General features: G+C 35.3%; 3 protein-coding genes across 6 annotated transcripts in view; 2 read left to right on the forward strand and 1 right to left on the reverse strand.

Annotated features, from left to right (window-relative positions):
- The first annotated feature begins 277 nt into the window (after positions 1–277).
- Positions 278–92332, forward strand: LOC123555153 (uncharacterized). Its single transcript, XM_053525307.1, has 60 exons — positions 278–452; positions 8600–8692; positions 10179–10268; positions 11663–11797; positions 13759–13779; positions 18034–18180; positions 20924–21041; positions 22589–22800; positions 23916–23981; positions 25680–25820; positions 26681–26792; positions 30847–31058; positions 31827–31859; positions 32618–32723; positions 34586–34746; positions 35118–35225; positions 36993–37133; positions 37727–37856; positions 38262–38371; positions 39419–39580; positions 41505–41525; positions 46671–46820; positions 47031–47267; positions 48987–49181; positions 49450–49628; positions 50895–51051; positions 51662–51814; positions 53885–54006; positions 54585–54660; positions 56594–56764; positions 57141–57299; positions 57833–57927; positions 58350–58458; positions 58932–59147; positions 60027–60197; positions 62987–63208; positions 63741–63890; positions 64104–64277; positions 64607–64783; positions 67286–67444; positions 69744–69831; positions 70270–70340; positions 71230–71307; positions 71833–71993; positions 72644–72782; positions 73990–74169; positions 75653–75684; positions 76159–76219; positions 77120–77281; positions 78475–78513; positions 78933–79067; positions 80082–80240; positions 82748–82815; positions 83507–83666; positions 84290–84395; positions 86245–86299; positions 86701–86817; positions 87091–87297; positions 89681–89737; positions 90198–92332. Exons 2-60 carry the CDS (start codon positions 8626–8628, stop codon positions 90228–90230), a joined length of 7473 nt encoding a protein of 2490 aa, XP_053381282.1. The 5' UTR covers positions 278–452; positions 8600–8625; the 3' UTR covers positions 90231–92332.
- On the reverse strand, positions 91863–110188 carry LOC123555164 (cytochrome P450 2D14-like). The gene is made up of 6 exons (XM_045345826.2): positions 109626–110188; positions 109033–109245; positions 107451–107589; positions 106574–106839; positions 105636–105763; positions 91863–96621 (listed from the first exon to the last, which is right to left on the reverse strand). The coding sequence occupies exons 1-6, from the start codon at positions 110184–110186 to the stop codon at positions 96399–96401; spliced, it is 1530 nt and encodes a 509-aa protein (XP_045201761.2). The 5' UTR covers positions 110187–110188; the 3' UTR covers positions 91863–96398.
- A 30837-nt stretch (positions 110189–141025) lies between these two features.
- Positions 141026–144179, forward strand: part of LOC123555172 (uncharacterized) — a 7126-nt gene continuing 3972 nt past the window's right edge. For all 4 annotated transcript variants that reach the window (XR_008367468.1, XM_053525309.1, XM_053525311.1 and 1 more), the window contains exon 1: positions 141026–141378. The gene's annotated coding sequence lies outside the window, so the exon portion shown is untranslated. The remainder of the gene's footprint in view (positions 141379–144179) is intronic.

The raw sequence follows: 144179 nt of genomic DNA on the forward strand, positions 1-144179 counted from the left end.
ATTCTATGTGTAAGACCAAACACTTCGTGAGAGTGAATGTCCGCGCAATACCTGTGTACAGCGGTAAACGCCCTACATGTATATAAATACATTTTTCGGTCTTTCTCATATTCTTTTTATGTTTTATGTTAATATTATTTACAAAATGGTTTAAAGAATGTTAATACTAAACACGGATTTGACCCGAGAGAGCACAGTTAGAAAAACATCAATAACAATCCACTAGACCGTTCATTTCCGCTCTAGTTATACATGCCCTATTGACGTTTACCTACAATTTGTAATTTGATCAACTATTTATATGTTCGAACTCAACTGTGACAAACGGTACAAAATTAAAAGTGTGTTTCTTTTCGATTTATTTGCAAAATGGTGGTTATATCTTGAACACTTTCAGGACAACTCTCGTGATCGGACTTTCATTAATTGGGCTGATATCGATCTTCGCTCAGGTAAAAATATTGTTTTTGTTTTCATGTGGTAAATGAGATAGAAAATGTACAGGTGTGTTTTAAAATCACACAATATTATGTTCAATATATTTAACTGTTTAAAACATTTCAATATACAAACTTACGTACCCATTCTCTGTACTTGTAGATCAGTTAAATAGATGCGTTATTAACTGTTAACGAATGAAATTGTGCAGCAAAAAAGAAAAGACCGTGGAACAAGCTGAGGGTGGCCGTTTAAAACAAGCTAAACGTGACCATTTAACAAGCTAAAAGTAGCCGTTTATAGCAAGCTAAAAATGACCGTTATCTTTTTAGAAAACAATCATACTTTCCACAACATTATTTCCTCGATTTTTGCTCGACCTTTTCCCCCTGATGCCATGCAATTTAGCTGACACATGATATGCTTCCAACACATTACAACCATGATCACAAACAGCTTAATTAATCATCTAAGCCGTGCCATGAGAAAACCAGCATAGTGGTTTTGCGACCAGCATGGATCCAGACCAGCCTGCGCATCCGCGCAGTCTGGTCAGGATCCATGCTGTTCGCTAATGGTTTCTCTAATAATAATAGTCTTTGAAAGCGAACAGCATGGATCTTGACCAGACTGCGCGGATGCGCAGGCTGGTCTGGATCCATACTGGTCGCAAAGCCACTATGTTGGTTTTCCCATGGCACGGCTCATCTTGATTTATATCATTGATTTATATTAAGCCGGACAGTGAATAAACATTTAACAAAACTTCCTAACGCCCCACCTTCTCCATATCTGACAATATCTTTCATATTACAACTGTTACATTTTTAACATTTTTCACTGATCTAGAATAATACATCAGAACTTCAGCAAACTTGAGTGCTGGTATCATGCGGACATAATTGTGTTTATTCTACTGCCTCAACACAATTTTAAAAAAATCACAAAAAAGAAACATAAATATCTAGAATTTATACAAACGAACGGATTTCGTTGTAAGGTAAGAAAGTCATAAAAATGAATAAATAAACATTTTACTCTGTCAAGTCATGGATAAAAATTAAATTTTGATAAACATTTGAACTAAGTCAGTGGGAAGTCAATATCCTTATTAATAATATTTGCCCGTTTTATAAAAACACAACTTGTATTCGTTTTTGTTACTTTTTTAATTGGTAGTGGTTGTTAAATAAATGAAATGATGTCGTTGCAATATTCGAGGTTGTTGTAATTTTAATATGTAATCTACTACATATTTTTCTAAATGGGTAGGATTTTTAAAAAAGAATACTGTTAGAATTATAAAAATTATTGTCACACGTTTCGATCAGTATTTATTTTGAAAAAAAAACTAATCGTTAGCCTTGAAACATATTTTGCATAAGTTTGCAACTTTAACACTTGAATAAATATACATAGCAGTATAACACACTTTATGGCTCATTTTAAAGCTATTTATCCCCTAATGCAGGCTTCGTGTGAGTGTTTGTTATGTAAACCGTAGTTGGTAGATCAAATACAGACTGGAAAAAGTAGTCTTTTAAACTCCATTCATGTGTGCATAATTATCCACCCCAATCCCCAACAGCGAAAAGCAGACAGATAAGTATACAGTTTTGGCGTTGTCCGTGTGTCCGTTCATATATCCATCTGTACGTCCTTCCGTCCGTTCGAAGCCATATCTTAGTAACGGTTACTAAGAGATATTGCCATTTGCTATAACTGTGGCTTTTATCCTTCCAAAGCCATACTAATTTAGTATGAGCAGAGTTATTTCCATTGATTTGATTAAAAACTGCAATTGAATGTCATTCCAGCGCCATATCTTGGAAACGATTTGCCACTTTAAGTTGAGTATTGCGTGCTGTTTGTATTTCCTCAGCAATCTATTTGAATGTAATAATAGTTTGACAAGTGTTATTGCCATTTATTCTAAAGATTGGTCACTTTGAGTCGATATATGGTACAAATGTTTGTGTATATTAGTATCTGCTCCGCTGTAGATGTTGTTAAAATAAACCTTATGTTATCACAGTTATTGCCCCTGATTTTGGTTAAAATAATATGTGAAATTTAGTGGATGTTATTTGCTATATTTGTATTAACTGCAGGATGCTTTTCAGAAGATAAATTAGATTCTTCTGAATCATATTTTCACCAGAGTTATATCCATTTAATTAATTACAAACTGCAAATTGTGTCCCTCCTACGCCAGATCTAGTTGGATTGTTTGAATGTTTTATATAATGTCTTCTTAACTGCCCTATTCATATGACAGCAATATCTACTGAAATGGTTATTAGCCCTTAACCTGCTTAATTTCTATAATGAACAAGTCCATCTTTCAATTTGGACAGTACTATTAACTGTTAAAAGGGATGCCTACCAAAAAGATACTGACTGAATGGCGAACAGTGCAGATCATGATCAGACTGCACGGATGGGCAGGCTGATCATTATCTACACAGGTCGCAAAGGCAGAATCAATCGTGTCCAGCATGGTAAGGGTTAAATGAAAATAGCTTTTTTACCTACACGTTTGTATAATATACGTACATTTGTGTATCTAATCTTATTATTTCTATGATTGTAGGTATACATTCTTTGGGTCAAAGAAACTGTAAGCTAAGGTATACCATGGAAAATGTATTGGCGTATTTTTATCAATGCCAATACTGAATACTGCGAGTGTTTTGTATTGTAAATTTGATACCACAGATGTCCGTCTATAACATGTTAAATATGATACCGCGGGGTCCCGTCTTTTAACATGTTAAATATGATACCACGGGGGCCCGTCTTTTGACATGTTTAATATGATACCGCGGGGGCCCGTCTTTTAACGTGTTTAATATGATATCGCAGAGGCCTGTCTTTTAACATGTTTAATATGATACCGCAGGGGCCCGTCTTTTAACATGGTTAATATGATACCGCTTGGGCACGTCTTTTAACATGTTTATTATGATACCGCGGGGTTCCATCTATTAACATGTTTCATATGATACCGCGGGGTCCGTCTTTTAACATGTTATATAGATATGATACCGAGGGGCCCGTCTTTTAGAAATAAACTTATCATACTTACAACTTACTATTACCTTACATAGAGCTGTCCATTTATGGTTTACATGCTGCAAAAGAAAACATGTATATGTACATGTATTTGTATTTGCGACGTAAAATATATGTGGTTTTTATAGTCACGATTTTCTTTTTTACAATGACATTGCATACCCTAGCATGAATAGTTTGTTTGTCAATGATAAACATCTTAACTTTACAAAAGTAAAAAGGTTTTAAGATATTTTGAAAACATTTTTTTGAAGGCATTAAAGTGTTTTACTGTCTCCAGATAGACAAATGATATGTATAGTCCGATACTTTAATAAATTTGATTTTTTTCTATATGTATCGTCATCCAACAAAGCGGACACATTTATCCGAATGAACGGTTTTGGCTAAGCAAAAATCATTTAACATTTTCAACGTAAATGTGATTGTAGTTTGACTTTTATTCGCCACGTGTGGCTATTGAACTCGTAATACGTATGTGATATATAATGTATATGTTGTCTTTCCACCAAAACGGTTGCTAATTCGGGCGAATTAAGTCCGTTCGGAGCAGAAAAGCAGTGTTTTTTTTTTTACAAATTTGCATGCGAACTGCGTGTTGGAGAGCGGGAAGCATGTCTTTAAGATATTAATTCTTAAAACACATTACTTTCTGCTGGTGTATTGTTTTGATTTTTTGGACCTCTTTGTTTGTAAAGGTTAAATCAAAATATCAAAAATCTTTAGTTTATTGTTTCAGCTTTTCGGTAAAGTTTCAAATACCGCCAGGGTTCAAGCTTGAAGTTGTATACTTTATAGCTGTCTTATTTATTTTACATTTACGGATTATTAAAGTGTGAACTACACTTATTACTGTATAAATGATTACAAATAGCAGTTTACTTTATAGAAGTTAAAATCATGCGACTCAACCACCGGATAAAGTCGTTTTCAGTATTCAGTGGTATTCATGACATTTTCCTTTGTGTTATAGTCACGATCTGCAATTATGTATGATTATACATTTAACAGTCGGGTACATTTACGTTAAAATGTTTAATGTTTACGCCCTGCAAGAACTGACTAAGTCACATATTTTGGTTATAAAAATAGCACAAACAGTCACGATCTGTATTCATCTTTTTAACCCCGCATTATATTACGTGTTGTTACATTTTTAATGGTCATTTCACAAAGAAAAAATATTTATTCGCACGCGCTCTAAAAATAAACATGAAGAGCAGAATTTAAGGTCATAACAGAAGTGAATTTTGCAGATGGTCTTTGTTCAAATTCATACCGAATTCTTGTATTACTAACATTAACTAATAACGACATCAGTGTGCTTTACTCGTAGCTGACTTATTTTTGTGATTTTTTTTTGGTTACGTCAATCCACGAAATTAAATCCCAATGAACAAGTATAATTCGAATGAATATTATATCCACGAACTTATATGCGCCCAAAATACAATTTTTCTTGCGTAATTTTATGCCTTTGAATGAATGAATAATTTTATGCCTTTAAATTTTACAAAAGTAGATGGAATGCACGCATAGCATTTGAGCCGCGCCATGAGAAAACCAACGTAACTTGCGTTTGCGACAAGCTTGGATCCAGTCCAGCCTACGCATCCACGCAGTCTAGTCAGGATCCATACTGTTCGCTTACAAACCCTATAGCAATTAGAGAAACTGTTAGCAAACAGAATGGATCCAGACTGCGCGACTGGTCGCAAATGCACTATGTTGGTTTCTCATGGCGCGGTTCATTTGGCCATTTTACATTCTTTTACAGACTTACATAATCTGAACACATTTAGGTATCTATAGCGATATACTAACTTATGTATATACTGACTTCCTCTAAGATAATTTTTTTAATTTTCTATTGTTTTGAAGTTTATCAGATTTATAAGATACTATTGATAGGCTAATCTAAGAGGGAAAGAAAATTTATCTTTAAATGTGTGCCATTACATTTTAGAATCCTTCCTATATTTCAAGAATCTCAGTCGGCTCTAAAAGTACAAGAGGGAACTTTAATTTGTCCTTCTGTTTTAAAATGTTTGATTTCACTCGGAGATCATTCGAGATGTATACAACAGATAAACTTCTCGGCGAAAGTTTTTACGTTAAAAGATCAACGATTTTCGTTTACCACATCTTACCTAACCGAGAACACCCCAAAACCTACCTAATGGATCGTTTAAAAAATCAAGGCTGTCATCAGAGTTTAGTAATGTAACATTCACATGCCAAATCATTTTACACCCGGCGTAAAATGTATGCCCCTACAATATTTTCACAGGCGCATTTGGTTTAAATGCAGTCAAGAATCGTTAACTGTGATGTCACTTCATTTTTGTTCTTAATAAAAAAAAAGATTTTGAAGGATGCATTTTTTATTGTAAAGTTTTATTGTAAATGCCTTTTTTGACACCAGATATTGACAGAAAACTGCAAAGTGATATTATCAAAGTTGATAATTGCTGCATGTCTAACAATATGGCCCTCCATCCAGCTACCATTTTAACTTGTATCAACTACAAATATACTGTATCACTGCGCATGACCACCGGAAGGCGATGGTACGATGGTGATAATGCGATGGTACGATGGTGATAACGCGATGGTACGATGGTGATAATGCGATGGTACGATGATGAAAACGCGATGGTACGATGGTGAAAACGCGATGGTACGATGATGAAAACGCGATGGTACGATGATACGATGGTGAAAACGCGATGGTACGATGATGAAAACGCGATATTACATCGACATTTCACCATCGTACCATCGCATCATCGCGATTTCATCATCGGGCCATCGCGTTTTCACCATCGTACCATCGTTGTTTCATCATCGTGTCATCGCACCATCGCGTTTTCGTCATCGTACCATCGTGCATCGCGGTTTAGGATTCAATAAAAAGTCACGATTGTCCAAACGGAACACCGTATTTGAGAAACCTACGGTGTTCCGTTTGGACAATCGTGACTTTTTATTTCATCGTACCATCGCATTATCACCATCGTACCATCGCGTTTTCACATTCGTACCATCGCTTTATCACCATCGTACCATCGCCTTCCGGTGGTCATGCGCAGTGATACAGTATATGTGTCAGTAATACAGGCTTGTTAAATCTCATTTTCACATTGCACTATGTACCTTCAACATCCTAACAAGAATAACTATTACATCCGGCATTTTATTTACCTTCATGCATACATAAATACAAAGGACGTGGCCTTGAAGATTTAACACAGTTTTAATGACTTCAGCACTGAACATTTTGAAAAACGTTTTGCAAAACAGCAGAATCTAAATGGTAAATTTCTTCTCACAAAATACATTAAGATACATTTATCTATTGTGGACAACGATTCAAGTGTTCGAAACTACGCATTTCTGACCGGAAGGCGATGGTACGATGGTGAAAACGCGATGGTACGATGGTGATAACGCGATTGCACGATGGTGAAAACGCGATAGTACGATGGTGAAAACGCGATGGTACGATGGTGATAACGCGAAGGCACGATGGTGAAAACGCGATGGTACGATGGTGAAAACGCGATATTACATCGACATTTCACCATCGTACTATCACGCCATCGCGATTTCATCATCGTGCCATCGCGTTTTCACCATCGTACCATCGTTGTTTCATCATCGTGCCATCGAGACATCGCGTTTTCGTCATCGTACCATCGTGCATCGCGGTTTAGTTTCAAATAAAAAGTCACGATTGTCCAAACGGAACACCGTACTCAAAGTATCGATCGGACGTGGCGTTTATTTACCATTTCAAATAAAAAATCTCTTTATTTAAAAAATAAAACAGATCAATGGATTTCTATTCTATTTGATATTTATAATACCCAGCGCTGAAGAGCATTCATTTCGGTTATTGTAAACACAACATTCCAGCCGAGTTGATCATTTTAAGGTTTTAAATTGCGTATTGAATATGTTTATGTTATTTGATATGCTTGACAGACAGCTCTCAAATATTTGGTAACACTTTTTAAACCGCGTTGTATAACAGTACGGAATCATTTGAGGATCATTAGCAGCTGTCGCCTTTTAAACAAACTCAAACTTTTGGTTGTCGGTATGGTTAGGACAGTAGCATATTAATAGTTGTCACATACGTTAAGCAATATAACGTCACTCTTTTATATCATATGGATTCGTGTCTTCAAAAAGAAGTAAACACTTCAATGTTGATACTATATTACAGGGTAAGTTCATCTCGGGGTGCACTGTTTATGAACGAACAAATTGGAACAGGATTTATATAAAGAATAAGTTTGAACAATGTTACTCGTTGATAATGCAAATTGATTATTTACCTGCTGTCAACAAAAATACTGTCAAAATTAGAATTATAGACCAGTCTGTACAACTGTGAAATAAATTCTTAGTAAATATAACACTTATACAATATATCTTAATACATATATGTTTTTTTGTTGTTGTTTTTTTTAAATAGAAACTAATTTCAAATTAATACCAAAGTTATTGCTTTATCTATTTATTTTTTTCACCATAATAGATACAGTAACCGTAAACTTCCTATTGAAAATTGACGTTTTATAAATTAGGATCGTAATCTGAGACTTAGCTACCTATTGTCCAAATTATACTATGTCAGGTGATGATTTCATAATAATTATGTCCTCTGTTTAATGCTGACCTTTGCAAATAGTTACCTGCATATTTAAGCAGACATTTACGTACAGAAGGGCACCAAAAGCTCGGAAAAATGCAATGTAACATATAAATGTGTCGATGCGACGTAAAGACCAACAAAAATAATTGAGCCGGGCCATGAGAAAACCGACACAGTGCATTTGCGACCAGCATAGATCCAGGCCAGCCTGCGCAATCGCGCAATCTGGTCAGGGTCCAAGAATGTTCGCTAATGGTTTCTCTAATTGCAATAGGCTTTGAAAGCGAACAGAATGGGTCCTGACCAGACTGCGCGGATGTGCAGGTTTTTTATCCATGCTTGTCGCAAATACACCATGTTTGGTTTCTCATGGTGCGGCTCGTATATTTATACGCGTACTAGTATGTTTTCTTTGTATTTCAGGCAACTGAAACGATATAAGGTCAGCAATGAGGCTTACTCTTTTGGCGGGTACAGCGCTGTTGCTGGGAACATGTGTTTACTCCCAACCCCAACGTAAGTTAACATATTCCGTAACATGTGTATTTTCGAAGAAGCTAGAATTTGTTTTAAATTAGTCTGAGTATCTTTTATGTTCATTGCTAAACATTTTTAAAATCTCTGAATATGCTTTCAGAAAGTTCATAAGTTGTTACTATTTTTAAGATAAAATGAAAAATACTGGGTTACTTCAGTAGATGAAAGGCAACATTCTAGGCGCACTTTTGTTTAGTATAGCCATTGCCCTACATTTTTTCAGAACACTGGAATTGAAATGCGTTGATATTAAATTCAAGTTATTAAAGAGTTCTATATTTCTATTGAATGACATAGAAAGTACTTATTGTTTAAAAGCGTTCTGAAATCTTATATAAGCCAATGTTGATACGACGCTGGTGAGCGGTTTTGGCTCATCATGTAGTGACTGTCAACCCTTGAGAACGCAGTGGTATGTATTATGAAGGAAATTTGAAACACTGAAATATGTCAGTTAGAGGAAGTGAAGACCTTAATTGCCATACTTTTTTCGAATATGATACGAAGATAGCAATGAGGGAAAGAACTCTGCACATATATTACAATAATTGTGTCTTGCTTTTCTCAGTTGTGTCCATTTCATTCCAAGGAATGTAGTATGAGAGGCATATCTCTGCCTTGCATGATTATAAACTTATCTATTCTCTAAATTGTTCACCTTTTTAATCAGGATATTGTTTTGTCATAATTCGCCCGGCTATTCATCTTCTGTATGTGCGTCCGTCACTGCGTCCTTCCTTCCGCACGTCCGCCCGTCCGACCTAAATTGAAAATGCTTATAATTTAGGAAGTATTTAAGTTAAAATCACCAAGCCTGACATAATTATGGAATAGCACATGACCTTTTCTCACATTATGTATTACCCTCCTGGACCCAAGAAAAGTAGGGTGTTTGTTCCTTGATCTGCTTGGGGAAAAAAGAAAATGCTTATAATACAAAAAAGGTATTTCGGCAAAAAATAAACAAACCTCAAATATTATTATTTTGTACATTACCTGTCACACATTTTGTATTATTTCCCTTAAACTAATCAAAGCAGAATTTCCCAACTTTAGATGATAAAAAGTTGAAAGTAAAGAAGTATTTATCTGGAATCACCAAACTCTCAGATATTTTTTTTTTTTTTGCATCTCGTTTATAAGAGCATAAGAAATTTGTCCCAGGGTGCGTTAAGATACAAATACTTCTAATATTTTTTTTTTTTGATACTAGTTTATATTTTCTACTAGCTCAAGTTTTGAATATTCAGAAATAGGTTTTATATATATGAGCCAAGCCATGAGAAAACCCACATAGTGGGCATCCGCTGGTCGCAAGGCCGCTACGTTGATTTTCTAATGGCGCGGCTCATATGTGTTTCTGTCTCGGATATATATTAATTTTATTACTTTTCATTTCTGTCGGCGAGATGCACTAACTAGTGACAATTGACATTTAAAAAATGTATAACTAATATCTTTATAGCACCATGCAGGACTACTTTAGATGTATGTCGGGTGGATAGCGACTGTGGAGACGGGGGGAAATGTAATACGGTATCAAGCAAATGCTGCGGTAAGATTGTATAGAACATTTAGTTTGACCTTATTCGAAGAATAAGTAGAGCTATCCTACGCACCACGGCGTCGCGTCAGCGTCGGCGTCGGCGCCACTTCTTAGTTAAGTTATTTTTTTATGTACCAGTCCACATTTTGACAAAACCTTTTGAGATAAAGCTTAGAAACCTTCAAAATTTATGTACTATCAACGTGTCCAGTTCTAGGCAAGAGTACATAACTCCAAGGATATTTCTGAGTTATGGTTCCTTTTAATTAACAAGTCTTGGTTAAGTTTTTTATTGTACCAATTCATACTTTGTGTAAACTGTTTAACATATGGCTTTGAAACTTTAGTATCTTGTTCATTATAACAGTCTCTATGTGAGAGAAAGATAACAGAACTCTGTCAACTATGTTTGCTGAATTATGGCCCTTTTGGCCTTGGAAAGTGGTGCAGTTTTCGTACAAGTCCACGTAAATCTCAAAAGTATTTGACACGTGGCTTTGAAAGTTAGAACACTTGTTTATTGTTTATCACTGCATCTGTAGGCAGGAGTTCACTCTGTCAACTATTTTGGCTGCAACATGGCCCTTTGTCAACTTGGAAATCAGATAAATTTTTATACCAGTCAATATTTTGCCTAACCTGTGTGGCACATGGCTTTGAAACTTTGACCACTTGTTTACCATCGTAGTCAACATACGTAAGCAAAACTACATAACTAGGACAAGGGCTTAAACTCAGTTATGGTATTTTTGACAGAAATTACTTAAGTTTCGCCTTCCATTTCATATTTTGTCTAAACTCTTTGATATATGGCTTTGCAACTTTGAACACTTGCTTACCATTATGACCACACATTGCCAAATAGCACTACTGTGAAATCCTTTAATTTCGTGGGCATGAAAATTCGTGGTTTTTGTCAAAACGGTAGTTTCGTGGGGATATGAATTCGTGGATTTCAACTTTTGATTATATAATGGATGGGAATTTTACTTATTTGTTGGGATTGAATTTCGTGTATTGACTGAACCACGAAATCCACGAAAATTAGTCCCCCTTATCTATTTTTCTTTTTTTTGTTTGAAATTCTGTTGTAATATTTTGACCCCATACTTCGAATAGTCGAGCGCGCTGTCAACAAACAACTCTTGTTTCATTTCGTTTATGACAGAATCAGACATTTGTTCCTGGGATCAATTACATTAAGTAGCTAAGTTACAAATATATTCTTTGATTTTACGAGCTCAATTTTTGAATGTTCAGAAATATGTTTCCATTCTCAATGCAGTCTTATATTTTATGTGTGTCTGACTCGGATCTTTATTTTTCATTTTTCACCTTTGTTGACGAGATCCAAAAACTAATGATCACCGACATTAAGAAATGTATGAATAATGTCTTTACAGAACAGTTACCTCCCATGCAATGCAAGATTACACCAGACCAAGTATGTCAGAAAGATAGCGACTGCAGAGAGGTTTGGGGAAACATGGGAAAATGTGATACGAAATCAGAACGTTGTTGTGATCTCTCCGCTGACGGTAAGATCACAGGAGTCTGAAATTCTATCAGTAAGACCGTAGAAGTCTATCTGTATAAAAACATACCCCCTATATATCATGGTATATATATAAGTGTTTATTTTATATATATATAGGGGGTATTTTTTGTAAAGATAGACTTCTGTGGTGGTCTTATTGATAGAATTTCAGACTCCTGTGGTGAGTTATTATAGAACTTCTTTTATTTTGTAACCAGTTTCAAGCCATGCCAACGTGTCAGTTCGTCATTTTCAGTAGTAGAAGAAGAACCTACTTGTTCATCGAAGCATATTTTGTACCAACAACGCGCGTGTTGGTGCCTAGGTTTTGTTTGTTTGTTTGTTTGTTTTGGGTTTAACGCCGTTTTTCAACAGTATTTCAGTCATGTAACGGCGGGCAGTTAACCTAATTGGTGTTCCTGGATTCTGTACCAGTACACACCTGTCCTCCGCAAGTAACTGCCAACTTCCCCACATGAATCAGAGGTGGAGGACTAATGATATCAGACACAATGTCGTTCATCAAATAGTCACGGAGAACATACGCCCCACCCGAGGATCGAACTCGCGACTCCGAGATCCGTAGACCAACGCTCTTACCTATTGAGCTAAGCGGGCGGGTTTGGTGCCTAGGTAGAATATGCAACATTTTAAAAGCTAAGCTGATAACCTAATCAGCAGAACATTACAATAACACTAAAGAAGGCTTGTGGTAAAAACTTAATTAGAAGTCAATGAGATTTCACGCTTAAGAACCTTGTCTCCTGCCATTTTACTTAGTAAAAAATTGTTTTGAATGCATAGAGCTAGTCTGTGCAGATGAACTTTTGTCATTGCATAACATTACTAGCTGTCAGGGAAAAGATGCACGTCTATTTATGCTACCTGTTGATGCAAAATGTGTCTTTGAAAAGTGTTGATTTTAATTCAAATAACCTATAAACACATTGTACTAAAAAGTGTTCGAACATGTTTTATCGATACTGGTCCAGTATTTCATCTAATTCATACCAAGTCATAGTATTTATCCCGCTCCAGTATTTCATCAAATGCATGTCCTTTACTGGTTCATGTCCAATATTTCTTTTTATGCATGCATGCTATTGATTTCGTTCCAGTATTTCATCAAATGCATGTCTGTTTTAATGCCAAACAAAAGGGCGGCATATAGTAGTTCTAATGTCCGTCCGTCCGTTAGTTCGTTGTTCGTTTGTACGGAATTCGTGTCCTGTCTATAACTTTGTCATACATATATGGATTTTAATATTACATGGCAAAAATAAATCCTCTAATGAGACGATATGTCACGCGGAATAAACGGGCGTATCACCGAGATCCTTAACTTAAAGGTAAATATCATATTTTGAGGTCAGGATCAATGATCAGTAAGTTTTTTTTCTGTGGATGAAGTTTTAATATTACTAGACACAAATGTATCCCAGACTCGGACAACTTGTCATTCACAACACTCACACTTCTAGCCTAAAGACCAGGTCACACTCTTAGGTCGGAGGTTCTGTAGCTTTATTTTCCCCATGTCCGGTTTATAACATATAAGTTATGAAAAACTGACCATGTTACTGCTATTCAAATTTAGCAGTACATGGGAGTGGGCGTGTGTGTGGGCCGAGGTGTTGGATGGGGATGGGAATGAGCATGTAGTTTCTTGTTGGTTCAGGTATAATATGTTGTCTGTTTATCTAATGAGTGGATGTTACTGAAAACTTCAGATATATTTTTTCCTTTTTAATCTTTTATCAATATATTAACATGTATATGTGGGTATGTGTTCTGTATGTTTATGTAAGGCACTTTTAAACGCACATATTTTGTATCAAAAGAGTGCTATATAAGTATGGTATAATAATTTTCCGGCTTATGCCGTACGTGAACAATATTAGCTGTAATGTTTCGTCTAAATAATAAAAACAAATTGTATTTAGATCTTGTTTTATGTTTCAGGTAGTGAGGCAGATCTCCCAGGTAATTTTATGTATATTTTTAAGCTGATATTACATCAGCTCAATGCCACAAGTGCATAACTGAACTATACCGGTACGAAGTGTCTTAGAACCTCAGCGAGTAGCTGTTGAGGAAAACCATGCACAAGATGTGCACATCTCCTCTTAGGAGAAATGTTTCATATGTAGTTTCGCTGAATATCAGCCAAGAGTTGCTGAGGGATAAACCATACAAGATCAGTAGTATAGTTTACTTACATTGAAAAATCAAAGGGAAATACCTCATTAAGTATTGTGCGTCCGGAACGTGCGCAGCCAGTAGTTGCTGAGAGTTAACTATTGTCGAAAAATCAAGGGGCAGTAACTCAGTCAGAATTGCAGCGGGCGGTTGCTGAGAAATACCTCAGAAAAGAAAAATAAGCAAGATATTAATGTTAAATACTCAAAGGGAAATAACTATGTGAAGAATATGAAGATAATATGCGTATCTCCTCTTGAGATTGAAACTTCTTATGAATGTTAAGAAATACACCGGACATGGCTGCCAATATACTTACTAATGTTGAAAGAAATAACGAAGGTAGATAACTCAATGGAAAATTCAAAACTAGAACAAGAAGATAAAATACTAATCTCTTGGGAGTGAAACATCTTATGAAGTTTCGCTAAATTCAAGCTGGTTGTTGCTGATTAATACGATACTCTATTATACCAATACTGAATAACCAAAGGGTAATGACTCAGTGAAAAGTTATCGAACAGGGTCTTGAAGATAATATGCACACCTCTTTCCTATGAAGTTTAGCTCAATTCCAGCCAGTGGACGGACGAAGCCCCTTTCGGGAAGCATAATACGGATATCGACAGACCCCGGATCTGATATCGCGCAGTATTGAAGCACAAATAGTTATATTAACATTTATTTCAGCAGTTTTTAGCTCGACCACGGGTGGTAAACGCGCAATCCAATTCCCACTGGGAATACGCTAAAAATGGGTTGCGCGACTTCCGGTGCTGGTGTTGCGCATCAATATATACAAAATCGAGGTAGGTGGGTTTTTGTTTTTGTAAATAATTACACATTTACGAGTGCTTTCGAAAAAAGCAAAATGCTATTCGACACAAAAATGAATAAGGATCATATGTATGAAATACCAACTTATTAATTTAAGAATCGGCTCTGTTATCACGAAAACTCTGATGGCTCGAGCTGTCAAAAAAGCATGGAATCATGAAAAATGCAAATTTTCTAACTCTTGTGCCTTCTTTCTGGAAATGTGACGCTTCGAATGATCAAACATATGTAAAACAGTCATGAATATTACATACAGTTGAATGAAATGTTGCTTTTGGGGGAAAGATTGGCAAAAAAATAATCGGGAATGGGGTTGCTCCCCGGGAATGGAGTTGCGCGTATACATTATACACATTATGATTTATATGAGCAACTCCATTCCCGGTGCGCAACCCCATTCCCGATGATTATTTTGTCAATTATGTCCCCGTAAGCAGGATTTGAAACAAATAATTTTGATATTCGTTACTTTATAACAGTTGAGTTATCATAAAAAGCATCAGATGTCCTCAGATTAGGCATATGAGGTCAGAAACTGCCATTTTTGTTGATTTCATACTTTTTTCACGTTTCGTGTCGCCAGAGTTTTTGTGATAATAGAGCCGAATCATAAATTACAAACCAGATATTTTACACATATGATGTATTATCATATCTGTGTCGAATAGCATTTTGCTTTTTTCGAGAAAATTTATTCTTGTCTCGTACTAAGCAAAATTATAACTTCACATACCTCAATTTCGTCTTTTTTACGCGCAACACCTGCACCGGACGTTGCGCAACCCATTTTAAGCGTATTCCCGGCGGGAATTGGATTGCGCGTTTACCACCCGTGTCGACTGTTCGAAGAATATGGGAGCTATGTAACGCCGCATAGCAGCATCGCCGCATAAACGTGTTTTTTTTTTCGTTTATGCGGTGATTTTCAACGCATAAACGTTTATGCGGCGACGCTTAACGCATAAAGCAGAAATTGCTTATATGGGGCGCAACTGTGCCTTTTTGCCACATAAAGAGGATTAACTTAACCATTTATTTTAAAGCTAAAAAATAGAGTTCTAATATTTCAACAAAAACGATGGTGATGACGTTGATGATGATGATAATTATGATGATGTTGGCGTTGGTAATGATGATGGTGGTGGGGATGATGATGATGGTGGTGGTTGTGATTGTGGAGATGATGGTGGTGGTTGTGATTGTGGAGATGATGGTGGTGGTTGTGATGATGTTGTTGATTATGATGATGATTAAGATTAGGGCGTAGCATATTACTGTCATTTTGAAAAAATACGGGAATGATGATGATGTTGATAATTATAATGATGATGGTTGTGGGGATGATGATGGTGGTGGTGGTGGTTGTGATTTTGGTGATGATGATCGTGGTTGTGATGATGTTGTTGATTATGATGATGATTAAGATTAGGGCGTAGTATATTACTGTCATTTTGAAAAAAATACGGGAAAAGTAGGCAGGCAAATTGGTCAAATTTAAGGTAATATTTTAAAGTTGAGCCAAAATTGAAAGTTGAAAATAAATTATTACTCCCCTTGGAGTGTTCACATCTACATTTTCTTGGTTACAAATGACTAGTGCATAAAACACACTCAATGAAAGAAAGACATCCATGATGACCCTATATCAGTCATCTGAGTCCTCTTGTTCAAGTGCCCAAAACTAATGTTGTGTTGAAATTTTTGGAAACAATGTAATCTTCAAAAGTTTTCCTTTCGTTGCCCTGGTAACCAGAGATATACGCTGATGACCTAGAGGTGAATAAATTTCACAATCGCACAATTACCAGTGGTTCTTGACAAGGAAATAATTCTTAGCTCATCTGAGCACAAAGAGCACATGTGGAGCTGTGAGGATTGTTGGATTTGTTTGTCCGTCATTAACAATTGACTTTTCTAGAAACGTTTGAAATGACGTTGAAAGTGTGCATTGTCAAGGGTACATGCCCGTCAGTCTGACAAAAAGGCGAGAATATATGTTACGTCATACGACGATTCAATTTTCTGATTGTCCCAAATGACGGTGATGTGCGTTGTCGTAACATATATTCCCGCCTTTAGTTGGGCCAAACGTCATTTCAAACGTTTTTGCAGAAAGATCAATTAGTTTGGTTCACATTTAAACCGATCTTACTAAATCTTTATCAGAATTTACGTCTCTAAAAGTCTAGTTCAAAGCTTGGTTAAGTGGACACAAAAAACTAAGTCCGATCTTGATGAAACTTTATCAACCACTATTGTACTAGTAGGTACCCCCGATTTTTTTCTCATAAATTTCTTCCTGAGGTAATTTTCTATAATCATGCCAAGTTTAAGAAAATTCTATAGAACAGTTTGTAATTTTCCTTCTTTGTCTATATGAAAAAACACGAAACTCCCGAAATCGTCTTTAATTGGTTTTTTATGCGGCAAAAGTGTGCCTTTTTGCCACATAAGAAAGTCCTGTTTATGCGTTGAAAATCTCCGCATAAACGAAAAAAACACGTTTATGCGGCGATGCTGTTATGCGGCGTTACAGAGCTATCCTACTCGCCCCGGCGTCGGCGTAAGCGTTAGCGTTAGCGTGAGCGTCACACAAATGTTAAAGTTTGCGTACCACCCCAAATATTTTCAAAGTCCATTGAGATATTGCTTTCATATTTTGCATACTTGTTTAGCACTATGACCCCAGTCTGTAAAAAGGAGGAGGCAACTCTATCAAGCATTTTGACTGAATTGTGGCCCCTTTTTCGACTTAGAATAAATGTTAAAGTTTGCGTACCATCCCAAATATTTTCAAAGTCCATTGAGGTATTGCTTTCATATTTTGCATACTTGTTTACCATCATGACCCCAGTTTGTAAAAAGGAGGAAGCAACTCTATCAAGCATTTTGACTGAATTATGGCCCCTTTTCGATTTTGAATATGCTTATAGTAATGTTAAAGTTTTACTCCTTGCTTATATTATACTATCAAGCACTGAGAATAGTCGAGTGCGCTGTCCACTGACAGCTCTTGTTTTTCAGCTTAATAAGAATATTGAAATACAGATGATCTCTTTTTAAGCAATATCATGATAAATCTTGGTTAGCTAAAACTGTGTAATTTATAGTTTTACTTGTAGTGGCCATTTAGCAAAAATTGTGTATTCATCATACACTTGACTTTTAAGATGTATGAATTTTGTTTTTCTTTTAAACCAGCTCTTAATGCGTCATGTCCGGGACTTAAGCCTGACACTCCATGGAATTGTACGGGTCTGACAGCCTGTCCGACGTCCAACCAGGGCACATGCGGTCCCGATAAGCATTGTTGCTTAGCCGGTAAATGCGGAGAAAAATGTCTACCAGGTACCTTTTAAGTAATTGTTCATTGTAAACAGTGTTCATGCGTTTAATTAAATTAATACCTCTGTTAAAGGCGATCAGTATAATCCATGAAATGTCACAAATATGTCTGAAGCCTTTGTTTTATATTGATCAATCGTTCTGATTCCTTGTTAGTGAGCAATCAGTAATTATCTAAGCTGTAGACATGAAATTATTATAAAAAATTCTTGGGTTTCTAACTTTGTTGCCAAACTGAGATAGAGATTAGTAAAAATATACTTGTAAAATTGAAAAAGGGTACTTTTGCTTATATGTTCTTTGTACATTGAAGAGGATGCATTATAATTCTCAGAGACTGGGGAAAAGGGGGAAAGTGTTTTTGTTTTCTGTAAATTGTTGAAACTTAAAAAGTTTTATTTCCTCCATGCATTGTGTATCTCTTGGTTGCGCAGCCATTAAAATTTGTTTATGGACTATTCACTATAAAGCGATACAGAAAAGAATTTCGTTAAATGGAAATAATAGCACAGTTTAATTAAAGTTAACAGGCTATTTGAAGGCTAAAGGCCACCAGTAACCTTCCTCTTTCTTTCCCAATGTGTGCTTAAAGTCTCTTTTTTCTGTGGAGCAGATTCCCCCTTCAAAATTGAAAAGCGCTTGTAATGTATACCGGATGTAAACTGCCTCAGTTATAAAGCTTTTTATTTTACCATCGATAAGTACGTTTCCTCTGGTATACTGGTTAAGAAGGCAGGACAATATTTGAGCCGTCCCATGAGAAAACCAAGATAGTTGCTTTGCGACCAGCAGTCCGATTAGGATCCATGCTGTTCGCTTTTAAAGCCTATTGCAATTAGAGAAACCGTTAGCGAACAGCATGGATCCTAACCAGGCTGCTCTGGATCCATGCTGGTCGCAAAGCCACTTAGTTGGTTTTCTCATGGTGCGGCTCATTTATTGCCGCGGTGGCTTAGGTTTGATTTCCAACTCAGGTGTAATTTTTCTTGATTTCACATTTTTTTAAAAGGTAGTCTGGAAATAAAACCTCATTTTTGTATGTTCATAATAATAATTAGAAACCTTTATTCTAAAGAAAACTCATTTTACCCAAAATCTGAATCCAATACATTTAAGCCAAACGCTTGTTGAAACTAGTCGTCTGATTGGTTCAAATAAAAATACATCGGGGGAAATAACTCGGTTTGTTGAATATGTTTGTGAGATGTTAGGGAACAAGAAACACGTACTTTTTCTTTTAGATTTGGTTATCATAAGCGAACGGTGTGAATGACCTGCTGATAACCAAAACGCACCCATCTACTGACAAATGTAATTATAGGTTATTAGCTTTGTATCGGGAAATATGCACGAGTTCTTCAGTGGAAGTATTGCGCGACTTTAGGAGCGCAATATTCTTCCACTGAAGAACGAGTGCATATTTCCCGATGCAAAGATAATAACCTTTTTATTACATACACATCTACACGTATAAATATAATGCAAATGTCATAAATTTGTTCAATAGCCTGAAAAGGACTGACAATACTGAACTAAATAGAAAAAAATAGTGCAACAGCACACACTGAATTACGTCACGCACCCGATATGAAATTAAGGCGTCAGTGTATGGAAAAATATTGACGTTTCCGGTACCAGTGTAACTTAACGGGGAATAGAAACGAGTATGTAATAATGTCTGTTTCATACATCACAGACGGATGTTCAAAAGTAAAAATGTCCAAGTTACCCATATTTCTTAAGCAATCTGTCACACCGTCAGTAGAAATATGTAACATAGAAGAATGGCTCGTCACGGAAAATAAAATGGCGTTAAGTTTATTTTGCTATTTACCGACTTTGTTTCATGATACTAACTAATTAGAGGCAATAATAAAATTACGTTTAAAAATATATACCTGGTGTCCAGTTTTGTGAAATGCAACAAACGCTCATTATAGGTGATGGCATATAGCACAGAAAGTTTTGAAATATTCGTGACAAATCCGTCACTGAATATCGTCAGAAATCATTTTATCATGTGACAGACACTAATCCGTAGATTGTAAGAAATCATTGCATCCTGTGACAGACACTAAATCATTACTCGCAATTGTTCTGATGGTTTAAATAATTTTTTTTTTCACTGAGACATTATGAAATGTTAAGATTGAAAGTGTTTTTCAAGGGTAAAAGATTTCCCATTAACAGAATGTGTACGGAAATTTAAACGTTCAAAAGTATAAAAGTGAAGTAATTAAATGTTATGTATCTTGTAAATAAGTGAGGCGAACTATCGGGGTTTCTTTTAGCATTTTCTAGTGTTATGTATGTTGAGGTAATATATTTACAAGAAAAAATGTACATTTCTCCGCGCTGGGATTATTTTTATTTATAACAACATTTAAATTTTACTTGGAATAACTGATACTATTATGGTTATCTCAGGTTTTACATTTAGACCAAGTGCGGCTGAAATTAAAATTTTAGTAAAAAACATATAGGTATTATCAAATATCTGGCTGTTCTGTTTTATAATATGGTACATAAGTTTGTGAATTTTGGTTATATATATTTTTTTCGCCCATTTTAAGTAAATGACAAATAGTAGTGTTCTAAAAATAGTCAAAGTACAACAGCATAGCACCCGATACTTTTGAATATTGTTTTTATTTTATCATATCTGAAAGAACATACAAGCAAAACTTTATAAAACAAATGTTTGCGCTAAAAGGTCTTTAACAACTATTTTTGTTGTGTTTTACAGATCTGAGTATCTGCGTAGATACGAGCAGAATTCTCCAAACTGTAATAGCAAACTTTGATACATGTCTGGTGAAAATACAGGATGTTCTCACCGCGACAACGTTCGATAAATATTGTGGGTAAGTATAGCCAATATAAAATATGGATGAAGAGAGGCCTAGAGGAGATTTCTTGACAACAAATCTTCGATTTTCTAGGGACTGCATCTTGATGCGACACCATCACCCACGATTATGTTGCACCTAAGATGTTCCTTTAATCATTTCTAAGGAAATTGTCTCTGGAACTCTCATGCACACAGACACCCAATTAGGGACTGGACTATATATGATGCAGTGTTTTTCGTGATGCATTTGGAACAAGTTTTCTCTCGCTTTGAATAAAGGAAACCTTAAACCCGGAAAAAAATCCCACAAACTCAGTTTGACTGAATCGAACAAAATACCTTTCCTGGGGTGATTTTAGCCTTGCTGAGCTCTTTCTCGATTTACAAGTAGATAAACTTACAAGTAGGGCTATTGTTATTACCCCTATTTCGGCATTTGTTTCTTAGACACATTTGTATTTGTCTTTATGAGATGACATTACAGGACAAGCTCTATAACCTTATCTTGTCATTCTAAATAGTTTGCCCACTTTTAACGTAGAAAGTTTTGATGAAAGCCTTGCATGTAATGAGGTTTCTCAGAAACTCAGAAGCTTCTTCCCAAATGCTTTCAAAAGTTCAAATGTTCAAGATATCCTCACAAGAGGTTTCAAAAATCTGTCTTTGATAAACTTAATTTAACGATAATTGGAGAAAACATGTAAAAGAGAAAAACGTGGATTTTAACCTCCTGTCCAGATTGAGCAGGTTGGAGATGGTTTGATGGGATCTGGCTTTGTCAAACTTAATTATACGATAATTGGAGAAAGCATGAAAAAAAAAACGTGGATTTTAACCTTCTGTCTAGATTGAGCAGGGCTGGAGATAATGTGTTGGGGTTGGGGGAAGGGAGGAGGCGCGATTGGGAGGGAGTGGTAATTTGGCCTTATTTTCGGGATGACTCTGTCCATTTATCATTATGTTTATAATGGAGTTAAATAAGACTTTCGTAGATGCAAGTATGCAATACTGTGCTAGATTTCTTAATATGAATGACATGTTTTACAAATAAACAAGGTCATCTCATGACCATTTAACAACAACCAGTATGTTGAGTTTTCTCTCCCAGTAGCGGTCAGAAAAGGAAGCTACGCTATATGGCGTAGCGTATTTTATGGCAGGTGTTTGGTTGTACTATCCGTCAGGAATATGACGGCATTTCTGGAATTTAGTTCAGCCTAAAACTGGTCCAGTTCACTTTCTTGTCGGAAGATTTTTCACTGAATTATTGCTCTTTTAATACTAAATTAGTACCTTATGCCTAGTCAGTAAATTTTACTTTTGCTGTTTTAATATGAATAATCATATTTCAAAGAACATCCATTGGTTTTACCGATGTTTTCTAAATGTAAATATCATAATTTTGTTAAATTCTTATTATCAAATCTTCATTGATAAATCAAATGATTTAGTTCTTTAACTTGATATTTAAAACGCATTTTTTTTTGTATTATTAAGAATGATTTGCCGAAATATTAATTGATCACATCGAAAGGACTATAACTTTGCGTCTATCTTTAGCTCGCTCTTGGGCGGATTACAGTGCGTTTCCGAAAAACTGACGCAAGGTTTCACAGACCCTATATACAGTAGCCTGTGTTTCCGAAGAATGATGAGGTATATGGCTAAATCTCCACAAGTTATTTTTGATGAAATAGAAAAGTATATGAAAGCATTTGGACAACCGTTCAACATAAACCAAACCTTTGTATCCAATTCTGGAAAATGTCCAGGTAAAATTATTTCACTTTGTATTTCTTGCACACCGGACTGGCGTTTCCGGTGATTTTACCAATTCTGGCAAAACCCATCTGACACCTCCCATGCCAGATGACTCTCGTGCTGTTAATGACAACTAGTGGTTCATGCACTGATAATATATAGTTTATGTAAAAATACGAAACAAAGCAGGTACCTTGATAGTTTCTGTCCGTTCCTTATAGTATATTTCTCGATTCAAAATGCGTTAGTTTACCGTAAGAACATAACGTTACGCTACAATTGATAAAATAAAAGTGGAACTTTGTTATGATGCATAACGCAAAACATCATGACGTCACGTCTGCTTACGGACGTTAATTTCCCGCGCTCTACTACAAGAAAGAGTGCTACAAAGAAAGTATTATTTGTAAAATACGGTATGCAAGAAAAAAAATCTGCCAGAATAAAATGCTAACATGTATACGATATGCAAGAAAAAATATCAGTCATGTGTGTACGTATTGGATAGAAATATCCGTCCCTCGGCCACCTGCGCATGGGCGGTAATTCGGCAAGCCTCATTACCGTCCAATGCGCAGGTGCCCTCGGGGCGGATATTTCTATCTGATTCGTAAACACATGACAGATATTATTATTAATCACGCACATCTCGTAGTCAGTGTTTGGTGTAAGATTTTAGTACACACTTTTAGCGCTCGTTGTGCATTTTTGTTTTAATGTCTTGTGACCGAGCAAAGCCGGTTGTGTTTGCAACTTCCTTTTCATGAAAGGAAACAGACTTAGAAATTATTTATCTATCATAGTATTCTTCATATGGCTACTATGGCCTATTGGATAAGGCACCTGCTCCGCAGTTGGGAGGTCATAGGTTAGAGCCCTGTCAGAGGCGGGCCTTGTTACTGAATCGGAAAGTAATGCTGTTCAAGTATGTAGGTGTCTGATAAGCCAACTTGGCTGGCCCTTTCAGTATGGGTGATACTATAATAAAGAAACACTTTACTTTTTAACTGATTCAGTTAATCGCAGACAGCAGTTGCTTTTTACATCGAAGTGTTTCGTCTGCACCGTCTGTATATGCGATACAAATATTAAATGCTACCATTATGAGTTTTCTCTTGTCATACAGTTCCTGGCGGTGATGATGATGATGATGACAGTAAAGACAAAGATGACGATGAAGACGAAGATAAAGGTAATACTCATAATTGTGATGTTTAAAAGGTTTGTTAAAGAAGAATGCCAGAAGTCCACTAACTTAAACCTTAGGCCTGCTGGCGGCAAGCGATCAGTGCAAACCAAGATCAGCCTTAACGTCCGTGCAGGGTGATCATGGTCTGCACTTTTTGCTATTCAGTCAGTAAATTTTCAGTGAACACCCCTTTAATAATAAGTGGTTAAACTGTTTAAATCGAATGACAGATCAGTCCATTTTAGAAGTTAAGCAGGGTAAAGGTAAAGCAGAAACACACAGCCAATGAAACATGCCCTTTTGGCACTGCCTTATAGAAACAACAGCATTGCATATTATAAATTACAAAATCATTTTGAATGCTCGTTTAGAAACACTAGCTACATATTATTCTACGGCTGTATACTTCTCACTTTCATTCAACGATTTACATTTGGACCGGGCAACGGCACAGCATATTTCCGTATTAGAAAAGATAAATTGTCCATATTTTATTGTTCAAAATTTGATAGGACTTTTCATGCTAAATTAAACTTATTCATGAGGCTTAACGTCATTAAACACTAGGCGCACTGTACTTTTTGTATATACGCAATCCCGTATGTAGTGTTAGTTTCAAATATTAGCGCCAGGGGAGATAATCGCTCTTGGGGGTTTGGTAAGTAGGAACAAAAGGTACGAGAGAAAATGCCAATGTTCATGCTATCCCTATCCGTGCACTCTCACCGATGTAGGTTCGAGTCTCACTCGGGGCGAACATTATTTCATGTGACACCCATCCAGCTGGCATATACGGAATGTCGGTGGTTCTACTAAGGTGCCCGTCCGTAAGGAAAAATTGCCTGGAAGGGCACATAGGGTCTTCCGCCACCGTCAGAACTAGGCAATCGCCTTAAGACCAATAATTGTGCCGTCAGAACTAGGCAATCGCCTTATGACCAATAATAACAAACATTATCTAAGATTCGATATCCATACATGCAACGCTCTTGATCACTGAAATAGATATACATAACTGAGCCGCGCCATGAGAAAACCAACATAGTGGCTTTGCGACCAACATGGATCCAGACCAGCCTGCGCATCCGCGCAGTCTGGTCAGGATCCATGCTGTTCGCTTTCAAAGCCTATTGCTATTAGAGAAACTGTTAGCGAACAGCATGGATCCTGACCAGACTGCGCGGATGCGCAGGCTGGTCTGGATCCATGCTGGTCGCAAAGCCACTATGTTGGTTTTCTCATGGCACGGCTCAATTATATATCATTTCATGGCATTTTAATTTTAAAAAATCGTCATTTTATAAGCTTTGTTTCATAAAGCAGAGGCTGCTGTGTCACTATCCAAACATCTACGTTGTCAAATCAAGATTGTTTGAATATATTGACAGGATAAAGATTATATTAGCATACATATATCTGTAACTACAGCACTATATTGTTGCCCAGCCTTTCATTTGTCAGCTCATGCTAGTACTAATGCTAATACATGGTCTTTTTCCAGTGAGAGATCGCCACTGACATGTATTTGCTTTGAAACAGTTACAAATGGACAATGAGGTCAATTGTCAATAAACTTGTGTTCTTATAATTAGACAGTAATGGCCCAGTGTCGTATGCCAAGAGCAAATAATATACGCATTAGACTTGTCACTGAACCATATACATTTTATAAACATTTTAATAATTACTTTCTTTTTTTAGACTGGAACTCTTCTTGTCCAAAAATGGACGATGAAGGCGGTCTATGCCCAGCTACAGAATGTACCACAGATTCCGAATGTGGGACAGATAAACCTAAGTGTTGCAGCCTTGGTAGAGAGGAGTGCCGCACCTGTATGCCAGGTATTGCTAAATAAATTCGTAGTAGGGGCCGCTCTGGCCGAGTGATTAAGGTCGCTGACTTCAAGTCACTTACCGCTCATCGATGTGGGTTCGAGCCTAAGCCGGGGCGTTGAATTCTTCATGTGAGGAAGCCATCCAGCTGGCTTACGGAAGGTCGGTGGTTCTACCCAGGTGCCCGCTCGTGATGAAATAATGCACGGAGGGGAACCGGGGGTCTTCCTCTACCATCGAAGCTGGAAAGTCGCCATATGACCTTTGATGGTGTCGATGCGACACAGCAACAAAAAATATATTCGTTTCTTTGCAAGATTTATTTGATCCGTGCCATGAGAAAACCAACATAATGCACTATGTTGGTTTTCTCATGATGCAGCTCATTTATAGTTCTCAAATAAAAAATCAGCATATTATTCTTAGAGAGTTTGCAGAATATTTTTTGTTGTGTGTTGCTATAACGCTTGAATCTTTAAGTCAAAGACTAAAAACAGCATACTTCACTTCATACATTGAGCGGTTGAAAGCGTTTTAATATTATGATTTCTTTCATCATCTCAGTCGTATTTGTATATGGCATGTTTTCACGATCTATATTTGCCATTTGAATGACAATTAAAATAACTTCATCAAATTTTGCTTTAAGACTCTCTACCTGACACTGCAAAATGTTTGGCAAAACAGCACGCCAAACATCTGCATTTAAGATATACATTACAACAGTATGAAAGGGGAATTGCGGGTTATATTCTGTAGCAATAATCTTAAGATAAAATCTTACTTTTTGTAAGCAAATTACTGTTCGTGAATTCAGGTAAGAGTAAACATTCCGAAAAATGAAATGCGCATGCTTCTATAATACATAGATTTCAAGCAGTGTGGCAGTATAGAACTGGTCATTGCTAGCCCAAAAGTAGCAGCCTGTCTTCCCAAGCTTCTCCAGTTAGGACAGATTAGAAACTACAATCAATATTGCAGGTATGTTGTTAGTGTCATTATCATATTTAGTGTGATCATCATAGTTAGTTTGATCATCAAAGTTTTTTTTGTCATCATATCTATAACATCTTGTATAAAATTGTTAAGGATGTTTAAAGATAAGCTGTTTGTCACGAACACTTCTTTATGTCTTAAAACTCAGATTTCACATGTACATGTCGTATTACTTGAAATAATGTAGGGTGTAACAGGTGAAAATTATTTTAGTATATATGTTACGCGCATATAGCCAATCTGCGCATTTGGTAAATCGCGCAGCGCAAATAACCAATTTGTTATCTGCGCAACGATTTGTAAATCGGGCAACCTTATATATTTCTTATATGCGCAGGGCAACTGTCTTGCGCGTTTGGTAAATGAGTCTGCGCTTTTAACATATGGATGATATCTCCCGATAAAATTGAATATCATGAGAGTGTTAGACTTGTAGGTCTACATAAAATTGTAAAACTGACGGTGATCAGGCACGCGTAAAGGTGTGAATTTGTAAAGAAAAAGAAAAACATTTTTTAAAGTAAATGAGCGTATTTATGCGGTAATTTCAATGAGATTCTCACGTCCCTGGTAGTTAATGGCCTATAAATTTCTGTTGACGACGGTATTAAGAGTCATTTGTCATAGGTGTTAAAAAACGTTAAAATGATACAAAATATCCCAAGTATATTTAATAACACAAGTATTTTTTTTATTTATTTTATACTTTTTTTAACTTTTAAACGCCGTAGCCTGTGCGGGATGTCGATCCTGCGCTAATAGAAAATCTGGAAATTACTCCGATAATATGCATATCTGCCATAAACCCTGCTAACTTTTACATTGTTTAACAATTACAGACTGATATTGCAAATCTTGGTTTTAAAAATGTGTCATAAATTTATTTCAACATCATTAAATTCATGGGAGTCGGTCACCTGGTTTCAATACCTGCAATATGATACAATATGCAATAAAACTCAAACATGCGTGAAGGTGTGATTTCCTTCGGATAGCCACATCGTCCTCTCTATTCTTTTTATAACTAAAGTATTTTACTTCATTCGATCACACGCAGTCATTTTATACCGAATATAGAACATAAAGGAGACTTACATAACAGACTGAATTGCCACACACTTACCACATTTCACCATATCGCTTTTCTTTTCATCATATTGAAAAAGCGCAATTCTTTTTTACCGACGTGAGCATATCTCTTGATATGGCCAAGATTAAAAATAAAACAAAAATAAGCAGAATTAAAAGACGAACTAACAGATCTTTTATACTTATATAATTGTTTAATGTTTTATAGTGAGATAAATAGAATGAATAACTAATAAAATTCCTCAAAATGTGAACGAAATTTTACATTTTGTAGGTGTGCAAGATGTGTGTCCTGCGCTAATAGAAGTCTGAAAATTACTCCAATAACTTGAATATCTTTTATAAACCATTTTAACTTTTACTTCGTTTTTCGATTACAATCTAAAAATGTAGCTTTTGAAAATCTGAATATAATGTTTCATCCGTAGCCTGCGCGGGATGTTGTTCCTGTGCTAATAGCAATTTCTGAACTGACGTTGATATTTCAAACATATTTCAATTCTAAAAGATACTATTTATGTTACTTCATAAAAATGTTTTCGGAGTAGAAAAAAAATAGAAAGAAGCGTGATTTCCGTCATAACGAGAGCGAAATATTACATTTGTTATCTGTGCAAGATGTGTTTGCCCTGCGCTAATAAAAACTCTGGAAATAATCCTGATAACTATGATTTCTTTCATAAACCATGCTAACTTTATCATTGTTTTATGATTACAGGCTGAAATTGTAGCTTTTGCCAAATGAATATTTTGTTACATCTGTATCCTGCGCGGGATGTCGGTCCTGCGCTAATAGCAAATCCTGAAATGACGTCGATATTTCAAACATATTTCAATTCTAAAAGATACCATTTATGTAACTTCTTAAAAAATGTTTTCAGAGTAGAAAATAATTAGAAAGAAAACGGATTTTCGTCATAACGAGAACGAAATATTACATTTGTTATCTGCGCAAGAGTTAAAGTTAACATAGTTTATGAGAAACATTCAAGTTATCAGAGTAATTTCCAGATTTATTATTAGCGCAGACACACATCTTGCGCGGATAAAAAATGTAATATTTCGTTCTCGTTATGACAGAAATCACTCTTTTTCTATTCATTTTTCTACAGTATTCATTTGAAAGTTACATAAATAGTATGTTTTATGAATGAAATATGTCTGAAATACAGTGTAATTTCAAACTTTGCTATTAGCGCAGGACCGACCTGCCACGCAAGTTACAGGTGTAACATTATAGATCCATTTTGATTTGTAAAAAAAACCTATAGTTTTAGTCTGTAATCGTAAATCAAAGTAAAAGTTAATATGATTTATAAAAGATATTCAAGTTATCAGAGTAATTTCCAGATTTATTATTAGCGCAGACACACATCTTGCGCGGATAAAAAATGTAATATTTCGTTCTCGTTATGACAGAAATCACTCTTATTCTATTCATTTTTCTACAGTATTCATTTGAAAGTTACATAAATAGTATGTTTTATGAATGAAATATGTCTGAAATACAGTGTAATTTCAAACTTTGCTATTAGCGCAGGACCGACCTGCCACGCAAGTTACAGGTGTAACATTATAGATCCATTTTGATTTGTAAAAAACCCTATAGTTTTAGTCTGTAATCGTTAATCAAAGTAAAAGTTAATATGATTTATAAAAGATATTCAAGTTATCAGAGTAATTTCCATATTTTTTATTATTAGCGCAGACACACATCTTGCGCGGATAAAAAATGTAATATTTCGTTCTCGTTATGACAGAAATCACTCTTTTTCTATTCATTTTTCTACAGTATTCATTTGAAAGTTACGTAAATAGTATGTTTTATGAATGAAATATATCTGAAATACAGTGTAATTTCAAACTTTACTATTAGCGCAGGACCGACCTCCCACGTAAGTTGCAGGTGTAACATTATAGATCCATTTAGATTTGTAAAAAAACTCTATAGTTTTAGTCTGAAATCAAAGGCCTACTCTTTATTCAATCGATTTTGTAGTATAAAATAATAATAATAATAATAATAATAAATATATAGATAAAATCTGTAAGAATTTTCTTTCAATTCTGTGACTTTTTTATTTCATCTTTTATCTTAGACATGTTGAGAGGTATGCTCCCGTTGGTAGAAAGAACATTCTTGGGAAATTTCAAGACATTTCAATATAATAAAAACGATATTTTGCTAAGTGTGTGCTCGGGTGAAGTAGAAAATTATAAAAATAGCCTAAAACATACCAGGGGACGACGTGTGCAAGCTGGAGGAAATCACACCTTCACGCATGTTTGGGTTTTATTGCATCTTGTATAAGATTGGAGGTATTGAAACCTGGTGACCGACTGCCGTGAATTTACTGATGTAGAAACAAATTTATGACACGTAATTTAAGTACCGAGATATTCAGCATTTGACATCTATATTTATTAATAAATTGACCAACTGCATGATTTATCAAACACAAAATGCAAATTTCTGATATATAAAGTTACATTTGTTATTTGCGCTGCGCATTTGGTAAATCGGGCAGGTTAAATTTATCCTGCGCAACGATTGGTAAATCGTTGCGCATATAACCAACGTACAAAAATTTGTTATATGCGCTGCGCGTTTGGTAAATAGCGCAGATTGGTTATATGCGCTCAACATATATATTTCCGATTAAAACTGAATATGAATCGTGCCAAGAGAAAACAATCATAGTGGCTTTGTGACCGGCATGGATTCATTTCAGTCTGCGCATCCGCGCAGTCTGGTCAGGATTCATGATGCTCGCTTTCAAAGCTTATTGCAATTAGACAAATCGTTAGCAAACAGCATGGATCCAGACCAGCCTGCGCGGATGCGCAGGCTGCTCTGGATCCATGCTGTTCGTAAAGCCACTATGTTGGTTTTCTCATGACCCGGCTCATATAATAAAATATGTCAAATGTTTGCGTACATTGTCTTCAGTGTTATATGGGATGCATTCGACTGCTTAGCGGAAAATATCATGCCAGATGCTGCAAATAAGGACTTGTGTTTAAAAAGAATGGCAGTATATGTGCAGCAGTCACCATTTGAAATTATAAAAACAATTATAAGCGCATTGCAAGGAATGTCACAGGGCGTAAGTGGTGTAGAAATGCTGTCAAGATACGCCAGAGGTACCGCCGAATGTAAAGGTAAAGTAGGAACGTTAAAGTAAGCAAAATATTAAAACGTTACGAAAATGTGTTGGAAAAAAGATATTTCCTACGCTTAAAAATAAGGTTCTGTACTTATACAAGTGCATATTGAAGGTGTATAAATAACGTTTTGAATTTTCACACAATGGAAGCTAAAAAATATAATCATGTACTTCGAACCGGTACAAGTAGGCACATGAATTTGCAGTCTTAGTCATATTATTTTGTATGTACCATGTCAACAGAAAAATTGCGATTTCATACTTTAATAAAAGGATTGCATTCTATATCAGAATGTTTCAACAGATTTTGAATGACTCTAGAAATTCATAAAGATCTTGCTTCCAATTGGTGGTTTTATTTTCATGTTTAGTTGATTTTCTGTTTGGATATTATGCTTTTTCTTATTTAAACTGGGAAAGTCTATTTCTGGATTGGGGGATACTTCCCTATCAAGTATCTTTGACTGTGTAGTATGAGATAGCAAGATATTCTGTTTTAGCTGATTTATTTCATCTTCCATATTTCTCAATCTTGCTTGTGTTTCTTGACTATACACGTTCAGCCGCACTTGAAACCAAATGGAGAAATTTTGAACTTTTGTGTTGAATTAAACGCGTGTATCGACTCGATTAAATATTGTGGCCCTTTTTATGTATCATGTATTTCAGTCGCAAACTCGCTTATGTATGTAGGACCAACGCTATAATTAATAATACTTATGTAATATTTACGTCAATGCAATTTCTATGTTTTTGTTTGTAGAAAGTCCACTTTATGAGGCTCCTGAACGTCCAGGTATGTGCAGAAAATAATTGATTAGTCAATTCTGAAAGGAATTTTTAAATGAGAGTGCATGTAGAACGTTACACAAAAAGCTATTACTTTAATAACTACATATCTGTACTTGAAAATGGAGTTTTATTAAGCAAGAGCATGTCTACGAAACCATCTGTCGTGATTGCCATTACTTTTTGTAAAGACAAAAACGCATCTTTATATAGTCAGTTAATAGAAAACATTTGCCGTAATTTGTATGTTTTATTCTAAAGCGTGAATTATCAGAAAAAATCCTGACAGTTTGTAGCATTTTTGCAACTGTATTTGACATTAGGTAGGTACACAGCACCTATGATTAAAGCTTGGAGTTGCGTCTTATATCATAGAAAGAAAAGAATGATATAACAAAATTTAGATGCAATAACCACCTCCACAGCAACAAACTTTGCAAACAACAGAAATGAACAGCTGCCAAGCATCTTGAGTCTCAGTAAAGTAGCAGTGCCGGTATATAAAACCAGTGAATAACTATAATTCCTCATCGGAATACAGATGGTTTAGAATACGAGTTAAACCTCTCACAATTTATAGCATGTATTTTTGATGTCTGGTGTCAATATAAATTAGTAACGTGACCAGACTCCAAACACCACAATCTGATTGGCTGATACTGAGCTGATGAAACTTTAAATTGACCAATACAAAGACTGCATTCTGAGACAGTTGTTAAAACTTTAAAGCTTGAAACAGAATTAATAGCTGTATTCGTATTGCAGTCCCTGATGATGTAAAAGTGTGTTTTAACAAGGAAAGAATAATGGGTGCCGCTGGACAATGTGGAAGAATAACGGGAAGTTCAAGGGCGACGAATGAGGCATGTGGGTATGTATAAATTACTATTTAGGTCCACCTGATGGGAGAAGCTGGAGCATTAGACGATTGATCAGGAGGTCATTAGTTCGGTTAGTGATTAAGTTAAGTGACCGGCATTACGTAATTGAAATACTTTTGAAAATTGCATTTACCCTGAACGAAGCAAATGGGTATATATTGGATAACAATTTTGTAATTAAACATTTGATAAACTACGGTAATTGCATATTTTACCATCTTCCGCATGAAAGAAATTTTCTGAAAAGATTTTAAAATAGTAAGGAAAGATTGAAAGAAGCTACCTGTAATGTTACGAATATTATATTATAGAGATTGTGTTGTTAGCTCACCTGAGCCAAAGGGTCATGGTGAGCTTTTGTGACCGCTCAATGTCCGTCGTGCGTCGTGCGTCCGTCAACATTTTCTAAAACAATCTTCTTGAAATCCACTGGGCAGAATTAGACCAAACTTCACAGGAATGATCCTTGGGTGGCCCCCTTTCAAAATTATTGAAAAAATTAATTTCCAAATTTCCATGCAGAACTCTGGTTGCCATGGTAACCGAAAGGAAAAACTTTAAATCGTCTTGCCCAAAACCGCAAGGCCTAGAACCTTGATACCCGGTATTTGGCATGTGACATCATCTAATAGTCCTCTATAAAGATTGTTCAAATTATGCCCCTGGGGTGAAAAGAGGCCCCGCCCCGAGAGTCCCAAGTTTTGTATAAACTTATAGGGAAAAACTTTGAAAATATTCTTTTCTGAAACACAAGACTTAGATATTTGGTATGTAGCATTGCCTTGTGGTTCCCTACCAAAATTGTTCAAATTATTACCTTGGGGTGAAAAGAGGCCCTGCCCTGGGGGTCTCAAATTTTACCTGGACTTATATAGGATTTTTTCAAAAATCTTCTTGTTGAAACTGCAAGGCCTTGGTATGTTGCATTGCCTTGTGGTCCTCTACCAAAATTGTTCAAATTATTACCCTCGGGGGTCTCAAGTTTTACATAGACTTATATTGGGAAACAACTTTAAAAAATCTTCTTGTATGAAACAGCAAGGCATAGGCTTTTGATATTTGGGATGTTGTATTACCTTGTGGTCCTGTACCAAAATTGTTTAAATTATGTCCGTGGGATGAAAAGAGGCCCTGACCTGGGGGTCCCAAGTTTAACATAGACTAATATAAGAAAACAAAATACAAATCTTGTCCTAAAGTTCAAGGCCTAGGCCTTTGATATTTGATGTGTAGTGGATCTCTTACAAGATGTTCAAATTATGCCACTGAGGTGAAAATAGCCCCTGTCTCGGGGGTCACTAGTTATATGAGTTATATAGGAAAAAGTACTGAACAAATATTAGATCATAGTTCCTAGACTGTTTAATTATAATTCCTTGATGACCCAAAGTGATTAAGGGTCACCTGACTGTGACCTTGAACTACTGACCTACTTTCTTGTTGTTTTTTTTTGAGATACCGCCTTGAAATTTGGATGGCATGTACAGTTTTGCACACCAGTCTTAAAACTGACTTTTTTGTGACCATGAATGTGACCTACTCACCTAATTTCTTTATATTTTAGCATCAGTTTATCAATTGAAACATGTGGCTCATATTACTGAGGTGAGCGATCCAGGATCATCATGACTCTCTTGTTTCACATTTTCTGTTATTTTATTTATGATTTGTATATACATAACATTAAAGAAAATGATATACATGTACTACCACTTTGTAAAAATATGTTAAATGTACTAACGTTATTCCATGACTTTTAAAAGAATGGTAGATAATTGTATGCATACAAAGATAAAATATTTATATGATATAACAGAATTATAACAAAAATATGTTATATTATCCTTTGCAGGAATCTTAAGACCTTGATCGAATGTATCGCTGGCAAGTTAGTTCCTGGTCGAGACGCAAACGCAGTAAGAAAGTGTGCCGGTGAAATTTATGAGTTTGTTGAAAAAAATCGCGAACGACTGTCCAATGTCTTTGGAAATTTGAATCCAGAATCATGCGAAGGTAATTATCGCAAAATTTCGGATTTCTTTGTTCTCTACAATTCTGTACGCATTTCACACGTTGTATGGTATAAAACAGTTGAAATGGTAAAGAAAAGTTGCATTAAAAAATAGGTTTTCATGTATGGTAAGATTCTTTTTCTTAAAAAAATAATGAGTTTTTGTCCTTGACATTTCAGATCTTAAGTAACGGATTACAGCAGTATTGTTATAAAAGTTCGTGTACAATTTAAGTGGATGAGAAATTAAGCCTGAAAACTTAACCGTTTTACAAATGTAGTTCGTCAATTAAAGCTAGAACAATAATCTCAGAAGCTGTGTGTTGTTGAAATTCTAATATATATATATCAATGAATTCTTTACCAATTTCAGAGAGAACCTCAGTATGTGGTGGCGACATGAAGCCTCTTGATATAAACTGTACACTGGCTGGATGTCCAGCAAACTACGTCTGTAAAGATGGCTATTGCTGTCCTCAAGGTTTTTTATTTTTTACGTTAAGACAATTAGCAATCATACACGAGGGTCCGGAAAAGAGTTTTATTTTTTTAGTGCGATGTTTTATCAAAGTTATTTTTGTTACAAACCTTCAAAGTATTCCCCCTTTACTGAAACACATTTTTGTAACCTCTGTACCCTCTTGTGAAAAGTATATAAATAGTCTTCTTTTGTATCTGTTTGAGACACTGATAAGTGGCGCAGGACTTGTATTTCTTTTTAGAAAGCCTTGGAAATAAAAAAAAATCACAGGAACTCAGGTCAGGTGATTAAGGCAGATGGTTTACAACTTCCACCTTTTCAGAAGCCATAAAAAAGACTTAATAACCTCACACTTGTGAGAGAAGGCATAGTCGAGAATAAGATTGACTTCTGATCATCCTTTGCCTGGACGTTTTTTATTGTAAAACTTTTTCATTTTCTTCAATACAGAGTTCATGTGGTCATCCAGTAACTATATGGCCATATAGAAAAGGTACTTGAACGACTGGCCGACTAGAATTGAAGAAAATTGCGTAAAACATCTTTATTTCGAACTTATGGTTCTCTTGGCAATACAGGGGCGTTTTTGATCTGTTCGCTTCTATTGCTTATCATCAGCCCTTCTCTCTGGCACATACATAAGCACCAAGGTTTCTTCACCTGTTAGCAAGTTAGAAATAACCCGAAACAGCCTTTGTTCCTGAGCATATTTAAACGTTGTTTCTTTTGCTCCTCAGTGAGCAAATGAGGTACCCACCTAGCGCAAACCTTTCTTCAGAATTGTTTGCACACTGCCTTCTGATATGCAAGTACACTAGCTTCATTTTTATCGGCAACCTCGCAGTCCTATCTCACCACAGCTTTTACAACAGCGATCTTTGCCTTGGTAACAGAGGTTTTAGGCCTACCAGAATCACCTTTAATTTACCAACTTTAAAAGCTTTACCACACATAAAAACTATGCGCATTGATATGGCCTGAGGTTCATATATACCACAAAATTCATCAAATATCTACTTTGAATCTATATCAAGCCTAATGCAGCATTTAATATAGCTACGAATTTCAGTCGATTCGTCCATTTTACAATGTGACAAGTAAATTGGTCAGTGTATATTACTACATGTATTTCAATTTGAAATGATTCGGTCATTTGAAAAGGTGTTTAGACGAAATAAACATTCAAGTGCAATGAAGTGTTTTAACAATATCGGGGATAAAGCTTCGGAATCCTATTTGTGGCAGAGGTTTTTGCAAGACCCTCGTATGAAACGCTATCAATACGAAATCCTTTCTTTAATTGTCAATTCCACACTATCATGGTTCAAATATCTTCTACTTTAAGCAATGTGACTGGTTTATTTTAGACGATCAGACTTTGATGAAACTCTTGTTATCCCACAACCGAATCCAACAGCAGTTATATAAAAAAACGGAGATAAATGTCTTATTTCGGAACAAAACATTTAAGTGTGAACACACGATCTCTCACTTTAAGCATTTCATGTCCGATGATCATGGTTTCGGTTCAAAAGTCGACAGTAAAGTTGTTTTCAAAATGTATGGTGTTGAGAACAAAATGTTTGTAGTGTGGAAGTAGTTTTAATATACTTGCTTTTTTATTGCTTTTTTATATATGCGTTAAATATGTTTTATGTAATAAAAGTTCATATCTCCAAGTATGAAATTCATGTCTACAGTAGTATATAATTTACAGATCATAGTAAATTCCACTGGACTACTAGGATTTGTTTTATAACTTTGCAGAGAAACAAGGATGGTGTCCAAAACAGGAACCAGGTGAGAGGTCTATCTGTAAACGGGAATGTAAAATGGACTCTCAGTGTGAGGCTAATGAAAAATGCTGCAAGTCTATGAGCTGTGGATATAAAACCTGCATGAAAATGGGTAAGTTTTACTTGTAAAGCAAGTTTAATCAAGCTTTTAAAACAGGGTAAACATTCGTATCTTTGAATTCAAATATCTGATCAAAAGAAGACAGCCAAGAACATTTTTTCTACTGTCATAACAAAGGTAATCATAACGGTATCACGTGAGCATTTCTTCCGCAAAGTCATAACTATAAAAAACGGTATAAGTACCAAATTTAATACAGTATATCACAACACTCATATATATATAATACTTGTCAGTAAAGTGAAAATGGATAGTTGGAGTTTAATAACCTGAATGAACAGACAGCTGTTCAAAGTTATCCAGTTATAAAAGTATCGATATAAAACAGAAACGGAAATGGATGATAAATAGTTATCCTGTTACAAATGTTAATAAGTATCTATTTATAACAGAAACGGAAATGGATGATAAATAGTTATCCTGTTACAAATGTTAATAAGTATCTATTTATAACAGAAACGGAAATGGATGATAAATAGTTATCCAGTTAGAAAAGTTAATAAGTATCTATTTATAACAGAAACGGAAATGGATGATAAATAGTTATCCAGTTACAAATGTTAATAAGTATCTATTTCTATCAGAAACGGAAATGGATCATGATAAAAGTAAGTGTGAAAAGGAGTTCGAGGATGGGAAAAGGCAGCTTCAGAACCAAGGAATCTGTGGAGACGGCACAACATTGACAAAATTACCACGCTGTCAAAATGAAAGGTCAGCTGCATCAAATATGACTTTGCTTCTTTTATCAAGCAAAAGAAGGCAGTGTTAATCTGTTAGACATTTGTTATACATGACAATTTCTTAAAGGAAATGAGATAAAAATCTATTTTGTTTTGTCCCCTGAACTTGTTTGCGTACTATAAAGTATGTTTGAATTAAATGGCAACGTACTTGCCGGTGTCAAAAACATATTACATGACTTGTTTGAAACGACATTGTTGGCAATGCCAGTAAGTTATTTCATACAGGAAAATAATCGAGAATAATTCGCAGCTGAGACAGATCTGAACACTGCACTTTTGGACCTTGACCTGATATTTTAATTTTTTGTTTCATTGTCTTAAGTGATTCTTGTCAGCTAATTTGTTATATTTAATTAAATAATTATTTTTGCAGGTTTAGTCCAATGCAAGTTATAACAGAGACCCTCCGTGGATATTGTGTTAACGAAAACGGAACAAAAATAAACGGTTCAGATTTTATCGGAAATAGGGATTGTACTAAAGGTATTATATCCGGTACTATCCCAGCAAAACTTGGGTTCAGGGAACTTGTATTGTGTAGCTTGCGTATTTATATCATAAAGAGTTGTGCCAGGTACCCAAATTTCTATTTCAATCAACGATTATATTTTTACAGGGTCTTGTATTTAGAAAGTAGTGGTTTCAGTCCTTTAAGCAGTATTTGAGCACACTTTAATTGGCGGCATGTATATCGACTTATGTCGACAAGATGAGAAAGAGAGAGCCGAGAAACATTATTCATAAAAAATTTGACCATTATACAGAAAATTTTATTATAACCCCTTCATGTTTCTGTCTAAAAAACAGCCTGTCTAACCGCCTCGATAGCCTGGTGGTAGATCGCCCGCTTCTAGTGCGGGAGGGCGTGGGTTCGATCCCTGCCCGCGTCATACCAAAAACGTACAAATAGTACTCGTAGCTTCCTCAGATACGGATAAGTATTAAGTTTTTAGTTGCGACGTTCCATGCACCAAAACGTTAACTGTTTCAAACAAGTTTTTAACCTTACTTGTCTAAAATATAGTCTATTTTGTCTGATATAAGAGCAGAAATAGTTATATGTATATAATAAAAAATGGTCATTAAAGCAGTAGTTTGAATAGATTCGGCTCTTGTGAATTTTGCCAGATCGGTTCTCACTCGGCGCAAGCGCCACATGGCATCCAGACCTGGTAAAATCCACGCGTGTCGAATAGAACATTGCAGATCAAGTTACTGTTATAATAACACAATTGTTTGTAATTTAATAATCGGATAATTAACTAAGAATAAAAAGCAAACAGCAATTCTTGCATTGTCCCTGCAATAAGCTTTGATGTTTGCATGTAGCAGTTGAACTTCGGTACCAGGTCATCTCAACAAATCTGCGTTTGTGTTTGTGGTCTGTAAAGCAATAAACATTGAGCTTTAGATGATGACAAAGGTCTTACTGTAGAGTTTATTCCTAATAAATGCAACCTGCCGTAGTCTCAAACCTACGAAAACTTGCCAGTTTCCATAATTACCATATGTGTTGTGCTTCTAATTTAGTACGACAAGGACGATGTCCTACACCCCCTGCCGCATGTAAAAGTGTGGGGAAGGATGCGGATACCTGTCATAGTGACGACTTCCGGTGCGGTGATGACGAAAAATGTTGTATTGCGTTAGAAGGAAATACATGCTTGACAAAATGTATTAAGGCGCAAAAAGGTAGCTATTTTCATGTGTCCATTGTTTAATCCAGTTTTGTTATTGAACATCCACTGAAAATTAATTGCTAAACAAGTATGAAGTAGTCTGTATCGAAGACATAGTTACGCTTTGAAAACTAACTAGGATACTTTTTATGCATTTTTAAAATCGAATCGGATAAAATCATTATATTATACAATTATCTCTTTTTATTGAGGTCGATAGTAGGTTTTATCGGCCTAGAAAAAGTAATATCGGCCTAGGGCGTAGGTCGGTAAATCCTGACATGATATCAAATTTGCCATGTCAATAAAAGATAAAAGGTAACGGTATATTACGTAAAGCTTCGTATAGGAAACGATTGTTTTGTTATTAAATGCAACAACTAGAAGGTTTATTAGGAAATTGTAATCATATCCAAACATTAGCAATGGTAGATAATATTGTTTTGTGTTTTGGTCTTGAATTGTGTTTATGACGTCAGGATTGACCCCGCGCACGAGTCAGTACGACTTTATTTCATTACTCAACTCATGTTTTGACCAAGAAAGACTATGAATATAGATTAAATGTTCTTGTATGCCATACAGGTTTTTCTTGTGTTTCATTTTTGCCGGTGTCAGAAAAAACTCGTCTTACACCCCGGGGTGTAATATGGCTCACTTGCTGCAATTTAGGAATGAAATTGTAAATTCATACGCTACTTTTATAACAGAGTGCTCGGAAGAAAAGCATTCGTTTCACTTCATGTATTCTATTAATTAGATAATACGACATGCAAGAAAAAGAATCTATCACTAGTTGAAGGTGCGGATGGAAATACCGCCTAAACAGTTACCGGAGAGCCCGATAGTTCCATCCGCACCTTCAACCGAAGAAAGATTCTTATAATCATGTACAATTGTGATACAATTGTCGCTTTCGATTGAGCGCGATATGGTGATTTGTTAATCCGAAAAAAATATCGACCTATGTTGTAGCCCAACGCTGTTATGTTTTATTATGATAATTATCATTATAATTAATATTAAAATAATTGTAAGTGCATTGAATAAAATAAAAAAAAAGTACTCAATACTTTTAAGACTGATCAATACACTAGTATCCAATAAACAGTTAAACTATTCCTTTGTTAGCTCGACTTTTCGAAGAAAAAGTAGAGCTATTGCACTTGCCCCAGCGGCGTTGGTTAAAGTTTTTGATAAAGTCAAATATCTCTGTTACTATCAAAGCTATTGACTGGAAACTTAAAATAGTTATATACTATCAAAGTCTACACCAGGAGAAGCAATCCCCATAACTCTGATTGAATTTTGACAGAGTTATGCCCCTTTTAACTGAGAATTGTTTTGGTTAAAGTTTTTGATAAAGTCAAATATCTCTGTTGCTATCTAAGCTTTTGACTTGAAACTTAAAATAGTTATTTACTATCAAAGTCTACACCAGGAGAAACAATTTCAATAACTCTGTTTGAATTTTGACAGAGTTATGCCCCTTTTTAACTTAGATTTTTTTTGTTAAAGTTTTATGTAACGTCCAATATCTCTGTAACTTTCAAAGCTATTGACTTGAAACTTAAAATCGTTATTTTCTATCAAAGGCTACACCAGATGAAACAATCCCCATAACTCTGTTTGAAGTTTGACAGAGTTATGCCCCTTTTACTGGCAAAGCTCTAATTCAGAGTGAAGCACTGAGAAAAGTGGAGCGTGCTGTCTTACGGAGCTCTTGTTTTAACATTTGAGTAAAGCTTATCAAATGTGTAAAGAAATACTTTCATTCATTATACATGTTCATAACTATTTATTGTCAAGATAATGTTAGACAATGCAAACAGAAGTATATTTAATACTTTTACAAACTCTGAATGGAATAATTACGTGTGTTAAGAAATCCAAACACATTTAGAGCTGATATTCATGAATTTTGTTTTCTATTTCAGCACCTGAAACAGTCGTTGATGGTATGAATTATATTCATTTATTCTAAGCTTGACTGTTTAAAAGTTATTTATATAGTAGATCTTTTGTTGTCACACTTTCATCGGCGCCGGTTTCTCAGAAACAACTAAGTCAGATTCTCCACACATGTGTTTGGCATCATTTGATAAACTCATATGACAAGTTACTTAACCCTGCCTTTTATTTTGTCAAAATGATACCCCTTTAAGAAATGTTCATATAAGTAGGTGTCTCAAAAAATTAAATGCATTTAAATTTCATACATGTCTTCAACATCATGAGACACTGACAAGTTATGTAACCCCAGCTTTCTTTTTTTTCAAAGTGAATGTCCCTTCTGAAAAAGGAAACTTTTGTAAACGTTTTGCCTGTTAGCAAGTTTCTCAGAAATTACCAAATCAACTGTTTTCAAACTTTACTTACATCTTTGCATCGTGAGGTTAATATACATCACACGTTTTATAACCTAGGCTTATATTTTTGCCTCTTTTTGAAATTCTGTTGGAAGTTTTCCATATAAGCAGGAACTATTGTTCTCAGTCTGAATGCTTTCAAACTATATATAAATATTCGATATTTTTACCATTCTGAGTAAGGTTCCGTTTTCAAAAATGTTTCCCCTTAAAATATTGTTACCATTGTAAATCTTTTTGTATGTAAGATCATAGTATTATGTGGCATGTTTTCAAATAATCGAGCTCTTTCGCTTGTCAAGGACAACTCTTTACATTTGTGTAGTGTTTGTGTAGTCTGTAGTCTTGTGATCCACGGTGGGGAAACCAAGAATGCAACGTCATAAAAAAGCAGCGCAAATGAGCTGACCACACACAAATTTACGTCGATTCAGGTAAGAAAAGTCTTGTAACTTTTTTATTACTGCAGCTTTCGCCTCGAGATAAAGAGCACCGTACCCGGCCTGGAGTATACTATTCTGCGGTAGTGTTCCATATTGTATGTATAGCTTGGTTTTTGCTCGAAAACGCGAACAGTTGGCAAAGAGGGTATGAGCTGTACCACACTTTTGTCTAAGAAAGTGAGTTTTGATCGTATTTTCGTGAAATGAGGACAGACTGACGCTCATTTAATATCAGTGACTAGCATAATAGTCAACCATTGTTTTATTTTGCAATTTACAAGGATATCTGACGATATTTTATTCAAAACAAACAACATTATTGAAATGAGAACGTCCACACTGACGACTTTGTTGGAGAACATCCACACTCTTCATTACCATTATTGCAGTTATGCTTCCAAAAAGCCGTTTCTTAGGCAGTCAAGCTACGTTGTTCAACAACAAATGTTGTTTATACATACAATCAGCAGTTCAAACCATTTACCGCGAGGCTGTAGACCAGTTAGAATAGACCATTAATCATTGTGTATAGTGTGGCATAAGGACACTGTGTTCAGATTGATTGCATCTTAGGAAAAACATTATTTTAAGATAACAAGACAAATTCGCATAAAAGTCCTGCACACAAAGTTTAAAAGCAAATAAAAGATTGAAATAATTATTGTATTGTTATTTTGTTTATAACTATATCCATCCCAAAGTGCATAAAACACGGATAGTTAGTACTTTAACTAAATATTATAACTGTAAGATATTTTAAATCTTATTTCAGCAAATGGAAGTCTCCTTCAAATATCACATACAATCCAACCTTATACATAAAAGGGCATTATCACTTAGGTGATTATGCACATTTGATAAACCGGCAGAAAGGCATACAATGTATTATCATTACGTAGACTAAAGCCTGGGTTCTGCATACGGAACCGAAATTTATTTATTGAATGACAATCCCATGACAACAATATTACATTTCTAAAGATAAAACATGATATTAAAATTGTTCAAACATTAAATAGTTCTAAACAGTGTCTTTAAGTCAGCTTGAAATGCGCTGATCTCTTAAAATAAAGGCAACGTCTATAGCCTAGTGGTAGAGCGTCCGCTTCGGGTGCGCGATGTCGTGGGTTCGATCCTTGGCCGCGTCATACCAAAGAGCAGAAAAAGCACATGACACTATCGATTTACATTTGCCAAAAGTTGCAAGTTTATTCTATAATTCGGAGTTTAATCCAGTTTAAAATCAGTGAAGAAAAAAAAATGGATCCGAACTTGTAGAACTACCATAAGCATCATACGGGAAAGATTTTCATGTTACGCCTTAAAATTTCGTCAGTATTTATACACCTTTCCACACTCCTCACATCCTTGATTTTCTCTCTGCTGTGACGTCTAAGTGTTCTCGCAGAGCAGGTTTTCCGGCTGAAGCTTAGCCCCTAATATCGCACTTCAATCAAATGCTGATTTATTAAAATAAATTTCCCATAATTTGAAATGTACTGCAATGCTATTGGACAAAAAATAATTTCAAACACTAAATACTGTTTATACAACTGTATTAATAAATTTACTAGTTGCGGACACCTATTCACATTAGCAGATCTTAATAATTTCAAACTGTTTTATAGAGTTTGAGCCGTATTGTTCGTTAATAGTAGTTCAGCCCGGAAAATTGTAAGGGTGTTTAAGTATAGATTTGTGGTTTGGCAAAAGAAATTTACATATACTTAGTTATCTCGCGTATGTAATTGGTGCCAAAATAATTTAAATGGGGGGAGAAGTTTTATTTTTCTAATTATTGGCTAACCTGTTATGTGTTTAAAATTATTTTTTGTTTACATATTTAAGCTCCGCGTACAGTATGTGACTTACCGGGTTAATAAACGATTGGAAGTAAATGTTGATTTACCAAAATTAATTTCCCCATAATTCCAAAAATACTACAATGACAGCGGAGAAAAATAATTCCAAACACTAACAAGAGTGCCAGAATGTCACAATATACGCCCGTCACAGCAAATTTCTTTACTCTAGCACCTGTATTTGCAAATGGAATTTTAATTTTGTGGTTGTTTAGTAATCATTGTAAGTCTTTTGTTTTTAGTCCACAAAAAAACTCCTTACCAGGTAGAGATGCCTTAAAATACACCTAAAATTGGAAAGTAACATCTATGTTGTACCAAACAAAAGTGGTCTTATTTTTTCCCTACGGTCAGATATAAGAAATTACAATATAAGTTATTTATAGCAACAACTAAGGTAAGTTAATGTTAAAAAAATCCAAAAAAAAAAAAAAAAAATTGTAAGTCCACACAAAAATCTTTACCAGGTAGAGATTGGTCAAAATACACCTCAAAATTGGATGTAGCGTGCATGTTGTACTACAGAAAAGTGGTCTCGATTTTTCCCTACGACTAGTAATGAAAAAGTTACAATATAAGCTATTTATAGTAACAACAAAGGGAAGTAATTCTAAAGAAGGGAAACATATGACACTTCGTCTCATGATGGTGTATAATTGTGCCAAGTAACAACAAAATCCCTCCATGCATGAAGAAGAAATCCTCCGGACAAAGTCATTCTTGTATCTGACCTTTGGCCTCTAAGTGTGACCTTGACCTTAGACCAAGGGACCTGGTTCTTGCGCATGACATTCCGTCTCGTGGTGGTGAACATTTGTGCCAAGTTATATCAAAATCCCTCTATGCATGAAGAAGAAATGCTCCAGACAAGGTTTTCATTCTTGAATCCTTAGACCTCTAAGTGTGACCTTGACCTTAGACCTAGGTACCTGGTTCTTGCGCATGACACTCCACTTTGTGGTGGTAAACATTTATGCCAAGTTATATCAAAATCCCTCAATGCATGAAGAAGATATGCTCCGGACAAAGTTTTCTTTCTTGTATCCTTTGACCTCTAAGTGTGACCTTGACCTTAGACCTGGGGACCTCGTTCTTGCACATGACACTCCGTCTTATGATGATAAACCATTGTGCCAACTTTCATCAAAATCTCTCCATGCATGAAGAAGATATGCTCCGGACAAAGTCATTCATGAATTTGACCTTCGACCTCCAAGTGTGACCTTGACCTTAGACCTAGGGACCTGGATCTTGCGCATGACACTCCGTCTCATGGTGGTGAACAATTGTGCCAAGTTTCATCATAAACCCTCCATGCATGTAGAAGATATGTTCCGGACAAAGTCTGTGGACGCCACCCGCGCGCCCATCTGCCCGCCAGGGGCATTCCCATAATACGTCCCGTTTTCCAAACGGGCGTATAAAATGGTGGAAAAAAGATTTATGTTTTCTTTTCCATTTTTATTATTATATATTATATTATATATAACACGATCTTATTCATGTAGAATCTACACTACTGAATATTTATATAGATCAAACGCCCTATATGGATTGCAACAATATTTTCAAATTGACATTATTAAATTTATGTCATAAAAAGAAATAAATACTGTCATCCGAAACAAAATAACGAATGACGCGCAGATTGCATGCAGTGAAACTTATCACTTTTACTTTACTTTTTTACATGTCAGATTTTAAAACAAAAACGGTTTTGTCTTAGATTTTCTAAATAGTGCATGATAATAGTGTGGATGTTCTCCAACAAAGTCGTCAGTGTGGATGTTCTCATTTTAATAATGTTGTTTGTTTTGAACAAAATATCGTCAGATATCCTTAATAATAGCAAAATAAAACAATGATTGGCTATTATGCTAGTCACAGATATTAAATAAGCGTCAAATCTGTCCTCATTTCACGAAAATACGGTCAAAACTCACTTTCTTAGACAAAAGTGTGGTACAGCTCATACCCTCTTTGCGAACTGTTAGCGTTTTCAAGCAAAAACCAAGCTATACGTACAATATGGAACACTACCGCAGAATAGTATACTCCAGGCCGGGTACGGTGCTCTTTATCTCGAGTCGAAAGCTGCAGTAATAAAAAAGTTACAAGACTTTTTTGACCTGAATCGACGTAAATTTGTGTGTGGTCAGCTCATTTGCGCTGGGTTTTGATGACGTTGCATTCTTGGTTTCCCCACCGTGTGATCCTTCCAAGGAAACTGTCTTCACTTGATGTTTACTTGTAGGTATCGATTACTTAACTTTTTCTGTCAGTAGGAGATACTGCATGCTCATGTTTTAATAACCAAGTAAATTGTCAGATACCACTCACACATATAAAATTACTATCAACAGTTTCACAAATTTCTAAAAATATTTTGTGATAGTTACTTACAGTTTTATAAACTGGTTTATTTTTAGACTGCGCTGACAGGAAGTGTTGCCCAGTGACAACATGCGATAACAAAATTTGTTTGAAAGACAGAACAGCTCGTTGTCGTATAAACTCATGTGGAAAGTGCGAAGCTGAATTTTACAATCTGAAAGGAGAAAATGTTAACTGCAGTGAAGGTAGGTTTACTGTTGATCTTTAAGTCAAATATTTCTGAAAAGTGGACGTGTTAATATACTGACGCGATAAATATACTTACTTGTGAAGCCTGCTTCATTTTATACAGTTTTTTCTTCCGAAATTATTGAAAATATAATTATGTTGGCAAAGTTTAGCTTTAGTGCAATTACCATACATTAATATGTGTATTCCATTGTATTTTGATTCAGATGTATCACTTTGTCAAAGGCAAAGAGCAGAAGCACGAGAAGAAAATGCTAGAAGGCGAAAGTCAGAATTTGATAGTATATCTTCTTTTGTGATGAGCCGTGACAGGAGAGAAAGAGAAAGCAGGGAAGGACCCGACTCCGATGAAGACGATGATAACGAGATGGAAAAAGACATGAGGAGGGATGAGTATGGAATGAGTAGACAAGGGCTAGACGACTTACCAGAAGATAGTGAGGGTAAAACGAGTATTTCTTTTCCTCCAGTTCCGTTATATGTTGATTCAATAAAACGCGCATTGAGGGGTTAATCAAGACACATTGAACCTATTATTGTAACGATAAAAAAGATTTTATTCGGATTAGTAAGCAGACTTTATTATACGCCCGAAGGGACGTATTATGTTATACCCCCAGTGTCCGTCTGTCCGTCCGTTAGCAATTTCGTGTCCGCTCTGTAACTCTTGAACCCCTTGAAGGTTTTCGAACAAACTTGGCACAAATGTTCACCACATCAAGACGACGTGCAGAGCGCATGTTTCGGATGGCTGGCTTCAAGGTCAAGGTCACACTTAGGGGTCAAAGGTCACATGGCTTTGTATCGTGTCCGCTCTGTAACTCTTGAACTGCTTGAAAGATTTTAAAGAAACTTGGCACAAATGCTCACCACATCGAGACGACGTGCAGAGCGCATGTTTCGGATGGCTGGCTTGAAGGTCAAGGTCACACTTAGGGGTCAAAAGTCATGTGGCTTTGTTTCGTGTCCGCTCTGTAACTCTTGAATTGCTTGAAGGATTTTAAAGACACTTGGCACAAATGTTCACCACATCGAGACGACATGCAGGGCGCGTCAAGGTCAAAGTCACACTTAGCGGTCAAACGTCATATGACTTTGTCTCGTGTTTATATTGCTCTGCATTGCGGTTCTCTTGTTTTTATTTGGCAGATCCCTTTTTGTTCACTTACAATATTTTTTTTTTCAATTACTTCCCTTTTATGTTACTATAAATAGCTTATTTTGTAACTTCTTTATTATTGGCCGTAGGAAAATACCGAGACCACTTTTCTGTGGTACAACATGGATGGTACCTCAAATCTTTAGGTGTATTTTACATATCTGTACCTGGTAAGGATTTTTTTTTGTTGACTTAGAGATTTGTTTTGGAATTTCTTCCCTTTGTTGTTCCTGTTCTTTGGGTTTCAACAGTCAAGTTCTTTAAATTTTCCCCCCTTCCTGTGATATAACCCTTCGGGCGTATATTGCCCCGTTTGGTAGAGCTCTTGTCTTATCTGTTAAACAAAAATGTAAAACATGTAAAAGATTTGTGATGTACAGGATAATGAAAACTTCGTAAATGATCAGAATGTCTAACTTCCATTCTTACATTTTGTTATACATTCAGATCGTTGTAATTATATTAACTGCGCACTTGAACTTCATATATGTTTGACTTGTGATTCTCGGTATAGAATTTCTTTTATTAAAAAGAAGAGGAAAAATAGGAAGTCATGAGTATAGATGTATATTTGTACCATGATAATAAATCATTTCAAATTGAAAATAATTTGTAAATCAGAATTAATGAGTAATTAACTTTGTACTTGTATATCAGCTGGTTTGAAGTTCCAAAGGTGACTGCATTTATATAAGTTAATTTTATATGAAGTCGTTATCATATTTAAATTCTGACCACTTTAAAAAAAATATATATTGCAGTTTCAAATACATGTACGAGAAAATAACTGACCTCGAAGGCAGAAACTTTAAAGCCGATTGTGAAACTTCTTTTATCCAGTTAAATGATTTAAAAAGGACCTAGCATAGCATAGCAAAGCAGAGAGAACTAACATCAACACAAGGTTGCCAATATATTAATAATCCCATATCATTATTACACTGTCTTCTTGGTATACATGTGTGACTCACATTTATTTCTAAACTGTTTCATGTATGTACAGATGAAATGGGAGACATGCGAGAGAGGATGACGTCAGTAAGTCTTCGGCTCTGTGCAGTTTTTGATAAGTTTAACGTTTGCAAGAATGGAGGTGAATGCAAAATAGGAAGCGGAGAAAGCTTTTGGGAAATCTGCAACTGTGCCAGCGGATACTCTGGCTTGTTTTGTGAAAACTCTGGATCAGTCAAGCCATTAGGTAATTGTTCGGAGCTTAAGCCTCTAAAATTTTAAAATATAATATATATATATATATATATATATATATATATATATATATATATATATATATATATATATATATATATATATATATATATAGGACGGTAAAAAATAAAGCGGTGTACGCAGAAATGTAGAAACACACGACAAACTTATTATAATAAGTAATTTATAGTCTACTTCAGGCGTAATACACAATTGACTATATTGTTATTGCTTTTGACGTGTATAACTGGTGATTTCAGATACCCAGTGTTACCGAGACCACCAGAGAATAAAAACAATGTCCGGTATAATGATGACAACGGACAATATGAAAGAAAGAATGCTTCTTCAAGAAATGTTTAATAAAGTCAAACCTCCTCAAAAAATAATGTCACTCTTCGCCTGCGACCCTGCAACTGGCAGTTATAAAGAAATACAGGTATTACAAACTACATGTAACTACCTTCTGTATTAATCAAACGTCTCGACTGGCTATTTTTATACCCCCGCAAACGAAGTTGGGGGTGGGTGCATATAGGAGCGAGCTCGTCGGTCGATCGGTGTTGGTCCGTTGGTTTTCATGGTTTCCGGACAATAACTCATGAAAGGCTTGACAGGTATAAGTAAATTTTGATACACAGGTGTAACATCATAAAATGGTCAAGTTCGACTTTGCCTACAAACAACCAAATTTTTGACGTAGTTGTGTCCCCTTTCCAACTTAAAATTTGCCAAACTCATGGTTACGGACAATAACTCATGAAAGGGTTGACAAATTTAAATGAATTGTGGTACACAGGTGTAACATCATGAAATACAGGTCAAGTTCGACTACCAACAACCATTTTTAACGTAGTTGTGGCCCTTTCCAAATTAAAATTTGCCAAACTCATGGTTTCCGGACTCATAAAAGGGTTGACAGATTTAAATAATTTTTGATACACTTATACACTGTGATAAACTGACTTACAATGCACAGGTTCCATAACTCTATTTTGCCTTTTTACAAAATTATGCCTCTTTTTTGACTTAGAAAATTTTGGTTAAGGTTTATATGTAAGCTGGTATCTCAGTACCCGCTAATGGGAATGGATTGAAACATCACACACTTGTTCACTGTCATAATCTGACATGCATTGCACAGGTTCCTTAACTCTACTTTGTATTTTTACAAAGTTATGCCCCTTTTTCGACTTATTAGTTTTTGGTTAAGTTTTTGTATGTAAGCTGGTATCTCAGTACCCACCGATGGGAATGGATTGAAACTTCATACACTTGTTCACTGTCATGATCTGACATGTAATGCCCAGGTTACATAACTCTACTTTACATTTTCACAAAATTATGTCCCTTTTTTGACTTATCAGTTTTTGGTAAAGTTTTGTAAGTAAGCTGGTATCTCAGTACCCACTAATGGGAATGGCTTGAAACTTCACACAATTCTCCATTGTTATGAATTGATATGCATTGTACAGGTTCCATAACCCTCTTTTGCAATTTCACAAAATTATTCCCCCTTTTCAACTTTTATCTTAATTCAACTGACAAGGCTGTTGAATAGTCGAGCGTGGCTGTCCTCCGACAGCTCTTATTACAAAATTTTGCCCCTTTTTCGACTCTTTTATATTCATTCAATTGGCAAGGCTGTTGAATAGTCAAGCGTTGCTGTTCTACGACAACTCTTGTTTGTTTTTTGTGACATTAGATGGGAATGATCCTTCCAAATACCATCAACTCGATCAAGATTTACTACTGTGCTGACACGAACACTGGTCTTAGGAAGGAAGGGACGCCGGTAACTCTGGCACAGTCAGAACGTATGCCGAACTGTGCTGTAACAACAGCCATTCCTGACATCATGGGTAAACAGTTTACTTTTCACAGAAATCTATTGTCTCATTTAATTACCATTTACATCATAGAGGGAATCCAGTTATCATATTCACTTATCGTTTACATGTTAGAGGAATCCAGTGATCACATTTATTTATCGTTTACAAATTAGAGGGAACCTGTCTGTAATCACAGTTAACCATTGTTTACATCTTAGATGGAATCTGTAATCAAGGTTAACCATTGTTTACATCTAAGAGTTAACCTGTGATGACAGTTAACTATTGTTTACATCTGAGAGGGAATCTGTGATCACAGTTAATTATTGTTAACCGATAACTAAAATTTCAACGTTCATTACTGCGCTGAATTATTCTGCGCTGAATTATTCTGTGGCAGTGAGTTCGCTTTTTAGTGTTAAAGCTTTCGACAATGCGAATAGCAAATTCTGTGAGACAGTTAAAAGAAAAAAAGAGCATAGTGTTTTTTTCACCTGCCCAGGCAGCAGTAGATTAAATGTACTATGTAGAAATTATACTAATTTAATATAAGAACTCATTGCTATGAAATGAAACCACACAAGCCGAAATCAGAGATTTTTAAAGAATTTTACAGGATTTTATGTCAATTATTTTATAGGACTTCCCAAGAAGTGCATGTCTATGAACATGTCAATATGTACAGCAACTGATGAATGTCAGTATTTCTTGAACCAGGAGACCGGTATGTGTGAGAAAGGCAAGGCGGGAGGTGGTTTCCGCAAACTTACTGACTGCTATGACCAATGTACAAGTAAGTTTATCTTCTTTCTTAAATACTGGATTATACATGTAGTTAGTAACTTAAGTTGACTGTATAATCTAATACTTAAAAAACTACACTTGTTAAATTGAAAGACACATTTGAGCCGTGCCATGAGAAAACCAACATAGTCGGTTTGCGACCAGCATGGATCCAGACCAGCCTGCGCATCCGCGCAGTCTGGTCAGGATCCATGCTTTTCGCTTTTAAAGCCTACGGCAATTAGAGAAACCGTTAGCGAACAGCATGGATCCTGACCAGACTGCGCGGATGCGCAGGCTGGTCTGGATCCATGCTGGTCGCAAAGCCACTATGTTGGTTTTCCCATGGCACGGCTCATTTATCTTTTATATCGGTAGTTCAATTAATATGAATTAAGTAATTGGATATATCGAGACCTCTAGCCATGAAATGATGATCCGTACAGGTGATATATAGGAACCTTTGGTCATTAAATGACGATTCATACCGGTGACATGTAAAATCCTCTAGTCGTGAAATTACCATCCATACAGGTGATGTATAGAAACCTTTAGTCATGAAATAACTATCCGTACAGGTGATATATAAAAACATCTGGACATGAAATGACGATCCGTACATTTAATATATAAAAACCTTAAGTCATGAAATGACAATCCATACAGGTGATGTATAAAGACCTTTAGTGATGAAATGACGATCCATACAGGGTGATGTATAGAAACCTTTAGTCATCAAATGACGAATCATACAGGTGATATATAAAAACCTCTAGTCATGGAATGACTACCCGTATAGGTGATATACAATCTGACTAAAGTACATCTCCTATTACGCTACGCATAGGATCTGAGAACGACCTATTCATAGCCTCGTTCTGACGACCCTTTCGCTAGCCAATCAGAGCTTAACTTACAACATCTTGCAAATCTACCTGTAGACTTGACTTTTGATATTTACAATTCTTGTGTCGTAATGTGTCAGTTAGCCGGTTAGCTCAATCGGTAGGCCACTTGCTTTGTAAGCGAGGGGTGCCAGGTTCGAACCCTGGAATGACAGCACATTTTTCTTACTCTTCGACATTCCAACGAGTCGTCTGACTGGTTAAAATAAAAATAGCAATACTGGAAATCCAAAATATACAGAAGACGTATGTGAATGGGTCGTTCTCAGATCTTCGTTTAGAAGATCAAGTACTTTAGTCAGATTGAGGTGATATATAGTAACCTTTAGTCATGAAATGATGTTCCGTACAGGTGATATACAGAAACCAAACCTCTAGTCGCAAAGTAATGGCTCGTGTAGGTGATATATAAAATGATGGCTCGTATAGGAGATACTTTGAAACCTCTAGTCCTAAAAGGATGGCCATACTGGTAATATATAGAAATCTATTGTCACAAAATGATGGCCCCGTACTAGTCATGAAATGACGATCCATACATTCAAGTAGTATATGAAAACCTTTAGTCATGGAATGACGATCCGTACAGGTGATATGTAGAAACCAAACCTCTAGTCACAAAGTAATGGCTCGTGTAGGTAATATATATAGAAACTTTTGGTCATCAAAAGATGACTCGTACATTTTTTATATAGAACGCTATTGTTCGAAAACCGACTCGTACAGGTGATATATAGATACGACAGTCCATACAGTTGACATATAGGAACCTCTAGTCATAAAAGGGCTCCGTTGTTGCTGACTTTGATTCACTTCCCCCTCGTAGATGTAGGGTGGGGCCTTGCAGGGTGGGGCCTTGTAGGGTGGGGCCTTGCAGGGTGGGGCCTTGCAGCGTGGGGCCTTGCAGGGTGGGGCCTTGCAGGGCGGGGCCTTGTAGGGTGGGGCCTTGTAGGGTGGGGCCTTGCAGGGTTGGGCCTTGTAGGGTGGGGCCTTGCTCGGGGAGTTGAACATCGCGGTATGATCTAACTTGTGTCTGTGCGTCTTCAAACTAAATAAAACAAAACAAAACATTGAGTTTTCTTGAATGAAATGCTTCTCATCAAGACAGATATTTTACATACTAAAATGTATGTACAGTATAATTCTACTTGCTATATTGCTATTTATTTTTTCAGTACAAAAAGGATGTATCAATGATCCAACAGGTAGCATGGAAAATTCCGAAGATTTCGTCTGTGAAAAAGGAATAATATCTGGTCCGAAACCTTGCAGGATGACTGACGAAAACAATGAAGAGGTAGTTTTTACAGTGGTTATTTAGACTTTAGCTTTTGAATAAATTTTAAACCTTTGATTTGCTGTCGTTTTCACGAAAAAGCCTAATGTGTTATCAGAAAGTTATGAGATGGGTTTTTTTGGCTGTGGTTGGGATATAACTTGGAGCATTTTTTCTCACTTTCCATCACCTTATACACTGTAACAATCGGTCCTCTATTTTGTATATCAGACAACCTTAACCTAACAAATACAAGGGTTTTACTTGCACAAATCTTAATTTCGATTACCATATATACATTCAAGCCATAACGTATAGTTGAGCAATGGCGCTCCGCCCAGACTAGGCCCACATTGACAAACAAGAGCAAAATGTATAAAATTTTATACTATATACTAGTCTGTTCTGGGGGCTTTATCTCACTCTGTCTCTCTGGTCAGATCGCTATGTGTCTTGCTAGCTAGTAGAGGATGAATTTCTGGCCCTGTGTGGCTGCGTTTGCGCTATTTAAAGCGCCTTTGAACGTGTTTATCATGAAAAGGGCGCTGTATAAATCTGGTAGAATAATAATGATAATTTTGCTTTTCCATATATTTCAGTACGATACTTGTGACTATAACAGACAATTTTGTGAAGTTGTAGAAACTGAAACTGGACACAATGGCACATGTACAGGTACTGAATCTAATAAGATGAATAATGTTATATAAAAGTTTGAAAAAGTCCGCGGCAAAACGGTTAAGGTTGCCCTCCTCAGATCACTTCTCCCTGAATGCTGAGATTAGGAAACGGTTACATACTTTTCCATGTGAGGATTCAATTCTGGTTGTTTTGCGAAAAGTTGATGTATTTACATATGCTGAAACAATGCTCATTATAAGTTTGAAATACATCTTCTTGCAATTACATAAAACTCAACAATACAAAAATACAAAAAAAAAAAAAAATCTGTGCATCTTAAAGTAGTCACTCTACTTAACAAACGAAGTTAACTGTCAGAAAATGTGTGCCTCAAGATGCGGACAGTGTCCTCGGTTTTATGCGTGGGCGGGTCACAGGATTTTGGTTTATAGAGTGCTGAGTGTGTGATCCGTAGGGGTCCGGAGGCATGCCCTCTCGGAAAACGTTTGTCAAGTATACCTTAAGAGACGTGATATGACGTATATTTGATCTTAAATATTTGACACAATCTGAAAGCAAAAATCAATTAGACTGAAAGCTAGATTTTGATAATAACTTTCGTCCAGTCCTTCCACTTTGACACACGTATTTCTTTGTTTGTTTTGTTTGTTTTGGGTTTAACGCCGTTTTTCAACAGTATTTCAGTCATGTAACGGCGGGCAGTTAACCTAACCAGTGTTCCTGGGTTCTGTACCAGTACAAACCTGTTCTCCGCAAGTAACTGCCAACTTCCCCACATGAATTATCAGAGGTGGAGGAATAATGATTTCAGACACAATGTCGTTTATCAAATAGTCACGAAGAACATACGCCCCGCCCGAGGATCGAACTCGCGACCCCGCGATCCGTAGACCAACGCTCTTACCTACTGAGCTAAGCGGGCGGGCACACGTATTTCAGTCGATATACTGTTAAACAAGCTGAACAGTCTTAAAAGTTTGTCCTTAATAAATTAGGTCTCAATATCAAGCAATAAAATTGTGTACTTGTTGGATTTTCGGTGGGAAGCACGGGGTCCAGCCCATCTTGATCCGCTTCTAAAATGCATCAAATGCTATTATAAACTTGTGTAAAAAATACGATATCTGTTTTATAACTGAGAAAAAGAAGATAAGTTTACGGATTGACGAATGTTTCTTGTGCAAAAAAATATGATAAAAGTGAGCCGCACCATGAGAAAACCAACATAGTGCATTTGCGACCAGCATGGATCCAGACCAGCCTACGCATCCGCGCAGTCTGGTCAGGATTCATGCTGTTTGCTTTCAAAGCCTATTGCAATTAGAGAAACCGTTAGCGAACAATATCGATCCTGACCAGACTGCGCGGATGCGCAGGCTGGTCTGGATCCATGCTGGTCGCAAATGCACTATGTTGGTTTTCACATGGTGCGGCTATAAGAAAAACCTTTTGAACCATAGAACGCAACTGAGTAAAAGTAGGTCCAGTTTGATTCTGTCTTTTCATTAGAGATTACAGAAAAAGTGCAACACCTCTCGCGTCCCCAGGTATCGGCTGTAGAGGAACTCCGTCTTTTAAAATCATCAACTGACTCCTGAATTTATAGGATGATTCATACAAGATTATTTTGAATAAAAATGTAGGTAGTTGGTACAAGATAAAAATGAATTATTATCATTTCTCGATATGAAGTAACAATAAAACTATGCATGTTAAAACATTCGGTTAGCATATTCAGATAAATTAAATTTTCTTACGCGACAATTTCATAATAATAATCTGCGACTGCTGAACTTTTGTGACTTCTTAACGGGGGTTCGGCTTACTCGTTTTTGTCAATACTCAAGACCATTGAAAGGTAATTCATTAAAAAGGTGGCGAATGAAGGCAGACTCTTGCGACCTCAGCCGTTATATGTTCAGGTTTTGAAAAAAAAAACATTGACTATATTTTTCGCCTTTTCAAGCATTCCCAAGTTACTGTCTGGAAAGTCCTGACAGCGGTTTTGGCAGCAGGGAAATCGGAGCATACTATTTCAATGCCATGACTCGAAGGTGTGAGAAGTTCCGGTATAAAGGTAGTACTGGTAATGGGAACAGGTTCTACAGTCTACATCAGTGTCATACAGAATGCGGCCGTATGTATATAATATCAATTTATATCACTTGAAAAAAAACTTTCAACATAGAAAAAATGAAGCTTTTCAAAAATTATCGCAAAGGTTTCACATGAAGAATATTGTGTAATATGGTATAAGATCCATCAGCTTCGATGGACTATATATGCTGAATTAAAAAGAAATATCCACGAGTTTCTTGGCCAGCTCAAACAACATGCACGCAACTGTAAGCGAGTTCTTTTTTTTAAACAAATTATTAACTCCAGTAGCAAGGCCATGTTGTCAGAAGGATAATATTGTTACAGCCAAGGGAATGATTTTATCAGCACGAATTTTCTTGCGGTTTTTATTTCAAACACAATAAGATATTCATTATATAACTTTTCTTGTTCAGCCCGCCCTTACAAGTTCGACGACGTGGTATGTCCGGTACCAAAACTACTGGCAATGTCAATGGAAAGCCCGAATGATATGTGCGACGAGGATAACGACTGCCACGGCACTGATGTTTGTTGTTCAACTGGTAAAGCCAAAGTCTGTACAAGCTACACCAGTACGTACTTTCGCTAATTACTACTATCAGACTTCATCTGAATCCAACGTTCAGAGCTGGTCTGAGTCACTATTTCTGGTATTCGTTCTAGTTTTATCTAGCTTGTGTCTTCTGGCGAGCAGAGGTCTTCAAGGGTAGAATAGAACCTTTGACTACTGGTTTTCCTGATGAAAGTTTTTCTGATAAAATGTACTTTGTCCGCTCTCTATGTAATAAAGGGGACGAATCAAACCTGTCACAAAATGAAATTTAACAAACTAACTTAAGAATTCAGTTTAACCCCGTTTACATGTATGTTCAAGTATTGTGTCAGTATATTTGGTAAAATTCTCTACTAGACTATTCTTCACTGTGTAATTTACGGAAAACAAGTATACAAAAAACATCTTTACAAAGAATTGTTGACGAAATTAGTTTAACATGTCTCTTTTTAATGACAATTTAAATGACTTGTTGTGTTAAAAGATCTATCTCTGCAGATAAACTTCTTTGTAAAATGTTTCTAAACAGAACACACTATGTTTCATCATTAGGGACATGTTTTACAAGTATGAGATGTTCCCTGCACGGCTCCTGTTTGGAAGGGAAGTGTGTGTGTGATGACTGCTCGAACGCAGTAAAGTCAGAGGTATGTGTATGATAAATCATTATCTATGTCACATTTTCCCGGGAAAAGACAGAGATTCAGTACCAGGAGTTGTTCAGACTAACGCGTGATTTTTAGAGTGAAGTGCTATGTTAATGGAAGTACGGCTAGTTATACAAGCAACTATTTGATACCCATGTAAAAATTTCGAGCTATACTCGTTTAAACGTATGCTTGAAAACAATCTTAAACAAATTTCCTGTATTTCTGTCATTTTTTTCGTTTATCTGAAGCTAAAACTAGCTGGATGACATGATCACTAAAATCAAAGTGAACTTGGTCTTAAATGTTCGTAAGTAAACAAGCATTTATCAGTTCTTTCTTCCTGATTAGAAGCTATTGTTTCTCAAGATTTGAACTGATTTGATTTTATCTTTGGACATGTTGAATCACATACTCTTCAGGTCTGTGGATCCGATGGAATGACGTACCCTAGCGTGTGTCATCTAAAAAAGAAATCTTGCGAAATGATGCAGAATGTTACTGTTGCATTCAATGGATCATGCAAAACAAGTAAATATATATTTGTTCAGATTGACTGACAAGCGTCAAAACAATACTAATTTTCCAGCATTTACTTGAAATTCACAGCAAGATGTGTTTAATTCAGTGCCGTTTTTAATCCAGTGCCACCACCAGGCGTACTCGCGGAAGTCGGTTTGATAAAAGATTAATTCTAAATAATGCTTGCCAATGTCTTTCAGTGATCTTCTCAACAAAGCTCGAATAATTTATAGAAGGGCAATGATTTAGAATATCCTAGGGGAAAAGAGAAACACTTGTTTAGAGTATCCTGGACTCCGTGTTGTAGATTTCATTGTTCATAGTGTGTTTCTTTTTTTCAATTTCATATAATGTATGTTTTTCATTTCTTCAAAATGCGCAACGACGCAGAAGAAGCTGTTATCTTCTTATCTTTTATAAGATATATTGAAAATATGTCACGTGTGCTTACAGTTTATTTTAAAGCTACTCTCTCTTTACAGAATGTGGCGATAGCTATTGTGCAAGTTACGAAATGTGTAACAACAATGTCTGCAAGTGTCCAGAATTTTGTACTGAACAATATGAACCTGTATGTGGGAAGAGTTCCAAGTCAGGAGCGTATTGTTTATTCAGTAACGAATGTAAAATGACAGTGCATTCATGTCAAATGAAGGAAAGATTCGTCAAGATAAAAGATGAACTTTGTAGTCCAAATGGTAGGTATATCTTATTGTGACTGTTTTAGTTTATTGTTTATTCAGTAACGACTGTAAAATGGCAGTGAATTCATGTCAAATGAAGAAAAGATTCGTCAAGATGAAAATTGAACTTTGTAGTCCAAATGGTAGGTATATCATATTGTGACTGTTTTAGTTTATTGTTTATTCAGTAACGAATGTAGAATGACAGCGAATTCATGTAAAATGAAGGAAAGATTCATCAAGGTGAAGGCCGGTCATAATAGGTAAATTTATTGTGAGCTTTTGTAGTTCGAGTTAAGCACCACGTCTTCGGCCTTTGTCAGTATCAGAATCGTAACTATTCTTTGGCATTGTTGAAAGTCTGGTCTTGAATTCAGAAAATATACAAGGGAACTTTCTGTTGCGTACGGACAGTGGCTATGCATTTTGCCGAACATTGAGTTGAACAAAGGCATTTGTTTATGGCTAATAAATATCTGTCAATATTATATACCCTTCTCAAATGCGTTCATTTGATGGTCGAAAGGGGTGCACGTGCGGGTCCTCAAAAAGTGATATTGACCCGCAAAAGTGATAATGACTTGTGATATCACTTTTGCTTGTACGTATGGATTATGGGCCAGTCAAATAAGTGCATTTGAGAAGGGCATATGATATAATAATTATAGACTTATGTTTCGGTCAGTATTTGTTTTACGGACCTGCAAAAACGATATTGACCTCGGACTGCGTCCTCGGTCAATATTATTGTTACAGGTCCGTAAAAATACATATTGACCTCAACATAAGTCAATAACTGTATAACATATTAATTATATACAAAACTTGTGAAAACGTAGAATCAGTTACGATACATTTATGTTTATATCATACGTTAGTGTGTATTTTATTCAGACTCGCCTGGAACCTGTATGTTACAATGTACTAGAGAGTACAATCCAGTGTGTGCGTACGATACTACTGAGGACGTACCAAAGCTCGTGACATACGCCAACCCATGTCGATTAAGGGAAGCATTACTGAATGGGAAAAAGATTAAAGTGCTCTATCCTGGACAGTGTGCCCGTAAGTACGCAAGTTGTGTCGACAGCATGATATTAAAGTAATTCAGTTTTATGGTATACTCTCCTATTCCCTCCCATGAAAGAAAAATATAAGATTATGAAGTATAGTTGAAATCTATAATTTACATACAGCCTACAACATTCCTGTCATATGTCCACAGAATTCTGTTAGCAAATTGTTTGGGATCATTTGTCCTTATCATGCCAGGAATGATTGATTCTGCCTTTGCGACCAGTGCTGATCATGATCAGCCTGCACATCCGTGTAGTCTGATCAGGAGCATCACTGTTCGCCATTTAGTCAGTATCTTTCTGGTATGCACCCATTTTAACAGATAATGGCACTGTCCAGATTGAAAGATTGATAAGCTCATTATAGAAATTTAGCAGGGTAAGGGTAAGTCCCCAATTGGTGTTTCACCGGATGGGCATTTTGGATTGACCCTGTCCGTCAGTCCGTCAGTCACACCGCAATAACATCTAAAGTACAAGATATTTTTCATGAAACATAGTAGATGAGTAATACATCACAATACCTCATTTTCTCCTTTCGTCCGTCTATTTGCCACTCTGTCTGCTTTTCTGCTAGTCCCAGTTTGTGGAGTTTGTCATAACTGTAAAAGTGCAAGTTAGAGATGTTGTCCTGAAACATGAGACATACATCGAAAGCAGCATGTAGAACATACAAACTATTTCATTTTGTCCCTTAATACGTCTGTTTATCTGTTATTTATTGTTTGACAATAGTTTTGTTGTCAATCAATTAAGTCACGCGGTAAGATAAACATCCCTTGAAAAGATATTCATGTTTTTTAATTCATTTTGCCTGCATTGCTTATTTCCATGTCTGTTTGTTTTTTTAAACTGTTGACAACGACATTTGACATTGTTGGTATATACCGCACAGTGGACCCTTAATACATATTACTGTGTTATATATAAAGGATACTTGGTTGGATTCAGCTAAAGAGTTCACACGTGCACGTAATGCAATTTAATTTTGTTTAGTTAGGCAGTTCTAGTGACCGTTTGTTTCTTATTTACCCAATATGTTAGCTCGATTAATCAAAGAACTTTTCTACTCAGACACCTGGATGCCGTCGTAGCCGATGTGACAACTTGTACAATGTTTTTTGCGTGAAATTTAATATCAGTAACCAATGCGTATAGACAAACGAAAATATTCAAGTTAGCTATATTTTTGTGTATGTAAATTGTTATCATTGCCATACTTAAATTTGAATTTATTGTAAGTTGCAATATAATAGACATTTACGGATTAAGTCTACGTGGACTGTGAACACCTAAGACGATCGATTTTTCAAGGGGACCGTCTCAACATGATAATTTTAATTTATGTTTGGTAGGAAAACATTCCTATAATGATGGTAAGGTCTGGCTTAATATGTCACTGCACAGGCTAATATTTGGATTTGTCTGTCCGTCCGTCTGTTCGCCAAAGAAATGTTTTGTTATACATATCGTAAAAAGTATTTGATCTAGCGTCATAACACTTTCCTGAAATGTTCTTCAATATTATAAGTTGCGCATCTGCGACAAAGTTGAAAAGATGAGTTAGTCTGATCGCAGTGTATCCGTATTCCATCGTCGTCGTCGTGCAACATGAAAAAAAAAATCTAAACTGTGTAAGTTGGGATCAAAATGTAGGTCAGTAGGTAAACATTGTGAAAACTGTAGGAAACGTAATATCTTGCATCTCTATTCCTTTGTTGTTATTATACGCCCGAAGGGACGTATTTTGGGATACCATAGGTGTTCATCTGGCCGTCTGTCTGTCTGTTTGTCTGTCTGTCCGTCTGTCCGTTAACAATATCGGATTTAAGGATTTTAAAAACACTTGAAACTTGACGTGCACAGCGCCTGTATCCGGTGGCTTGCTTTAAGGCCAAGGTCACACTTCGGGGTCAAGGTCATATGACTGTTTCGTGTCCGCTCTGTAACTCTTGATCTGTATGAAGGATTTTAAAGAAACATTACACAAATGACCACCACATCGAGTCGACGTGCAGAGTGCATGTTTTGGATGGCTAGATACAAGGTCAAGGTCACACTAAGGGGTCAAAGGTCATATAAGTTTCAAGTCAATAGCTTTGATAGTAACAGAGATATTTGACTTTATCACAAACTTTAACCAAAACTTATAAGTTAAAAGGGGCATAATTCTATCAAAATTCAATCAGAGTTATGGGGTTATTTCTCATGGTGAAGACTTCGATAGTAAATAACTATTATAAGTTTCAAGTCAATAGCTTTGATAGTAACAGAGATACTTGACTTTATCAAAAACTATAACGAAAAATGCTAAATTTAAAAGGGGCATAATTCTGCAAAAATTTCTTCCTTGTGTAGACTTTGATAGTAAATAAGTATTTTAAGTTTCAAGTCAAAAGCTTTGTCAGTAACAGATATATTTGACTTTATCAAAAATTTTAAACCAACGGAGACGCCGACGCGAGTGTAATAGCTCTACTGTTTCTTCGAAAAGTCGAGCTAAAAACAGGCACATCCAAATTTATATTACCTACCGCATAGTGATGATATAATAACCCTATTGCCGTTATAAACTCTTTTTCATATCGCGCATAATATAATTAAACTATGTTGAGACAGTCCCCTTGAAAAATCTATCGCCTTAGGTGTCCACAGTCCACGTAGACTTAATCCGTAAATGTCTAATAACTCAGCTACATAGGCGTTGCCAAGATACAACCTTCGTTCCAAATAGAATAGTACAGCTGTTGTTATCAATGTACCTTGCTGTTTGTTTAGAAAAATGCGGTGACACCGAATGTGAACACTACCAAGTATGCTACAACAACACATGCACTTGCCAAGAAGGTTGCACCAAAGAGTATAGACCAATCTGTGCCCATCCCCTCAGCAACGATGCTAAATTGATTACATTTTCTAATCTTTGCTTAATGAAACAACAATCTTGCAAGGAGGAAAAAACGTACATGATCGTTAAACATGGCGCATGTAAAGAACCAGGTAATACTTAGACTATTTTTTTCTCATTATATATTGTTACGGTCACTTACGTATAGCCTCACGTTTGAAACCAGTCGCTGACAACTGCGTCAGACTCGACTCTTTGACTCAGTGGTTAGAGCATTAGCCTTCCACCCATCCGACCCGGGTTCGAATCCAAGCTGAGACAGTTCCTCAGAGATGTTCCCTCTTTTATTTCTGTTACGCATTTCAAAAGCTTTGAAATGCGTAAGAATATGTTATTAGTTCATGAGGAAAAACGAGTAAAGAGAGGAAGATGTTGACAGGACAGAAGTTCACAAAGTTTCCACTGGCGTTTGCTTTTAGAAGTCAATGTAGTCATTACTGTCTATAAGTAAGAAATCAAATAAACATTGCCATTTTTGAAAATATTATTAAAAATCACACATGCACATGTTAACATATTTTTCAAATTTTTAAGAATAGGACTACGTTTTTATATATTTGGTATGTATCACGACGTTTTGTCCTTTGTCAGGCTATTCATATTTTTGTTTGATTTGGGTTGCAGAACCTGTGTATGAATGTCCAAAGACAAGACCTGATATACCATTTAGTGCAACAGTAGAATGTAAAAAAGAAAACAATGCCGGATGTGACACAGGCATGGGAGAGATGTGCTGCCCATACGGCGCAGGCATGAAGTGTTTGCCCAAAAAAGGTATGCAAACTTATTTGACTGCTTTATTCGAAAAAATACGAGAGGGCATTTTTAGAAACATATTTTATACACTAACACAGAATTATATAAGTAAATTTGTGCCACCATGTTAAAATATAGATCAGTTCTAGGGTAAAAACATATTGTTAACCCTTGTAAATGCTTGTGATAACTTATTAATATTTCTTCTCGAATGTTGTTATTTTTATTTAGCTCTGGTGCGCCGCAAGACAATGAAAGATGGAATATGTCCAAACTTTTACGGAAATAATTTCGATTCCACTAACTGCAAAAGCAGCATGTGTATGTCCGACGACGACTGTGACGGGGATTCAAAATGCTGTGAAAATGATGTGTGTGGCAATATGACATGCGCAGCACCATTAGGTTATACTTCTTTTAGTCACAAAATTTATCGTACAATACCCGTTTATAGAAAAGTAGATTTTTTTTCTAATTTCATGACGAGATCTCCTAAAACTTTCACATAGTAGCAAAAACAAATATAACTGGTAATACCTCGATGTAGTAAATGCTTAGTATTTTGACTTTGCTCTTCACTTCTTCGTGTCAAATGCGTTTTATTTTTTAAAACTTGTCATAAAAGCCACTTCAGCAAATACAGATTTTAACATTATGCCATTTCTTTTATTATCACCAAGAAATGAAATGCAACCAGTACGCGCAAAATAAAGACGAACAAATTTTTACTTCAGTACGAGATGATGAAAGTCCCTGTGGGGCAAATGCAAAAATGGTGTCACAGTGTGCACCCAAAATGGATGAGACGGGCTGCCCTGAAGTGGGTACATGCACATCTGTTGTGACTGCAGAAAACGAAAACGTTGGTATTTGTTGTGTACCGAATGAACAACTAATGAAAGGAGATATAGGTACTTTAAAACATTTATCACATTAATTTTAACATAATATCGTACCGTCTTTTCTACCTATAATTAAAAATCTCTTATCAGGTTTAAAGGGGTGTATGTAAGTAGGTAAGGAGGCAAAGCTCAATTTTCGGCACGGCGGCGTACATTTTAGTTGAGACCATTGATCTACGAAACAGAATATATATGCTTGTGCGCATGACCAAGACCCTTTGCTTTAAGATCTGGTTCAAATCAAAGGGTCAGATATGATTTACCGTAGTGAGTTTATATTAAAGCATAGATGGATTTCAGAAACACTTGACACAACGAAAACAAAACAAGACAAGAACTACCCATATACATATACATTAAAACGATGCGTCTTAAAGGCTTACGCTAGAATTCCCTGTATGGAGATGGGCGAAAATTTTCCCAATAACAGAATTTCTTTAAACTTTGGATATTGAAGGACAATCATCTAAGAAACAAAAATATGCAATAAAAATCATAGGTCACCGGTATCGAAAGAGTTATCTGCCCCTGAAAACGTCATTTTTGGGGGAAATGCCGTTTTCAAGGGCAGATAACTCTTTTTTGATACCGGTGACCTATGATTTTTATTGCATTATTTTGTTTCTTAGATGATTGTCCTTCAATATCCAAAGTTTGAAGAATTTCTGTTATTGGGAAAAGTTTCGCTCCAAATTCTAGCATACGTCCTTAAGCAAGATCCAGGTTATGTTTCATCAAACACTGCTGGGAATTAGGTCATTTATAGTGTAGAGCTAGTATCAAGCCTTTAAAATATTATTATTGATACATGTATTATTATTGAAGAAGAGTCTTGCTTTCATTTTAAGCTGGATTGTTTGAAATTCTATATCAAGTCCGGCTATGATTTTCCTTGTCGTCTGCGTCAGTGTCGGCGTCGGCGTCGGCGTTTACGTCGGCGTCAGAAAAACAAGACCTAATACTTTTAAATTTCACACGTATCCTTTGCATCAAAAGATGATCTCACATGACAAGTGATATAACTCTAGCTGTTCTTTTGTCAAAATTATGTCCCATTTAAATGTAAAATATTATGTGACGGGTTTGCATGCAACCATGTTTCTGAAGAATTTCTCAAGAAATACGTATGTTTTCATATTTTCCCGCTTAGCTCAGTAGGGAGAGCGTTGGTCTACGGATCGCGGGGCCGCGAGTTCGATCCCCGGGCGGTGCGTATGTTCTCCGTGACGATTTGATAAAAGACATTGTGTCTGAAATCATTAGTCCCCCACCTCTGATAATTCATGTGGGGAAGTTGGCATTTACTTGCGGAGAACAGGTTTGTACTGGTACAGAATCCAGGAACACTGGTTAGGTTAACTGTCCGCCGTTACTTGACTGAAATACTGTTGAAAAACGGCGTTAAACCCAAAACAAAACATAACAAATAATAAATTTCGAAACATCTTACGTTTCTCACAGAACAATGGAAGTAATCCTAGCTATATTTAAATGTAAAAAAAAAATGTGACAGTTTTACATGTAAGCAAGTTTGTTTAGGAACAACCTTATCAAGTGTTTTCAGATTTTCCACACATCTTTTGTATCATCAGAATGATTACCTTATGTAGAAAGTATCATAACTACAGCCAAATGATGTCCCTTATTTAAGATAGTCTTGTTGCTTTAAAGGGTAATTACTATCAGGCGCTTTATTAGCAGGAACCTTGCAACTGTGAACATCTAATTTAAAAAACAACAATATAGTTCGATTCTATTTTATATTACAAGAAAAGCAATAGATAGTTGAATGTGTAATAGTTATTATTGTTACGAGTGCGTTAGAATCTCATTTGATTACCTTATACCCCAGTCACACATACGGCGCGGATAGCTACGTCTAGCTACTGACAGAAACGTAGTAATCCGTATCGATCCGTACCTGAGCCGAACCTTAAAGTAATAATTCGTATCAATTCATACCAATCCGTACGGCTCAGGTACGGATCGATACGGATTACTATGTTTCTATCCGTGGCTGGACGTAGCTATCCGCGCCGTATGTGTGACTGGTGTATGAAAGTAACCACCAGAGGCATTTGTTTCTTATTTCTGAAATATATGACTACAAGAATTTACAATTCTCATAGACTGTTTTGAAACATAGCATCTAATGTGGCATTATACATAAAATTTTCGAGATTTTATTAAATTTTGCAAATATTTTATTTCTATTTTGTAAATATTGAGCCGCTCAATGAGAAAACCAACATAGTGTGTTTGCGACCAGCATGGATCCAGACCAGTCTGCGCATCCGCGCAGTTTGGTCAGGATCCATGCTGTTCGCTAACGGTTTCTCTAATTGCAATAGGCTTTGACAGCGAACATCATGAATACTGACCAGACTACGCGGATGCTGGTCACAAATGCACTATGTTGGATTTCTCATGGCGTCAAAATGTTAACAGACACGGTCACTCGTTGTCTGTCCTGTAAGAAGTATATTATGGTAATTTTTTTTTGTCCAACAGAAAAAGAGCTCATGCAGTCTAAGTTCTGTAAACTGATGTCTATGATCGGAATCACCTGTGAGAACAATGGCACGTGTATAGGGGATATTCGCGGAGGAGAGGTTTGCCAGTGCAGGACTGGATATTTCGGCCCATTTTGTAGGAACACGCTTCCTCCAGGTAATATATTTTGTTACACACCCTCAATGACCACTTCAAAATAAGGGGAGCGGTGGACTAGTAGTTATGGTGTCGGCCGTTCAATCCAGGGGTCGTTGGTTCGAGCCTAACTAGGGTCACGACTATGACTTCCAATATGGCACCAGTACTGGGTTTTCCAGGAACCGGACTCGAGAATGGTTCAAATAAGCTTAAAATTTTCATCACAATCGAGCTAAAATAAATTTGTATAAACTACAAAAGTATAGGTCTTTAATGATTTTAGCTCTACGCAAGTATATTCAGTATATTGCGTCAGAATGATTTAACTTGTAAGTTAAATTATTTGTTCACATCGTTCTTAGCAAACGAAGCACGGGAGATTACTTCTGCGGGATGTTTAAAAGGCTTGTTTGCTGTAAAGAAAAATAATGTGGATGTCTGAGGCACAAAATAATATCATTTTGCTGGACATTCAGGGGAACATTTCTCATGTCTTTGGAAATTGAAGAATCATATGTAACCGCTAGTGTCATAATAAACAGTGTCAAACTAAGATATAAGTAATTGGAAATATGCTAATTTTATATCCGAATAAACAAATACGCGGTTGTCTCATGTACTAAGCACGCATAAACCAAGTAGAGTATAGTTGAAAGAAAACGTATATTTTTAGAATGAAATAATTTCAGCTGCTTCTTCTACAATAGATTGATATAATTTAATGAAGCTATTTTCGGGATAACGAACGTTTAAAAAAGCATTTTTGAAAAATGGGAAGTACAAAAATTATTATAGAACTTGAAAGCATATTTTAAAACGTTTGCTTATCAAGAGATAAATCAATCATATTGAGTCATTTGCTTAAATTCATTTCAAATTTAAATCATAATCCCATCCGAGCACTAAGTTATTGCTCTGTATCTAACTCCCGTCGTCGTCGTTAAAAGGTTGAATGTTAACGTTCTTCAATTAACAAATTTAGCCTACTCGTATTGAAATAAGACAGAATGTTTCCCTCAGTAAAATAGATGACGAGGTTGTTCGTTGGTAATATGTGGGGTCACTATGTTAAATAATAGAACATTTTTAACTCTGTAGAACCTACATTCTCTTGTTGATACAACACTTTTTCAAAATTGTAAACTATCAAGTCTTTGTCTCAAATTTGAAAAGTTTAAAAGGTATGCCAAATAATAGAACAATCTTGTACATACTTTGAGACTACATCATATATATTTAATAAAATTTATAACACTTTGTCAGAATGTGTGTTTTTGTAAAATGTAGATCCGGTTCGAAACTGAGTATCTAAAATAAAAGGCCAAAAATCATAATAAACATTATAAACTAAAATAAACACTAGACGCCACATTGACTTCCGAAGCTTCCTAAAACAGTGTCAGAATGTTTGTCTGTATAAAATATATGTTTGTCTGTGTAATATATATATCAGTTTTGAAATGGGGTTTCCTTTAAGGAAAAAAAACGAGGTCAATTAAGCACATTGTTGACACACGTATTCTGCTTGAACTTTATATCACTGTGTAACAATAGTTGTCTTTATAAATCTAGGTCAAATTCAGAACTTGGCTATGTGATGTCAGAGGCTAGGTCGTTAAGTGAATAATACAAAAACTAGGCCACCAGGTTAAATTAAAGAAATCCATTGTCTACATAATTATTAGAGTCCACAATATTTATCTGATCTTTATGAGTTTTTGTTAGAATGCTTGTAGTTTCAAATCTTTTTTTTTTTTCAACTATATGTCAAAAACTAAGTCTAAAGGTAAAATGATAGAAAAAAAAATGTTTGTAGTTTCAAATCTTTTTTTTTCAACTATATGTCAAAAACTAAGTCTAAAGGTAAAATGATAGAAAAAAAAAAACCTTTAGTAGAACGATGACGTGGTTTACATAAAAAACATGATTAGAATGAACTGAAATTCCAGTAAATACACAGTGTCTTCATTGCACCCTTGTTCTGCTTATAAGATTTAGTATAGACTTGCAAATTTTCATATGAACTATGTTTCTGTAACACACCAGTAAATTGTTTATTTGTTTGGCTGTTCTCTGTTACTTTGATGTCATTTATCAAACCAAAGGTTGTTACTTTGAAGTCATAAATAAAACCAGGGGACGTTACTTGATGTCATACATAAAACTAAAGGCTGTTACGTGATGTCATATATCTTCAATGATATTATGCCGTAACAAACCACGGTGACAGGGACTGAATGATTAATGTTTAAGTTGGTTTATATTCGACAATGATGGCTGCATTGGCTAATCATGATTGATGGCTTTGTTATTGTAGATGATTGTGGTGTTACAGTAGAAGTACAGTGTGCTGCAAACCCATGCGATGTCACCAAGTGCCCTGGTGTACCGGAAGCTACATGCGAGTCAGTATTCTACTGCATTTCAAAAATGTGTACAGATTTTTAAGTCCTCATATATTCAAACTTATCAGATATAATAATTGCACGTTATGTCGTATATTAAGGAGTTATATAGCCTATAGAAGTGTGAACGTAAGAACCAGTTCGATAAGGGTATATCGCCTTTTAAGACATTATTTCTTTCATATAACAAACTTCAGGTAAATTCTCACAACCAATGTTCCTTACATAACAAGCAGATGACGTATGTTTGCTGACATATAAGTGTTCTGAAGAACGTTCTCCTCGCCTGTGACCTCTTGGGTTACAGTTCTCTACACACTCAACTTTTACAAGTGCTTGTTATACAGTTCAAGTTTTCATTTACACACACTGACAATTTAAAAAGGATTAATTTTTCAAATTAACAGTGTCCTTATATACCATTGGAACTGCTTTCAGAGCCAATTATTGTGGCGGTTGTAACGCACTATTCAAGAATGGTTCGGATGATGTAACACATCTTTGTCAAGGTTCGTATGTCTTGCCTCATTATATTTTTAATTGAGGCTTTAATAGGCAGGTGGGTCACAGTGATTGAATACATATGATAAATTACATACACCATGACGTCATTGATGAACTCATTATACTTTGTGTATGTATCAATATCTGCGTTTGTCTGTCCGAACCAGTGTTCCATCGTCCGATTCTTTACTTATGCCCATAAGAAATTAATGAAGATTGATTCTGATATGCCAGCATTTATTGTGCATCCCCCTCCCCATTTGGGGGTGGGGGACTTAAATTTGCCTTTCCAAATTCATGTATTGCATATCTCAAAAAGTATTGCATTTAGAATCATCAAACCTAACAGGAATGGGTATTCAGAATGTGAAGTTGTACATCTGTGTTTTAAATGGGATTTTACACAGCCGTAACAGAGTTATGGCCCAATACTTAATCAAAAATATACATACAGTGACAGGAGTAAAACCATTGTTCTGTGGATACATCATTTATTTTTTCCAAACTTCTGCTCTTAAACGAGAAAATGTATAACAATCAGAGAAATATATAAATCTCAGATTTCAGGGGTGGTTAAGGTCGCTGACTTTAAATCACTAGCCCCACATCGATGTGGGTTCAAGCCGCACTCGGAGCGTTGAATTCTTCACGTGAGGAAGCCATCCAACTTGCTTACGGAAGGTTGGTGGTTCTACCCACGTTCCCGCTCGTGATGAAATAATGCACAGAGGGACACCTAGGATCTTCCTCCACGACCAAAGCTGGAAAGACGCCATATGACTTATAATTGCGTCGGTTCGGCGTTAAGTCTAACAAAATAAATGAATAAAATAAAATCTCAGATTTCATGCCTGTGATCTTAACTGTTTTTAATACGAGTGGTATGTGTTTCAGCTACCCCATGCTTGGTACAGAGAGCAACAATGACGAGACTGGTAAAGGCTGTATCTGACTCGCCGATGGAAAATGAAGGTTGGATAACATTAAAAGCATCTAAACATATATTTTAATAAGGGGAGATAAGAATTTAATCGACGTGTTCTTGTTAGAAAGCGTAAGCTTTTGTTTATACGCATGTTCTGTTGACTGTGTGTAGAAACAAGATTATATGTTAAACTTTTAAAATCTTGTAATAATTCTGTTAATTTGAGGTGATTAACAAAAGAATGTCAAAGAAAAACAATGCAGTAATTCAAAATTAATAGGAGATTGTAAATCACAGTCTTTTACAATATTCTTTAAAATGAAATTATTACAAAAATGAAAATGGATTAGTACAGCTCAGTGGTATCTCTTCCCTATGGAAACAACAATGAATCAAGTAAAGTTTTAGTTAAATGTAACGAAAAAACATAGAACACTCAAAAATCCATTCATAAACTTCTCTCACTACTAGAAATTACGACCAGCACAGAATGTAATGTTTGTGTTGTCAGTCTAATAATTGTCACACACGTACCTGTTATAAAATTTCATGACACATAATTGCTTGAACAGGTGATATGAATACGCGAAGAAAGCGTAGGGAAACGCATATGGAAGACAAAGATGATATGGATGAAGATACAAACCCTTTCAGCAAAATGTTGATGTATTTGATGAAACATATGGGCATGCATTCTGCACCAGAATGTACAGCGGAGGGGAGTTTCAAACTGGTAAGGTACAACTGTATCTTGTAGGGGATTTTTTAAACAAATACCGAGGGTTGTAGTCTGGCGGTAGCCTTTCGGTCCAGTCTGACAATTTCCTTTTCTTTTCTGAGCAAATTGCAATAATAAAAGCAGAAAATAGGTGAATGCCAATTAATACGAATTATCGCAAATTCAGTGGGATCTTTAATGCATAAATATAAGATGTGATTTCCTTTGACAAAGCATTATTTATCAACGGCTACCAAGGCTAGCCTAGCGGTTACTGCCGGGAGGTCGTTCTGAAGTGGCTGGTTGGTGAGTCCTTAGCTTGTAAAGATTACCGATACCCTTCCTGCCTTATGCCTCGAATAAACAGAAACGTTTGCGAGATAAATATGTACATGAGAAATGTGCCACATATTTGAAAAAGGCAGACCTTTTCAGACTGAATGTCACTGTAGCAAACGAACACTTTACCTGAAGTTTATAAATTAGATATAAAAATCAACCATGTTAAACATTTACAAAAATCTTTCGAGTTCCAGATAGTTGCCTTTCCCGCGAAGTATTGAAGTAAAGAATGTTTTTGTTCTGTGGATCGTGTCGTACCATCGTAAGAATACAAATCAATTGATATAAATGCACTTACTTTATCTAAATTGTATGTTATTCAGGAACAATGCTCGCGAGATATGATGAGTAATTCGACATACTGTTATTGTGTTGATGGTCATACTGGGACCCCTATACCGAATGGACCGAAATTATCAAACCTGGGAATGCTGAACTGCAGTGACTTAAGCGCAAACAACAGTATGTATTTCATGCGTAATGTGTATCTTTCAGCACTATATTTTAAGCAAAACCGCGATTTCAAAAATCAGGTAAACAAATCATTTTGTATATTTATATAATTGTTATGTTTTAATTTCTAGTAAAATATTTAATGCAATATTGATACTTGTATATATGCAAACTTAAAAGGAAAGATTACTTTTAAGTATATTTATGACACAAAAAGTAATATATTTTATAAATTTAAAGGTGCACTATCTAGTAAATATCATCATTTTTCAATATAATGTTGTTGGTTTTATTGTTTTCTTCTATAACTATTTTTTTTTTCGATATATAAATGTTGTGCGATTGTCGTTTGCATGTATGCCGTAAGATATTCAAAACTTCGAATGATGTGATATACCATATCGTATATTGATCGTTTAATGATAGCCTTGCACTATGACGTGTTTCAGATTCCAGTTTCCCACATTCAAGTTTGTAAGACTGTGAATAATGCACATGATGTGTGCCTTGTTAAAGTGTCACACACAACTGTAGCTGTAACTTTTAATTGCTTTAAACACCATACATCATCAAAATGTTATAACATGTATAATGTGCAGACTAGGATTATTCTTACTTTACTAAATAAACAATCAGTATTCAAAGATCTGTATATTGTTTTAGGTGACACAATGCCTGTTAAGTGAATCCATTTTTGAGAAATTTGGTTGTTACTTATGCTTACATTACGCTTCAGATATGTTATATATCACTTGTTGACCTTTAACGAATCAAATTATTGTATTCACATCGCTGTTCCTTATTACCGGGACAGTTAATTTCATTATAAGGTCATGCAATAAGCTTAATATACAATTATTGACTCTTGAGCCATTGAATATGATATGATATTCACCGGAAGATGTCAGTATTGCCCTCTTCCGGTGAATCTCACATCATATCCAATGGCTCAAAAGTCAATAATTGTTTTGTTATATGGGTTCAGGTTTAAGAATAAGTAACAAGTATTTTTTCCTTAAAAGCAACAATAAGTAACTTCCATTCTTTTTTTAGAGTCATGTTTAATGGGGAAAACTCACTAACCTTTAAACATGAAATATATATTGTAAAAGATGATGAGCGGTTTCGGCCAATGAAATTTAGGTGTTTTTTTTTTATAAATAGTCTTTATACATTGAAAGACAACAAATAAACTAAACAACTGTTCTGTTTATAGTGGGACTACAGGAGTTCTGCTGGAAAGAGATGCCAAGCAAGAAAGTATGTGGCGAGACTATGACATACAGGTTCTTCTACAACCCTGCCACAATGGATTGTGAAATATTCTCAGATTATGGTTGTAATGTAGACGCTAAAAATAACTTTGTCAACTACGAAACATGTAAATCTGCCTGCGGTAAGTTGCCTTTCAGAATCATTTGGATTTCGAACAAATTTTTTGACATTGTTAAAGGATATTAAATTACCAATGAGTCCAGTAATATCTAGCAATAACTTATTATTTTCAATTTAACACAAAAATCACCTAGTAAGAAGTGGGTGTATATTGCTTTGCTCATTGTTGGTTAGTTGGTTTTGCGGTCAATGGACCTTTCATTTATCGATCAATGGTGAGAGATGGCTTGGTCTCACAATGGGAAAACTTCATAGGATGATTGCCTGTGGTCAGTAGATAAATCTTTTTGCTTTGTGTTCAGTAAGTAGGACTTCAAGGTCAAAATGACCTTGAGATATAAATAGCGGTCTTGTGGTTAGTAGATGATCTTTCATGATTTTATTTTACAAATCAGTAGATCAAAGGTCTATTTCACAATGACCTTCGAGAGTGAAAACATTTTCTGTTGCGTTTTTGAAGAATTCTTTGACCTACACTGCTACAACTTCATAGAATAATTGTGTTCAGTAGATGATCCGTACCTTTTGGAGTTCAGTAGGTCAAGGTCAAGGACACAGTGACCTCCAGATTTGAAAAGGTTCATCTTCACGTTTTAGGGTCCAGTTGCCCAAAGGTCGATATCACATTGACCTCGAGAAAATAACTGCCGTTTTAAGAACTAAAGAACACTTTTCAAAAATGTTTCACAAACTGCTTGAAATAACTGCCTTTTGTAAACCTATCACGCCTAATGATTTTGGCGTCAGCAGATCAGCGGATAAGATGAGAGTGACCTGGAAACTGAAAACGATTTGCGACCAATATTTTAAATACCTTTGGCCTTTCAAGGTTTATAGATTGAGAGCTTATGGTCAAGAAATGACTCCTATATATCATTTTGATGGCTGTACCAGAAGGGTCACAGTAAGCTTGATATTTAGAACTGTTCCTGATCAATAACTGGACAAAGTTCTGGTCTGTGGCTGTCAATCTTCACAGGACTATTGTTTTTACTCAGTAGATGTACTCAGTAGATGTTTATACTCCGTAGATGACCCCTGTTGATTAAGGTCACAAAGTCAAGGTCAGGTCACAGCATACATATTCAAATTACAGGAAATATTCGAGCCATATGTGTTCTACAAACTACTCTCAATAGTACTGTTTAGCGGAATGTTACCAGATTTATATGCTTATATTTACTCATCAGTTAGTTTTCCTAGATATTTTTGTTTTGCAAACTCTGCCACAGATTTAGCCGGCTAGATTTCTAAAATGAACTGGTTCATCATTCAGTTTGGGCAGTACCATTTATCATTCAAATGGATGGCCACAGAAAATATACTGACTGAACAGCGTACAGTGCAGAACATGATGTGCAGGCTGATCTTGGTCTGTGCTGGTCGCAAAGGCAGAATCCCTTGCCGACAGCAAGTTAAAAGTTAAGCTGGCAATTGAAAATTTGATAATAATTGTTATTGAGTATATTTTTCTCTACTTTCAGGTGTAAGAAATAATGTTTTGTCAAAGTGCGCTGTGAGTATATTTTACTGTATATACTATTTCATATTCAGAGGGGATAACAGGATTGTCCTCCGTCTGTCCTTTTATCGAACCCTTATGTCCACAAAAAATCTTGATCAGGGAATACCTGGAAAATCATGCTAAATATAATCTTATTGAAATTAAAGCAGCGGTTAAGGACTATATAATATTTATACATGCTTTTTCATTTCGTTGCTAAGTTAAATTCTGGTAGCAAGATATAAGACAAAAATGAATTCAGAAGAAACATAAAAGGAGCATTAATTTCCCCATGAAATTAAGCAAATAGATAGAAGGCAGTGCAGAAAATATGTACATTATATTATTTTATGAATATCAATAGATCTACTGACATAAGAAAATTTCATGATAAAAACTTTTATTTTAATTATAAGTTTGAAAACATGTTATCTCGGAACAGTAAAAGCTTTTGTGCTTGTTAACAACACTTTAATATTGTAACAGACTGTCAGATGTGGAAATGGTCAAAGATGTTTTATCAAAGATGGAAACGCTGTTTGTATGGGTATGTTTCTATATTGATAAAATCTACTGAATATCACAAGAAAATCATAAAGTGTATATGTATATATCAGTCAATGTTAATTTTTTTTCTGCTTGTTGCTGTTATATGTTATATATATAAGTACTGAGCTTGGTCTTTTGCATGTTTACTTGTATCTTGTTTAGCCGTTTTCATTATGCAATCATTGTCTGTTCGTTGGTCCGATACATGAAGATTTATCGGCATTTGAATGAGTTATATTGGCCGCGGTAATCCTACCTTTTCAAGGTAGATAAATTGTCATATATACCGAACCTAAAAGGCAACACTCATTTTGCCATTGAATTTAACAACTAGAAGGCTATTTGTGAAAAGATATATCGAATCAAATTATTACCTTAATGTCTTCTCTCATGAAAGTCACTGTTTTATTCTTGAGCCATTATCGCATTTTACAATAATTATGACTGTGCTTGGACCGATGGAAGACTTATTTTTGATAATTATAATTCAAATAAAGATAGACGATAAATCTTTCACATTAGAATTCAAGAACCTAATTCACTGTAGATCATGTCAAATTGGATCTACGTTTGCCATCCTTGAGCTGGTAGATTTCGGCAAATATCATATTGAGAACAAACATTTCTGAAAATAGTAGAAACGCCAGAGATGACGTTTACAACATAATCACAATGGTCATTTGCTTGATAAGTACTTGCGTGTTTAACACTTTCAGTTTCTTAAAATACACATATGCTTAATGGACGAGACATTTTTCACGGATGTAAAACGAATCGGGAAAGAACAATAGACTTTTGTTTCAACACCTTTTATGGTTTTTTTTCTTGCCTAAAAGGCAACTGATGGCAAAGCTTAACATAGATTCAGTATAGTATAACTTTGTTTCCTTTACTGTAGACCCAGACAACATTGATACTAAGTTTGAGCCCATATGCGATGCTGACGGGAAGTTCAGTCCTAAACAATGTAATGGTGAAATGTGTAAATGTGTAAATCGTGCAACAGGAGCGACAGTTGATAATTCTGAAGCAGATGGTGCACACTTGAAATGTGAGAGAGGCAAGTATTTTATTTATATTCCGATTATTAAAATACTTTGTTCTAGTTCCCCTGTATGTTCACAGTATATCTAATGCTTTCAAACAGAATACATTTGTTCTATAAAGCAGGTTTTACATTAGAATCATATTTTCCGCAGTAAAAAAATACTGTTCAAAATTGACGTACCATAGTGTTACAGTCCCGCTGAATCATACAGATTTTGTTTTTAAATCTAAAGCTATAGGACCTGCTTTTGAATTTTTATTATATTTATTTCGAACTTGAATCCTTCTACTGTGTACCAAAGTGTATGGTATGTGGCAAGTTTGGTATCAAACCAGTATATCTACAGGACTATATTGTATTATTAGTATTTGAGCAAAGTTTTAAATCCTAATTAGTGTTTTTTTATTATTTACCTATATGACTTCTGACAAAACAACGGCTTACATTTTACAAGTACATACGAACAGACAGATAAAATCGGTATTGTACCTTTTGTATTGCACGTCGCCGGACTTTTTTAATTCAAATATGCATGACCTATTTTAACGTTGATAAATTGTTTTAACAATGATTCCGACCAACTAAAAGGATGAGTCATTACAACGGTTGCTAGATCTGGGATTTTGTATTCAGCTCTGAGACTCGTGGATTTTGCCAGGTCGGATCACACGAGGCGCCAGATCAAGCTACTATTATAATAAGCGTATCATTTAAGCTACAAAACCTTATAAACTTCAAAAGTAAGACAGCAAACATTAAACTAACTTTACTCTGTCAGATAATTTTGTCTATAAATGTATAAATTAATGCTTCAGAAAGTTTGCTAATCTCATAGCTGAGACTGCAAATGAGCTGCGCCATGAGAAAACCAGCATAGTGGCTTTGCGAACCAGCATGGATCCAAACCGGCCTGCGCATCCGCGCAGCTGGTCAGGATCCACGCTGTTCACTTTCATAGCCTGTTGGAATTAAAGAAACTGTTGGCAAACAGCATGGATCCTGGCCAGACTGCGCGGATGTGCAGGCTGGTCTGGATCCATACTGGTCGCAAAGCCACTATGTTGGTTTTCTCGTGGCACGGCTCAAATGTAGAACGTTTTTCTGATTACATTTGATTACTATTTTCAACTGTCTAGTTGCTGCATTGTTTTTAGTACGGTCTTATCTAAAAAAATGTCTCAGTTTATTGTCTGTTATTTTTTTAGACGGAGAAGCTGTGAAGGCAATAAGAACACAGACTAAACGTAAGTTAGGGTAACAGTGTGGTATGAAGGATTTTATTTTTAGCTTCAAGGTGTCATTGAATTTATGATAATATTCATCTGGATAATGACGTGTAAATGGCTGTTAGTTAAATGATGATTTCTATTGTTCCTTCGTTAAGAGGCAGCTCACTGTGCATATTACACGACTGTGATGAATGAGATGTCAGTATACCATAACGTTGTATGGTCTGTGGCACCGACTTGTCCCAAAGCAGGCAGTGTTAATAAAACATAACTTGTTTTTGAACCTTTTGAAAAATTATCTGAACTATTTTGGTATGTGAACTGAATAATTTGCGTTTTCTAAGAAAACGAAATGTGTTTCTGCAAGTGTACAAACACCTGTGGCATTGTTTATCATAAGATGTATTTAAAACATGAAGAAATTGTTTTATTAGGTTGTACTGGTAACAAACCCGCAAAATTTTGTGACGATGGAGCGGGTATATGTAACAACTGTGAAGGTAACGCTAACCAAGGCAATGGACGTGGGGATGACAGAAAGGTAGACGAGAATAATGTCTGTACCTCATGTAAGTTAGATTGTAACATACTGTACATTTATTTCAGCGATGATGAAAACACAAAGCCACGATGGTGAAAGTGCGAATTGATATCGCGTTTTCATCATCGTGGTTTCTTGATTTCGACTTTCACCGACTTAGTTTCGTTTTTTCGACATCTTGATTACGACTTTCACCATCGTGGCTTTGAGTTTCATCATCGTACTGTCGTGATTTCGACTTTTAAGGTATTGGGTGCAGGAATAAGTCTGTAGTTCAAACGGAACACCGTAATTTTCAAAAGCGGACAAGTTAAAATATGAAATATGTTGTTGTTCATAAATGAACGGCCTTTGAACTTTCATGTCAAACAAACAACTTTTCTTTTTATTTCAAGTCATCAAATTTAACACACACAAGGTGATGACGTCATCCAAAATCTTTGTCTAAAAGTTTATAAGCGAAGAAAGCGAAAGTTCAATTACAGTATGAAGGTTTAGCTTTGCAATATAACATTGACAGTTATATGTCATTGTTATTCTTCACCCATTCACTAAAAAAGAAAAAAACAAAACAAAAAAAACTGAAGATATTATTTGACATACCACTAAATGTGAAATAATAACTGTTACACCAATAATTGTATCACGTACAAAACTGTTGAGAAAGTGGTCCAACGCAAAATGGAACTTGTTATAGATGATAATTTATTTTCAGTTTTTATTTAATTAATGATTTTCTCAGTATATGTGCGAGCTTTAGGTTTTTATATGTTCTGTGATAAAGTTAATTTACTGGTTGTACTGTAAGTTTTTATTCATATGCAAACTCTATTGGTTAATATTTTTAAACATTCCCTAAAATCGTACAACTTGCATGTATTTTTGCAAGCATTTCACAATAGAAAATCGTATTGAACAATAACTGTATGAAAAAAAAAATCAACATCAGATTTTATTAAAAATTAATGAAAATTTAATAAGTATAGATTTTTCTATCTGATTTTAAATTGCATCGTCATAATAGTTTGAACTTAACTTATAGGTCAAAGCTGCCCAGCTGGCCAAGGCAAGCAGAAGTGTCCCACAGAAAAGTTATGTATAGATAAATGCAAACAATTTCCTAGCGCAGTGTGCCGGATCAATAAATGTACATGCAAAGAAGAATACATCGCCAATGATAGAGTAGTTAACTGTTCGGCTGGTAAGTTTGCCAATAATAGAGTAGTAAACTACCTAGTTCATCAATGACAGAGACGTTGACTGTTTGGCTGGCAAGTTGGCCAATGGCGGAGTATTTATCTGTTTGCTTTGCAAGTTGGTCAATGACAGAATAGTTAACTGTTTGGCAAGCTAGATGACAAATGACGGAGTAGCTAACGTTGGCTGGCTATTTCACTAATGACAGTGAAGTTAACTATTTCCCCGACAAGTTTATCAATGAGAGAGTGTTTATCTGTTTAACTGGCAATTTCACAATTGATAAAGCAGTTAACTGTTTGGCTTGCAAGTTCTACAACAGCAGAGTAGTTAACTGTTTGGCTGGCAAGTTGGTCGGTGAATTAGTATCTATCTGTTTGCTTTGCAAGTTGGTCAATGACAGAGTAGTTAACTGTTTGGCTGGCAAGTTTGGCAATGAAAAAAAAAGTTATTTGTTCGGCTGGCAGGTTTACCAATTACAGAGAAGTTTACTGTTCGGCTTACAAACTCGCCAGTGATAAAGTTGTTTACTGTTTTGCTAGAGAGTTTACCAATGACTGTGTAGTTAACTGTTTAGCTGTCATGTTTTGGCGAACAGAGTATGCGACTGTTTCGCTGTCAAGATCGCAAGTGTCAGAATAGTTAACTGTTTGGCTGTCACTTTCATCAATGAAAGAGTCTATTTGGCTGGTTAGTTCAGTAATTACAGAGTAGTTAACTTTTTAGTTAGCGAGTTTACCAATGACAGAGAAATTAACTGTTTAGCTATCATGTCTTAGCGAACAGAGTATGCAACTGTTTCGCTGCCAGTGACAAGGTAGTTAACTGTCTGGCTGTCAATTTCATCAGTGACAGAGGATATTTGACTGGTAAGTTCAGTAGTTACAGAATAGTTAACTGCTTGGCTGGCAAGTTCAGTAATTACAGGGTAGTTAAGTGTGACTTTCAAATTCACTTTTAATAGATTGGTTAACTGTAAAAAAAATGGTAGACTGGCAAGTTCACCAATGACGGGAGTAAACTGTTTGGCTCGTTAGTTCAGTAGTTACAGATTAATAAACTGTTTGCCTTGCAAGTTCACCAATGACAGAGTAGTTAACTGTTCGGCTTGTAAGTTCAGTAATTACAGATTAGTTAACCGTTTTAATGGCAAGTTCACATGTGACAGAGCAGTTAACTGTTTGGCTTGCACGTTCACCAATTTCAAAGTTACATTAGAAGGCAGTAATTCAACGGATATATCAAATGTAGTCCATATCAATATATGGTGCGTTTTCACGCCTTGTAAAGGTCATTTTCATGCCAGATTTATTAAGCTCTATTGATGCTTAATTGTATAGAGGAAAGTATTTCTTGATTTCTACTTACGCAGTATCATCGTTTTTTCATCACTTGTCTAAGTCATTGTATTATCTTTTGTTGCGTTTTGATTGCCTAAACACAGATCTTCCAGAGAAGGGTAGTCTCACTTGAAGTGAAAGGCTGGCAATGCTGCGCCTGTCTGTATTCATTGATGTAATGTGACGTTGATAGTCAGTTGCCTGCCCGCTTATCTCAGTAGGTAGAGCGCAGAGCTGTGGATCGCAGGGCCGTGAGTTCAATTTCCGGTGAGGCGTATGTTCTCCGAAATTGGATGGAAAACATAATGTATGAAATACTTTGTCTTTCACATCTGATTCGTATGGGGAAGTTGGCAGTTACTTGCGGAGAACAGGTTTCTACCGGTACAGAGTTAGGTTAAATGTCCGTCTGTCCGCTATTTCATAACTTATTTACTGTTGAACAATAGCTTTAAAGCCAAAATAAACAAACAAACAATCAAATCATGATTATATTTGATTGTTTGAGTCCCCGGGGCTGAAAACCTGGGAGGCCTATAAAGATTCAGCTCTCCGTCCGTCCGTCAAACTTTCATGTATACTTAACAGCACCTGTAATTTTCATCCAGTTCAAACGAAACTTGGTATAAAGCAATCAACGTGATGTGGACATGTACATATTCATAATATCCATATCAGATCTATTTTATGTTTTAGTTATGCTTCTTTTTAAATTTAGCTTGTTTCAGCTATCTGTATATTGTGTATCAAGTGCAGTTTTCATCCGACTCAAATGAAACTTGGGATAGATCATCATCATAAGTGATCATGTACATGTCAAGGGGACTTTTATATCTGATTATCGGTTTTAGAGCTTTTGGCCCGTTTCTAGGGCTTTGAAATACAACTAACATCAACACATTGCCTACTGAAATCCTCCTACAGTTTCCATCAAATGGAAGTGAACATGAGCAAGTTTCATGTCTGCAAACGTCATATTGGGTTATATGGACCTAATGAAAATCTTTATTTATTGTTCTGTCTGTTTCTTGTTTTAATTCCGATCTATTGTATACTGGTGATTGCCAACATAAGCCGCATTTCACTCTACCTAAAACTAACGATGAATGCCATACGATGATTGTGACCCTTAAACAACAGTTGTCTTATCTTATTTTTTTCTATTTTCAAGTACAATCTCAGTGCGAGAAGGAACGGCACAATATCAAGCTCGAGGAATGGAGCGAAAGGGTGAAAAACGTACGTAACATAATTGAGCCGCGCCATGAGTGGCCAACATAGTGGCTTTGCGAACAGCATGGATCCTGACCAGACAGCACATCTATGCTGGTCGCAAAGCCATTATGTTGGTTTTCTCATGGCATGACTCAATTATTTTCATGACTCAACAAGTAGACAATATACAATAGTGGCCGTTTGGTGAGGTCAATTTACATCGATCGAAACTAAAAGACATCAATTGATTTATTATTAAACACAGCCAACTTATAAGTATAGAAATAAAATATAAGCTTCTGCAGGCATAGTAGATTGTGCACGATGTCGCATTGTTTTGACGTCAAACCGTAATGACGTCATAGCTAGAGGTCAACTCGTTTGTTTTATTTTTTGCTCCGCCTTTGAGTCAATAAGACTTTTTGTCATTAATCATGTGCCTAAATCTATACCAATGGAAAGGACTATAATTGTAAATATTTGATAATAATAATATTTATCCTTTGTATGGTGGTGTGACCCTGTGCTTCATAGAAGGGTCTTATTCAAAATGTCTATTAAGAGTCAGAAAGAAACTAATTAATTTCGTATGTTATACTAGTTAATTCTTATTTCTATGCGTTTAATTTAGTTATAAGTGATCATCTGCTGGGTTCTAAATCAGTAATCGTGATGCATTTAAGTCCAAGAAATAATGGAAACACTTTCTTTATAGAATGGGAAATTACCAGAAAATGTGAAACAGTTAAAGTGCAGTGAATCCGGAGCTTATTACGCTGAATGTATGGGGAACCAATGCTACTGTGTGAATGCTACAGACGGACGTAGGGTCGGAAATGCTCAAACTGGCCGCAATGTCAACAACATTGAGTGCGGTAAGTAATATTTTAAATGCGTAAATATGTGTGGCAATAACCAAACGATATTTCAGTTATTCAGGAAGCACAGAGTCTGCAGTCGTCTAAACTATGTTGCTCAAAAATTCATGCGCTGGATAAGCACTCCACGAGCTAAGTTTAGATCGACAATATGTATCACTGAATCCAAGTAAAATGGAAATTAATTATAAATGAATTCAAATTGTTTCGCATTTTCATCAAAATAAGATACTAGGCTGTCCACAAGACAGCTGATCTAGTGGTTACGATTTTGAGTACATTTTAACAAAATGTCAGGTACACGTATTGTGAAACATAAACAAGCAATGCATCTGCTTAAGTAAATTGAGTATACAGAAATTACAGGGCTTTATATTTAGGTAAATATTGCCAGAAAATGTAAGTTTATTGAATTTATTACATGTTTTAATAGTAACATTAGAAACATCATTTTTTGTCTTACTGTATGATGAAAAATCACTGTTTTGCTTATTCAAATAAGCCACCTTTCTGACAAATAACGTTGCTAAACGAATCCTGTTCATGTAATGCAAATTTGAGCAGTACGTATTAATTTGTTTGCGTCATAGAAACACTTTAAAGAGTTTTTATTTGTACAGGTTCGGTACAGAGAAAAACGATTCTTCAACGTTTGAATATGCTGATTAGGTTTCTAAATAAACTGTGGAGTGAAATGACTACAGGACAGCAAAAGCAGTTTAACAGGTAATACTAAGTTACACAATATTGCTTGTTAACATTTACCAGTGTTTCTTAAATGTGCACCACATCGATCCTATCCGGGATTCAAGCTTACGACCTCTGGACCTGAGTATTTTATAATATATGGTCTTCTGTGGCTGTGAAGTCCGTTCAGTGTTCTCCTATATCAGAGATGTGCAAAACCGGATCTTGGGGGAAGGAGTGGGGGAGGGGGCGCTTTTCATTACCTCTACTGTACAATACTTTCATAAGATGTTCTTACAGACTACTTTCTTGTTTTTACAAAAATGGACATGCCTCCATCAATCTCAAAATTTCTTCTTTTTTAAACAGATAGCAGGTGATAGTTAATCATATAAGATATCGAAAATTGGTATTGTTAAATAGATACGTTAATGTGTACCAAGTACAGTAAATTATCTTCCATTTTATATTAACCTCCAGCCTGCTAAAATTCTTTAATTGACTGGTCCATCATTCAATTTGGGCAGTACCACTTATTGTAACCCCCGAACAACAAAGTTGTAAGGGGGGTATACTGGTTTCAGTCTGTCTGTCTGTTGGTCGGTCGGTCGGTCCGTCCGTCCGTCCGTCCGTCTGTCTGTCCGTCTGTCCGTAGACACAATTTTGTACGCACCTTATCTCCTCATCCCCTTGACACAATTTAATGAAACTTCAAACAAGTGATCAGTAACAACAGTAGTTGTTTATGGGGCATATTAGGTTCTTTCAGATAAAAAAAATTGCAGAGTTACGGGACTTTGTTTTTTGTTACTATACTATATACATAGAAACAATCTTGTGCGCACCATCTTTCCTCATCCCCTTGACACAATTTAATGAAACTTCACACAAAACTTAGTAACAACAGTAGTTGTGCATGTGGCATGTTAGGTTCTTTCAGAAAAAAAATGCAGAGTTACGTGACTTTGTTTTTTGTTACTGTACTATATACATAGACACAATCTTGTGCGCACCATCTCTCCTCATCCCCTTGACACAATTTAATGAAACTTCACACAAGTGATCAGTAACAACAGTAGTTGTGCATGGGATAGTTAGGTTCTTTAAAAAAATTGCAGAGTTATGGGACTTGGTTTCTTGTTAACATACTGTGTACATACAGCCTGCATATGCAATCTTGTGCGCGCCTAATCTTCCGAACCCATACACACAATTTAATGAAACTTCACACAAGTGATCTGTACCACCCCTAGTTGTGTATGGTGCATGTTACGTTCTTTTAGATAAATATTCTGCATAGTTATGGGACTTTGTTTTTTGTTACTATACTGTATACATACAGTCTACATAATTATGCAATCTTGTGTCAAATTGCAATGTACTGTCAGTGCATGCGGGGGTACATTCATCACCTTTAGTGATAGCTCTAGTTATTCGAAGGGATGTTCACTTAAAAAAACCTTTGAGAGTTTTCATGGACTAAAATAGTATTACAGTGTAGATAAAAAAGTGTCTAAAACGCACGGAGTCACTTTAAAATTTCCTCGTATTTCTATTGCAAGCCTACAGAAAAACGTTTCTAAATTTCGAAAGTTTTCACATAAATCTGAAGGAAGAGCAGACCATCTCAGCATATTCAACATTTAAATGATAGGAGAATGAATTATTGATAAAATTCGAACAACACTATTATTCTTTTTTAACCTTTGTTCTTAGAATTCATGATCGTTTTCTTTTTTCTGAAAGCAACAAGAAATATTGCGAAGCAACGAGAATTGTTGCAATTATTTCACCAAAATTAAGACGCACACTGCTTACGCCTTGTCACTTCTGTATGTAGACATCCATCTTTTATTTCCAAACTGTCAGTATGTTTTCTTATTTTCAGGACATTTGTAACTAAAATTGAATCCAGAGGTTCACTGAAGGTGTCAAAAGTCAAAGTACGCATTTTGTTTTCACACACGTTTTCTATTAATATTTACACTGCTAGTTAAGTTTGATAATTTCATACTATGTGTGATTTGAATATTGCAACCCTCACCATTAGCTCAGATGACGGAAGTGTATTCATCCGATTTTGATTTTATTCTACTTAATGTTATTTAAGAGATTTAAAATAATAGCGAATGGGCACAGAAAAATGTATGACCAAGTCTCTTATCTTAAATACTGACAAGATTCCAATGAATAGTTAAGTAACAAATTCAAAATAATTTGGAAATTACCAATACATAGATTATTTTATAAGAATTATGCAATTTATGCGACAGTGATACACAAATTGATTTGAACGCATATGATTTCTTTCAATAAGACAATAATAAATTATTCTGTTCTGTAGTATTCCGATGGAAGCATCATTGCAGATGTGGAAATAGAAAAATGCAATGCGGCCGAATGTGGTGCAGATTCTGGAACTTCCGAATTAAGCTCAATTGCAGCAGACATACAAGCGGAGGTAACATTAATAAAGCCGGCTGCTTGAAGTTAGAATTACAGATTTTCGTTAAGTTTTGTAATATTTACACTGCAAGTTAAGTTTAATGGTTTTATACTATGTGTGAGTTGAATATTGCAGGCAAGCTGTAAATAGTTTTATTATGTTCCCGCATATCAAATATTACTGTCTTATAACGTAATGCTCGAATGTCCGGCTAAAGTAAATAGTTAGGACCGACAATCATTTATGCTGTGAAGTACTTTATTGGACAAAATGAGTCTTACTTTCCAGGCAAATTCGGGTGAACTGGTTATAGAGGTAGATGGTGAAAGTATCGTTGCTTCATCAGGAACTATAACTAGCGGTGTTACAGCAGAAGAACTAGAAGGACCAGCAACTGAAAAAACACCTGACGACGATGACAACACCACAACAATAATCATTGTTGTAGTAGTTGTTGTGGTCGTTGTTATACTTGCAGTAGGAATTGCCTGCTATGTAAGTATTCAGTTGTAATGTTGAAGATACGTTTGGTTCGAAAACTCACTAAGGGTGCAAAATTGTTACATGTGTGGAAGCCACCCAGCTAGCGTGGGGAACATCGGTGATTCTACCAAGGTGCCCTCCTGTGTCCAAAATGATACTTAAAAGAGGACAAAAGTCATGCTGCTACATCAAAATATGCAAAATCGCCATACGACCTTAAATTATGTCAGTGTCACAGAAAAACAAGAGAAACGAAAAGAAAATCAATGAATGAGGAGGACATTCAGCTAGACTGCGGAATGTCGAAGACTCTACATTGGTACCCACACATGTTTGAACAAATGGCCATTCAATAATAGAAGTTCTCAATACGAAATCATTGTGTTTAATATTTAAAACTTTACGAAGATCAAGGAACATCAAACCCCAACATGAAACACACCACACCAGTTTAAGCCTAGGCAAACTATTTCAAAAGATAGAGAACGGCAAGTATGCCTAACGTATTGTTAACATAGGAAAGTATTTTCTAAGCAGCATAATAAATAAAGTAAAACATTTCTTGTCGAAACGGAATTGACATCTAAATACTTTGCCTTTTATTCTAAACACAAATTTGATACAGTTTCAAACAACAAGTTTCTTTACAACTGAATGTATTCTTTCATTAAAATTATTGCCATTAAACGACGTTATGGATACGTTTAGTATTTAAGTAATTCTCTGTGACCACCGTTACCATTTTTTTTATAATTTGTCCGCCCCATACATTTTTTGCTCGACTATTCGAAGAATAAGTAGAGCTATCCTACTCACCACGGCGTCGGCGTCACACCTTGGTTAAGTTTTTCGTACCAGTTCACATTTTGACAAAGTCTTTTGAGATAAAGCTTTGAAACTTTCAGCAATTGTTTACCATCACCATGGCCAGTTATAGGCAAGAGTACATAACTCCATCGAGGATTTTGGCTGAATTATGGCCCCTTTCGACTTATAAATCTTGGTTATGTTTTTCGTACCAGTTCATATTTTGACAAAGTCTTTTGAGATAAAGCTTTGAAACTTTCAACACTTGTTTACCATCACCATGTCCAGTTATAGGCAAGAGCACATAACTCCATCAAGGATTATGGCTGAATTATAGCCCTTTTTAACTTAGAAATCTGGGTTAATTTTTCGCACCAGTTCATATTTTGACAAGTCTTTTGAGATAAAGCTTTGAAACTTTCAGCACCTGTTTACCATCACCGTGTCCAGTTATAGGCAAGAGTACATAACTCCATCAAGGATTTTGGTTGAATTATGGCCCCTTTTTACTTAGAAATCTTGGTTAAGTTTTTCGTACCAGTTCATATTTTGTGTAGAGTTTTTGATATACGGCTTTGAAACTTTTATCACTTGTTTAGTATAATAGTCTCTATCTGTAGGAAAGAGTACATAACACTGTCATCTATTTTGGCTGAATTATGACCCTTTTTGAACTTTGAAATTGGTTCTGTTTTCATACAAGTTCACGTTTTGTCAAAACTATTTGACATATGGCTTTTAAACTTTGAACACTTGTTTATCATCAAGATTTTCATCTGTAGACAAGAGTACATAAATATTTTGACTGAATTATGGCCCTTTTTGGACTTTGAAATTGGTTCATACATTGCCATTTAGTGCAAGTCTTATCGAAATCCAAGAAATACAGGAACATTGTTTGTCTAATCTATTTATTTCTTTTGTCTGAATATCTGTGGAAATATTTTGACCCCATTCTTCAATCAATTCTTCGAATAGTCGAGCGCGCTGTCATCCGACAGCTCTTGTTTTATTTCAGTATTACTCGGCATAAAATGTTAAAACAGTTAAAAGAAATGTTCCATCCATCATCGGATTGAAAACAAAGATCATGACCGACCTTGATTAATTAGAAAAAATTTGCAACTTCTGAACTTATTCTTCATCGCTTTTTTGGTGTTTTATCTGTCAGTACACTATGATAGATGAGAAAAAAAGATCTTTTATTGTACTACAAGTTTTGCATTTTTGCACTTACAATTACTTTGAAACTACGGGCTGGCAATGTAGCAAAAGAACCAGAACTCTTTCTGGAATAGCTAATGGTTATCCCCCTTTGTTACTTAATTCTGGAGATTAATTTTGATCAATCTGGTGACAGTCATAATTATAAAACTCTGTCTTGAATAATTATCGGAGGCTCCATGTTTAAGTATGTAAATTATTTAAGGTGTTATCACCTACAACATTATGAATACATAACATCTAATACATTTGATATTTGCCCTGCCGTTATAAATTTAAAAGCAATTCTTGCAACGATGTAGCCATTCAAATTTGAAATGTCCTTGTTATTAATAACGACATGATTTTGTTTCCTATTTTTCAGTGCTACAATAAGGCAAACAAATCCAAGAACAAGGACATACCGTTCAGTGACTTACAGGTACGGCAAAAAGAATAATCATTTTTGTATTCTTCGCGGTATGTGCTCATTTGAATTTCAAGGCCTAAGGGTAGTGTCTGCAGACAGTTCAATTATGAACTGAAAACAGAATATGGATGTGTTTCACATTACAAGTTCTGTTTATAGATAGAATCTGACTTTTATGTTTGTATTATGCATAATTTAGCCTAAATAAAACCGTATTTAGTCATGAAGTACTGGTCGTATTTGAATCTGTGAGGATGCCTGTAATAAACAGAAAATTTGCATCAAAAAGTCCTTTGTAAAAACGTTATATTTCCTCCCTTATTAGTGACTATACATTTCGATATCACTCTGAAAACAAACAAATATCCTTTATAAACTAATTTCTGAGGGCAAAAGATATAGGTCTGGTAAATAAATAAAGATGTGAATCATGTATATATATTTTTAGAGTTTACCATTTGGATTTTTTCAGGGCAACAGCAACCCTGCATATGGTAAAGCTTAATGTCACAAAAGGGATGAAAATGAACAAATATCTCCATTGACTACGTATGAAGTATAAAATGAACATATAACTCCACTGCATATAGCTCAGTAAAATATAATTATGTGGAGTGGAAGATCCTCTTCAATGAACATGTCACTATATAAATGACCTGCAGTGAATGAATCAATCATTTATAAAATCTACATGTTGCGGTGAACATATTATACGCAAATAAATTTGTATCTAGAGTAATCATTATTTGTCGAAAAAAATATGAGTGTTTAATATCTTTATTTTGGCATGTAATTTGTATAAATGTATGTATATTATATATGGGTAATACTCTAACTTTTTATTCATTGAATTTATTTTTATACACACACACACACACACATATATATAACTTAACATTTTCTATAGTTCTACTATATATACTATATGAAATCCAGTGTTTTAATGTTTGTGAGCTTTATATTATATCATTGCTGTTGCATGTATGATCAGTTTGTCTAGTTTATATTCTAAAGATGTATTCGCACCTGAATATGTGTGTGTTTATATTTAAAACTCTTCACCGTGGTGTTGTGATCAGTGAATGCTTTACTCATATCTGGTCCCTTCATGCAATCTTTTAATGAGAACTCTCTGCAAATTAGCAGATTAACATTGTCTTTAATCTTATGGAAGTTTTAGACACAAGATTGTTATTTCCATGTATGTTAAGAGGTGTTAAATGTCTGTGCATTTGAATAATAATTATCGTTACCATTTTAGTGTATCAATATTTCATGTCTACATATGTAGAGTTCTAACAGTTAATAAGATAAGACCAGTGTTACTGTGCTGACATAATTCTGTAATATGACTTGCTGAGATTAAGGATGTACAGGCTGATCATAATATACATTGGACGCAAAGGCAGAATCAGTCGTGTCCAGCATGATTAAGGTTATGCTTGAAATAATGTACGAAGAGCCACCTGGGGTTTTCTTCCACCATGAAAGCTGAAAAGTTTTCATACAACTATAATTGTGTCTTCGTGATATTACACCAATGAAAGCAAAGCAGATCAGATCAGACATTGAGATAAACAAACTTTTTAAAGCTAGGTAACAGTAATGTTCTTTTTCAAGAAGCTCTTTGTATATTTATTTCATAGTAATAATACATACTAATACGTATGGTTTCAATTAATAACAAACTTATCAGTGTTGTTGTTTAGCTAAAGGAACACAACCTCAAGATTAGGTCAGTTTTCAAGTTGGCGAAATTTAGAAATAACTTTGAAATTCATTTGTTAGTAAATACTAAATGAATACGATTTGATTCCTTTAACTTTTGGTAGAATGTTGACACAAACACTCGTGCAGTCTTTAACACTTTTACAGAAAGATATCGAAGACATTTATCACATGGAAAATATTTGATATTTTCATATTCTGGCGTTTATCTTAAGGTCAGATCCTTAGAATTACCTTTGGTTGTTTAGATCTAATACGTATATACTGTTTAAATTATATCTATTGTGGGTGCATTTTCTGTGGAAAGGTCAAAAGAAATATTTACTTTAGAATTTATATAAACTGAAAAATACAGATCTAATGTGTAAGATATGGTAATGGATATCTTTGACTTACTCTCTTTATTTGCGCTTTTTACACAATGCATGACGGATATAATCAAACATAACTGTCTAGTAAATATTGTCAGATTGCTAGAATTCAGTTGTTACCTCTAAGCATATTTACAAAGCACTGTTGCCGCACAGTATATACGAATAGATTCAAACGAGGAACAACCTTCAAATCAGAATGAAGGTTACATTGCAGATGTTACAAAAACATAAGTTCTAGAGTTTTAATTGTAATGATTTATTAATATTATATTCATGTGTCATTACTCTACTTGAAATGTTAAAAGCCAAAACATCATATAGCTATTTATGTATGGCAAAGCAGACTTTTGATAAAATCAAAATAATCAATCATATTCAGACATGATTATCTCTTTACAAAATGCCACAAAGCATTAGAAGAATTGTTTACATTTCTTACAGAATTGAATTATCCAATATTGCTATTTATGTTGTATTGTTAACTGAATAAAATAGTTTCTCACCATTTTTTTGTGCATTTATTGATATATTTTGGTAGTTGAAAGTTATTATGTACCTATATAAAAACCATTTAAAATAAATATATCATTCACATATTCCAAAGAGTGCCGGTTTTGTACACGTGATGAAAATAATGATAATGATTTCCCCACCCTGACCCAAGAAGAAGAGTAGCTGTATATTTGTTCGTGTCTGTGTGTCCATCTATCCATCGATTCGGCGGTAGACCTTTGACATTTTATCAATAACTAGATGCCCGTTTAGCCTACAGTTGGATACATACATATAGTATTGTAGTGCCCCCCCACCCTGGTCACTGTTACTGTACTTTACTGAACTTAACAAATGTTAAATTAAACAGACCATTGGCAAGGGGACTACAGTCTGGGGACTAAGTCCACCAATTGAAATACTACAAGGTTATTTATTTTCGGGGGATAAGCAATGTGTTGAATAAACTAGGGTCTGGTCGCGACCCTATAGGCTGGTAGCGCCTAAGACAAGGCTGGTAGCGCCTGAGTTAAAAGGCTGGTAGCGCCCGAGTTCAAATTTATTTCAAAGTTTAAAATAAACTACTGACAACGTTCCTTTCGGCTTCAAACAACTTTTATTTATGGGAAGCCTTAACAATAACTATTAATTATAACTGAATGGCAAAGTGATGATTCTATCGTTCTAATAATTAACCTTTGTGGTATGCATGGTATGCAAATGAGGATGTATTACCAAATCTAAATAAGGCCAAAGTCGGAAATACCCGGACAGATCCGTAACCGAGTTGATGCTACGAACTTTCTTCGGCCGACCATGACGAACATTTCCTTATATGCATATAAGGCGGAGTTTAACCTCTAAACTAGTGTAAACAACCGAAGTCGGACAAAAATAAATAATAAAACAATATAGAACGCTACGAATCAACACTACATGCCAAGTACTTGACAATAAAAAGCTAACTATTTTTGCAGAATATGAAACGATTTCGGTCCGCGTGTACGAGATTTAGTCACCCGGTGCATACCTATAAAAATCCAAGATGGTTGACAACTGTCAAAATTTCAACTGACAAAATATTTTATGAAGCTTTAAAAAGTCAACAATGGACATTACATGAAAACATCGATTCAATTTAATACAGCAGGTGATTGTTGATTGTTGACTGTTTATTGAACTGTTGAATAACTCGGGCTGACATTGCGTACTTTTATAAAGAATCCCCGTGAAAGCTAGAATTACAGTTTCACTAACTAGAGTTCTAACATTTTGAAATATAATTTAGTAAACAACAATTTAACAATGCGACTGGTTATCTGTCAATACCTAGAAATGTTACAGAACAATGAACTGTGATTAAAAAGTAGCTGAAAGATAGCCTGACAATTTAACATCAAAAATAAAAAACTACTGATAGGCCGTAAAAACAATGCAAAACAATTGCATCAAAACAAGGTCGTGAGGCATCATGTCTCACAATATTGTCTATATTGTCAATACATAAGCCCTTGCGTGTTGATGCTTTGGTAAAGATTAAGTGTTCTCAGTACTGACAACGGATTCTCAACCATAGCTAATTAACATTAAACCCTACAGTAGATGATCCTTATACACGGAAAAGGAAATTACAAAATTTTAGGAGAACAATTCAAACATAAAGATATACAGATAAAGATATGTAGTTTTCACTTCCTTTCGCTGCTGTCTATCATTATATCATATTTCAAGACATTTCGTTTACTAATTTTAAAAACTGTCGGCAAGATGAAACATTTCACAACAGAGATATTATTCATAAATTAGAATCCACCTACAGTGTAAAAGCTCTTCGTTAAGACGCGCATATTTCAATCAGTCTTATTACTGAACCTAGGTATGTATCTGCCGCAAGTTCTTGATTTGTATAGTTTACGAAATCATCACAGTTTTCCCTATAACTACAAACTCTACAAACATCATACTAATGACAGGTTACCAGATTCAACGACGTTTAGCGCTAAGGTTTATTCTGCTTTTTGTTAAATTTTGATTGTCAAAGGGTAATAGCCATGATGCTTGTAAGGTCAAGATCAACGCATATAACTGTCATTCTGCTGGAATGATTCTAATCCGCGACCTTTATAGGAAGCTTACATTCTGCTCTTTTGCCACGATGTCTCCTTATAACTTACTATAAATTGTGTGGAAACATCACATTACGGTGACACATAGTTGCGATTAGTTAAAAAATCACCAGATTGCATGCGCAAATGGAAAGCTCAAGTGGATTGTTGACCATATCTATTGAATTACAGAGTTCCATATTCAACGGTCTCTATAGAGAAATCCAATAAATAATCGCAAGCTAAAATAAGGCACTTGCCACTTCGAAGAAAATGATAAATTTCGCCCATGTCGGGTTTCTTATTAGTCCCGCTTTCTGAGCAAACACGTTCACTTAATATTGATTTAACTAAAAGCGACATAAAGAGCGGAAACATACAATGGTCTTTATACATGTACATAATTACAATTCTGTAATCTATTGCACTTATGTACGACCCCACATCTTTTCATAAGACAACCGATAAACGTTAATCACAATTTTTCAGGATAATCTTTGTATGAAATTACTCAAGTTTTTCAAATGATATATGAGCCGTGCCATGACAAAACCAACATAGTGGGTATGCGACCAGCATGGATCCAGACCAGCCTGCGCATCCGCGCAGTCTGGTCAGGCTCCATGCTGTTCGCTTTTAAAGCCTATTGGAATTGGAGAAACTATTAGCGAACAGCATGGATCCTGACCAGACTGCGCGGATGCGCAGGCTGGTCTGGATCCATGCTGGTCGCATACCCACTATGTTGGTTTTCCCATGGCACGGCTCATATTTTCTTGACTGCACTAAGCAAGCAAAAGAAAGTAATAAACATCTAGAGAGTCTTTTGTAGAACTAAATGATATATGTTAACATTAGCTAGTCAGATGAATCTTTCAAGTTTGTCCAACGGGTTCCGCTTGACTTAGTGGCCACCGGATAAAGTAAAAGTAAAAGTAAAAGAAACAGCTTACAATTTCAATGTCCGCCCACAGCTTGAATACTGCTCCCTTAACAAAAATCCCTTACATACAAAACTGAACGAGAACAACGATCTGCAGTTCGATACGTATGTAACCAATATGGTCAAATAAGCAACGTCACCCCAATGCTTAAATACCTCAACTGGCAATGTCTTGAACAACGCCGTATAAAAAATTTCCCTCATTTGTTTAAAAATAAAGTACAGACTTATTGCAGTTGACCATAATCATCTCATACTACAAGGAACCTGAACTACTTGATCCCACAATCTCATACGCAATATCATTCCTACTCCTTTCTTTCCAGGAAAAAAATCGTTCCTGGAATGGTCATCCCCTATAATTACAGTCCAGTCCCAGCTTGATTTTATTAGCTGGCAACTATAACTTTCTAATCTATACCTATGTTTTTAATCTTAGTAATAATTATTGTAGTTCTTTTTATATTTGCACCTAATGAGCTAGCTCATCTTTTTAAGTCTGTCCCTGACAAGCGCCTCCCAGTTATAATCAGTATTGATTGTTGGGCAGTACACTGTAGATGTAGATGTAGACAAAGTAAAACCTTCATTTAAATTATTTAAAAGTAAAAGCTTCAAAAGAAGTGAAACCTGCAAACCATTTCTCATGAATCTCTTGTTACTTCGACAGAACCTAGTTTAAATGGTAAAGGCCAATTGAGGATTGGAACTCTCTTCATTTATTTTTTACCAAGAAAAATAAGCATGATTATAATATTATAAAGGTTATTTAGTAATGGTTGGTAAAATATTGATATATTTAGACTCGAATACAGCTGCAAAATCCTTGTAAAACTCGTCCATCGGCTCTTCAAATATTTATTTAAGCTAGATAACCGTCCGCATTGTACCTCTATTGCATTGTAACTGCCCTATTATAAAGATAATGCATATTTCACAAGTACAGTTCTTATGAGTAGTAACAGGTTATATAATTCATATTATACCAGTTTCTTTTTTCAAACATGTGTTACATCTCTACCCCTGTCTTTTTACTGTTTGTAGCGCTCTTTAGCCTTACAGGCAAATGGCATTGGCTTGATTAAGCCAACCATATCGAAACAGCCAGGTGTTCTTGGATCACAACTCCTCTCATTGCCATTTTGGAATTCAAAGGACCAGCGCTGCAACAAGGTTGCCAAGTACAGAAAGATGCGCGTTTGGGCAAACATTTCACCGGTGCACTGACGTTGTCCGCAACCAAATGGCAAAAGACTGGAAATGCAAATGATATTAGTTCTTTATTTGAAATTATGTTAGCTACGTCAAACATTGGTATAGCAAAAATTAGACCTAATATCAGTTTACAATAACAATTACCACGATTACGGGTGTCGGGCATACGGATAAATGGTTTCTGACGCCCCTTTGTAACAGAGTCACGGATTTTATGGAGGTTTTCTTATAAAAGACGAAAGTAGGATGGCATTTTACAGAACTTATATCTGTTTAATATTTAATTTTTGTTGATAAGTTGATAATAGAGTGTTATTTGGCCTAAAAGTGTCTTTCATTGAACAGATTGTGAAAATATCAATATAAAAATACTCATGCCATTTTGTCTCTTAAATGTTACGGATTTCATGACGACTCATTTTTATGATACTGATTTCTGTCTACTCTACAGTGATGTATATATTTTAGAAACTATGGATAATTTTGAAAATGTCTTTATAGCAAATTTGTCTGTGATGTCATGTATCAGTAAGTTACCGACGACTCGTTCACTGTTTTTAGTTAACGTTGGTGACAGTCCTACCTGAATAAAATCTCTCACCGATATTTTATCATTTCCTTCTAAGTCTTTAACCAGCATCTATACATGACTTGTATACTCTGGCTTTTGTCAGTGGTATATTTTCCGTCATGGAAGAATAACCGAAATTATTTAGCCTTTTCTGTTCACACAAACGTTTTGCCCCAGGACAATTAAAGCTGACGGATTTTGATTCTTGTATCAAATCCGTATTAACGTATTTTGCTACCTTACCTACAGCTTTCAGGCATCCCATGAGTAGGATGAACTTTACATGAAACAGGGATAGCCATACAGGCATTATCCTCTGACAACTACACTGAAAGCCTTTCAATGGGTCTTATCTGGTTCCGCATTTCAGCTTCAAGGTGGTCACTCGTCAAAATCCACAAGTAGACATTTACTGACAATGTTGATGGAGTTGCGTCTTCTTTAGTCTGTTTGTGGGTTTTGAAATAAAAAGTGTAGCTTTCGCAGGTTATGAAAAATTTTGTCGAAAAGACAAGGGACGCAGGAATGGAATTCGCATGCTAAAACTTGTTTTGGTAGACCATTTTGAAGCAGATCAAATACATTTTGCAACCCTGTGGTTTTCCTACGTTATGAAATTCAGCCCTATTTTGTACAAACTCCATCCGTGTCAAGGACGGTTTAAAAACTGTCGGTAAGGTAACATAAATTATTAACTTCATACGGATTTAAATCAAGAAACAAAATATAACAACTTTTACTGTCCAGATGTGAAGTGTTTGCGTGAAGAGAAAGTTGTCGTAATTCCGGGAATTATTCTGTCAAACATCCAAGTAATTGACAAGTCCCCGATCATAGAGATTCTATATAAATGCCAACAAAAAATCAGAAAGCAATCGTAAAATATCATTCAGAGAATGTTTTCGGGTCCGAACTGTCAACAACATTAACTGAAAAAGTGTTGGTAACTTACTGATACATGGAATATCTGTCTCATGTATCAGAGGAAAATATTCAATAAAAAACTGTCTAAAATACCTACATTTCTAATATATATATATATATATATATATATATATATATATATATATATATATATATATATATATATATATATATATATATATATATATCAGTCATATTGTAGACAGAAGTCCGTGTCACATGAAATCCGTGCCATTTAAGAGACAACAATGGCCCTCAACTTCTGCCAATTAAAATAAACTGAGACTCGAAAAATCATCGAATACACTCTAGGCTACAACATATGTTTAAGATATAAAATTGATGTAAAGCAAAAAAGCAGCGTACTTCAATTTAATTATTCTTACACAATGTATATAAATTCAAAGGCAAATATATTGAAATCATCAGAATCAAAATAAAGCTTAAAGGCTATGGTGCATTTTCACGTCCTATAGAATGACTCATTTGCATCGATCTTAATGTCATTGTACTGTCAATGACTATGTAACGCTGACTGCAGGATAAATCTAATGTTTAAAACTGACAGATTTTGATTGCGATAGAGTTGTTAAATTATTTCAATAATTCATATAATGTGTATAGATGCAACACAAAAGAAATGTTAAGCAATATCTGTAAAATCAAGGCACATGTATATTCATTTGTGGCAGACACAAAACGGCTATTTCACTTATATTTATCACAATTGAAATCCTTTGCTTTGAATTTTAATTTGATACTCCAGTTATTACTGAAAGTGGTCATTTCGACACTGAGACGTTGAATAGAATTTTCGCAGTATACACTTAGTAAGAGATAATTTGTATCTTATACTGTATATAGATACAACACAGAATACATTTGAAACAATTTCTGTAAATCAAGGTTTGTTCAAGTTTGTTTGCTTTAAAACAGATAAATTCCTTGTTCGTCTTGAAGGTGATTATGACCGTGGTGGCTGACACAAAACAACTATTTCACTAATAATGATCTAAATTGAAAGGCTATGCTTTGAATTCTAATTTGGTAAGCGTAATAATGCTTATAGAACCTCTCTCAACTAAAATGAATTGAGACTCCACAAGTCATTCGGTACAGTCTAGGCTGCAACATTGTTTAAGATATAATATTTTTTGACGTAAAGCAAGAAAGCATCTATGTAAAATACTTGGTAGAACTCTATCAACCAGTAACAAATCTGAGATCTAAGAACAATTCAAAACAACTAATTGTTCCAAAAAGCAAAACTGTGAGGTACGTTGACCGTAGTTTTTCATCAGTTGCACCGAAGTTATTAAATGTTCTTCCGGCTACCATTACAGATGCTAAAATTTTGGATGTTTTTAAAATATCATTAAAACACACTTTTTCATCAAGATCTATGGGACATGATGGAAACTAACTTTGCACTGGGAAACAAGCTGTGGTAAGACTGTTGTTATTTTACTGTAATTTATTGTTGTTTTTTTTATAATACCTTGTATAATTAATATGCATTAGTCAAACCGGTTTTTAGTTAACTTCCTCTGATAATTTTAATGCTGGTATCTTTTTTAATATAATTTTATGTTGTACTGTTTGTCCATAACATTCTGTTATATGTAGTTTGTACAGCGCTTTTGAACGTTTATTTTAAGGATGAAATGAGCGCTATAAAAATCTGATAAATAATAATAAAATATGACATTACATGTATTTTGCTATTTACATAATCAGTTCAATGCTTATGCAAAATAATATTATGTTATCAAAAATAAGTACACTATTGATTCTGTGCCAATCTACTACCGTTTCCTATAACAGTATAAAATAACAGAAATCGTCATGAAATCCGTAACACTTATAAATCCGTTACTAAACCTCATCCAAAGCCATTTCTTCGCGTGATTACAATCTGTGAATTAGGTATTTTTAGGCAATAAATATGTTAACTGTCCGCTGTGTGGCAACTAGTACTATCTGGCAGATAAAATAATTTTTCAAACCAACCTTTTACTCTTAAAAGACGCGAATCTGGGATTTCAACACTTTCAACAGGCACGCATCACAAATTCAGCATTCTACGGGCTGTGCTTTATATCTTAGGCCACAAGTGCGGCCACGCCCTCTAGTAAGTAATGCATTCGTCTAAGTTTTTTCGACATTTGCGGTAAAAAACTGATCGTTATCGTATGTATGTTTTACTATATTAAAATGATAATTATATTTTTATCTATTTTTCAGTACAATATTTTAACATTTGAAGTAGATACAGTGATATCAAAATTCAGTTATAAAAACTGCAAAGTACGATCTAGAATTAAGGGAATCTGTTCAGTTTAATGATGCATACATATCGTATCTATTATTAAAATGAACATATTTTTATATACTAGATATCAATCTCAGACGATTGTTTTAAAGACAAGGCTCATTTCTATGAATTCTGTGACATGTTATTTCATAAGGTAGTATTCTCAATATTTACCGACTCAAAGGAACTACTCTGAAATCATTAATATTCGTGGGGGACAAATTTTCGTGGATTTCGTGGTTGTGTAAATCCACGAAATTTAATCCCAACTAACAAATAAAATTCCTATTCATTTTATGTTCATAAGTTCAAATCCACGAATTCATATCCTCACGAAATTGCCATTTTGACCAAAACCACGAAATTTCATGCCCACATAATTAAATGATTTTACAGGATATTTGATTTTGAAGGAAGACCCAAGTCATGTCTTTTGTTTTGTCATAGAAAGCGACTCCTGAGGCTATTCAGATTCTGAATAATGCACGGTGGGGAAACCAAGAATGCAACGTCATCAAAACCCAGCGCAAATGAGCTGACCACACACAAATTTACGTCGATTCAGGTCAAAAAAGTCTTGTAACTTTTTTATTACTGCAGCTTTCGACTCGAGATAAAGAGCACCGTACCCGGCCTGGAGTATACTATTCTGCGGTAGTGTTCCATATTGTACGTATAGCTTGGTTTTTGCTTGAAAACGCTAACAGTTCGCAAAGAGGGTATGAGCTGTACCACACTTTTGTCTAAGAAAGTGAGTTTTGACCGTATTTTCGTGAAATGAGGACAGATTTGACGCTCATTTAATATCTGTGACTAGCATAATAGCCAATCATTGTTTTATTTTGCTATTATTAAGGATATCTGACGATATTTTGTTCAAAACAAACAACATTATTAAAATGAGAACATCCACACTGACGACTTTGTTGGAGAACATCCACACTATTATCATGCACTATTTAGAAAAATCTAAGACAAAACCGTTTTTGTTTTAAAATCTGACATGTAAAAAAGTAAAGTAAAAGTGATAAGTTTCACTGCATGCAATCTGCGCGTCATTCGTTATTTTGTTTCGGATGACAGTATTTATTTCTTTTTATGACATAAATTTAATAATGTCAATTTGAAAATATTGTTGCAATCCATATAGGGCGTTTGATCTATATAAATATTCAGTAGTGTAGATTCTACATGAATAAGATCGTGTTATATATAATATAATATATAATATAAAAATGGAAAAGAAAACATAAATCTTTTTTCCACCATTTTATACGCCCGTTTGGAAAACGGGACGTATTATGGGAATGCCCCTGGCGGGCAGATGGGCGCGCGGGTGGCGTCCACAGACTTTGTCCGGAACATATCTTCTACATGCATGGAGGGTTTATGATGAAACTTGGCACAATTGTTCACCACCATGAGACGGAGTGTCATGCGCAAGATCCAGGTCCCTAGGTCTAAGGTCAAGGTCACACTTGGAGGTCGAAGGTCAAATTCATGAATGACTTTGTCCGGAGCATATCTTCTTCATGCATGGAGAGATTTTGATGAAAGTTGGCACAATGGTTCATCATCATAAGACGGAGTGTCATGTGCAAGAACGAGGTCCCCAGGTCTAAGGTCAAGGTCACACTTAGAGGTCAAAGGATACAAGAAAGAAAACTTTGTCCGGAGCATATCTTCTTCATGCATTGAGGGATTTTGATATAACTTGGCATAAATGTTTACCACCACAAAGTGGAGTGTCATGCGCAAGAACCAGGTACCTAGGTCTAAGGTCAAGGTCACACTTAGAGGTCTAAGGATTCAAGAATGAAAACCTTGTCTGGAGCATTTCTTCTTCATGCATAGAGGGATTTTGATATAACTTGGCACAAATGTTCACCACCACGAGACGGAGTGTCATGCGCAAGAACCAGGTCCCTTGGTCTAAGGTCAAGGTCACACTTAGAGGCCAAAGGTCAGATACAAGAATGACTTTGTCCGGAGGATTTCTTCTTCATGCATGGAGGGATTTTGTTGTTACTTGGCACAATTATACACCATCATGAGACGAAGTGTCATATGTTTCCCTTCTTTAGAATTACTTCCCTTTGTTGTTACTATAAATAGCTTATATTGTAACTTTTTCATTACTAGTCGTAGGGAAAAATCGAGACCACTTTTCTGTAGTACAACATGCACGCTACATCCAATTTTGAGGTGTATTTTGACCAATCTCTACCTGGTAAAGATTTTTGTGTGGACTTACAATTTTTTTTTTTTTTTTGGATTTTTTTAACATTAACTTACCTTAGTTGTTGCTATAAATAACTTATATTGTAATTTCTTATATCTGACCGTAGGGAAAAAATAAGACCACTTTTGTTTGGTACAACATAGATGTTACTTTCCAATTTTAGGTGTATTTTAAGGCATCTCTACCTGGTAAGGAGTTTTTTTGTGGACTAAAAACAAAAGACTTACAATGATTACTAAACAACCACAAAATTAAAATTCCATTTGCAAATACAGGTGCTAGAGTAAAGAAATTTGCTGTGACGGGCGTATATTGTGACATTCTGGCACTCTTGTTAGTGTTTGGAATTATTTTTCTCCGCTGTCATTGTAGTATTTTTGGAATTATGGGGAAATTAATTTTGGTAAATCAACATTTACTTCCAATCGTTTATTAACCCGGTAAGTCACATACTGTACGCGGAGCTTAAATATGTAAACAAAAAATAATTTTAAACACATAACAGGTTAGCCAATAATTAGAAAAATAAAACTTCTCCCCCCATTTAAATTATTTTGGCACCAATTACATACGCGAGATAACTAAGTATATGTAAATTTCTTTTGCCAAACCACAAATCTATACTTAAACACCCTTACAATTTTCCGGGCTGAACTACTATTAACGAACAATACGGCTCAAACTCTATAAAACAGTTTGAACAGTATTTAGTGTTTGAAATTATTTTTTGTCCAATAGCATTGCAGTACATTTCAAATTATGGGAAATTTATTTTAATAAATCAGCATTTGATTGAAGTGCGATATTAGGGGCTAAGCTTCAGCCGGTAAACCTGCTCTGCGAGAACACTTAGACGTCACAGCAGAGAGAAAATCAAGGATGTGAGGAGTGTGGAAAGGTGTATAAATACTGACGAAATTTTAAGGCGTAACATGAAAATCTTTCCCGTATGATGCTTATGGTAGTTCTACAAGTTCGGATCCATTTTTTTTTCTTCACTGATTTTAAACTGGATTAAACTCCGAATTATAGAATAAACTTGCAACTTTTGGCAAAAGTAAATCGATAGTGTCATGTGCTTTTTCTGCTCTTTGGTATGACGCGGCCAAGGATCGAACCCACGACATCGCGCACCCGAAGCGGACGCTCTACCACTAGGCTATAGACGTTGCCTTTATTTTAAGAGATCAGCGCATTTCAAGCTGACTTAAAGACACTGTTTAGAACTATTTAATGTTTGAACAATTTTAATATCATGTTTTATCTTTAGAAATGTAATATTGTTGTCATGGGATTGTCATTCAATAAATAAATTTCGGTTCCGTATGCAGAACCCAGGCTTTAGTCTACGTAATGATAATACATTGTATGCCTTTCTGCCGGTTTATCAAATGTGCATAATCACCTTAAGTGATAATGCCCTTTTATGTATAAGGTTGGATTGTATGTGATATTTGAAGGAGACTTCCATTTGCTGAAATAAGATTTAAAATATCTTACAGTTATAATATTTAGTTAAAGTACTAACTATCCGTGTTTTATGCACTTTGGGATGGATATAGTTATAAACAAAATAACAATACAATAATTATTTCAATCTTTTATTTGCTTTTAAACTTTGTGTGCAGGACTTTATGCGAATTTGTCTTGTTATCTTAAAATAATGTTTTTCCTAAGATGCAATCAATCTGAACACAGTGTCCTTATGCCACACTATACACAATGATTAATGGTCTATTCTAACTGGTCTACAGCCTCGCGGTAAATGGTTTGAACTGCTGATTGTATGTATAAACAACATTTGTTGTTGAACAACGTAGCTTGACTGCCTAAGAAACAGCTTTTTGGAAGCATAACTGCAATAATGGTAATGAAGAGTGTGGATGTTCTCCAACAAAGTCGTCAGTGTGGACGTTCTCATTTCAATAATGTTGTTTGTTTTGAATAAAATATCGTCAGATATCCTTGTAAATTGCAAAATAAAACAATGGTTGACTATTATGCTAGTCACTGATATTAAATGAGCGTCAGTCTGTCCTCATTTCACGAAAATACGATCAAAACTCACTTTCTTAGACAAAAGTGTGGTACAGCTCATACCCTCTTTGCCAACTGTTCGCGTTTTCGAGCAAAAACCAAGCTATACATACAATATGGAACACTACCGCAGAATAGTATACTCCAGGCCGGGTACGGTGCTCTTTATCTCGAGGCGAAAGCTGCAGTAATAAAAAAGTTACAAGACTTTTCTTACCTGAATCGACGTAAATTTGTGTGTGGTCAGCTCATTTGCGCTGCTTTTTTATGACGTTGCATTCTTGGTTTCCCCACCGTGTAATGGATTTGTTGAGATGGTAAAAGCGAAAGAAAATTAGAAAAAAATATGTTTTATCTAGCTCAGCTTCTGCGCCGAACATTGATAAAGACATTGGTGTGCACCTAGGTAGAGCCACCAACCATCTGCCAGCTGGACGGCTTCTTCATACGAAGAATTATAAATTGCAAGCAAGGCTTCGAACTCACATCGGTAAGGGGCTATCATTTCGAAGGCAGCGGCCTCTCAGCACTGAAGGGGGAGTCTTACTTTATGGTAATGATATTTTAGTTGATTGAAAGTTAACCTTGAGAATGTAGACTGAATTATGATATACGAAAGATGTGCAAAAGATTATTTGTCATCGCTTGACTTGTTAACGAGATCACGCATGCATTTGAAACATTTGCAGGTTTTACTCTATAAAAATATCGTATTTAAATACCTAAATCTTTTGTCTTAAGTCATATATACATGGATACATGGAAGGGTTGTACATGTTATACAATCAAAATTATAAATGTCATATATCAAATTAATGATTAGTGCTTAATTCATGTAAATGTCTACATTAGAATATTCACACTTAAAATTTAGCGTATAAATAACTTTAATGTTAATGTCACATGTAAAAAGCATAAATATTTGCGCGAAATTATTACAAATAGAAATTTATGTAATTGTTTACCTTTTGCGCAGTTTATGTTCTCTCGGTAAGAGCTCTCCGTTATCATTCAGGAACCTCTCTGGTCTGAAAGTCCAAGGGTCTCCCCAAACCTCTTTGTCATGATGAACATACCATACATTTGCCAGGATCTGGAAAACATAATTGGGTTACTATAATAGTAGCTCGATCTGGAATGTTGCATTCGGCTCGAGTTTATTTTGCCAGATCGGATCTCACGAGGCGCGTGGAAGTGATCCGATCTTGCAAAATCTACGAAAGCCCAATACAAAATCCCATATCTAGCTACAATGTTTTTCGATGTTAAAATAGCACTATTTATAGAACTGTGTCTAGTCATGCATATCAAATGAATGTAGTCCGGAAACACAATACAAAACGTACAATATAGAATGTTTTTCTGTCTGTTCTTATTTACTTGTGAAATACAGGCAGAAATTATAGAGGTATAATTATTCTTGACATGACAATCGACAGCTTTAATATTTGTGTAAACAAGTTCTTTATTCTGACTTTGAATTACTTGTCCCTTACCGACGTGGGTTTGAAATGTTGCTTGTAGAACTATTCATGTGAGGAAGCCATGCAGCTAGCTTACGGAAAGTCAGTGGTTCTAAATAAGTACCCGCCCGTGAGAATGTAATTCCATAATGGGCGCCAGTTGTCTTCCTCTGCCGTGGAAATGTCTCGGGATGGCTAGTATGGCCTATATTGTGTTGGTGTGACTTGTAACCTAACTAAGATACGAATTAGTCTGTAAATTCTACAAAAGTTTATGTAACAGTTGTAAATATGTACATAACTTTGCAGTCGTCTTCAAGTCAGTATGAACCAAACTTGCTTAATTATCACTGATCTCTCTTTAAGCTAAGCATTTTTTCTAAGGACCATTTCTCTTCTAATGGTGATATATTGCTGTTCAGCTTTTGAAAATATCTTACCAGGCTGTTTGGTTCAATGTCATATCCCATAAACTCTATATGGTCTTGACAGAGATGAGGAAGTAAGAATGGGGCAATGGTAAGATATCTGTGTATCTCCATCTCAAACGCCTGAAGATAACGACAATTGTTCCTATCCGTGTAAGTAGGAGGCCGATCCTTTCCAATAACCGTGTCAATTTCTGCTTGTATCTTGTTTTGAACCTCCGGATAGTTCATTAACACAAGTATCGAGTTAGAAAGAAATATGCTTGAAGTGGTGATTCCTGCAAAAGGTTCATAAGAAACTTCTTTTGTAATGATATCTAATAAAGTTGGAAATCGCTATTTTTTTTTAAATATGTACTAGCACTTGCATTATACTGATAGAAATCTTTAGAATGAGGTACATAATAATTTTCTTTTGATTTCTGTCTTGGGTAAAACCGTACTTAAAGAACTTGTATAGCTGGATTGGGCCCCAGTTGGTAACCCTATGACTAAATTGTTTTCCCAATTAACAACTGTGTATCCTACATCTAACAGAATCTATAGAGAAATAAATAATTTTCTCCAAAGAGGTATGCCTCAGTTAAAGGAAGAACTGTTACGCTGACCTACATAATCTGAAGTTTTATCAGTTGCAAATGACATTATTTCATATTTTGGTTCTAAATTATTTTTAATATACCACTTGTTTGATTTCTTCACTAATCCAGGTAAGCAATTATTCCATTGTTTTAAATTAGCAGCGAAGGAACAAACTTACTAACAACAGTAACCTCTGCATATCATGCGCCCGTCGACGGTTCAGCCCTCTTTGACAAACTACTCTTAAACAAAAAACACTTGAGATTTCATCAAGTACACAAGAGTTAAGACAAATTATTGCGGTCACCTGCATCTACAATTTCTTCAATCTGCACCATGATTCTTTCATCAGTGAAAAAAACATCATTTCCGCTCTCTCGCTCTTTTCTCTGTTCTTCAATATAGAAATCAACGATTCCTCGGTGTTTTCCAGGAACATAGGTGTTCTAGTATTAAACATAAAAACGTATATCTTTCTTTCAATAAAAACGAATTGACGTCAATCCAAAACATATTTCTTTGTAACAGCCTATATATACTACATGTATATATTTATAATTTATATTTACATTCAAATTGTATATTGAATGTATAGAAACATAATTATAGCTTTTATTCTCGTATAAATAATATTGGTGTAATAATAAAAAGGGCGACCAACTGACATCTAGTGTCGTTCACAAAAAATAATGAAACAAAATGCCGTCGTTCAAAAAATCTTCAAAAATCGGAAATCAGAATTTCATAAAGAACATTCAATGACCACTGAAACTTCTTTTTATCACAATAAAGATCAAAATTAAATCAACATAGCTTTGCGATTTACCTTGGGTCTGTTTGGTTGTTCAGTATATTCATTGTAAAGACCGATAGTTGAAGATTAAATTGTTACATGATTTAAGATTGTTTTCTATAATAAGCAACTGTAAAATGTAGATATAATGACTTGGTGTTAGTTCTTGTGACTTTTTACGGGAATAAAACACATAAGGATATCCAGCAAATCATCAAAAAATAGCAAGCATGATTAATGTATTTGCAAGAAGTCTAATTGTGGTTATATGTCCAAACACAAAAAGAAAGCATCTAATTCTTAAGTATATTATATTCATACATCCTAACGAATTAATGTCTTTATACACAATTCTATTTTATCATATAAAGTTACAGCAGAATATGGCATATAGAATGTGTAATATGTCAATGTCATTACAAGGAAGTCATGAAGCTAAAATTGATGCATTATAACAGGACATGTAGATAAAATCCAGTTTAAAGAAAATAATAGACTATGAGCTGCAGTAAATACAGGCTTTTATCGAACGATTTACCATGGTCTGTTGTGTAGATTCTTGGATTTTAATCACTTAGGTCGACGCCATTGTTCATCTTAACTCTGAATCGTAGTAAATCTTATACTGAATAAGCCGTTGAGATGATAATGTTTTTATTGGTTGCGGGTTTATCCCGCTACCAAAGTTAAAGTGTATTTCTGACAATCATAGCATCTTTATTTGATTCCAAATCACATCCAAAGGATGTTCATGTGCTACACAAAATAGTCCCATTCATGAACAATGTGGATGAATTATCAATGAACAAGCAGTTCTTATTCAACCTGTATCCACTCACACTGACCATTTAGATTATATAAGATCTATAAATGATGATCTATAAATGATAAGGTATTCCAGTCTATAGTTACATCACCAGTGGGTCAGGCAGAGTTCATCTTAGATATGAGGCACATTAAATTTGTATTTGTTTCTCATTCATGCACATTCATAGACTGGCATTTAAACAGAAAATAAAACTACCAGAAACCCGCAACCATCAGACATTTCAAGGCTTTGATTTTGTATATGAAAATCTGTTTTCTAAAAGCATACCTTTATATCATGGAAGTATTTTTGTTTAATTCTGCCATTCACAGTTTCAGTTTTTATGTACATTTCTCTAAATTTCCCTGGAAGAAATCGTAGAAATGGAAGTGATGTCATAACGGAGTTTACTGCCGAGTTTAGGAAGAATATAGCCCCTTCTGTATGCTGCAAGAAAATGTCTCTGTCTGGATCATCATCGTGTATAAGTTCCCCACTAAACTGAAAATGTACATACAAGAAATTTCAAAATGTATTTGTACTACTTATTAACATAGTTGCGGAGTATCTATCATAAATGTACCTATGACATAATCTTAAACTTCTATCAAACAAATGTTTACCTCTTTAACCTGAACACCATTTCTTACAATAAAAAAATAAATATTTGATGTGGTATCGAACCCTAATTGATATTTAAAAGTCTTATATTTATTTGACACAAAATGCGTTTCTCAATTAACTATTATAAACCGTTAGCTGAGACAGAATATTTAGTTCAAACGTCAAAGAAGAAAGTCATTGTGCTTGAAGGAAAGCAGATGCCCTTTGAATCTTATGCTGGATTGTATAATAAAGACAGAATAGTATACACAACTTACTAACAGAGAAATAACGTTTGATAGTGACCGACTGAAAACATCCATACATTGAAACGTCATGCCTGGCATTTCTTCTATCCTCTTAACTAGGAGATCCATTTCAAACATAACATTTTTCTCCAGGTCCATCAGTCCACTGCCATATGCATATACCGCCTTTTCCAAATGCCTTCTTGATGTTTTGTGAAACATTCCAAATCCCTCTGGTACAGATCCTACTGTTTGGTGATGACAACGAAAATATTCACCGTAAAACATTCTAGGCCGATCGTTAAAGTGTCGCTTGAATTTTTCGTCCAAAAATGCTGTTTGTATGATTGCAGGACTGTTCAACACAATAAGGTTATCTGAAAATATTCTAAACCGAAAAATGTCCCCGAATGTCTCCGCATACCCTGTTAGTTTCGAGCATAAATTTTCCTCGTTTATTTCTAGTGCACAACCGATAAGTGGAAGTCCTCTCGGACCCGGGATGATGTTCCCTTTGAAGCTGATTCTTCGGTGAAACATGTAAAATGCTCCAAACAACAATATTACAGCTAAAACTAAGTAGTAGAGCATTATGTCACCTGAAAAAAAGATTGATGTGGATGAACAACATACTTATGTCAAATCCTTAACAGTCAAATTAGTTACAGGCTATTATTCAAAGATATTTCTGAACAAAACGCATTTAAAAGTCTAAACCGGCAAGCATTACGTATGTCAGACCAATATCTGATCGAAATGGTTTTCAATATCGGCTCGGTATGGTAATATCGCTCCGAATTTGTTTTTGACAGAATCAGATAAACTGTATTTATGTCTTATATCGGTGGAATATCGGATCAATATCAAAAATAAATACCGGTTCATCGATATGGCTTCGATATTGGTTTAATCATTAATGAGCAAAATTGCACAAAAGTAATACATATAACATCTTGATAATACTTTTTAATAACTATGAAAATAATGTTCAGAGCATTATTTAACACTTTATTGAATGCCATACTGGACAAGTATACAAAAATTGCACGAATCAATCAATTGTGTTTCATTTTTGCATATTTAAAAAATTACATGCTTTCAACCTGCTTTATGTGTAGGAAGACTACAAGGGTGATTCTATATATTCAGTCATTGATGTTCTTCCATAGATTAACCATTGTATTTAACGTTTACTTGATAACGGATGTTTAAGAAATAATAAATATGTGCCTATATTTTATCAGTTAATAAAATATGGGCAGGAGTTCGGATGCGTAATAATTAAATCACGAGTGCGTAGCACGAGTGATTTAATATTCGCATCCGAACGACTGCCCATATTTTATTAACTGATAAAATTATTGGAACATATTTATTATTTCGATTCTAACCACGTAAATTCTTCGCATTTTACAGCACAACATTTTAGCGCGATTGTCATTCGGCTGGCCATATGCTATTATAAAAACCTCCCCACGATTGGAAAGCGTTGCATCAAACGGAATTTTCCGATATTCAGTAAATTTTAATTAAAGTATTAAGTAGTTATTGCCGTGAAAATGTTATTTTCAATAACATCAAAGGTCGGATATAGAAATCAGAGGTAAATACTTAATTCAAGGTTTATATATGCAGTTTCTAAAAATAGTACACGTCACCTACATGATGGCACTGAAACATACACGCCAGAACATTGCGAAGGCATATAAACACGTAAAAACTTGAGTCTGGAAGATTGGAAAATTAATTATAATTTATTTACTGTCAAAGTAGAATTTAGTTGACATTTGTGGTGCCTACAACGCAGAAATTGTAAACTACACACACGACCAGACATAGATGCACTGGTGTTGAAGTTGAAACTTACTGGGCTGAAACATATTCTTACGGTAAAATATAAACAAATAAATTCATCAGTTAGATATTGTTTGTTTCAGAAAATTTGATGTACTTTTTATTACTACTACATAACACTGAAAAAGTCGAGTATTTAGTCGGTATATAACGGAAGCAGACTAGAATCTCAGTCGTGTTACAATCGTAGGGCGGAATGGAAGAGCTATATTTTATCGTAGATTCATGTATAGGCGATTTCGCTATATGTTTATATAGCAACTGCTGCGGATCGTGTTAGAATTACATATAATACTTGCTCACTTTGGACGTTCAACATGTCCTTGTGTCAAATTCAATAAAATGCACAGCAAAAAAAATCAACTTAATTTTATAGAACTGCAATATAAGAAAAGTCTAAAACACGTGATGTCTTGATTAATGGAAATAGAAATGCAACATCGATCACTTCTTCGAAAAAGAAAATCTATGCTAGCGTGATTTAATGAAATATTGTCTAAAATATACAAAATTATTTGTACATGCACTGACGAAAATAAATATGTTTAACCTAATGCACTAGTAAAGAATATCCCTTGAATTTGACACAAGGTGCAGTGCATGTGGCTCGCCTTTATGGTGCAAGGAGATGTACTGCTTTTGTATATTATAATTATTGTGCTTGTATTTATATAAAATTATATGGATGTCTTATAAAAATGGAGAGGTCTTACAAGAAAGATTTCTGCTCCATACAAGTGTTTCTCCTATTTTTTTTCCTGATGCCAGGAAAATGTAAACAGAAGGGAAGCCACTCCTTCCAACAAAGGGATAGGTTTGTAATAATTAAATACTTTCGAGGTAATCAATCATCTGTAAAAAATCTTTTTGTTTGCTGCTGTATTTATGAAAATTGACATTCATTTCCAACTGTCTACTTCATTAAATTACAGCAAAGATTCACCGCCAAATTTATTTGTTGTGAACATGTCTTTTCCAACAGAGAATTCACGAGTGTATTTCTGAATTTTTCAGCGAGCGGAACTTTCTAATTTCAATCGGCCGCCGCATATTTGTTGACATAAAAGGTCAAGGTCATTGGAATACCTAAATTATGTGGCTTATTAATTCGGTCAATGGAAATATACGGAATATTCATGAGTGTCAGGCCAATACTTACGGACAATAATAATTACCCAACCTGTATGAATATACTTTGACCTTCAAAAATGACCTTTGAGCGAGTTCATATACTAAGGAGGATCTAGAATTCGGATAATATCGGCTGATGATTTACGTAAGAAATATGTATATTATGTAAGAAACTTGCTTAATTGCAAACAAAGACTGCACATAGTACTGGTAAGAGTGCTTGCCGCACTTCTTTTTTTGCACATACATGACACGCACATTACGTGTAGGTTCGAAACCCAGATGATTTTTTTATTGTATTAATAAGTAAGTATAATTCAATAAGTACGTATCATATTTTATTGTCTTGAACTTAATATTTACTGTTTGAATATTGTGAATTATTTCTCTTAAGGGGACGCATATTGCTACATTCACAGTTCATACAGAAATGCGGAAGGGGTGCATATTCAAGAAATCGATGGTGGGAAAATAAAAAACATATTCCTAAACTGATATAATACTGATGGACACCTGTAATATTCAGTATTTTGTGGGTAAGGATGTGGTACTATGAATGTAATAGGAAAACAGAGGTCTTTGTGAAAGTACATTCAACACAAAATATTAAGCTTTTGTATAAGGAAAAAACAGTTTTTTTACAATAACAGTGTTCCAAATAATGTTGAAGGGATGAGATTTTCTTTCTAACACACCAGGTTTGCTTAAACATGTAAAAATTTAACGCCATGTCATTTCAGCTCGGGATGGACGCCATATTTCTCATTGATAAAAATGTAAACAAAAAAAATCAGAGTGGGATTAGCATTGCAAGGGCATAACATGACATTCTACACAATGAATACCTTAGAACAGATATCTAAGATGCTACACAGGTCAGGCGGGTTAAATGCATAATGGCGATCAGTTGAAATTCATCTTGAAAAGGTGGTTAATTTTAGTTTATTTACATGGTTTTTAATTTTCCCACGACTTCTCGGCGATTCACTGCAAATGTATTACTGCGCTGGACGAAAGGTAACTCTAATAAACAACGGGAGACAACGTAGGTGTCAGCACGTGTACGATTTTTAAAAAAAAACATGTCGATGATTATAATTTCTTATCAAATAATGAATCCTATTCAGATATTCGTCTTTAATATTAGAAAATTATTAATTTCTGTGGAAATTTGTCAAAAATATTACTTACATTGGACTACTTTGCGCATCAAACTGGTTTCCGCTTCAGTTGTGAGGCACTTCCGTTATACTTTTTGACAACAATAACAAAACATAAAATGAATCAATAAAGTCACTTCTAAACCGACTGCTACTTAAATCAGTGTAAGTAAAGTTGTTGTTACAACATTATACATGTTCGTTACGTTATGAGATAAAGTTTATCTTGAACTGCATAATCCATTAATTACGTTTAGATGATATTGCATTTACAACCTATTTGACCCCATTTTTTTACGTGAATGACAGCATTCTCGTGCAACTCGTGCAAACAGAATTATGAAAAGTATGGTGGAGAATTCAAGGACAAATTATATATGACATTAAAGTGAGGATAACTGTATATTCGTCCAGTTTTGATCATTGACATGTCTGCTGTGTATTAGTAACTTTTGTGAACAAGATTAAAATGTTACTTTTGCACATATACACATTGATTGGACCTCTCAACCAAATTTCATACCTTATTTTAGGGATTTTTAAGACAATACATTTTCAAAAGTTTGTTGAATGTGTTTTGATATTTAAGTGCAATGTAGTTCATGAATACCAAGTTAAAAATTAATAATGGCAACATTTCTAGGCCCTATTTGTAAGCCACTAGACTTCTGTAACGATAAATGTTTAATGTATTAAGGGGAATATACTCTTTTAGTTTTGGAATGTGGCATTCCTTGACCACCGTATCTTTTCTTATGCACTACTTTGTAAACAAACTAAATAATGTGTTTTAGCTTACATATGCGAAATGAAAAGCAAGACAGTGACCATATTTCACATTCTTTCTTTAAATTAGAATCTGTAGGACATTAATAAATGTTTGGACAAGGTGAAGCACTATTATTTTCGCACCAAAAAGTCTTAATTGTTGACTTTGGATGTACACAAGAAGTCTTATGTAATTCAACAATAACTTTCTTGTTTCAGTTTTCTCATTTTTGTTTTAGTGAGCAATCCTTTGTGTACTTATAACAGTTCAAACAGTATCCATTTCATGTACCAAAACCTTGTACTTTTTTGCAGGTAAATTTTATCATACCCCACCCACTTTTTTCTAATTTCAAAGTATGCGTCCCCTAAATTTGTTTCCCCTTCAATTTCTTTTATATTTTTTTTCTCTCAAAATTAATTTCATTTCATAAAAATGATCATTGCAATTTACAAACAAGTTGATCCTCGGTTTCGTTGGCAGTGTCAGTTTCTGAGCCGTCCGTTGAATCATGAACGTTAATAACCACTGGTTCCGGAATCTCATCACGCGCAATGTCAGTCAGCCAGTACATCTGCTCTATCTTCGTGAAAAAAAGCTGGACATTATTATTCCTTCTCTTGAGAAGGAATATTATGGTTCAATAAGTCACACTTGACTGAGTTACTGATACCGAAAGCTGTTGTCATTACAAGCTTGCCAATAAAACTCCGTGACCTTAGAAATAATCTCTGACGTTAGAGGTCAGAGACCACCAATTCAAAAAAGTACAGGGAACTTACTGGGAATGAGGTAAGTGTATACCTGGGAATAAGGTAACGTCTGTGCGTTCTGATTGGTCAGTCATGTAAACAAACCCAGGAAGTGATTATTTTTTCAAAATTGATATTTTTTCACTGCATTTACAGTATTTTATTATACATTTTGACAAAGTTTGCTACATTTTATGTGTATTGAAAAAAAGTTTTATCAAACGAATTTCTCCCGCCATGTCAATGATGTAAACAGGGGGTCATCTCATTCACACGAAAATTACTTTAAATAAATAAAGTATCACTATTCATATGTTTTTCGTCCGATATTTTGGTAGAACTAAGATAGTTCTTGAAAAACTTGTAATTAGATATACATGTTTCGATGTATGGAAGGCCGAACACGCCATAATGTTACAATGTAAGTCTATGGGAAAACAATTGGTGGTCTCTAACCTAGACTATTCTTTCATTATTGAGGCAACTCTCATTCTTGAGGAACATAACATACATTCAGTCGACCAGATAGACATATATCAGCAAATTTAAATGTGAACAACTAAATATTATCGTTATCTTGAAATGCATAGTTAATATATAAAAACAAACCCCATTGCGACCCTCTAATTATGCGCAACAAATTCACGCATCGAATCGTAAATGATTAACCGGGTCAATGTCTTATTGCCGTATTTACTCTACTGAAAGTGGTAACAGATTTAATTTGTTGTTGGATTTAACAATTTATGTTAAATAACTAGCGTAAATACTAACTTGAAATTTTTTGGCAGTATAAAACAGACATTGAAACCAAAATTTTACAAGATGATCATTTTATATTTATATAGATATGCCCTAGAAGGAACTTTTGCTATGCTTTAACTTGTACAATGTAGTTATGGAAAAAGAACAAAAAAATCTTATCTTTCCGGGATTCGAACCCACACCTACACCAAATACATGGTGTTCAGCGTTCACTCTAACCTACTGCGCCAACAAGACAATTTTTATGTATAAAACTATAGCACCCCTTTACCTGGATCAGTTCAATATTAAAAGTACATTTACTCCCGAATGCACAACGCGGTATTATACCGACTTCTATTGTTTACAATACAATTTTAAAGAAACATGAGAAATTTGTCCTTATCATAATGTGCGCGCATGAGTGACTAAATAAATAAGACTGTCGCCTGTTTAAAAATGTCTTTAATATAAATGTCCAATCAGTTAAATCTGCTACAAAACTGACTGCCAGTTATCTTCCGTCTAAGTGAAGAATGCCTCGTTGATCTTCTAAAACAGTCATAAACCAGGCTTAGAAATGTGATTGACGACGATTGACATAAAATTCCGTTTAGTGCGTTTTATTTGACCTGGCGGGGCGGTATTAATCTCTGGCTTAAGCTACAGTCACACATACGGATATGTCCGTGCGTTGAGGTACGGATAGGATTAGTCTGTGGGTGTATAACTATGGAGCAATACGTCTTAGTACGGGAAAAATGATGACAAACAGGAAACAAACAAAACAATACAGGACGCGAATAAGTACGGATAGGTACGAGGTACTACGTTGAATTACGTTTTACTGCGCCTTGCAACTTGATCAGCGCACGGACGGGTATGCGGTAAACTACGTTGAACTATGCTTAAGTACGAGCAGCCTCGGATAGCTACGTTCAGCTACGGCGAGGTACGTAACAGCACGGATAACTACGTTTAAGTACGTTTAACTACGGAAGAATAAGTTTCAGCCAAGTTGGATTAAAGTCACGCTCAAATTGCTACGGTTCGCTCAAACTGTTGTGCATGTTCAAAAGTTGGAGAAACTTGCAAGTTTGGAATAAGTTTTGATCACGTTTTGACCACGTTTTTGTACGGATTAATACGAATGACTACTCCGAGGTACGGCTCAGGTACGGATCGATACGGATTACTACGTTTCTGTCCGTAGCTAGACGTAGCTATCCGCGCCGTATGTGTGACTGGGGTATTATGCAAATAATGGAAACTTTAGAAAAGGAGCAAAATAGGTAGAGCTACAGTGGTTACAGTGAAAGGTAGATGACCAGTGAATAAGAAATCAGGTTGCCGAATATACTACATAATCCTGCACAATAATGCAGTGGAAACCACGCCCCACCAGGTCGATTAAAATGGACTATACCATCATCACATTATTACAGGCCTATGACATTTTGATAATGTAAAATTCCTAATGTAAAACTGAGATCGTCGAAACAACACGAGAAAACACGGGGACCAAAAAGAAATTAATCATGTTGAAAAGATGTCTCTCTAAGTAAATTATAAAGTATCAATGACACTCAAAAGCGTGTCTCAACATTGTACTAGCAGAAAATGCATAGAAATATTCGGGACAAGTATTTGGTACCGTACGTCACTCATACATAATACATATTCATCAATCAAGAAAATGTCAGTGTAAATGAGTTGAGCGTGTTTTTTTTTCTAAGGAAACGTTGTTAAACTGTCTAACGCAATTCACACGTGCACGTATTTTTTACAAAAATATGTCCGCCATGATTTCTACAGCCAAGGAAATAAAAGGAGTATTTAACCTTAGATTTCCTTATTGTATAATACGATTCACTTTCTTATCTAAATAAAGTATCACTTTTTAGCCATTGCTTTAGCAACTGGCTTACAGCTCTAAATCAACTATCAAATTTCAACCTCGCGTCGTTGGAGTGTTCCTTCTATTTCTATGTGACCGCATCACACAAATATTCTGGACATGTATAAATAGTCCTATATTTTTCTTAGCTCACTTGACAGCACGAAGTGCTCAAGGTAAGATATTGTGACCGGTCATTGTCCGGCGTCCGTCGGCGTGCGTCGTCCGTCGTGCGTCAACATTTGCCTTGTGAACACTCTAGAGGCCACAGTTGTGACCCAATCTTTATGAAACTTAGTCAGAATGTTTGTCTCGATGATCTCTAGGTCAAGTCCGAAACTGGGTCATGTTGGTCAAAACCTAGGTCAGTAGGCCAGATCATAGGAAAAGTTTGTGAACAAGGTAGAGGCCACAGTTGTTGTGATTCAATCTTTATGAAGCTTGATAAGATTATTTGTCTTGATGATCTTAAGGTTAAGTTTCAATCTGGGTCATATAGGGTCAAAAACTAGGTCACCCGGTCAAATCATAGGAAAAGCTTTTAAACACTCTAGAGTCCACAGTTGTGACTCAATCTTTATAAAACTTAGTCAGAATGTTTGTCTCGATAATCTCTAGGTTAAGTTCGAAACTGAATTTTATGGGGTCAAAACCTAGGTCAGTAGGCCAGATAATAGGAAAAGTTTGTGAACAAGCTAGAGGCCACAGTTGTGACTCAATCTTTACGAAGCTTGGTCAAAATGTTTGTTTTGATAATCTTTAGGTCAACATTGAATCTGGGTCATTTGGGGTCAAAAACTAGGTCACCCTGTCAAATCAAAGGAAAAGCTTGTGAACATTCTAGAGTCCACATTTGTGACTCAATCTTTATAAAACTTGATCAGAATGTTTGTCTTGATGACTTTTAGGTCAAGTTCGAAACTGGGTTATGTGGGGTCAAAAATTAGGTCAAAAGGCCATATCAAAGGAAAGTCTTGTTAACACTCTAGAGACCACAATTTAAGTTGGAAACTTATAAAAGTTGGTCAGAATGTTTGTCTTGATGATTTCTAGGTCAAGTTCTAATCTGGATTATATAGATCAAAAACCAGGCCACCCAGTCAGATCAAAGGAAAAGATTGTGAACATTCTCCAGGCCACAGTTGTCATTCAATCTTTATGAAACTTTGTCAGAATGTTTACCTTAATGATTTTTAGGTCAAGTTTGAATCTTGGTCTTGTGGGGTTAAAAACTAGGTCATCCGGTCAAGTCAAAGGAAAAGCTTGAAAACACTCTAGAGGACACGTTTATGACTCTGGCTTGGTCAAAATGATGATCTTGATGATCTTTAGCCCAAGTTCGAATCATGGCCATCTGGAATCCAAAACTAGGTCACCTGTCAAAATCAAAGAAATACGTTGTGCTTGAAACAGGGTCTGCATTTTTCAATTGATGTGCATAAAACTTTGTCAGAATATTTGTCTGCATGAAATCTCGGAAGAATTTTTATCTGGGTCATGTGAGGTCAAAACTAGGTCACCAGGTCAAGTCAAAGAAAAAGCTTGTTTACACCCTAGGGGGCACATTTTTGATTCCATCTTCATAAAACTTGGTCAGAATGTTTGATATTATAAAGTCTTGAAAGATTTCAAATCTGGGTTACGTGGGGTCAAAAACTAGGTCACTAGGTCAAATCAAAGGAAAAGCTTGTATACACTCTAGGGGCTACATTTTTGCTCCAATCTTCCCGAAACTTTGTCAGAATGTTTGTTTTCATTGAATTTTGGATAAATTTGAATCTGGGTCATCTGGGGTAAAAACTAGGTCACTGGAACAAATCAAAGAAAATATTTGTTTACGCTCAAGAGGCCACGTATTTTGGTCCAATCTTGATGAAAATTGGTCAGAATATTTATCTCCATGAAATCACTCGGTAAAACATGTTTACACTGTTATGGTGCATTACTCAGGTGAGCGACCTAGGGCCATCTAGGCCCTCTTGAGAACTACTGTTTTAAACAACAACAAGAGCTGTCTCCATAGGATGACACATGCCCCCGATGGCACTTTGAATGAATAGTTATGGCCGATGTTAGAGTTTAGGACCTTTGACCTACGGACCTGGGTCTTGCGCGCGACACGTCGTCTTACTGTGGTACACATTCATGCCCAATAATTTTAAAATCCATGCATGAATGACAAAGATATAGACCGGACACGCCCATCAATGCACTATCATGAAATATGACCTTTAACGTCTAAGTGTGACCATGATCTTTGAGCTACGGACCTGAGTCTTGCGCGCGACACGTCGTCTTACTGTGGTACACATTCATGCCAAGTTATTTGAAAATCCATCCATGGATGACAAAGATATGGACCGGACACGAATGCACTATCATGAAAAATGACCTTTAACGTCTAAGTGTGACCTTGACCTTTGAGCTACGGACCTGGGTCTTGCGCGCGACACGTCGTCTTACTGTGGTTCACATTCATGCCAAGTTATTTGAAAATCCATCCATCGATGACAAAGATATGGACCGGACACGAAAATTGCGGACAGACTGACAGACTGACAGACCGACAGACGGTTCAAAAACTATATGCCTCCCTTCGGGGGCATAAAAACAAGCAGCAACAGATTCTAGCATAATTATAAACTTTATGTTCACATTCGAAAAATTCGCAATCACTCCGCTCTAGGGTTAGGGTAGGGGTTTAGGGTTAGGATTAGTGTCATGTTGAAATTGGTCCCACCCTGGGGCAAACTTAGTTTTACATAGAGTTGTATAGGGGAAACCTTTACAAATCTTCCTATCTTGAACCATAATGCACAGAGCTTAGATTTTTGACATGTAGCATTGTCTAGTGGATCTAATGCACAATGAAATGTTGATTCTTCAGGTGTATCAGTTGAAATATCACTCAATAAGCACTGGCTATCAGTCCTTTCATGGCTTTGATTATAACTTCCCACTGACTGTCCGATTACGATCTCTCACAATTACAAAACAAGTAAAATTTTGATGCAGAGCTTCAAGTCGCCGGAGAGCTGTCGGCTAATATTTTGAAGATTGGATTGAAAAAAAGCCTAATAAAGCTATAACTGCTATTGCGGAGCATTGCATGCCGTTGAAAGGCAGAAAAACGTCGCATCCTTGATGAAAGTTACCCCAAAACCCTCTTACCATCTTAATCTTTTTTCTTTGTTTACAAAACACACGCTAAGCCTCGTTCTGAAACCCACGTGCCAGCATCCTCACGAATAAGAACGGAAATCTACGACGGCAAATATTTTTCACATTTTCAAACAATGAATGCAAAAGATTTCTTGTAACCCAAACATTTCGACAAATTATATTATATATCTTCTAATGAAAGGCCCATAGTTTGACAATAAAGTAAAATAAAAATCACGAAATTTATAGACTGTTTTTACAGACAAGAGACAGTCACAAAATATGCCCTTAGACTGTGTTACTTCCCTTGTCTTACATTTATTTTTCGTCTGCAGTAGTATATTCTAAATATACGCAGCGTGACGTAGACACAGGTAAAGACTCAGCCAATCAGTGCCCGCTGGAAATCTTTAGCAGTCGTTAATTATTTACGGCAGAACAGGATAGGGATAAGTTCTTTATACATTTTACCTATTTTCCTAAAAATGCTATCTATTGAAATAATAAAAATCTTATTTAGTTTTCAGCTCCTAATTCCTTTATGTAAGCATTTCATTAACTGCCTTATATTTCTTTTATTTACAATTATATCATTTTTTCATTGTCGCATTTTAATAACTTTTCTACACCAGTGGCAGAATCCTAAAGCGTACCAAATATAAAACTAACATGTCAAAATTATCACTTTACACAGCTTCATGGATATCACGGCTTTGTAACAATAAGTTTGTAAACATGCGCCAACAAAACAAGTGTGAAAGATCGAGGCTTTTGATATGTTTTATTTACTTGAATTTTCTGATATTCTGAACTTTTATGCAAAGTGATAACGAAGAATTTATGCAATAAAGCTTTAGTATAAAGTTTTAACCTATCTTTTTTTCCAGTTCAACAACATACATAGATGTGTCATAAACCCGACTTGTCCTCGGAATTAGTGTCAAAGGTTACTAGAACAATAATACAATAAATAAACAATTTCTTAACCATGTTCCTGTACGTCCCGTTAGAAAAACGGCTCGTGTTTTTACATAATATAATATTCCGTATCGGGAACTTCGAAACTCACAGTTCGATCTTGAAAACATCTATATAAATACGTGTTGAAAGCAATTCATATTTGACAGTTTGAGTAGAAACTAAAAAAGAAAATAAATAAACTTACAGTTTCTTTAACGATGTCCCAAAACAATGTTAAATCCTGACAAATCAATACTAGAAACACCTTGCTGACCTCAGAAAGAAACTAGTATCTTCACAATATGTTTTTTTCAATGATTTTTCATGCAACATAAATGTCATGCCCTAGTTGCTGACAAACATATTTAATGGTGTGCACCAAATTGTTATATCGTTATATCGCTAAAGTTTGATATCACAACATATTTTCCCAACTCCTAAATTAAAATCCCTAATACATGTATTATTGTTACTAATAAGGATTGGCTTTATCCGCAAGTAGAACATTAACATGCTTGAGTTGCAACAGATGCAACGAAGGGGTGTAGTTTTTCTCAAACTTATATAATGTTAGTTTAGAGGTAAATCATTCACGTAAAGAAACTTTTGAAATCAACTCAAGAAGTTAAGTATACAAAACTTAAAATCAACGTATGATAATCAGAAGTTAAGTATATAAAACAATAAAATCATTTTAGTTGCATATTGCACGTTTGTACAGTATTATGTAAGGTAATTAAGTGGACCCATTTAACTGTGTTAAATCAAGCATGTTTGACGCAAAAGAAATCTTTGTGCAATCCATATGCTTATGTAGCAATACTATTAAAATAAAAATAAAATAATTTCATAGCTTTTAAATTTACTTTGGAAACCTCACGTTGACAAAACAACAGCGATCGAGCGTGTATTATGTAATATTTACGTACGCAGAATAAATTTACATATATAAAATCTATTCACTGTGTCACACTGTCTGATAATCGTTATGGTATGGTGACACAGAAGGGACATAAAATATATTTTTTTCTCCGTGTAAACAAACGGTTGCCTTAACAACGTACGCGCTAGTCTTTACGTGCACACGTGATAGTCTTTACGTGTTCAGGCAATAGTGTTTACGTGTGTACGCGTAAACGTTCACGGGTTCGATCATTTTACTAACTTGTTGCTAAATGTGAGTACTTTAGACACAGAGTATGTGTTAAGCAAAACCATCCTGTTGAAAAATTTATCTGTTGAAATTACTCAAATTTTGCTTCAAGCCTGCATGCAACGTGAGTTTGGATTTATCCATACTCGTTAAAATATAATTAGACGGTTGCATTATTTATTGAATTGAACAGTAACAAATAATCTACACTTAGTTTGCTTTGGAGTTTAGTTGTGTTCCTGTCGTTGAACAAGAAATCGTACTAAATGCAATTTACCACGTAAACAATCACATTGTTATATCATTTTTAAGGTAGCACTAATAGGTCAAGTGTATTCTGTGCTTATTAGTCCCCTACTGGTTGAAAACCAGTTTCGGGGACTATAGGAATGCACTTTTCCGTCATTCCGTCCGTCCGTCTGTCCGTCCGTCCGTCCGTCCGCAATGTCGTGTCCGGTCCATAACTCTGTCATCCATGAAGGGATTTTAATATTACTTAGCACAAATGTTCCCCATAATGAGACGATGTGTCATGTGCAAAACCCGGACCCCTAGCTCAAAGGTCAAGGTCACAATTGGAGGTCAAATGTCAACAGGGCTTTTTTCCTGTCCGGTCCACAACTCTCCCATCCTTGAAGGGATTTTAATATTAATTGGCACAAATGTTCCCCATGATGAGATGATGTGTCATGCGCATATCCCGGACCCCTAGCTCAAAGGTCAAGGTCACAATTGGAGGTCAAAGGTCAACAGGGCTTTTTTCCTGTCCGGTCCATAACTCTCCCATCCATGAAGAGATTTTAATATTACTTGGCATAAATGTTCCCCATGAGGAGACGACATGTCATGCGCAAAACCTGGACCCCTAGCTTAAAGGTCAAGGTCACAATTGGATGTCAAAGGTCAACAAGGCTTTTTTCCTGTCCGGTCCATAACTCTCCCACCTATGAAGGGATTTTAATATTACTTGGCACAAATGTACCTCATAATAAGACGATGTGTAATGCACAACTTTCAGACCCCTAGCTCATAGGTCAAGGTCACCCTTAGCCGTCAAATGTTAACATAGCATGAACAGGGTCTGTTTCGTGTCCGGTCCATAACTCTAACATTCATTAAGGGATTTGAATATCTCTTAGCATAAGTGTTCCCCATGATGAGACGGCGTGTCATGCGCAAATCCCAGACCCCTAGCTCAAAGGTCAATGTCACAATTGGGGGTCAAATGTCAACAGAGTTTTTTTCCTGTCCCGTCCATAACTCTGCCATCCATGAAGGGATTTTAATATTACTTGGCAGAAATGTTCCCCATGATGAGACAACGTGTCATGCGCAAAGCCCAGACCCTTAGCTCAAAGGTCAAGGTCACAATTGGAGGTCAAAGGTCAATAAGGTTTTCTGTCCGATCCAGAACTCTGTCATCCATCAAGGGATTACAATATTACTTGGCATAAATGTTTCCCATGATGAGAGGACGTGTCATGCGCAACACCCAGTACCCTAGCTTAAAGGTCAAGGTCACACTTTGAGATCAAAGGCCAAGAGGATTTTTTTCCTGGCCGGTCTATAACTTTGTCATGCAAAGCAGGATTTAGATATCAGTTGGCACAAATATTCCCCTGGATAAGACAACATGTCATGCGCAAGAACCAGGTCCCTAGGTCTAAGGTCAAAGTCATATTTAGAGGTCAAAGGTCAAATTCAAGAATGACTTTGTACGGAACATTTCTTCTTAATCCATGGAGGGATTTTGATGTAACTTGGATTAAATGTTCAACACCATGAGGCACCCTTGTTTTTAGAATTATGTCCCTTTGTTGTTACTATAAATAGATTTTATTGTAACTTTTTTATTACTGGCGGTAGAGAAAAATCGAGACCACGTTTCTGTGGTACAGCATGCATGTTACATCCAATTTTTAGGTGAATTTTGACCTATCTCTACCTGGTAAAGAGTTTCTTGTGGACTAATATTATATAGATTTTTTTTTAAAGATTAATTTCCCCCTTGTTGTTACTATAAATAACTTACATAATAACATTTTTATAATCAGCCAAAACAATTCAATATGAAAACAATTGTGGGTTTTTTATATATGCACATTTTAATCCAAGTGTGTTGTTATAACATATTGTATATGTAGTACAATATTGTTTATACATCATTGACAGATATCAGTTCATTATGTTATACTGCAGTAAAGAAAATTAGGTGCCTTCCAGTAGGGGACTTTGTATTGCATGGCAATACTTCATTCACTTGTTATCATAGTTTTCCGAATTTTAGCATTGCTGTGTTGCTTCGATGTATTTTCAAATGATAACATTTGATATTCTCTCGTTATATTTACAACATACCCTAAGGCTTTTTTATATATTAAAAATATACCTTATCTTTCATTTACTAATAAAGTCACAGCCTCATTCCACATAATTTTGCTTTGTTATTTTTCATGTTATTTGGTAATATATTTGTGTTATAAAGATTGGCAAACCAGCCTTTCACCCCGACACCTAAAACATGACACATCAATGCAATATCGGTAGCTCCTTTTAAACATGAATATAAATATCAAAGCACCCATCTGTAAGTTAAAAACTTAAAACTTAAATTTTTTACACATTTATTTGAAATCTTAAACAACCAATACCGCTTCAAGTTACAGATTTGCAGTATTGGTATTTATATATCAATTAATTTATTGGTGGGTGCTAGGGTATTTATATATATATATATATATATACAGTCAAACCCGGCTGCAGAACCTCCCTTGGGTACTGAAAAATGCCGGTATTTGTGAAAACATATATTTTCTCAAGCCAGGTGACGTGTGACCATAGTAAGCAGGTTATATTTTTTTGGAGGCTGTCTACAGTACGGGTCTGACTGCATAAGGGAGTTCATCGGTTCTAAGACAAAAGTGAATGTACCAAGTAATATAGCAAAAACAAACAAAATTATGTGGGATAAGGCCGTGACTTTATTGTAAATTTTCAAATGAAAATTATGGCATATTGTAAATATATAGCATGGTATATATGAAAATGATGAGAAAATATGAAAGACAAAGCTCCAGCTAAATGCCTGGAAGCAACATAGCAGCGCGAAGGTGCAGAAAACTATGAAAATAAGCGCAGAACATACCACCCCTAATAGGAAATTGTTGGTTCTAGTACTTCGCACTAATGGGAAACGAGGCAAAGATGCTCTCAGAGATCCCTATGACATGAGATGATATATCAACAAAAATATTCTTCCTAGATTAAGTAAATGCGAAATGAAACATAACACCAAGATCAAAAATAAAATCTGATGTAAGTCAAGAAAGTCTTCAGCAAACAAACGCACAAAAATATTAAAATATTGAAAAAATTGTTTCAGTGTAATATATGAACAAACGGACCGGTGCGAGGGAATGGTTATAGCAAACTATGCTACAATAATAATATAATCCATCCAAGCGATAGACTGAGCTAACTAGCAGACTGGAAACGTAAGAAAACAGGGGGGATTTACATGTCTGTTTCAACATAACCCATGTGTTAGAGGTTTGTAGCAAAGTGATCCACAAATTATAAAAATATGTACGGACCTACACGTACATATAACAAATGCAACTTTCGACTGATCACTAATAATCGTATGGCCGATAAGTTGAACAACCCTGTTTAAATAAGACACAGTCAATCCATGGACCAGGTGAATGCCCGACCACATGGTACAAGGCCCCCTCTAACGGTTAAAGAGCGCCCGCCCAATAACACCAATAATAAGAGATGACCAACCGAGCGCGAGGTTGCAGATACGAGAAGGTCAACCTAGACAAGTGAGCTTTTATTTTGACACTGCCGTAGTATACAAGAATAAAATATTTTGTGGATCACTAAATATTGCTCACAACACGGACAAAAATTTTAAATGAAATTAGAATTGACTTGAGCCAAACATTTTAATAAAGAAGACTTTCTTTACTATACCCCGAATAAAGATTACAATTTGTAAGCGCCATTTAAGTCACGACAATAAACTAATTCTAAATCAATGAAATGAGATCAATGCAAATAATGTATGTTTACTAATAAAATCAAGTTTATGTACGCATACACGCCTTATTTCTTTCCTTTACTATATAACTAATACCAAACAAACACAACTTAAACTGGTTTCAAAGATGGTGGTTAACTACTGTTCATATAACAATCATATCCCAATAACACAATGCATCATATGAACGCCTTCGAAATATTATAGACAGAATATCATAATTCTTTCCAAATATGCATGTACTTTAAGCAATCAATATGCCGAAAGGAACATAAAATATACCGAACTATTTATGAACATATGCAGTAAGACAGAATACAGAATGGACAATTCATATGTAATATGACAAATACTTGTCATGTTATCTTAATCTTTACGCATTATTATTATTATGATTATTATTTTTTGTTTTAATTTCATCCGAAAACTACCAAGAAAGACAGGTTAATCGTATGCTGCGAGCCGGCGGCCCCAACCCTGACTCTTCTATTTTTTATGATATTTTTATAAGAGGGGAGAGGTAGGGAGAATCCGAGGCTCTGACCAGCGAAAAAGCTCTCTCCACCCCCTGCTTTCCGAGTATTTACTATCATCAATGTTTATAGTAGATAAAATAAATGTGCCAAACAGAACAAAAACAACACGAAAAACTGGGTAATGTTCATGAGCTGTCATCGAATTATAAATCGATGTACAAAACGATGTCCTACAAAAATATTTCAGTTATGTTTGTTTTGTTTTTCTTTTACAGAATAAATGACATCAAGACCATCTCCTCATATTTCTGCAAGTACAATGCCAGAATCTGGCGAACCTGCATGCTATCGCTTTGTGTAGTAAACCCGCACTAATTCATGATATCTTCATGCTTAAATTCAAACCAAATTTAACAAAAAACAACAAAGTACCAAAAAGAAAAAGATAGTAACATTCGGAATGCTTATAAATGAATACATGCAGTTAAAAATCAAGCCGGTTTCATTCAACCGTATTGTTCCATGATGATTAAATGTACCAACAGAAGCATACTAGCAAAATTGAGTTTATACACACACACTGTTAAAGAGTTTGTTCTTTAATATACCATAGGTTACAGAAGCGGCGTGACATGTTTGGTGCGCAGCATACATTTTGTGGCAGGGTTCAGCAGTATGATTCACCATTGTGACCCTGAAAACAGATTAAACTTGACGGCAGAAATATATTAAAAACAACAAAGTTACTGTAATGGGAAGGGTGGGAGGAATTTTTGTAAACGATCTGTCCTCTACGGATTTCCGATAAAGAATGTACTTGTCACTGCACTAAATTTGCCCATGAAAATCCCGTGGGATTAAAACTTGTCAGACTAGTATTTGAACTGATACGACCATAAATACAAATACAGGTGCGGATAAGCAGTGAGGCGTTATGTTAGACAAGACGATACCCACCAAAATTAAAACAATTTATTTCATAAGAGAACATAAATTTACTTAATTTATTGGTTGGTGCTAGGGTATTTATATATATATACAGTCAAACCCGGCTGCAGAACCTCCCTTGGGACTGAAAATGCCGGTATTTGTGAAAACATATATTTTCTCAAGACAGGTGACGTGTGACCATAGTAAGCAGGTTATATTTTTTGGAGGCTGTCTACAGTACGGGTCTGACTGCATAAGGGAGTTCATCGGTTCTAAGACAAAAGTGAATGTACCAAGTAATATAGCAAAAACAAAACAAAATTATGTGGGATAAGGCCGTGACTTTATTGTAAATTTTCAAATGAAAATTATGGCATATTGTAAATATATAGCATGGTATATATGAAAATGATGAGAAAATATGAAAGACAAAGCTCCAGCTAAATACCTGGAAGCAACATAGCAGCGCGAAGGTGCAGAAAACTATAAAAATAAGCGCAGAACATACCAGACCTAATAGGAAATTGTAGGTTCTAGTACTTCGCACTAATGAGAAACGAGGCAACGATGCTCTCATCGATCACTAAAATATAAGATGATAACTATAGATTTCAACGAATGTAATGCATTTTAGATTTTAGTACTAATAAGATTTACAATATGCCATACCGAAATGCACATTACGTGTATTGAAGGCCACTAAACATTTTATGAAAATAAAATTCGCCAAAACGAGGTATGCAGTGAATACACGTTTACTCAATAGGTACAGCAGATTATTGAAAAACAGTTAAAGTCTTTGTTTGTTTGTTTGTTTGTTTTGGGTTTAACGCCGTTTTTCAACAGTATTTCAGTCATGTAACGGCGGGCAGTTAACCTAACTAGTATTCCTGGATTCTGTACCAGTACAAACCTGTTCTCCGCAAGTAACTGCCAACTTCCCCACATGAATCAGAGGTGGAGGACTAATGATTTCAGACACAATGTCGTTTATCAAATAGTCACGGAGAATATACACCCCGCCCGAGGATCGAACTCGCGACCCCGAGATCCGTAGACCAACGCTCTTAACTACTGAGCTAAGCGGGCGGGCTCAGTTAAAGTCTAGAGCTAGAAATTGCCTTTTGCTATGTACCTTAATTTTTAAGATGTATCAAAATCTATGAAACTCGCTGCATATTTTACATATTGTATATCTTTAAATGTTACAATTGTCAAGTCAGGTACATGTACATATTATCCAATAGTTCGATTACTATAAGCCAGGGTCATCATGAAATCTTTTGCTGAGGTTTCAGTCAAAATGTATTATCTATTTATTTTGAACGAACATCAGGCGAACGGACAGACGGGCGGACGAATAGGAAACCAATAGCCATAAGACTTTCAATTAGACGAGTCTTACTGCCACTGACTTGTTACCTCATAAACAGAATATGCTTGAACAGTTTCCTGTGACGTCTTCTTTGCATTCATATTATTGAAATTATTATTCATATCATTATTGTTATTATAATTATTATTATTATCATTAACGTTATTCTCATAATTGATTCAATTCTGTTTTACACCTATTTTCGATATTTCTTGATTATTTCGTTTTCCATATAAATGCATTTTATTACTTATTCTATTACATGCAGGCAGTTAAGTAATGCATGCAACGGACCTAGATAAATCGGATCTAATAAAATTAACCAGGTACAGCAGTTACCTTTCAACACAAGGTACCCCAATAGCTGCCGATCCCGACCATGCCACGCCTCTCCTATAGCTAAACTGTTTAAAGATATTGGGAGAACATTAGTTTTCTGCAGCCCCTTATACCAGAGATTGACCGTGTTAATGCTGGTGTTACAATTGCTGACGTAATGGATTATTCGCATCAAAGCGTACAGGCTAGAACTGCGTCTAAAAATAATGTGTATGCATTTCATTAGCGTGTAACAAAACTGATAACCCAAATCCATATTTAAGTCATTAAGAAATACATTTAAAGCTGAATATTGTTCAAAATATAACAACAATCTGTATTAATTTATATAAGTCCTTTTATATGATAATCTTTTGCAGAACGGAACCATGCAAAGTATTAGCAGATTCGGTTCGATTAACTTGGTTCATGGGAAATCACTCGTGGCACTCCCAAGTATAGTGTGGCTTATTCCATTTAGCTCAGAATGTTTGTGTTTTTATTTCTATAGCACCGTTCTCCATAAGTTTCGTTGTTTTGCTGGATTTTATTCTTATGTAAAATAATCTCAGAAACAGTAAACAGACTTAAGTATGAAAAGCACATCTTACCTTACTTCGAACATGTCCGCATTATATTGTTTAACAGTTCTGAAAGAGCTTTGTAATTTCATTACAATGAATTAATAATATATCTATAAATCCGTGAAGTATTTGATTTAAACATGACGCTTTCGTTCTTTAAGAAATATTTCTACGACTTAGAATTGTGACAGTATGTTATTAATATTCATAAGCATCACTTACCATTTACTGTTATACATTACAACAGTTGAGATCTAGGTTACCCTGCTGATGTATAAAATGAAAATATATCTTACATTTCTTTCGATATCTAACAAACAGCAGCTAACCAATATGTTACATTATGAAAACATCCAATATACACGTATCTTTCTTGTCGGCTGTTAATGTTTCATGCCATGGTACGAACCCAACTGGAACGCTCTCTTGCCAGTATAGCTAATCAAGTTAATATAGCCAATTTCGTTCCTGGACACGTAAAAAGTGTAAGCTTACATTACCTTATTACATACCAATTTTCCTATGTGCAGTCTCTACGAACACTCCAAGCATCTGACTGAAATACTGTTGAAACGGCATGGAACCAATTAATTGTATGTCGCTCCTTTCTCATCGGATCTGTTAAGCTGTAACTAGACTATGCAGCATGCTTTTTATCATTTGAAGCAAGATATTTAATTATAAGTTTTACAATTGGTAAGAAACAACCAAATGTATATTTCTATTTGATTTAATGACATAATAGATTGTAATTGATTTTTTTTTTTGAAATTATATTAGGCTACAAAGCAAAATTATTTGATTAATCCCAGCGATACTAAATCATGTTACAAAATATTTCCGCAACAATGAACGTTAGAAATGCATAAACCTCAATACACCTCGGGTGAAACCAGTACATGCATATTGTTCATATGATTAAAGTCCATAAATAATAATGACCGAGAATAATGTACAGGAACTAACGTACTGCATTTTTGCGCATGTACATGCAAACAAAAAAAAAAAAAAAAAAAACGCTCGACCACACCCATGTTTTACCTGTGAGTGTTTGTCAGCTCACTATGTCTGTTAATTTTATTTATTTATTTTTTTTTATATAACTAAAATTCACTTCAGACTGATTCAGTCAGTGATTGAATAAAACCAAATAACCAATATCTTGCTGATTGTACGATGAACACGTGTCTCCATTACTTTCCAGAGGACATATTCAAATGCCGTATAAACAGAAAGTTCAGCAATCAAAATTATAAGCGCAGACATCTAAAGAAAAATATATAATGTATACTCATCTCAATTGTGATTCTCAAAACAGTAGCGCTGGAGTTTTCCGTCGTAATCTTCTTTAAATTTTTTTAAACGATCTGTCCTCTACGGATTTCCGATAAAGAATGTACTTGTCACTTCACTAAATTTGCCCATGAAAATCCCGTGGGATTAAAACTTGTCAGACTAGTATTTGAACTGATACGACTATAAATACAAATACAAGTGCGGATTATGAGTGAGGCGTTATGTTAGACAAGACGATACCCACCAAAATTAAAACAATTTATTTCATAAGAGAACATAAATTTACTTATTAAAAATAAATCTTTTTCCATGAAAAATGAACTGCATATAAAACATGTACACTGTTCTTAAATAGGATTGTCGATTTACTGCCGGTGGCACCACACGACAATAGGATGATTCTGCAAGTTATTGTATTATTCCCCCACCTTCCTATTGACATGCATACTTAAATTACACATATTATGCAATTTCTGATGATAGAGGTAAATGAAAATAAATGAAAGTAAGTACACACCGCTTAGTAATTCACTGAGTCACAAACGTATGATTATTGAACATGACAGTACGACGATACGACATAACGACGATACGACAGAACAACGATACGACAGTACGACGATACGACAGAACGACGCTACGACAGAACGCCACTGTATTATATCCGTGTGGTGTCATATGCACGTGATGCCTCACCAACGCGAATAAACGACATATTGAGCATCAGCACAACAAGAAAGTTGTCATATCTTCGCCCATCTTTTGTCGTTTCCGTATGTTGGCAAGGGCGCCAAGGGACGACAAAAAGTATTTAGCCGTCTGTCTTTTTATCGACGGCACGACATTACAGAAACGACCCACTATACACTTGAAACATGTTCATAAAACGCTATTTTGTATGCTTACCTGGCGCATATAAGCTCTCCACTCTGGGTATTTCCACTTTTGCCTTGAAAGTGCTAAAATTGCACAGCTACCACGTAACAATTTATGTCAATATTCACACATTTTCAATAAAATAAAGTACTTCAACATATTTCAGTCAAATATGTGTATCATTGTACTTTGGATTGCAATTTTATGATAACTGATTTAAAGCTACACGTTTACAGTTTGGGCAAATGTTTAACCTGTTCATTTCTACCAATTTTGGCATAGAATGTATATTTATGACACAGAGAAATTGTAAACAGAGTGAGAATGAGTGTTAATTACTGGTAAAAAATGCAGGAGGAATGTTGAATTTCTCAATTATTTCAAAAGAATCGCATAGGTTTACTCCCACCTGCAAAAGTGTTTTGTTATTTTAGCAAGATATCTTGCATTAATCATATGTAATAAGAGTTTACTACTGATCATTTTCACATTACAAAGGTTTCATGGATATCTAAGAGAAATTTGTTTGCTTAAAATTAGCAAAGGAGGCTCTTTAACTACGAAACGTTGCTTTTAAACGGCAAACTAAAATTGAAATTGATAACTTGATTATGTTTTGTGATACTACACGAATCGAAGATTTTCAATGGGACGGTTTGCCGTAACATAATTTGTCTCGCATAGCTATATCTGTTTTCAAATTAATTACTGAATAGATGTGTTTTATAAATGTTTCAACAATGATATGCTCAAAATACATCAAAGCATCGTATTATCCACAAATAGCCTTCAAAACTACTGGTAGCACTAAAAAACGTCTTATAGAGCTAAGAATTATATAAATGTACAGTCCCTTGCTCGCGGATTTTCCAAAGCCCGTGCTTACCCGCGATTAGACCCTAAGCCGGACAATTTTATGGGCCGCGGGGATGCGCATTTTTCCTGCATTCCCGTAATATATCCATCAGCTTCCACCACGACCAAAAACAAAAAAAAACCGATTTCGATGTTTTGCGAGGGCATATTGCAGCACATCGTGGTGAAATGCCGGTGGTTCGCGGTGAATTCCGATGGATCGCCGCGCTTTACAGGTAAGAGAATGGCGATGTAAATAGAGAGAAAATGAAGTAAACGGCATTTCATTACCTTTAAGAATGATAATTTCAAACATGTTTTGCATCATTCCTTTCAGTTACACGTATTTTGGTAATGGAGAATCTATCTACCTACAAAATTTGATAACAATTATCTTTATATAAAATAAGGCATTCTTTGTCTTGCCATTTCTAATAGTTTGTGTTTGTTTTATATGTGACCGTATTATGTAATAAGTAAATATGTACATATATAGTGAAAACTCAATAATTTGATAAAGTAACACAACAATACATTAATTACATGTAACTATCATACATTCACATAGCAAACATAAATATAAGCTAAACGTTCTACACAAACTGCACTTCATAGACTAATAGTTTGTATTTGTTTTATATGTGGCCGTATTATGTAATAAGTAAATATATACACATATAGTGAAAACTCAGTAATTTGATAAAGTAACACAACACGACATTAATTACAAGTAACTATCATACAGTCACATAGCAAACATAAATATAAGCTAAACGTTCTACACAAACTGCACTTCATAGACTAATAGTTTGTATTTGTTTTATATGTGGCCGTATTATGTAATAAGTAAATATTTACATATATAGTGAAAACTCAATAATTTGATAAAGTAACACAACACGACATTAATTACAAGTAACTATCATACATTCACATAGCAAACATAAATATAAGCTAAACGTTCTACACAAACTGCACTTCATATACATTAACAAAAAGTTATGCAAACAGAATATAGTATATGAGCATGAAAACATTATTAATGATTTACCTTGAATACAGTAATTGAATGTCAATGTCTTTATACAGTCATCAGGTAGAGGTCTCCTTCATCGAATGTTTCGTCGCTTTCAGCAACACTCTCCAGAGATGCGCCGTCTGAGGTGATCAGCCTCAGCCCTGAACCAGCTAGCTCTTCCACTGTTTTTCTCTCTTTCTCCATAGCAAGTTTGAGGCCTCTTCTGCCTTCTTTGTTCCTGTGGAAATCAAGATTCTTCTCTTGGCACCGTTTATACCCAGGTTGCCAAGGGCCTGCCATAATGACTGGGCAGCGAATCCTCTGTACCCTACCTCCACAGTATATTGTCTAGCTTTCCATCCCTTTTGCCTACACTCATCCACAAGTGTCTGGTATTTGGACAGTTTCCTATCATGGGCATCGTCCATTCTTGTTACCCACGGCACAGTCAAATTCACAATCGCAACTTGTCTTGTTGTTTTAGACCATGTCCGGTCGCTGAGATTTTGATACAATCTTAGGTGGAAATTGCAGCTTCTCCTTTAGGTCTGCCTTCATTTCCCAGTCATTGGCTGTGTTTATGAAGCCCGTTACTTTCAGCTTTGCTTTTGTTGAGTTGGCTGCCCCACTGCTAAAAAAAAACTGATGGGCTCCTGCTTCTGGCTGCTTCCCCGTTTCATTCTGCTGAGAATGTCTATTGTAGCTGCCAGCTCTGACAGGACCCGATCATGCCGACATGTGTATCTGCCTTCTGTCAGCGCTGTGTTGCATGCAGTCAGCACGTGCTCTATGTTTTCAGGTTTCCACAAAGTTTGCAGTTCGGGTCTTCCCGTAGTCCTCATATCTTCAAATTTGATGGAGACTGGAGAACGTCATAAACTGCTCTCAGCACGAAGCTCCAGCTCTGGTGATCGACTTTCCAGATTTCCCCCCAACTCAGTTTCCTGGAAATGGCTTCTTAACAACGCTTCCAAGCACCTTGCTTGGACCCTCTAAACTTCTATTAACTAGGAAAATAGACATGGATGCAACTAACAATTTGTCCTAATATTCACATTAAGGAAGCATTATGTCAGTGAATGCCGTTAAAAAATGAAAACAGTTGTTAAAATATCCTATTTTGAATGCCAGTTACATGTTTAATTCAAAGTTACTTTTATGACCGGTCTGAAATGTCTGTCAGAGCACTATGTTAATTAAAAAAAAAGCTATCAAAAATGACCTACAGAATAAATGTGTACATCGTCACTAATAAGTTAGCTGAACGAACATTTGATATATAAAACGCTAAAGGAAAAATATGAGTTTCCAGCAAGAATCGTATGATTTGAACCCTACAACGTATTATATTATATTGTGATAAATAGATAAAGCGAAGAACTAACTCCAGAAATATACTTTTTACTTCAAAACTAACATGTTTCGTCCATTGGACTTCATCAGAGTATAATAACAAAATAGTATGACGTCACAGGAAAGTACGACGTCAATGACGACGTCAAAAGACCCATTTTGGCGTAATATTCACATATAGTATAGGATCAAAAATAGATACTTATTCCCTGCAAAAATTCCAAAGCAAAACTAATATTAATACAGGCAAGGAAAACTAACTTATATGCAAAAATACATTAGGAAGAATCTGTGTGAAAAAATGAAAGACTAAAATAATATTTTAGCATTCATGCCATGAGGCCAGGCTGTATTCAATGTATGAATCCAACGAGTCTCTTTCAAGAGCCTAAACCAGTCATTTTTTACAAGTCGATTGGCATGAAAGAAAAGTCACTAACAGAGTGATTTTCAGAATTGAAATGTTCAGATACATTTGTAGGAGTATCAGGAAAATGTCTGATATCAAATTTATGGCTGTTCATTCTTTGAGAACATTTCTGATGTGTTTGTCCCACATATTGTAACTTACACTTTTTGCATGTGATTAAATAGATAACATTTTCAGACATGCAGTTAAGATTTTGTTTAACATCGTAAGTTTTTAAAGTTTGAGAGCTTGTAAACTGTACAGATTCAGTGATATTAGCGCAATGAGAACACCGTGTTCTATTACATTTAAGAACACCACCATTTACATCCGAAGACATCAGGCTACTGTGAACCAAGATATCACTAAGATTTGTAGGTCGCTTGTAAGCAATAATTGGTTTGCATTTAACCAGGTTGCGTACACTGCTTTTCTCAGATAGTTCAAAAAGCCCCCAATATTTATTAAGGATCTGACCAATGTTTGGTAGGGATGGGTTGTATACGCAAACAAAGGGGATAATATCATCTGTGTTCTGCCTGTGATTGGTCATGGCTTCTTCGGTTGACAATGCTGATGCTTTAGCTAAAGCATCATCAAGGATATGACTTGGATAATTACGATTTTGGAAATACGTTCGCAATTTCTCCAATTCATTTGTGAACAAATCATCATTAGAAGTGAGACGCCTGTATCGCTTAGCTTGGCTATACGGGATCCCTTTCTTGCATGAAAGAGGGTGACAGGATGAAAATTCAATGTATTGATGTGTATTGGTTGCTTTTTCATGAACAGAAAAATCAAAATTACCATCTCCTGTTCTACCAATATTAACATCAAGAAATGTAGCTGTATCTCTTGAATAACTGTGGGTTAATTTTATATTGGGATGGACATTGTTTAAACTGTCAATAAATTTAAGTAGGTCTGCTTCACCGTGTTCCCATATAAAAAAAAATGTCATCGAGGAAACGTAACCTTAACAGTAGTATTAGCTAGGATATCGCTTTCCAGTTTACCCATAAAAAGTGAAGCATAAGTAGGAGCCATACGTGTACCCATAGCAGTACCTAAAATTTGAACATAATTTTCATTATTGAACTGAAAATGGTTTTTAGTCAAGACTAGTTCAATAAGCTGGCAAATATCATTGACTGACTGATGTGACAAGTATGAATGAGCTTTGTCCAAATATTCACGGCAAGCCTCTATCCCGTCATCATGCGGAATATTAGTGTATAAGGATGAAACATCCATAGTAACCAAAAATGCATTAGGGGAGATATTAGGCATAGACCCTAGCTTTTTAATGAAGACAGTAGAGTCTTTAACATATGAGGGCAGGGCTTCCATGTGTGGCTTCAAGATATTATCAATGTATTCAGATATGCCTTCAGTAACAGAGTTATACCCAGATACAATTGGCCGTCCCGGGTAACCAAGTGGTAGTTCTGAGTTAATATCTTTATGAATTTTGGGCAAGATGTAAAACTGTGGCGTTCTGGCATCACTAGGTACAAACTAAATTATCATTAGAATCACCATTAACATTCCTACAAATAACATCTAAAACATCAGTAACATCTTTTGAAAACTGTTCAACAGGGTTATGATCAAGTTTTTTTGTAGTAAGCAGTATTATTCAGCTGTCTGTTGACTTCAGCAATATAATCAGTTCTGTTCATTACCACAATAACCGAGCCTTTGTCAGATTTCTTAAGGATTATACTATCATCATTTCGAAGATTTTTCAGGGCAGAAAGTTCATCAGTAGATAGGTTAGGTCGAAACCTGTACTTACTGTTCTTTTGAAGAAGTTCATGCGTTATAGCATCAATGTAAAAATCAAGTGTAGAGTCTCTTCAAGAAGTGGAGTAAATATTGAATGTTTTTTCTTATATTTCTGTTTATTTTTCCCACCTTCAGCACTATCACAATCATTTTCGCCATCAGAATCCTCTTCCGGCATGTAAAAATATTCTTTCAACCGTAAACGTCTCGTGAACTCAAAAATCTCTTGTTTTAACTGTATCTCATTATGGTGCTTAGGTTTAAGACACAATTTTAGTCCCTTACCTAAAAGTCTGTACTCACAGTTTGTAAGTTCCCTTGAAGAAAGATTTTTCACTGTCTCCTTGCCCCTTTGTATTTATATTGTGATGAAGTTTAGAGTTAGTGTAATATCTATACTTTTTCATAGTTATCTAATTCTGTTCGCATTTTCATAATTTTAAAAGACATGGATAGGATGATTGACCTTATTAATGCCCTGTATAAGATCATGTAACTTTCAAGTGACTAGGTATGTACGTGTTACCATAGAAAAGCCATACATTTGATAGTAATTTATCATCTATAGCAAGATTCAATTCGGTCGCTTTAACATACACGAATGGTGCTGAACTACTATTTTATTTAAATTGTCTTGGTCATATGATATAAACAACCGTTCATCACGTGATCAAAACAACCGTTTACATTTTATACGTTTTATTATTAAAAATTAGGTCTCATTATGACACCGATTTTCAAATAAATTGTTTACAAAGAAATTCACTGAAAATTCTACTGATATTGACCATGTAAAAATTTAGGCATTTTTAGATTGCAGCAGCACACGTTTTGTGTGGATTATTTGGTTGGGTTTTTATTTGCCGTATTGCAGTGGTTTCTAATCTTTAACCTGTAATTCCACCGCATGCGATGTTAAAAGCCGAAGCCATCATAAAAAGTATACATAAAGTTTTAAGTTCGACAGAATGCATCAGTCCTGCCATGGTCACACCCTATCTTACCGTGCCGTTTTTTTTTATAATTTTGTATAACTTATGGTTTCTCCTCAAGCTCAGGTAGAGACAAATTTCAAAGTGATGGCCACTATCCAAAACGTTTGCAGAGAACTCATTTTACCATTAATTTTAATAAAAGATACAACAAACTATTGGTAAACAATTATAAAACACAAAATAAAAATGTCAATATCATTTTTTCTAGGGCGCCTCAAGTAAACGGATTTAATGAGACAGAATTCTAACTTCAACATTGAAAAAATAAGGTTGAATCCTGTGTTTCTGTTTTGAATTTTGCTTACTTCATTTAAAAATAACCTTGGGGCAGACGTAAAATCTACCTAAATTTCTTCCACGATATATAATCTAAAGAGTCAAAGCAAAACAGAGAACTTTTATCGCATGTAACTCACTATTTTTAAAGATGTGTAACTCTACCCCTTCTGTTTAAGAAGTAAATTCACTCGGAAAAGCAAGAAATCGCTTAATATCAAATTATTTTTTTTCCATTTTTGTACAATAAATCAATTATAACTCTTGAAAGAAGTAAAAACTTTCTAGAAAAGAGGAACTTAGGAAAAAAAATTTGGTCCCATTAGGGCTTGAACCTACGCCCCACTCAGAATTGCAGTAAAAGTAGGTTTATGGTAGAAATTGAATACTGTTCAAAAATGAGGTACTCTATTACGCTTCTAATACCTTAAGTGTAATTTACTATAAGAATTTTAGAAATTCGAGACAAAATGTGCTATTCCATTATGTATCTTTATTTTATGGCGGCCATATCGAATTTTGTATGTTTACCACATTTTAGTGTTGAACTTACCTGAGGATTGCATTTTATAGATATATGAGCCGTGCCATGAGAAAACCAACATAGTGGCTTTGCGATCAGCATGGATCCAGACCAGCCTGCGCATCCGCGCAGTCTGGTCAGGACCCATGCTGTTCGCTTTTATAGTCTATTGCAATTAGAGAAACCGTTAGCGAACAGCATGGATCCTGACCAGACTGCGAGGATGCGCAGGCTGGTCTGGATCCATGCTGGTCGCAAAGCCACTATGTTGGTTTTCTCATGGCGTGGCTCATATGTACTATCATGCAAAGTTTCACAGTTTTCACATAATGATTTCCAACTGAGGCGCGATATTAATAAAAAAATGACGTTTTTGCGGCCCTCTTAGATTTAGGCGGCATAATGGATATTTTTCTGAATATATATCGTGATTATTTTAAACTTGTTATAATCATGTATTTATAAAGTTATTTTCTCGCGATTTATAGATTTATTATCTTGAATAATGGCCGCCATTTTGGGTTTTTCAAGAACCGTCCCTCAGGCTTTAAATAAATCGAAACAATTTCTACAATGATATCATGTTTAATATTTTTAGAAGTGCTCAATGTTTCACAAATTCTTGAACCTTTAGACTTGTTTATTAAACGTTTGTGTCCTTGAAAGCAGCGATATATCGAATGCACGATATAAGTAGTGCAAGGTGTAGAGAGGATGTGTTAAATGCATACAATCAAAACTTTGTGTCTTGCATATAACTTAATGTGTTACTGAATGAATAGAAATAAGCTATAATATTTTTAATTGTGATATTTTACAGAAAGGAAAATATGTGTTTTACTTTCTAATATATGGGGATTCTAGAACTATTGCTGTAATTTTCAAATTAGTTTCAGGAAATATTTAGACCAACGTGAATCTCCTTCGAGACATTGCTATGCTGATTAAAAAAATATCAAAATCTAAGGTGATAAATAAACTGTGTTTTAACGTGATTGTTCTTTTCGTTAAGTCTTTTATATATGTTTGTTGGAATTCAGAGAACTGTATCAAGGCGCTGATTATCAAGCTTGAACAGAAGGTAATACATTAGTTTAATTTAATATAGGCTCGTCTTTAACTCTTTGTCATCATCACTGCATTTTCATCATCGTAAGTTAATGATAACAGTTAAAGTAGTTCTGCGCGTTCATAACAAAATATGTTCTCAATATAGAATTTGATTTTAACACTGATTTTTCAAAACTTCAGAATAATTATTCTTAGAAAATTCGGCATAAAAAAGTATTTTCGTTTGCTTAATTATTTGCAAGACTTCAAAATTAGGACCGCACAAAAGATTTCATAATAGTCGCCTACAAAAAAAATCACAATTTAGATAATATTTTTGAGAAATAGAAATGTTCCTATGACTTATATATTTACTGGGCGAGGCGTAGGTTCTACGTGACGATTCGATAATAGACACTGTGTCTGAAATAATTCGTTTTTAACCTTTGATGCATGTGTTACTTGCGGAGAACAGATTTGTACAGGTACAGAATCCAGGAACACTGGTTAGTGTAGCTGCCTGTAATTACATAACTGAAATACTGTTGAGAAACGACGTTAAACACAAAACAAACACACTGAATAAGATATGATTTAATATATGGTGAAACAAAATGCATAAGATCGTATGCTTAGTTTTGAGATATTTACTTATAGTTAAAGAGATCCGCAGTAGCTGTAATTATCTTTTTTTTTTGCGGAAATTCTGTAGATTTGCAAAAAACAATGGGAATACGAGAAAGAAGGTTTTTTTCGAGCTTATAACTCTACCTTTTTTATGCTTATTTATGTAACACAAAGTTTTATCAGTGGGTTACAAACCATATAACTTACTGACAGAGTTGAATAGTTTTGCCAATCTACAGTACATTGTGTATTAAATCTGCGCTCTCCCTACTGAGCTAAGCGGGAGGATTGCGCACTTTTGAGCAAGAAAAAATAGTTTGGTTTCACAATTTATGTAACAACAGAATGAGTCATTCGGTTATTTAAGGGCCTTGTTAAATCAAGAAAAAGAAAATATCATTAAAAATGTACACAGATCCAGACTGAAAACGGTCCGACGCTAGATCCTCTAGGTGTAATAACAAATATGTTTTTAAAATATTTTCAGAACTTGTATACTTTGTATACTTGTATACCTTTAAACGGTGAAAATGTTGACGCGAAATTCAAATCTACAGTTACGCAAAAATAACCTTGCATATATTATACTAGTATACCAGATCTATTACCAAACATTACGGTAACCAAATTTTGTTGCAAAATATATCAGCTAACTTAAGGATTACAAGGCCAAATCTTTTGACACAATTATAAATGAATACCTTTAGTATGGCGGTTAGGACTTAGGTATCATATTTACTTGGATTTTTAATAAAATAGTAACAGACGGTGTTCTGAAATACGCAAAAGACACGATATTTCCAATTGATGAATACAATGGTAATTTATAATCAATATCCGCCCCAAGCAATCTACATATTGTTTCAGAAAATTTTGCATGATAAGTTAAAAGTTCAAGATTCCATTTCCAAATAAACAGCAAATCTCTTAGTAATGCCCGAATTATATTGGGGACATAACATTTTATCATAATAAGAAACTTGATAGCTGAGTATTTGTCGCAGTGCTTGACACAAAACAGGCATTTGACACAGTTCGTTTAGACGCTATTTTCTAGAAGTTGAATCGTTTAGACGTTCGAGGTAAAATGTGGTAAATACTTTTTGATATCCATTCTGAAAGGGCAACTATATCGTTGTTAATAACACCCATTCCTGCCTTTTCCTGGTAAAATAATATAAGTATTAAAAGTAGTCAAAACTACAAAAACTTTTTTAAAACAAGTCACTTTATTTTTAACCAACGTTTCGGCTACATCAGCCTTCTTCAGGGTTCAAAATAAACATAACAAAGGAAGTGACGTCAACGTCAAACGACGTCGATGACGACAACGTCAAAATTAAACAAAGAGTTTGGCGTAAAAATCATAAACAGGATCATAGTATGATACATAAAAACTGGTGAAAAAATGCAGTATAAGTGCAATGATTAAGGAATGGCACCAGTAAAAACTGATTATGGAATACATACAAGTAATAAAATATACATATATAACAAGTATTTCAGAAAGGCATTAATACAGAATTTTTGAATTCATTCCTTGTGGAGACACAGTGCCCAAACGGTACATCCAGGAAGTCTCTTTTAAAAGCCTTTTCCAAGGATTAGTTACTTTATCAATGGGCATAAAAGAGAAATCCTGTATAGTATGTCCTTGAGAATTAAAATGTTCAGAAACATTAGTAGTAGTTTCTGGATAATGATTGATATCAAATCTATGACTATTCATTCTTTGTGAACATTGCTGGTGCGTTTGTCCAACATACTGTTTAAAACATTTATTTCATGTTATTAAGTAAATAACATCAGTTGAATTGCATGACAGATCATGTCTAACATTATAACAAGATGAATTGGTGGAACTAGAAAATGAATTATCTTCATTAATATTTAAGCAGTGTGTACAGCGACGTCTATAACATTTACTTACACTACAATTTTTGTCTTTCTTACTCAGCCTAGAATGAACTAAAACATCTTGAATATTCTTGGGTCTTTTGTAAGCAACAATAGGTTTATAGTCATATAATTGTCTAACACTCTCTTGTTGAGAATACTTTAAAAGATTCCAATATTGGTTTATTATTTTACCAATATTGGGCAAAGATGGATTGTAGGTACATACAAAAGGAATGACTTTATCCGTATTTTTGCTACTGCACGAATTAAGAGCATCTTGCATTGATAGAGAAGAGGCCTTCTTTA

The sequence above is a fragment of the Mercenaria mercenaria genome, chromosome 15 (assembly GCF_021730395.1).
Source record: "Mercenaria mercenaria strain notata chromosome 15, MADL_Memer_1, whole genome shotgun sequence".
In the NCBI taxonomy this organism is placed as follows: Eukaryota; Metazoa; Mollusca; class Bivalvia; order Venerida; family Veneridae; genus Mercenaria; species Mercenaria mercenaria.

What these genes read in the sequence shown, in the direction of transcription:
- LOC123555164 (XM_045345826.2), bottom strand. Translation starts at nt 110,186, where the DNA reads ATGCTCTACTACTTAGTTTTAGCTGTAATATTGTTGTTTGGAGCATTT. An exon ending in AATACTTCCATGATATAAAG is followed by an intron (nt 107,590 to 109,032) that starts GTATGCTTTTAG and finishes GTTTAATACTAG; the next exon opens with AACACCTATGTTCCTGGAAA. An exon ending in TGAAGAAATTGTAGATGCAG is followed by an intron (nt 106,840 to 107,450) that starts GTGACCGCAATA and finishes AACCTTTTGCAG; the next exon opens with GAATCACCACTTCAAGCATA.
- LOC123555153 (XM_053525307.1), top strand. Translation starts at nt 8,626, where the DNA reads ATGAGGCTTACTCTTTTGGCGGGTACAGCGCTGTTGCTGGGAACATGT. An exon ending in TGGATCAGTCAAGCCATTAG is followed by an intron (nt 49,182 to 49,449) that starts GTAATTGTTCGG and finishes TGGTGATTTCAG; the next exon opens with ATACCCAGTGTTACCGAGAC. An exon ending in CTGCTATGACCAATGTACAA is followed by an intron (nt 51,815 to 53,884) that starts GTAAGTTTATCT and finishes TTATTTTTTCAG; the next exon opens with TACAAAAAGGATGTATCAAT.